A 144,179-nucleotide genomic window follows, 5' to 3' on the forward strand; every position below is an offset into this window, starting at 1 on the left:
AAATTTGAGCATAAGGTTTATTCTGAGCAGTTATTCTGCATGCATATAGGGAGGCCGTTTGGATTCCAGAAAAAGCAAATGGCTCAGAGAAGCAGGTACAATGGGGCTTACAGGTAGAAAAGGAGGGGGAAATAGAGACAACTAACCATTGGCTAATCTTTTTTTTTTTTTAATTGTGCTTTAGGTGAAAGTTTCAGCTCAAGTTAGTTTCTCATACAAAAATTTATACACACATTGTTATGTGACCGTAGTTGCTCTCCCTATAATGTGACAGCACACTCCCCCTTTCTGCCCCGGATTTCTCATGTCCATTCAACCAGCTCCTGTCCCTTTCTGCCTTCTCATCCCAACTCCTGACAAAAGTGGCCCATTTAGTCTCATGTATCTACTTGAACTAAGAAGCACACTCTTCACGAGTATCATTTTATGCCTTATAAACCCAAAACCCATTGCCATCAAGTCGATTCTGACTCATAGCAACCTATGGGACAGAGTAGAACTGCTCCATAGGGTTCCCAAGGAGCGCCTGGTGGATTTGAACTGCCGACCTTTTGGTTAGCAGCAGTAGCTCTTAACCACTACACCACCAGGGTCTCCTTATGTCTTATCGTCCAGTCTAATCTTTTTGCCTGAAGAGTTGGCTTTGAGAATGGTTTTAGTTCTAGGTTAATGGAGAGTCCAGGGGCCATGACTTCTGGGGTTCCTCAGGTCCCAGTGAGACCATTAAGTCTGGTCTTTTTATGTAAACTTGAATTCTGCACCCCACTTTTCTCCTGCTTCGTCAGGGACTCTGTTGTGCTCCCTGTCAGGGTAGTCATTGGTGGTAGGCGGGCACCATCTAGTTCTTCTGGTCTCAGGCTGATGGAGTCTCTGGTTTATGTGGCCCTTTTTGTTTCTTGGGCTAATTTTCCGTGTGTCTTTGGTGTTCTTCATTCTCCTTTGCTCCATTGGCTAAAATCTTAACGTGACTGATTGAGCCCTGCCTCCCCCTTTACTGAGATCCACTGATAATGAGGTTTATTTCTTGCCTGGCTGCTTGTAATATGTCCTTCCTCCCACCTGCAACCATGAGGCTTTTTGAGATTTAAATTCAGAGGCAGTGGTTCTACAACCCTCCTTTTCTAATTGGATAGAGCACATTTACATTGCTGTAGAACAGCTTTTGGCAGGCTTCTGCAGTCTGGGTCAGGCTTTTTTTCTTTTCTTTCCTTTTATTGTGTGTTGTTCGTCCTTTCACCAAAGTTGATCTTTGTCTATGATCTAGTTAGGTCAGGTTTTTTATGGTTAATATTTGGTTTTGTGGTTAGGAAAAACCTTAAAATCAAAGTCAGATGTCTGTTATCAATTTTCCTCTTTAACACTACCCTGGATGAATTCATTGTTATAAGCCCACTTAGAATTCAGGACCTCCCCTAACTGGCCACAGTATATGGCATCTATATGGTGAAAATTCCTTTCAGTGACAAGAGAAAAAAAAAAAATTTTAAATCAGCTTAACCCTGGAGATAATGTCCAGCTTGAACATATATGTTGGGCCAGGTCCCTTCTTTACATGTAAGGATGAGCTGTTTTAAAAGGGTGTCCCGTTTGCATGTGACGTCTGTAGGAACCCTGGCTGGCTGGGCACCTGCAAAGACTGTGAATGATGGTGATTCAGCTGGGCTTGGGTTGGGCCAGGCTCTGATTACCACGGTTGTATTTAAGGTCAATTGTAAATGAAGCTTCATCATTCCAGATGGGTAATGGGGAACCGAGGTCTTCACCAACAGAAGTGCCGCGACATAAGAGGACATTGCCAACTACAGGCTTATACCATGGACACCAAAAGAATGAGCAAACCAGTCTTAGAAGAAATACAACCAGAATGCTCCTTAGAAGCGAAAATGGTCAGACTTTGGCTCACTTACTTTGGACATGTCGCTGGGAAAGACCAATCGTTTGGTAAAATGGAGGGTCAGTGAAAACAAGGGAAACCATCCATGGATGGATTGACTCAATAGCCAAAACCGTGGACTTGCATATACCAACGATAACGGGAATGGCCCAGGACTGGGCATCGTTTCCTTCTGTTGTACATGGGGTCACTATGCGTCAAAGCCGATTTAACGGCAGCTAACAACAACAACAACAAGCTATAAAGTTATCATGAGTTACTAACACATTAAACAAGAACATACCCAAGATGGTACCGTCCTGTGACAAGGCAGAAATGGGAAGCAAAAGATTGGAAAGTTACAAAGAACGAGTACCCATAAATATGTGAATCACACCTTATGAGGTAAACGTTTGGCTGGAAGTGATTCACTGCTAGATGAGCGCACCCAAGCCCTTCCTTATAAATGGCTTTAAAGAGCTGTTCTGAGAAAACACTGAGCTAATACATGTGAGGGGCAGTAGTGGCTCAGTGGTAGAATTCTCACCTTCCATGTGGGAGACCTGGGTTCGATTCCTACCTGATGTACCTCACGCACATGCGTGTTGCTGTGGTGCTCAACAGGTTTCAGCGGAGCTTCTGACTCTGACAGACTAGGCAGAATGGCCTGGAAATTGCCTTGCAAAAATCAGTCAGTGAAAACCCTATGAATCGCACAGTCCAATCCACAACCGATCAGGGGGATGGCACAGAGCTGGGCTGTGTTTCATCCCGTTGTGCATGGGGTTGGGACATAACCCCCACAGTGCTATATTCTTTACCTGGCTTCCTCCCCTGCAGTGTTGTGCTTGGCAAAATCCTTTCCTTTGCTGGGCTCCCCACCTCAACTTTGCATTTGAATCCAGCTTCGCTTGGAGGTTATGTGTAAACCCCATTGCACCTGCATAGTACGATTAAGCATATAGCCGACGGAACACGTATGAACTCCCTACTTGTAAACCGCTTTAAAAGTAACTTACCTGCCCGCCCTTAGCGAGCAGGGTTGGCAGCAGCAGCTCCCACTGACTCCATTTCCTTGTATAACAAAATAAAGGTGCCTTTCCTATTCTCCCACCTCAGTCTCTCATTTTTTGGCCAATACAAGTCAAACCTGGGGTTTGCACACGGTAACAGGGTGGCCATGATAAGATAGGGCTGGAGCCATAGCGCCATTTTTCTTAACCTCAAGATAGCCTCTCACCAAGCCCATTTCCTAGAGTTCTTTCTTTTCCTCCTCAGAATCTCCTTAAGGAGAAACAGCCATGGGCTTGCTTGAATCTGCTGAAATAGTTCCTGCCCTCCATCCTGGCACTCCAGATGACCTTTAGCTCGTTAACTGCTTCATGTGGAGAGCTGACATGCTAATGAACAAAAATGACTAAGTTCCTCTTGTGGAGAATCGAACCCGGGCCTTAGAAAATGCTTACTTACTCTAAGACGCTCCACACCTGCCCGTGCGCCATTTTGAATTCTGAAACTGATCCTGCCTCTGTGAAACAGCCTCAGGAAGCTCCCTGCGAAGGCACGGAGCCCCGACTGTCTCCTTGCTTGGCCAGCCTATAAAGTTGAGTTTTGTTCTCCCCAACTCGGTCTCTGTCATTGTGGCCCTGATGAAGTTACACCAAGCAGAACCCGGAGTTCCTGGCAACAATGAGCTGGGAGTCTACTAGATGGAAGCAAACCGCAACACATATGAAATGACCTATTCTATTCACAGTACATAGTAGGCACTCAATAACAGGCTTTATCTGAATTATGGTAATATCCAAATTCTGACACCATGTTACTGTAACTAAACACCAGCTGGAATTTCCTGCTGTCTTCTAAGACCAAATCTTAGGCAGGTGTAGCAGGCAGGCAGGACAATGACGTTTTCCAGGAAATGATAAGAAGTCTTTATTCTGCCATGGACATTGAATTTCAATCCATTCAGATTTGAATGGGTCACTATATTGTTTGGAGAACTCTGAGGTAGCCTTTACTGAAATTAGGAGATTTAATCAGATGATTGGAAACTTGGTCAACTAACCAAATATTGAAGCATGCCACCTATATTTCCAAGATGTGTATATATATATATATAAGTATATATATATACGTATATATATATATATGGAAACCCTGGTGGTGTAGTGGTTAAGTGCTATGGTTGCTAACCAAAGGGTTGGCAGTTCAAATCCACCAGGTGCTCCTTGGAAACTCTATATGGGCAGTTCTACTCTGTCCTACAGGGTCACTATCAGTCGGAATCGACTCGACGGCAATGGGTTTTTTGGGATATTTATATATATAAAATCTTGCTCGCTGAAAGTGAAGAGAACTTGAAGCACGTATTGATGAAGATCAAAGACCACGGTCTTCAGTATGGGTTACATCTCAATATAAAGAAAATAAAAATCCTCACAACTGAACCAATAAGCAACATCATGATAAACAGAGAAAAGATTAAAGTTGTCAAAAATTTCATTTTACTTGGATCCACAATCAATGCCCACGGAAGCAGCAGTCAAGAAATCAAATGACATCTCACCCCCAACAATACTGGCATTAATCCAAAAGACACAAAATAACCAATGTTGGAGAAGCTGCAGGGAGATTGGAACTCTTATGCACTGCTCTTGGGAATGCAAAATGATACAACCACTTTGGAAAACGATACGGCACTTCTTTAAAAGGCTAGAAATATAGAACTACTACACGATCCAGCAATTCCACTCCTTGGAATATACCCTAGAGAAGTAAGAGCCATGATATGAATAGACAGACACACACCCATGTTCACTGCAGCACTATTCACAATAGCAAAAAGATATTCTCATTAGCAGATGAAGGGATAAGCAAATTACGGTACATACACACAATGGAATACTACACAGCGATACACATTGATAAATGAGCAGAACATCTCACAACATGGATAAATCTGGAGGGCATTATGCTGAGTGAAAAACGTCACTCATAAAAGGACAAATATTGTATAAGACCACCATTATAAGACCTCAAGAATAGGTTTACACGTAGAAAAAAATATTCTTTGATGATTACAAGTGTGGGGAGGGGCAGGAAGGGGAAATCACTATCTAGATAGTAGCCTAGTATCAGCTTCAGTGAAGACAAAAATAATACACAATATAAGGGAAGTCAGCACAACTGGACCAAAACAAAAGCATAGAAGTTTCCTAGACACATCCAAACACTTTGAGGGACCAAGTGGCTGGGGCTGGGGGCTGGGGACCATAGTCTTGGGGGGCATCTAGGTCAATTGGCATACCATAGTCCGTAAAGAAAATGCTCTATATTCCACTTTGGTAAGTAGCATCTGAGGTCTTAAAAGCTTGAGAATGGCCATCTAAGACACATCTATTGGTCCCATCACATCTAGAACAAAGGAGAATGAAGAAAACCAGAGACACAAGGAAAATATTAGCCCAAAGGACTAATGAACCAGAGACTCCATCAGCTGAGACCAGAAGAACTAGATGGTGTCTGGCTGCTTCTACCACCAACTGCTCTGACAATGATCATAGCAGACTGTCCGGACAGAAAGGGAGAAAAATGTAGAACAGAATTCAAATTTATGAAAAAAGACCAGACTTACTGGTCTGACAGAGACTGGAGGAACCCCCGGGACTATGTACCCTGAACACTCTGCCGACTCAGAACTAAAACCATTGCTGAAGCCCAACGACTAGAAAGACCTATAAAACAAAAAAGAACACAGGTGCAGAACGTGCTTCTTAGTTCAAACAAATATACGAGACCAAATGGGCAACTCCTGTCCAAAAGCAAAGAACGAGAAGGCAGGAAGGGATAGGAAGTGGATGAACGGACACAAGGAACCGGGGGTAGAAACTGGAAAGGGGGAGTGTGCTGTCACATTGTGGGGATTGCAACCAATGTCATGAAACAAAATACGTATACATTTTTGAATGAGAAATTAACTTGAGCTGTAAACTTTCACCTAAAGCACAATTAAAAAAAAAAAAAAGAAGAAGAGAAATCAAAGGACATATTGCATTGGGCAAATCTGCTGCAAAAGACCTCTTTAAAGTGTTAAAAAGCAAAGACGTCATTTAAGAACTAAGGTGAGCCTGACCCAAGCTGTGGTATTTTCAATCACCGCGTATGCATGTGAAAGCTGGACGATGACCAAAGAAGGCCAAATAAGAATTGATTTCTTTGAATTTCAGTGTTGATGAAGAATATTAAATGTACAAGAGACTGCCAGAAAAGTGAACAAATCTGTCTTGGAAGAAGTACAGTCAGAATGCTCCTTAGAAGCGAGGATGGTGAGACTTAGTCTCAAGTACTTTGGACATGTTCTCAGGAGGGGCCAGCCCCTGAAGATGGACAGCATGCTTGGTAAGGTAGAGGGTCAGCGAAAAAGAGGACAACCCTCAACAAGATGGGCTGGCACAGTGGCTGCAACAATGGACTCAAGCATAACAACGATTGTGACGATGGCACAGGGCAGTGTTTCATTCTGCTGTACATAGGGTCACTATGAGTCAGAACAGACTCAAGGGCACCTAATGACAACAACATATATATGAAAGTAGCCCTGGTAGGGCAATGGTTAAGCACTCGGCTGCTGACCAAAAGGTGGGCAGCTGGAACCCATCAGCTGCTCCTTGTGAGAGAGATGTGACAGTCTGCTTCTGTAAAGATTTACAGCCTTGGAAATCCTGTGGGGGCAGTTCTACTCTGTCTTACAGGGTCACTATGGGTCAGAATGGAACCAACAGAAACAGGTTTGGTTTATAGAGAGAGAGAGAGAGAGAGAATCTAAAAGAAGTGTATAAAAGCTGCCTTCATAGACTTTGGAAACCCTGATGGCGTAGTGGATAAGTGCTACAGCTGCTAACCAAAGGGTCGGCAGTTCAAATCCGCCAGGCGCTCCTTGGAAACTCTATGGGGGCAGTTCTACTCTGCCCTATGGGGTCGCTATGAGTCGGAATCGACTCGACGGCACTGGGTTTTTTTTTGTTTCATAGACTTAAGGATTTTGATTCTCTTATATTTAACAATATCTGCACCTGGTTACAGAGCCCTGGTGGCACAAACAGTTAAGCACTTAGCTGCTAACCAACACTTCACTGGTTCAAATCCACCAGCCGCTCTACGGGAGAAAAATGTGGCAATCTGCTTCTGTAAAGATTACAGCCTAGAAACCCCTGCGGGGCACTTCTGCTTCTGTAGGGTCGCTGTGAGTTGGAATCAACTTCCCAGGAATGGGTTTGGGTTTTGATTTGCACCTATTGTTAAGGAGCCCTGGTGGTGCAGTGGTGAAGCGCTCAGCTGCTATGAGAAAGGCTGGTGATTGGAACCCACCCCGAGGGAGAAAGACCTGGCAATCTGTTTCCATAAAGATTCCAGCCTAGAAAACCACATGGGGGCAGTTCTACTCTGTCACATGGGATTGCTAGGAGTGGAAATAGACTTGAAGACATCCAACAATACAGGCATTGTGTGGAATTTACAGCTAATTCTTGCTAGGGGCAGGTATTATTCCTTTAGCATAACAGAGTCCGGTATTTCTTCACAACAAATAATGTCATATCATAGAGGTGGCGATGGCTCTTTCAAGACTAGCTTAGAAGTTTTTTTTTTTTTTTTTTTCTGTATTCAAAGGAACATGATGTGGTTTCTAAAGAATTTTTATGATCTTTACAGATAAAAGCTGCCTTGTAAAGCAAACTGTTGTGAAATAGGGTCATCCAGGGAGCCTGAAGAGATAGGTGTGTGGGTGGGAGAGAGATGGTCGGATCACCTGTGTCCACAATCAGAGTTTCAATCTGACAGGCCCTCAAGTGTTTCTTCCAGGGTGCAACTGGAAGGCAAAGGCAGATGTCCGCTTGTTGGTAGCTTCTGTCGAGTGGATTCTGACTCATGGTGTCCCCATGTGCACAGAGGAGAAATGTGCTCCACAGAGTTTTCAAGGATTTGACCTCTCGGAAGAAGATTGCCAGGCCTTTCTTCTGAGGCTCTTCTGGGCAGGGTTTTAGCTGCCAACCTTTGAGTGAGTAGTACAGTGCTTAACTATATACGTCACCCAGATTCCAGGATCAGCTTGTTTTTGTTGTTCTTACTTGCCCTCAAGTCGACCCTGACTCATGGTGACCCCATGTGTAGAGTAGAAGTACAGTCCGTAGGGTTTTCAAGGTGGTGACCTTCTGGTAGCAGTTCACCAGGCCTTTCTTTCAAGGTATCACTGGTTGTATTTGAACCGCCAACCTTTGGTTGGTAGTGTTCAGGAGGAAAATTACTAAGAGATGTCTTACTTTGATTTTAAGGTGTTTCTTAACCACAAAACCAAATATTAACCATAAAAAGCCTGACCCAAACTGAAAAAGCCTGCCAGAAGCTGCTTTATAGCAAGGCCAATTTTTCTCACCCTGCTAGAAAAGAATAGCTACTGTAGAGTCAATTCTGGTTCATGGGAACTCCAGGTATCAGAGTAGAACTGCTCCACGGGGTTTTCAAGGTTGGTAATGTTGAAGAAAAACCCTTGCCGTCAAGTCAATTCCGACTCATACCGACCCTGCAGGACGGAGCAGAACTGCCCCCATACAGTTCCCAAGGAGCACCTGATGCATTTCAACTGCCGACCTTTTGGTTAGCAGCTATAGCTGGCTGTAGCTCTTAACCACTATGCCAGTGTTGAAGAGGAAAATTAATAAGACATCTTACTTTGATTCAAGGTTTTTCTTATCCACAAAGCGAAATTTTAACCATAAAAAGCCTGACCCAAATTGCAAAAGCCTGCCAGAAGCTGCTGTATAGCAATGTCGATTTTTCCCACCCCGCTAGAAAAGGGTAGTTGTAATTTAAATCTCCAAAAGCCTCCTGGCTGCAGGTGGGTGGAGGGACAAATTAGCAGCAGCCAGGCCAGAAGCAGAGGCCTGTCTAAGGTATGGCAGGTATGAAGGTGGCACACACCCTGGGCGCCCCTTGAAGGCGGGGGTGGGGGGCGGGGTCACTGCTGAGCAATTTTTAGTAAGCAGGTATGACCCGACATCCTTCCTCAAGGATAGTAGACACAGAGGTGTGTGCGTGTGTTGGGGGGGGGGTGGTGGCTCCAAATGGGGCACCTGCCCCAGGGCACAAGTCCAAGGGGCGCCAGACGAGGCACAGAATGACATGCTGAGGCTCCACAAATATAAAAGGCACCTGGTGAAGGCAGCCGGACAAAAGCCAGGAGATGTTTCTGCCAACTCGTTGCTGCTATCGACATCTATTCCTCTAGAAATGGGGTGACTCCCGCAACCTCCCCTGCAACTTAGAGATTGCCCCTGGGTGCGTGTTACAACCCTGATCAGGGCAATTTCAGCGCTTGCTGTTTGCACTATTTTTGGTACATCCGCCTCTGGTGAGATGGCATCAGGGCTTCCAACAGGTTCAGTCTGCTTAGAACCCCTGCTGAGAATTTGCATTTCCACCCCAGATACACTGAATCAGAAGCTACAATGTAACAAGACCCCCAGGTGATTCTTAGGTATAATTAATTTGGAGACCCACTGCTCTACTAGTGCTTCTCAGAATTGGTCCCTAACCTGCAGCATTAGCATCGCCTGGCAACTAGTTAGAAATGCAAATTCTCCACAGGGTTCAAAGAAAGGAACAACCAGTTAGAAGTCCTGCCTGTTAGCAGTGGATCTCAGTGAAGGGTGGAGGCAGAGTTCAGTCAACGTCCTGAAGATTGGCCAGTAGTTGATCTATTCTTTTCCCTCCTCTTCCCTTTATAAGCCCCACTGTACCTAGCTTCTTCCAGCCATTTGCTTTTTCTGGAATCAAAATGGTCTCTCTATATGCACATGGAAACCCTGGTGGCATAGTGGTTAAGAGCTAGGACTGTTAGGTCAGCAGTTTGAATACACTCCTCGAAAACCTTGTGGGGGCAGTTCTATTCTGTCCTGTAGAGTTGCTGAGTGGGAATGGACTGGAGAGCAATGGGTTTGTTTGTTTGTTTTAATGCACTTAGAATAACTGCTCAGAGTAAACTATTTTCAAATTTGGTGAATTTTGATTATTTTTAACAGTCTAGCACTTAGTAACACACTGCTTAACCAATTTTGCCATCGAGAGCCTATGTTGTTGTTAGGTGCCCTCCAGTCGGTTGGAACTCGTAGGGACCCCATGCACTACAGAAGGAAACACTGCCCAGTCCTGCCCCATGTACTACAGAAGGAAACACTGCCCAGTCCTGCCCCATGCTCACAATAGCTGTTATGCTTGAGCCCATTGTCGCAGCCACTGCGTCAATCCATCTCGCTGAGGGTCTTGCTCTTTTTTTGTTGGCCCTGTACTATGATAACTGCTTAAGTGGGTGTAAAACCTTATCCTTGACGACCTTAGCTTTTTTTTTTAAATGAGCTTTTTTTTAAAAAAATTATTTTTTGGTGAAAATACATCAAGGCGTGCTCCCACTGAACATTTTCTACACCTGTTGTTCAGCGAGATGGGGGATGACCTTTTTAGCTGTCAGCATTTTCAAGGTCCAACCCACGTGGAGAAGCCATCCGCACAGCGCGGACACCGGGAACCTCCCACGTTGGTGGCGTGGGGCAGGCAGAGCCCCAGTGGCTGAAGCGTCACAACGCGTCCTAGTCTTAACCAGGCGCAGAGCTCGAGAGGAGCTGAAGGAGCCCATTGTTTGCACTGCAGCTCAAGATTTGGCGGAGAATAGCCAGGAGGCCTCAGGCCAGGGGGTAACATTGCCACACACCAAGCGCTGGTGAAGGCGGGGCGAGAGCTAGCAAGCCAAAAGCAGAACTGGGTTCTGACTTCCTGTCGCCCCCAAAGATGCCAAAGCCTTATCCTCCGTTTCCATGAGGCTCCCAACCCCAGCACCTTGCCTTCTCATCCCGGAATCGCTAACGCTCCTCAAAATCACTATCAAGACGGTTTCCCTCTTGCTACTCAAAGTGTGGTCCGCCGACGGACCTGCAGTGTCAGCCGGGGAGGGGGGAGCAGGCTACATCTCTGCAGCCGAGGCTTGAGGCCAATCTGCACCTTAACCAGACTCCCGGGGAAAGGGTTGCTGGATAAAAAACTCTGGATGTCCGGTTATATTTGAATTTCAGATAAACAAGGAATCACTTCTTAGCATAAAAACCCACTGCCCTGGAGTAGATTTCGACTCATAGCGAACTATGAGTAGGACTCCTAGGAGAAGTTACGCGTAATCTTCATGGAAGCTAGCCGACTGCCACACCTTCCTCCAGCAGAGTGGCCGGCGGGTTGGAAACGCCCACCTCTCGGTTAGCCGCGGAGCGTTTTAACCCATGCGTCACCAGGGCTCCTCTTCTACGTGTATATATACATCCCAAATATTCCATGGGATATATATACTTACACTTAAAAAAAATATATCACCGGTTGTGTATCTGAAACTCAAATTTATCTGCGAGCCTTGCATTTTTCTTTTCTGTTGTCCCCGGTCCTTTGCAAGCTGGAGTCAAGAAGTTCCGGTGACTGCGTTCGGTCGTTCCATTGTTGCAAAGAAATGTTTACTTGGGAATACCCATAGATTCACAGGCGGCCGCAGAGGACAGCCCAGGAGGTCCCGTGCGCCCCCACCGTCCCCCGTCGGAACCAGGAACAGGACCTCAGGGGCGTTTCTATTCGCTGAACTGACGCCCCCGGGGTTCGCGGGGGCGCGCGGGCGGACACGGTCGGTGTACCCTGACTCTGATCAGCTCTCAACCTCATTTCCTGACCCTTTTAAACTTTGCTCTAACCACACCCTCCCTGTCCCCAGCTCCTTCTGACCTTCCTTCCGGGCCCGGGCGCGGGTCCCTTGGGGAGCTCGGGGCCCCCGCCCCGCGCGCTCCACGCGGGCCCAGTCCCCGCCCTGTCCCCGCTGTCGCTGACTCCCGGGAGCGGCGGGGCGGAGCGCGGAGGCGGGCGACGCCCCCAACTCGCGGTCCCCGCGCCCCGCCCCGGCTTCCGCCCGGCCCCCCATCAACGCGCACGCAGCGCGCTCGGGTCGCGGAGGCGCCGGGGATGAACAGCGAGCCGGGCACCAGCGGTCTGGACCCCGCCTTGCCGCCGCCTGTCCACGCCGCGCCCCCTCCGCCCCCGCCGCCCCCGCCTCCCCCGGCGCCCGGCGCCCAGAGCTCGGCCCCTGCCGCGAGCGGCCGCCACGACCCGCTGCTGCTGCTGCTGCTCCTGCAGTGACCCTCGGCCGCGCCCCGCCTTTGTCCCCGCCGGGCGCGCGGGAGCGGGGCGCATGGGGCGCCGCTGATGCCGCCGCCCCACGCCGCCACCGCCGCGCCGCCCTCCGAGGCTGCGTCCCGGGAAGCCCGGACCCCATGGAGGCGCCCGGGCCGGCCGAGGCGGCCGCGGCGGGCACTGGCCCCGGGGTCCACGACGCCGAGAGCGCTGGGGGATCTCCTCAAGGGGCGCTGCGCCCCGAGGCGCCCACCTACCGGCTGCAGGACTTCGACACGCTTTCCACCGTGGGTGAGTGCGCGCGGGGACCGACCAGGGCGCGCGGGGACGGGCCGGGGCGCGCGCTCTGCCGGACGCGGCGTTAGACAAAGGCTCCGGTGTCACCGCCGCCGTCTCACGGGTAGGCTCCTTGTCCCGCCCTGTCTCCCAGGGTCCCCTCGCGGGGAGCCCCTGGCCTTCGGCGAGTCGCGAGAGTCGGAGGGCGCCCCCCGGTGAGCTTACCGGACCTGCCGGCCGCCCTGCTCCGGGCTCGCATGGATCCCGGTTCACACACCCCCTTACCAGCACCACTACCCCGGTGTCCGGGCCACCTGACGTCACAGAACTTCCTGGGTAACCACATGTGACCCTCCCAGGCAGCGACCCCCAGCGACCTGCGGACCTGACCCCGGCCTCCCTCGCCCTCCCGTGGAATTTGCAGCCGGAGCGGGGAGTGGAAGAGCCCTAGAGCTTGGAAGGGGCCAGAGGTCCCGTGGAGTTTTGGGGGGTGGTCGCTGTTGAGATGAATTATGCATTTCCCGACACGTCTGCACTTTCGATCTTGTTTCTCTGAGGCTTGGAATTCTTTTATTAGACAATTTCCATTTCTTTTGTGCCCTAGCCGTGAACTTGACCCAACTGGCCAGCTTGAAAAGTCGATTTCAAGTTCTCTCTGGGCGTTTGGAACCTTAAACGTACGGGAGTGGGTCAGGATACCCTAACCTGCGCCGTATTTAAACTATGGGCACCAGGGAGTCTGTAGCTTCTTAGCAACCCTTTGTTGCTAGAAGGTTGAACCAACGTGTTGCTTATTAGGAAAATAAAGAGGGATATCTTGTGTAGGGAGCCCTCAGTGGCTAAGAGCTCGGCTGCTAGCCAAAAGCTGGGCAGTTCGAATCCACCAGCCACTCCTCGGAAACCCTATGGGGCAGCTCTGCTTTGTATTATAGGGTCCTATTTATGAGTCAGAAGGAAATCCTGGTGGCCTAGTGGTTAAGAGCTACGGCTGCTAACCAAAAGGTTGGCAGTTCAAATCCACCAGGTGCTCCTTGGAAACTATGGGGCAGTTCTTCTCTGTTCTCTAGGGTCACTATGACTGGAATTGACTCGAGGGCAGTGGATTATGAGTCAGAATCGACTCTGTGGCAACAAGTTGTTATTGTTGTTGTACCTTGTGTATAAGAGGTCCTGGTGGTGCAAAGTTTAAGTGATTAAGAGCTGACTAGTAACATAACTTTTTTTAGTAGCATAAAGGTTGGTGGTTTGAACCCTCTCAGAGGCTCTGAGGGAGAAAATACCTGAGCATCTACTCCCGTAAAGATTACAGCCAAGAAAACCCTGGGGAGCCAATCTACCCCCTCACAATGAGGTGGAATCTACTTGATGGCACCCAACAACAGCAACAACGATCTTGTGTGTGTGTTTCTGGGGTTCTTTTTCTCAGGTTCACTCCCTCCTTTTGGAAATAGGGAGATCAGGCACCCGGGGGAATCAAAGAGTCAAGGTCAGAGCTTATGGTTCACTACTTTCCGCTTGCACCCCCGTTGATTCTGACTGATGGCGCTCCCTAGCGCGTCAGCGTAGAGCTGTGCTCCCTCACAGGGGTTTCAAGGGCTGATTTTTAGACGTAGATCACCAGGCCTTTCTTTCAAGGCACCTCTGGGTGGACTCGAACCTCCAAACTTCCAGTTGAGGGCATTCACCTTTTGTACCACCCAAGGTCAACTTATGACTTAGCAGCACTCAAAGCCATAGCAGGCGTGCATCAAAACCACGGAGGGGAAAAAAAAGAGGCCTCTTCGCTAATATGTAGTTGGTGATGAGGAAGGGGTCACCAAGCAAGCCTGAGTTTGGAAATGGGGGTGGGAGGAAGGCAATGACTTCAAAGTCAATGTCATAGGTGGTTTGGAACATTGCACTAAGGAGCCCTGATAGCACAGTGGTTAAGCACTGGAGTGCTAACCGAAAAGTCGGAAGTTCGAACCCACCAGCTGCACTGCCAGAGAAAGACTAGGCGGCCTCCTTTCGTAAAGGTTTGCAGCGTTGGAAACCCAATGGGGCAGTTCTGCTTTGCCTATAGGGTTGCTATGAGTCACAATTGAGTCGATGGCAATGGGTTTGGGTTTTATAGGCGGGCATCAGAGAAGTCTCTGAAAACAGGCCTGGAGATCTAGTTCTGAAAGGTCACAGCCTTGAAAACCCTATAGAGCACAGTTCCACTCTGCACACACGGGGTTGCCATGAGCTGGAGCCAACTGACAGGCAGCTAACAGCAACAGATATGTGGAGGCCACCTTTGTCATGTACAACTTGCCAGTGGCCGTGGCAAGAGCCACTCAGCTCCTGGGCGTGGAGGCCCGGCTGGAGACAAGCGAACCTGGCCTGCAGTGGGCAGACAGGTCTCGGGGTGGGGCGGGGGGGGGGGTCCCTGTGGGGAGGAGGAAAGGATGGAGAGGTCGGCAGGGCTGGGTTATGCTGGCCGTGGCAGTGGCGAAGTTGTGGAAAAAGTGCTATTACGGACTCAGTTGTGTTCCCCAAAATTACGTGTTGTAAATCCTAACCCCTATACCTGTGGATGGAAACCATGGTGGCATAGCGGTTAAGTGCTATGGCTGCTAACCGAAAGGCTGGCAGTTTGAATTCACCAGCCATTCCTTGGAAACCCTATGGGGCAGTTCTACTCTGTCCTGTAGGGTTGCTGTGAGTCAGAATCGACTCAATGGTAATAGCAATGGGTTATACCTGCAGGTTAAAGCTATAGCAGCTTATCAAAAGGTTGGCAGTTCAAATCCACCAGCTGCTCCTTGAAAACCCTGTGGGACAGTTGTACAGCAGCTGGTGTGATTTGGTTTGGTTTCCCACTGTATGGAGAAAACGCAGGGGCTTTGAATAGTTGGGAAACCCTGGTGGTGCAGTGGTTAAGTGCTACGGCTGCTAAACAAAATGTCGGCAGTTTGGATCCACCAGGTGCTCCTTAGAAACCCTATGGGGCAGTTCTACTGTGTCCTATAGGGTGGCTCTTAGTTGGAATCGAGTCCATGGCAATGGGGGATACCTGTGGATGTGATCCCATTGGGGAATAGGGTTAATGAGGTCATCTCATTGTAGAGTGTGTTTTAAGACGATCACTTTTGAGATATAAAACGAGCAGATCGGGAAGCATAGGTGAGGGAAGGTGGACACCCCATGAAGATCACCAAGAATCCCAAGAACAAGGACCTTTGCCTAGAGCCAACCAGAATCCGAAACCAAACCTGCTGCCGTCAGATTGATTCTGACTCATAGCTACGCTGTAGGACAGAGTAGAACTGCCCCACAGGGTTTCCAAGGCTGGAATCTTTACAGAAGCCAACTGCCACACCTTTCTCCCTGAGAACGGCTGATGGATTCAAACCTCAGACCTTTCTGTTAGCAGAACACTTTGACCACTGCGCCACCAGGGTTCCTATTTCCCTAGAATAAAACCAAAAAACCCTTTGCCGTTGAGTCAGTTGCAACTTATAGTGATCCTATAGGACAGAGTAGAACTGAGTTTCCAAGTAGCACCTGGTGGATTCAAGCTGCCAGCCCATAGCACTTAACCACTATGCCACCAGGGTTTCCTGCCTAGAGCAGGAGCCCTGAATTCAGATCTAGCCTCCTCAACTGTGAGAAAACAGATTTCTGTTTGTTCAAGCCACCCACCTGTGGTATTTCTGTTACAGCCCTGCTGGGAGACTCAGAGGAACACCCACATCTGAGGTCCACTGAGGGTCTCCCCACATCTGCCTCCCTGCCCCGCTTTCTCTTCCTGCCTATGAGCAGTGGGCTCCCCAGAAGCTGGGCTGAGTGCCTTTCAAATCTGGGTGTGTTTAGGGTTGCTGGGCGGGGCAGGAGCAGGGACCGTGCAGTTACAACAGAGGTGGAAATCGGAGTGAACAATGGCAGAGCCAGGGCACCCAGTGCCAGCGATTGTCTTCCTTTGGGCACTTGGGTGGGTCTGTTGTGAAATGCCGGGGCTGGTGGCCAGGCCGGGCTGCCGGGTGACTTGTGTGTCTGCAGTCACGTGGGGGCCCTGGAGGACGCCAAGTGGGCAAGGGTGTCTGGTGAGTAATCTCGTCCTTAAAAATAGAGTGTCACCGCCCCAGGGGACCAGAGGAGAGCTGTGTTGCATGAGAGGAGCCCTTCTGCCGGGTTTGTGTGTCTTGATGAAGACAAGGGTTGTTCCTCAAGGCTGGTTTCACGTAGGCGCTGAGGGTGGAGGCTGAGAGTTGGCGTGTTGTGCTCCGGCCATGGGGCTAGCAGGAGCCAGGAGGTGGGGTCAGGCTTATATGTGTGTAGGATGTGTGTGTATGTACTAGTCTGCATGCATGTGTGGTGTGTGTGCGCCTGTGTGCATGTGTACACATGGCATATGTGCATGTGTGTGTGTGCGTATGTGCACGTGTGCAGGCGTATGTGTAGTGTACACATGTGTATTCACATGTGCCTGTGTGGTCCCTGGGTGCATGTATATGCGTCATGTTTGGTGCGTGTGTGCATGTGTACACGTGGCATATGTGCATGTGTGTGTACGCGTGTGTGGGCGTATGTATAGCGTACACGCATGTATTCACATGTGCCTGTGTGTTCCCTGGGTGCATGTATATGCATCATGTTTGGTGCGTGTGCACCTGTGTGCATGTGTTCACGTGGCATATGTGCATGTGTGTGTACACGTGTGTGCATGCACACTGTGTATGTGAACATGTGGTGTGTGCCTATGTGCGTATGTGTACTCCCTCTTGACATGTTCCCAGCTTTGGTGACATCATCCGCAGCCTTTGACCTGGGCCCCTTTCTTCAATGCTTGCTATTTTTAGGTGCCATCAAGTCGATTCTGACTCACAGCGACCCTCTAGGAGAGAGTAGAACTGCTCCGAGGGTTTCCACGGCTGTCCTCTTTACGGGAGCAGACTGCCACATCTTTCTCCAGAGGAGTGGCTAGTGGGTTTGAACCTCCGACCTTTCAGTTAGCAGCTGAGCGCTTAACCACTGCACCACCAGGGCCACCTCCTTTAATGCTGGTTAAAGATGAAGGCCCAGCACAGTTTGCCTAGAAGAATGAGTTTACAAACTCTCAAGCCTTTAGAACCGTCGTGATTGTGTCTCTGAACCATGGTCTCCATCAACTTTTGACCATTTCTCAAGGTGGGATGAGGAGAGAAGGGGTAGGTCGAGGAGAACCCTTCACCCAGCTTCCACCCGTGGTGACGTCTTCTCTAAACCAAACCCGTTGCTGTTGAGTGGATTCTGACTCACAGCGAGTGGCCTTATAGGACAGAGTACAACTGCCCTATAGAGTTTGCAAGAAGCGCCTGGTGGATTAGAATTGCCGACCTTTTGGTTAGCAGCAGTAGCCCTTAACCACTGTACCACCAGGGCTCAGATATCTTCTGTAGCTGTAAACAAACAGTTGCCACCAAGTCAGTCCTAAGTGATGGTGACCTTTTGTGTGCCAGAGTAGAACTGTGTTCTGCAGGGCTTTCAGTTGCTGATTTTTTGGGAGCAGGTTGCCAGGCCTTTCTCCAAGGCACCTCTGGGTGGACTGGAACCACCAGACTATCCATAAGTAGGTGAGTGCTTCACTCTTTGCACCACACAGGGACTCCTACAGAGCCGCAGCACAATACCAGACCCAGGATGCCGACGCAGGTCCATTCATGTTGGTGAGACGGCTACACAATTTCATCCATTTTCTCCATGTTTTGCACGTCCCCATTTGTGGGTGTGGCACAGTGGTTAAGCATTTGGCTGCTATCCAAAAGGTGGGTAGTTTGAATCCACCAGCTGCTCCTTGGAAACCTCATGGGGCAGTTCTACTCTGTCCTGTGGGGTCACTATGAATTGGAATCAACTTGATGGCAACGGGCTTGGCTTTCGTTTTTTAATTTGTGGGTGTGAGTGTGTATTTAGGTGTGTGTGTAGCTCCGTGCGGTTTTATCCCATGATTCCCAGTGCCCAGATTGGCATTCAAAGGGGGAGCCATCTTCAATCACTCCACCGCCGAGATTCAGAACTTTTCCAGCACAACAAGGAAATTGTCACGCATCCTACTATCGGAAAGTCTGACTTTCTTAAGCTCCAGGAGACCTTCCTTAATGAATAATTAATGACAGATGGTTCTCTCTAAAGGGCTTACACTTATTTTCCTACCTGGAGGTGAGTTTTCTCCCTTGAGCTCTTGGCTCCTCTTCACTGGGGAGGGGAGCCTTCCCGCCCCAATCCTTGGAGACGTTCACCCCCCACTGTTCCTTTTGCCCAACTTCCAAATGAGTGCCATCAAGACTGTAGAGATTTTACTGTGCATGTAGTCTTAGAGTCTGTCTTAGTCATCTAGTGCCGCTATAACAGAAATACCACAAGTGGGTGGCTTCAACAACAACAACAACAAAAAAACATTCTGTCACGGTCTAGGAGGCTAGAAGTCAGAATTCAGGGCGCCAGCTCCAGGGCAAGGCTTTCTCTGTCAGCTCTGGGAGAAAGTCCTTGTCCTCAATCTTCCCCTGGTCTAGGAGCTTCTCAGCTCAGGGACCCTGGCTCCAAATGACACGTTCTGCTCCTGACTCTTCTTGCTTGGTGGTAGGAGGTCCCCCATCTCTCTGTTTACTTCTGTCTTTTATATCTCAATAGAGACTGACTGAAGATACAATCCCATCCTGTAGATTGAGTCCTGCCTAATTAACATAACTGCCTCTCATCCTGCCTCATTAGCATCATAGATGTAGGATTTACAACACGTAGGGAAATCACGTCAGATGACAAAATGGTGGACAGCCACACAATACTGGGAATCCTGGCCTAGCTACGTTGACACACATTTTTGGAGGACACAATTCAATTCATAACAAAGGTGGTGTTTACATAAGGCATCGGGAGGGAGTGTTGTTTATTACTTCACAATACACAGAAGATGGTGTCCAGACCTCTCGTCTCATTTGAACAGGCTTGCCCACGTGAATGACAGTTCCAGTTTAATTGCGTCAGAGGGAAATTGAGAATGGAGATAAAATATTAGACAGAAGGGAGAGTTTCCACGAACTGTCCTCTTACCTTCTTAAAACTGAGGCAAAATACCCGAAGCGTAGTGTTAACCATTTTAAAGGGTGCCATTCAGTGGCATTTAGTACATAACCACATTCAATGACCATCACCTCCGTCTACTTCCAGCACATTTTCATCACCCCTGATGGAGACCCCAGGATACCTGGTGGCTCAGCTGCTAACCAAAAGGTTGGTGGTTCGAATCCACCCAGCAGCTCCATGGAAGAAAGACCTGGCCGTCTGCTTCCTTATAGATTTCAGCTTGGTAAACCCTGAGGGACATTTCTACTCTGTCACATGGGGTCACTGTGGTTTGGAAGCGACTGGACAACACCCAACAACAACAATAACAAAGGAAACCCCGTACCCATTAGCAGTCACGCCCAATTCCCCTGGCCCCTAGCCCCTAGCAACCACTAATCTGCTTTGTCCCTGTGGATTTACTCATCCTGTGTTCTCCTCTTCTTGAAAACTCTCTTTTCCCTCTTTCTTCTGCATTTCCAAGGGCATGAGAAGAGCTTGAGGAGATCCAGGGTCCAAAGTTCCTGCTTAGAAAAGGAGAATGGGCCTGTTGGAGAGGAGGGTTAGAAAATGCAAGGAGTAAGAGCCAGAATGAAGTCCCTGGATGGCAGGAACAGTTAAGTAGTCGTCTACTGCCTAAAAGGTTCGTGCTTCTAGTCTACCCAGAGGCACCTCAGAAGAAAGGCCTGGCAATTTGCTTCCAAAAGGTCACAGCCATGAAAATCCTGTGGAGCATGTCTTAGTTACCTAGTGCTGCTATAACAGAAATACTGCAAGTAGATGGCTTTAATAAACAGAAATTTATTCTCTCACAGCCTAGGAGGCTAGAAGTCTGAATTCAAGGCACCAGCTCCAGGGGAAGGCTTTCTATATTGGCTCTTGAGGAAGGTCCTTGTCATCAATCTTCTCCTGGTCTAGGAGCTTCTCATCACAGGGACCCTGGGCCCAAAGGAATGGGCTCTGCTCCTGGCTCTTCTTTCTTGGTGGTATGAGGTCCTTCTCCTTTCTGTTCACTTGTCTCGTTTACATCTCAAAAGAGACTGACTTGAGATACATCCTAATCCTGTAGATTGAGTCCTGCCTCATTAACATAACTGCCTCTAATCCTGCCTCATTAACGTCATACCAAAAAAAACAAAACAAAACCCCAAACCCATTGCCATCAAGTTGATTCTGACTCATAGCAACCTTACAGGACAGAGCAGAACTGCCCCATAAAGTTTCCAAGGAGCAACTGGTGGATTCAAACTGCCGACCTTTTAGTTAGCACCGAATGCTTAACCACTGTGTCCTGGAAGTTAGAATTTACAACGCATAGAATAATTACATCAGATCACAAAATGGTGGACAACCACACAATACTGGGAATCATGGCCTAGTCGAGTTGATACACATCTCTGGGGGACACAATTCAGTCCATAACAAGGGTGACACATTTTTGTAATTTTTTGCCTTCTCTCGTGTCTGAGCCCTTTGCTTCATCTGCACCATCCATCCACCCCCAGCCAGCAAATGGCCCTGTGGTCATGCCCCTGCTAAGACCCAGTGCTGCAGCTAGCTCCCACATGGCCCCACCAACTCCAGTGAGCGCCATCTTGGATCTGTCCCCACCTGGGTTCTCTCTTCCCTGCTTTCTGCTCTCGGCCCCCTTGTTCCTTCTCACGTGTGGGTGAAGGAAGGCAGGTCCCCACGCAGTAGGCTTACTTCATCCCATTCAGGAATCCCCAGGGGCAACGTGCCTGGGGACAACAGTGCCTGGCTCCTTTTGGGTAACCCATGGGTAACCCATGTGGACAGTTCATGGTGTCATGATTGTGGTCACAGACATGGTCACCGGACTGGCCACTCATCCACAGCTGCTGACCGGAGGGAGGTAGCTCTCACAGGGAGCAAGGGGCAGAGGACACACTCGACACTGTCCCCACCCAGACAATCCCTAGAATCTTCTGACCACAGTGCCCTTTCTGGGAGAAGCCTGCTCAGAATTCTAAGTAAAGCGCTTCCAGTATCTTTTGGAACAATGCCCTGGGGCTTTCTTTGTAGCTTCCCCAAATTGTTTCAAACAAACACTGTACTACCGCCTTCTCTTCTACCCCCCTCTTCCCCCCTTTTTGGAGTACTTGTTAGTGCAGTTTGACAGAAAACTTGCTCAGAAAGGACACAGAGTTCCCATACACGCCTACCCTGCTAGGTTTCTCCTGTTAGTAACATATTGCATCTCTGGGGTACATTTGTTACAATGGAAAGACCAATGGTAATATATTAGTATTTATCTTTTCAAAAAATAATTAATTTGTTGTTGTTGAGAATATCTGTAGCAGAAGGCACATCAGTTCAGTAGTTTCTACATGTACAATTCAGTGACCTTGATGACATTCTTGGAGTGGTGCAGCCATTCTTACTCTCCTTTTCTGAGTTGTTCCTCCCCCGGTAACATAAACTCACTGCCCCCTAAGGTTCCTCCCTAACCTTTTGAGTTGCTGTTGTCAGTTTGATCCCGCAGAGTTCTTTCAAAGAGCACAATGCTCAAGGCAGACATTCTTTACGAAACTGAAAAACCAAACCCTTTGTGGCTGAGTCGATTCTGACTCATAGCAACCCTATAGGACAGAGTAGAAATGCCCCGGAGGATTTCCCTATAAGGGAGAGAGGCTGGAGGATTCAAACTGTGGACATTTTGGTTAGCAGCCCAGTTCTTAACCACTGCAAAATCGTTTGATATATGATTTTTAGCTAAGTCCATACTTTAGGACCCACGGTGGTGCATTGGCCAGGTGCTAACTCAAAGGTGACAGTTTGAACCCACCTACCCAGCTACACGGGAGAAAGACCCGGTAATCTGCTTCCAAAAGGATAACAGCCTAGAAACCCTGTGGGGCGGTAGTACACAGAATTGACTGGACGGTGCACAGCAACAAAGTCCATAGTCTGCGGTGTTCATTCTTTGCTTCCTACAATCCTGTGGGTTTTCACAAATGCATGTCACATGTCCACCATCACAGTTCCATGTAGTTTCACTGCCCTAAAACTGCCCTGTGGTCCACCTAGTCATCCTTCCCCTTCCCCCTTCCCCTGGCGACCACTGGTGTTTATACACAGTTCCGCTTTGTCCCCAATGTCATGCTGCAGTTGTTGTTGGGTGCTGTTAACTCGATTTCTGACTCGTGGAGACCTCACCAGGTATAGAGTAGTACTGTGCTCCGTAGGGTTTTCTTTCTTCTGCTCTCTCTCTTTTTTTTAAATTGTGCTTTAAGTGAAAGTTTACAATTCAAGTCAGTTTCTGATACAGAAACTTATACACACATTGCTATGTGACCCTAGTTGCTCCCCCTACAACGTGAAAGCACACTCCTCCTCTCCACCCTGGAGTCCCCGTGTCCATTCAACTAACTCCTGTCCCCTCTGCCTTCTCATCTCGCCTCCAGACAGGAGCTGCCCACATAGTCTCATGTGTCTACTTGAGCTAAGAAGCACACTCCTCACCAGTATCATTTTATGTCTTATAGCCCTGTCTAATCTTTGTCTGAAGAGTTGGCTTCAGGAATCCATAGGATTTTCTTGGCTGTAATCTCCACAGAAGTAGATTGCCAGGCCTTTCTTCCGCAGTGCCTCTGGGTGGGTTTGAGCCAACTGCCTTTAGGTTAGCAGCTGAGTGCTTAAACGTTGAGCCACCAGGGCTCCTGAGAATGTCAGATAGTTGATCATAAAGCAGATGGCACAGAACCGGGCACCCTTTTGTTCAGTTGTCCATGGGGTCACCATGAGTGGTAGGATGACCTGATGGCGGCTAATGACAGCAACCACATTGTGCCAGCGTGATGCTTGGCTTAATGTGTGTACGATAAAGGGCAGCTGCCCCAACACCATCAGCTCCTCATTTATTCGCTGGTACTTAAGGGGACCAGTGTGTCCCTGCTTGCCCGGGACTTTCCTGCATAGCTTTGCAAGTCTCATGTCTCGGGAAGCCCCTTGGGCCATGGCAAACCGGGAAGGTTGGCCGCGCTGATTGTATAACACATGCTGTTGGACAGCCACTGAGTGCCAGGCCTGGTCACGGACTTGGGGTGTAAGGGGACCCCAGTGGACACAGGTGCCCACCCTCTTTGGGTTTACGTTCCAGTCGGGGAGACAGACACACAGTGGGGGCTGGGCATGACACGTCAGTCGGGTGAATTACTAGGCATCCTAAGAACTATGGGAAAGTTAAAAAACAAAACAAAACAAAACAGGGTTACAGTGTTCGGGGGCCAGTCAGGTTGGGGGAGAGAGGTACACAAGCAGAAGAAAGAGAATGGTGGGAGGTACTGTCGTCCAGTCGGGTCCCCACTCGTGTCGACCCCATGCACAACCCAGTGAAACGCTGCCTGGTCCAGTGCCATCCCCACGATCGGTTGTGGATTGGCCGGCTGTGATCCATGGAATTTTCCTGGCTGATTTTTAGAAGGAGATCGCCAGACCTTTCTTCCTAGTCTGTCTTAGTCTGGAAGCTCTGCTGAATACAGTTCAGCATCACAGCAACACACAAGCCTCTACTGACAGACGGGTAGCAGCTGCACATGAGGTGCACTGGCCGGGAATCGAACCCGGGTCTCTCGCGTGGAAGACGAGAATCCTACCATTGAACTTCCTCTGTCCCTAAGTATAGATTAGAAATATATTTATATTTAGCTTATTTATTTATATTGCTAACTATATAATTATTTACCTATATCTATCTATCGGGAGCCCTGGTGATGCAGTGGTTAAGAGCTCGGCTGCTAATCAAAAGGTCAGCAGTTCGAATCTACCAGCTGCTCCTTGGAAACCCTCTGGGGGCAGTTCTACTCTGTCCTATCAGGTCACTATGAGTTGGAATTCACTAGACAGCAACGGGTTTGGTTTTTTTGGTTTTTGTATATATGTATGGAGCCCTGGTGGTGCAGTGGTTAAGAGCTCGGCTGATAACCAAAAGGTCAGCAGTTCAAATCCACCAGCCGCTCCTTGGAAACCCCGTGGGGCAGTTCTTCTCTGTCTTGAAGGGTCGCTATGAGTTGGAATCGACTCAATGGCAACAGGTTGAGCCTGTCTGTATCTGTCTGCTTACCTACCTAGTCATTTGTGTTATAAATGTTCTGTTTATTGGTTTGAGTGGTGGTTACAAGGACAAGTTGTTGCTGCCATCGAGCCGGCTCAGAGTCATGATGACCCCATACTCAACGGAATCTGATTGTGATTTATAGGGTTTTTATTGGCTCGTTTTCAGAAGTAGCTCTCTAGGCCTTTCTTCCTAGTCCCTCTTAGCTCCCCGCTGAAACCTGTCCAGCATCCTAGCAACCTGCAAGCCTCCACTGACAGATGGGTGGTGGCTGCATATTGAGGCCCATGGGCTGGGAATCGAGCCCAGATCTCGCACGTGGAAGCTGAGAATCCTACCACCGAACCACCCCTGCCCCCCATGTTTGCTGAAGGAGGAGCTGACTGCGTTAACTGAGGCTTTCATGGCCACGCATTCTTCTTTCTACCTGCCTGGACATTTATGCTCCTCCCTACGGCTACATTATAGAGCCCTCCCTGTTGGCAGGTAAACCCAGGTGTAAAATTACAGTAGACCCCTCCCTCTGCCCCCCAGTGATGGGCTTGTGCCAAGATGACTTGGCACAGGCCTCCCTTCCAGGAATCTGAGTCTGGTTTGGGGCTGGCCTTCCCAGCACACAGCTCTGCGAGGAGGCCTGAGACCAGCTCCTGGGAGGTAGCCACCTGGGACTTTGGAACCACAGAAGCCAAGCTTGTGGAGGACAGAGGCGATAAGGAACAAAGGAAGGACTGTTTACTCAGAGTCTGAGTCGTGAGCAAGGAAAGGAGTGCATTGATGAATTTGATAACACAGGTAGTTTTCAAAAATAAACATGGCAGGCCCTTTTTTTGAAGGTTACCTTTTTTTTTTTCTCCCCCTCATTCAAAAATTTATACACATATTGTTTTGACATTGGTTGCAATTCCTGCAATACCTCTCTCTCTCTCCACCCCGGGTTCCCCATGTCCCTTTGCCTAGGTTTCCTGTCCCCTCCTGCCTTCTCATCTTACCTTTGGGCAGGAGCTTCCCATTTGGTCTCGGATACTTGATTGTACTAAGAAGCAGATTCTCTCAGGTGTGTTACTGTTTGTTTTATAGGCCTGTCTTATCTTTGGCTGGAAGGTGGACTTTGGAAATGTCTTTAGTTCCGAGTTAGCAGGGTGTCCAGGGGGACCACGGTCTCGGGAGTTCCACCAGTCACTGTCAGACCAGTAAGTCTGGTCTTTTTTTGTGTGTGTGTGATGAAGATTAACTTTGGAAAAATAGAACCAACACTAAGACACATTACTGTCGACCCCGACTCACGGTGACCCCATGTGTGTCCGAGTAGAACGGAGCTCCGTAGGGCTTTCAAGGCCGTGAACTTTCAGAAGCAGACCGCCAGGCCTTTCTTCTGAGGCACGTCTGGGTGGATTCAAATGGCCAGCCTTTCGGTTAGCAGCCGAGTGCTTAACCATTCTGATCACCCAGGTATCCTAGAACCAATATTAGAAATGCTTTTAAGAACGCTGTGGGGCGGTTCCACTCTGTCCTGTAGGGTCGCTATGGGTTAGAATTGACTTGACAGCACCTAACGAGAGTTGCCAGGGAGTCCCTCGTTGGTGCAGACAGTTAAGCGCTCAACTACTAGCTGAAAGATCGGTGGTTCGAACCCACCCAGCAGCAACTCTGAAGACAGGCCTGGCAATGTACTTCCAAAAGGTCACAGCCTTGGAAACGCTATAGGGCACAGTTCTAGTCTGTACATGTGGCGTTGCCATGACGCAGAGTCAGCTCCCTGGCAACTAACGACAACAAAGAACAGTTTTCCAGAAGGAGCCCCTGGCTGGTGTAAAGGGTGTGCTTGTTCAGTCGCTAACTGAAAGTTTGGAGTTTTGAGTCCGCCCGGAGATGCCTCAGAAGAAAGACCTAGCAACCGACTTCTGAAAAGTTTAGCAATTGAAAAAACTCCGTGGAACACAGTTGTACTCCGACACATGGGATCCCCAGGAGCTGGAGTTGACTGGAAGGCAGCTGGGTTTTATACCTAAGTGGGAGCCCTGGTGGTGCAATGGTTAAGAGCTCAGCTGCTAACCAAAACGCCAGCAGTTCAAATCCACCAGCTTCTCCTTGGAAACCCTATGGGGGCAGTTCTGCTCTGGCCTAAAGAGTCGCTATGAGTTGGATTCGACTCAACAAAAACTAGTTTTGTTTTTTTTCTACATATGTGTAATAAGGTTGGGGGGCCCATGGGTGGTCCAAATGGTGAATGCCCTCTGCGGCTAACCAAAAGGTTGGAGTCCACCCAGAGGTGCAGCGGAAGAAAGGCCTGGCATTCTAGTTGCAAAACAGCTGTGGAAAACCCCATGGAATGCGTTCTATTCTGACACACATGGGGTCGCGGTGAGTCAGTGTCGACTCCAGGGCTACTGGTTTAGTGGGTTAGTTCACAGGCACATTTTTTGCATGTGTTGCGGGAGTGGGCATTTTTTCCTGGAATTTCTCATGTGGGCACCGTCTGGGGTAGGGAGGGTGTTACATCTCAGCCGTACCGTTAGGGCACTAAGTGGAGTTGGAGTTGCAGTTGGCATTTGGATTACATTTCATTACGAAAATAATTCTAAATAGCTGTGAGATGTGCTGTGGCTGTCCAGAGAGTCCTCGGAGAAAGCATAGAAAGCTTTCTGGGGCTCATCCTCCAGGAACGCCCTTAATCAGTGATGGAAATGGATTTGGGAGGAGCCGTAGATTCCAGGAAGGTGGCCTGGTGGTACAGTGGTTAAGCACTCGGCTGCTAACCAAAAAGTCGTTGGTTTGAACCCACCAGCCGCTCGGCAGGAGAAAGATGTGGCACTCTGCTTCTGTGAAGATGACCGCCTTGGAAACCCTATGGGGCAGGTCTACTCTGTCCTATAAGGTTACTGTGAGTCGGAATCGACTCATCAGCAGTGGGTGTTTTGGGTAGGTTCCAGGATGTGAATTCCTCCTCCACTGAGATGGGGCCGCTCCCTGTGGGCTAAAGTGAAGGGAGGGGGGGTTCTTCCTGTGAGAGGCTGTTACCAGTCCATGGTCAGCTGCGTCCCCGGGTAGGAATTTTCTAGAGGAAGTTTCAGGGCCGTCCTGCAAAAAGTCCAGGCCCTGGTCGCACAGTGATTAAGAGCTCAGCTGCCGGAAAAAAAGGTTGGCAGTTCAAATCCACCAGCCATTCCTTGGAAGCCCTATGGGGCAGTTCTCCTCTGTCCTGGAGAGTTGAATCGACTCGACAGGTTAGTTTTTTTTTTTCTAATCTAACAGGTCAGGTGCTGCCCAGGCCAGGTAAGGGGGTCAGTTTCTCTGATCAGGTGCAGAGAAGAGAGGAGGGAGAGTATGGGGCTGCCCTGTGTCCCTGGGTGGTGCAAACGGTTTGCACTTGACTGCTAACCTAAAGATTGGAGATTCAGACCCACTCAGCAGCACCACAGAAGACAGGCCTTGCGATCTGCTGTCATTAAACTCACGGCCTCTGAAAACTGTATGGAGCACGGTTCTGCTCCGACGCACACGGGGTTACCATGAGTTGGGATCTGCTCCGACGCACACGGGGTTACCGTGAGTTGGGATCTGCTCCCACGCACATGGGGTTACCGTGAGTTGGGATCTGCTCCGACGCACACGGGGTTACCGTGAGTTGGGATCTACTCCGATGCACACGGGGTTACCGTGAGTTGGGATCTGCTCCGACGCACACGGGGTTACCGTGAGTTGGGATCTACTCGGACGCACACGGGGTTACCGTGAGTTGGGATCGATTCGATGACAACTGACCGCAAAAACAACACTAACCTAAAGGCTGAGGGTTTCAACCTACCCAGCCGCTCCACAGAAGAAAGGCCTGTTGATCTCTTCTGCAAGGATTACAGCCAAGAAGACCCTGTGGAACGCAGTTCTACTCTGACACACGTGGGTCACCTTGAGTCAGAATCTACTGGACAGCAAGTTGTTTGCTTGTTTTTTTTTTCTTTTGTGACCTGCTGGGTCTTTCCACTTGAGTCATCCCAGGAGTGGGGTCCAGGCTCAACCCCGGGCTGCCAGGGCCCACGGCCACTGGGTAATTCTGTGTTTGAGGAAGACCCCACTTTGACCCCATGTCTTCCCTGCTGCTTTCTCCTAGCTCGGTACCCCTCTTGTTAGTGTTGGTTGTCATCGAGTTGGCACTGACTCACGGCCACCTCGAACACAAGAGAACCAAACAGTTCCCGGTCCTGCGCCATCTTCACGATCGTTGGTATGCTCGAGTCCACTGTTGCAATCATCACTGTGTATTTTGAGCCCCTTCCAATCTAAGGGGCTCATCTTCTAGTACTATATTGGGCAATATTCTGTTATGATCCATAGGGTTTCCATTGGCTGATTTTCTGAAGTAGATCAACAGGTCTTTCTTCCTAGTCTATCTCAGCCTGGAAGTTCTGCTGAAACCTGTCCATCGTGGTGACCCTGCTGGTACTTGAAATATCGGTGGCATAGCTTCCAGCATCACAGCAACACACAGGCCACCACACTACAACACGCTGACAGACCAGGGGAAGTGGGGGGGTTGGGTACTCACTTCTCTTACCCATTAGGAAACCCATGCTAGAATTTCCACCAGGTTGTAGAGAAAAACCTTGTCTCATAAAACCCCTGCTGTGGTTGCTGAGTGCTGCCAAGTGGATTCCAACTCATAGCGACTCTATAGGGACAGAGCAGAACTGCCCCATAGGATTTCCAAGGCTGTAGTCTTTACAGTGAAACCCTGGTGGTGTAGTGGTTAAGTGCTACAACTGCTAACCAAAGGGTTGGCAGTTCAAATCCACCAGGCGCTCCTTGAAAACTTTATTGGGCAGTTCTACTCTGTCCTATAGGGTTGCTATGAATTGGAATCAATTCGACGGCATTGGTTTTTTTTTTTTTTTTTTGAATCTTTACAGAAGAGCCCTGGTGGCGTAGTGGTGAAGAACTCCGCTGCTAAGTAAAAGGTCAGCAGTTTGAATCCACCAGCTTCTCCTTGAACACCCTATGGGCAGTTCTACTCTGTCCTATAGGGTCGCTATGAGTCAGAACCGACTCGAAGGCACCTAGCAACAACAGTCTTTACAGAAGCAGACTGCCACATCTTTCTCCGGCAGAGTGGCTGGTGGGTTTGAACCACAGACCTTTCAATTAGCAGCCGAGCACTTTAACCACTGCAGCACCAGGGCTCCTAAACCCTTGCTGAAATGCTCAGATCCCTGCAGATAATTGCAACAAATGCTACCGTATCCTGAGCAGGTGTCCAGTGCCAGCATTCCATTAATTCCGGGAGGTAGTTATTTTGGACATTTTTATTGACGAAGCAGTCTTTCAATGAGATTCAGAGGGCAGCCTCTGCAGGGTGCTTTTAAAGTCGTCAAGGATGAATTGGGTGGGTGATTTCATCTTGTTAAGATCATTATCTGTAGAGAACAAAGGGGCTGAGCAGGTGTGGGGCTAGATGTGGCCCCCAGGAGCTTGGGCGCTGCAGAGAGAAATCCTTTGTGATGTGCAGGGCACCTCTGGTCTTAGTTTGGATGGCAAACAGAAGCGGGGCTCTGTGCGGACACGTGTGCACACTTGCATGTTTGTGCTTGTGTTGGGGGCTTGCGGGCGGGGCCAGAAGAGGAGACCACTGAGCCAGCTTATGTTTGGAGCCAATGTCAGCAGAAATGAATTCTCCCGGCATGAGAAGTCCAGGTCAGTTGAAAGTCCAGACATGGCAAGAGGATGGTGAAGGCGAACCGTCACGATGAACCTTTTCTTGGGTGGTGGATTCCATTTATAGTTACACCTCAGGGAGGGATTTGAATTTTGTAAATAATGCCATCAGTCAGTTGACTCAGAGTATTACCTGCTAAACCAGTCGCCGTTGAGTCGACTCCAACTCATGGCGCCCCAAAGTGTGTCAGAATAGAACTGCACTCCATGGGGTTTTCAAGGGTGATTTTTCAGAAGTCAATCGCCAGGCTTTTCTTCTGAGGCACCTCTGGGTGGACTCGAACCTCCAACCTTTTGGTTAGCTTGGGTGGGACTCTAAAGTAAAACCAATTGTCCTTGAGTTGACCCTGCCTCACAGCGACCAGGTTTGTGTCAGAGTAGAACTGAGCTCATAGGAATTTCATTATATGTGAAAATAGTTTGTAGGCTAGATTTTCTTAGTAAGCATTTCTGAGTTGGCTTGATGATTTCCCAGGAATCATAGCCTGGTTAAAACTGTTTTTTTTTTTTTTTTTCCACTTAAACACCAAAATTTTGGATATTTTTCTGTCACTAAGGAGCAATCATACTGTGTTCTCGCCGAGAGCCAGTTTTTGACTCATGGTGACCCCTTGTGACAGAGTAGAACTGCGCCACAGGGTTTCCTAGGCTGTAATCTTTATGGGGAAGCCCTGGTGGCGTAGTGGTTAAGTGCTATGGCTGCTGACCGAAGGGTCGGCAGTTCAAATCCGCCAGGCACTCCTTGGAAACTATGGGGCAGTTCTAGTCTATCCTATAGGGTCGCTGTGAGTCGGGATCGAGTTGACGGCAGTGGTTTTTTTTTTTTTTTTTTAATCTTGATGGGAGCAGATTGCCAGGTCTTTCTCCTGCAGAGCCTCTAGGTGGGTTTCAAGGGCCAATGTTTCGCTTAACCATTACGCCACTGGGGCTCCTTTGAAGCATTTCATTTCGATGCAGATTGTAGGGTGTTGTTCTGGAGTGCCGGGGCTCAGAGCAGAGAGGTATGGAAGAACTAGATTCATGACTTGGGCAGAGCTGTTAAGAAACCCTGATCTTTTCTGTATTCAACCTATAGCATGCACAGTTAGCACCGCCTAACTTTGTGAATTCCTGGGGCAGTGGTGGCTCAGTGGTAGAATTCTCACCCTCCACGCAGGAGACCCTGGTTCAATTCCCAGCCAGTGCACTTCATGGGCAGTCACCATCCTTCTGTCAGTCGAGGATTGTGTGTTGCTGTGATGCTGAACAGGTTTCAGTGGAACTTCTAGACTAAGACTAGGAAGAAAGGCCTGGCAATCCACTTCCAAAAATCAGCCAGTGAAAACCCTACGGAGTGCAGTTCTACTCTGACACACGTGGGGTCGCCAGGAGTTGGAGTCAACCTGAAGGCAACATATTTATTTATTATTTATGACCAACTATTTTATAGGGAGCATTGAAAAAAAAATTTTTTTTTTTAATTGGTGGCTCAGTCGTAAAATTCTCCCCTTCCATTCTAGAGACCTGGGTTCGAGCCCCGGCTAGTGCCCCTCACGTGCAGCCACCACCCGTCTGTCCGTGGAGGTTTATGTGTTGCTGTGTTGCTGAACAGGTTTCAGCGTAGCTTCCAGACTAAGATGGGCTAGGAAGAAAGGCCTGGCAATCTCCTTCTGAAAATCAGCCAGTGAAAACGCTATGGATCACAACGGTTCCATCCAAAACCGATCATGGGGATGGCATAGGACCTGGCAGGGTTTTGTTCATTGTGCGTGGTGTCGCCATGAGTCGGAGTGACTGGATGGTAGCTGACCACAACAATTTTGCTGTCTAATAGGCTGGTGGAAACCCTGGTGGTGTAGTGGTTAAGTGCTAAGGCTGCCAACCAAGAGGCTGGCAGTTCAAATCCTCCAGGCGCCTCTTGGAAACTCTATGGGGCAGTTCTACTCTGTCCTATAGGGTAGCTATGAGTTGGAATCTCGACTCAACAGCAGTGGGTTTGGTTTTTTTTTTTTTTGGTTTAATAGGCTGGCGTGTTCTGTCATCTGTGACTTTTTCACACTTTTGCCGAGCTGCGCCTTGTTGTTTTAAGTTTCATCCACACAGCTGGTGTTGTTTCAGCTCCAGGTCCTCCTCCCTGTAATCAACACCCTCAGCTGGTCTGGGTTCTCTAGAGAACAAGCCTCAGAAATGCAAGCACAGAAAACCAGACGGCACCACCTGCCCCAGAAATGAGCCCTTAGATGCAGCAGATTTAACGGCGGCAGCAGCGTCGTGAGAGCTGGGGGCTCTGCTTCCTTTAAGGGAAAAGAAAAGGCATGGCAAAATCAAAGCTGCTTGTTTTGAGTGCCAAAGGGTCACTTAGGACTTGGTATTTATTGGCGTGGGGATTGAATTGGAATAACATGGGTGATGTAAACAGGTAATGTTTTCCGGCTGCTAACCAAAAGGTTGGAGGTTCAGGTCCACCCAGAGGTGCCTCGGAAGAAAGGCCAGGTGATCTACTTCTGAAAAATCCCCCGTTGAAAACCCTATGGAGTACAGTTCCACCCTACACACACATGGGGTCACTGTGAGTTGGGAGTTGACCCCAAGGCAACTGGTTTGGTTTTCAGTAAAACGCTCATGCCTAAGACGATCCTGATTTCATATCTGAGCTGCTCATGATTGCTTAAGGGTGCTTCCTGTCTCCAGTGAGTCTTCAAAAAAAGGAAGCACGGTTTTACTTTACACGAGTCAGTCTCAGTTGTTTTTATGTTGTTTTGCTTTGTTTTTAATCTTACTCTCTATCACTCATCCCTGAAGTTGTCAGTTCGTTTGCAGTTTGCATTTTTTTCTCTCAAACATGGAAAGTCACATCACAACCTAGGTTTGGAGTAACTTTCCGAAGGCACTAGTTATTCTAGGCCACAAATAGATAACACATACCATGGTCCAGGGCCCTGTGCCAATGATTTGAGGGCAATAAAAAGATACACAGAACATAGTTTGTATTTTCACTGAGGTTAGTCATAGAGGTAACTGTAAGAACAGGCTGAATACTGTCGTCGTTGTTAGGTGCTGTCAAGTCGGTTCCGACTCATAGCGACCCCATGTACAACAGAACGAAACACTGCCCGGTCCTGCGCCATCCTCGCACTCGTTGCTATGCTTGAGCCCATTGTTGCAGCCACTGTGTCAGTCCACCTCATTGAAGCTCTTCCTCTTTTCCGCTGATGCTCTACTTTACCAGGCACGATGTCCTTCTCCGGGGAAGTACGTGAGATGATGTCTCGTCATCCTTGCTTCCAAGGAACAATCTTGCTGTACTTCTTCCAAGAGGCTGAATATAGGTACTGAGAAAGAAACAGACAAACCAGTTGCTGTCTAGTTGGTTTTCACTCATGGCATCGCCGTGTGTTACAGGCTAGACCTGCCACCATGCTGCTTGGCTGCTAAATGAAAGGTTGGTGGTTTGAACCCACCCGGTGGCTCTGTGGGGGGAAGACCTGGCAATGTGCTGCTGTAAAGATCCCAGCCTAGGAAGCCCTATGGGGCCGCTGTACTCGGTCACATGGGGGTGCCACGAGTCGGAATGGACTCGATGACAAAACGCTGTGAGCAGTGAGCATGGTGTAGGATGCATGGTGGGGAGGGGAGCTTCTTCGGTCTCAGGGAACAGGAGTCTGAATTCCTTAGCAAAAGAGGGAGTCTCTTGGCAGCTGCGTGAAAGACAGCTGCGGGGCTCAGCGTGGGGGCTAAGTGGACAGATACTGTTGGAAAGGAGGTCTCCTCTCTCCGTGAAACTCCCCGCCACCAATCCCTGGCATGGCTCTGGGCTGCAGTTGGTGCTAGTTGCCATCAAGTCAGCGCCGACCCATGGCAACCCCCGTGTGTGTGTCAGAGTAGAACTGTGCTCCATAGGGTTTTCGGTGGCTGAGTTTTTGGAAGCAGATTGCCAGGCCTCTCTTCCAAGGCACTTCTAAGTGAACTCAAACCTCCAACCTTTCGGTTAGCAGCACCACCCAGGGACTCCTGCATAGCATTAACCGCGGTGCAGTCGAGTCGATTCCAACTCATGGCGACAGTATAAGACAGAGTAGAACTGCTCCGTAGGGTTTCCAAGGAGCGCCTGGTAGATTCAAACTGTCGACCTTTTGGTTAGCAGCCAAGCTCGTAACCACTCCGCCACCGGGGCTGCTATATAAGATTAGGGAGACCATATTCCACTTTTTTTTTTTTTTTTACCAAAGTGCATGTAAGCTTCGATTGTAAACTGTCTCTGACTACCCGTAGGGTACTAGGAGAGATGGCTTCAGTTAACCGAAAAACCACTTACCGTCGGCCATCGAGTTGATTCTGACTCACGGTGACCCCACGTGTGAAGAGTAGTACTGCTCTACAGGGGCTTTAAGAGCAAGCTTCGGCCAAATTTTCTGCACCTGAACTCTATCTTCAGGACTTATCACCTGTTGTTGTTGGTGACTCATAGCAACCCTATGGATAACAGAATGAAATCGTTGTTATGCTTCAGCCCATTGTTGCAGCCACTGTGTCAGTCCATCTCGTTGAGGGTCTTCCTCTCTTTTGCTGACCCTCTACTTTACCAAGCATGATGTCCTTTTCCAGGGACTGGTCCCTCCTGATGACATGTCCAAAGTATGTGAGACAAAGTCCAATCATTCTCAATTTTAAGGAACATCCTGGATGTATTTCTTCCAAGAGTGGGTGGTAGAACTCGAAAGCTGTGTTATCCAATACGGTAAGCCACTTGTTGTTGTGTGCTACGGAGTCAATTCTGACTCATAGCAAACCCAAGTGTTACAGAGTAGAACTGCCCCATAGAGTTTTCTAGGCTGTAATCTATACAGAACACAAGTCCAGGTCTTTCTCTGGTGCCATGGGTTGACAACCAACAACGTCCTCTTGTTTAGCAGCCTAGCACTTAACCGTCGCACCATCAGGGCTTCTTATGGTAACCGCCGACCACATGAAATAAAATCAGTTGCTTAGTTTCAGTAGCTGCATTTCAAATTGTCGGTAGATGGGTGTAGCTTGAGGTTAGCGTATTGAATACACAGAGGGCGAGCATTTCTGTCATCCTGGAAGGTTCTAGTGGACATGCTGCATTAAAAGCAGTGGTTTTCCGTTTTACATCCCACTTTGGTGAGTGGCATCTGGGGTCTTAAAAGTTAGCAAGTGGCCATCTAAGATGCATCAATAAGTCTCAATCCAGCTGGAGTAAAGGAGAATGAAGAACACCAAACACACAAGGTAATTATGAACCCAGGAGACAGAAAGGGCCACATAAACCAGAGACTCCTTCAGCCTGAGACCAGGACAACTAGATGGTGCCCGGCTAGAACCCATGACTGCCCTGACCGGGAACACGACAGAGAATCCCTGAGGGAGCAGGAGAGCAGTGAGATGCAGACCTCAAATTCTAGTAAAAAGACCAGACTTAATGGTCTCAGTGAGACTGGAGGGACCCCAGAGGCCACGGTCCAGGACTCTCTGTTAGCCTACGACTAAAACCATTCTCGAAGCCAACTCTTCAGACAGGGATTGGAGTGGACTATAAGACAGAAAATGATACTGGTAGGGAGTGAGCTTCTTGGCTCAAGCAGACACACGAGACTATGTGGGCAGGTCCTGTCTGGAAACTAGATGAGAAGGCAGAGGGGGACAGGAGCTTGCGGAATGGACACGGGAAATACAGGGTGGAGAGAAGGCGTGTGCGGTCACATTGTAGGGAGAGCAACTAGGGTCACATAACAGTGTGTGTATAAGTTTTTGTATGAGAAACTGACTTGAATTGTAAATTTTCTCTTAAAGCACAATAAAGAAAAAAGAAAAGTATAGAATGCAGTGGTTTTCACCTCCCCCGAGGGGACAGTGGGGGCTACCTGGAGACATTTTTAAGGGTGTTGCCAGTGGTTGGTACTCGACTACTAACCGAAAGATTGGTGGTTCAAACCCACTCATTGGTGCTGTGGAAGTAAGGCCTGGCAATCAACCGCTGTTAAAATTGTTGTTTTGGGTGCCGTTGAGTCAATTCTGACTCATCGCAGCCCTATAAGACAGGGGAGAACTGCTCCGTAGGGTTTTCTTGGCTGTAATCTTTATTTTTTTTAGATTTAATAAACCTTTATTATTCTGTAGATTGAATTAGCATTCTGCAAGGAGGGTCATCATTTTTAATAACATGAAAACAACCTCATCTAGATAGACAGGTAATTTCCTTCCTTACCTTGTAAAGGTTGTACTTCTTCAAAAAGTTTCGTTTCCAAAGTGACTGTGTGTGTCAGAGGAGAGTAGAAGTAGGGGACAGACCCCTCAGGAGTGAGTAAGACACAAACAGTCCAGCTCTGGACTTTTTTCTTTTTCCCCCTAATAAGTAGCCTTGGGTCAGTAATAGGATCTTAGGTATTTCTGTACACTTCAAGTGTTTTTATGCTTCGTATCTTTTCAGGTCTTGTTGTTAGTTGCTGTTGAGCTAGTTCTGACTCGTGGAGACCGTATGTTTTACAACAAAACGTTGCCTGATCCTGTACCATCTTCACAGTCATTGGGTACGCTTGAGTCCGTTCTTGTGTCTGTTGTTTCAATCCATCTCATTAAGGATTTCCCTCATTTTCCAAACGTGATTTCCTTTTTTAGGAATTGGTCTTTCCTGATGCCCTGACCAATGTAAGACATTCTATTTTTATTTATTTTTTTTTATTGTACTTTAGATGAAGGTTTTCACAGCAAACTAGTTTCCCGTTAAACGGTTAGTACACATACTGTTCTATGACCTTGGTTAACAACCCCACAACATGTCAGCACTCTCCCTTCTTGACTTTGGGTTCCCTATTACCAGCTTTCCTGTCCCCTCCTGCCTGCTTGTCCTTGACCCTGGGTTGGTGTGTCTATTTGGTCTCATTTTGTTTTATGGGTCTGTATCATCTCTGGCTGAATTTTTTTATTTTTATTATTATTATTTTTTAATCATCTTTGGCTGAAGGGTGAACCTCAGGAGTGACTTTAGTACTGAATTAAAAGGGTGTCCAGGGGCCATACTCCTGGGCTTTCTCCAGTCTCTGTCAGCCCAGCAAGTCTGGTCTTTCTTTTGGAATTAGAATTTTGTTCTACGTTTTTCTCCAGCTCTGTCCAGGACCCACTATTGTGATCCTTGTCAGCGCAGTCAGTGGTGGTAGCCGGCCACCATCTAGTTGTACTGGACTCAGTCTGGTAGGGGCCGTGGTAGATGTGGTCTCTTAGTCCTTTGGGGTAATCGTTCCCTTGTATCTTTGGTTTTCTTCATTCTCCCTTGCTCCTGAAGGGGTGAGACCAGTGGAGTATCCTAGATGGCCGCTCACAGGCTTTTGAGACCCCAGACGCTACTCACCACAGTAGAATGTAGAACATATAAACTATGTTATGCCAATTGAGCTAGATGTTCCCAGAGACCATGGTCTCCATTGGCTGTAATCTTTATGGGAGCAGATTGCCAGGTCTTTCTCCCTTGGAGCTGCTGGGTGGGTTGTAACTGCAGACTTTTCGGTTAGCAGCCAAATGCTTAACCATTGACCCGCCAGGGCTAGTGAACTAAGACAGCTGGTAAGCCAGAAACCCAGAAACACTGACAGAGACTCCCAATGCCCCCCCGCCAAAAAAAAATAACAGGAGTAGAACCAAGTTTCTGTGACCACAGCTCCAATATCTAGTCTCTATTCGTCATTGCTTGAACGCCCTTTACCCATAGCTGTTGAGCTGACTTCGACACATAGTAACCCTATAGGACAGGGCAGGAGTGCTGTTTTGCCAAATTTAATGAAAGCACCACTGGATCGAATGGGCCATCCCTGGGCGGCTTACACCATTTGTGCTGACTACAAACCTAAAGGCCTAAAGGGTGGTGGAGTTTCAGTTCACCCAGTAGTACCACGGAACAAAGGCCTGGCCATCTGCTTCCGTAAAGATCACATCCAAGAAAACCGTATGGGGCAGTTCTGCTCTCTAACACATGGGGTCACAGTGAGTTGAAATTGACTCGATAGCAGTGGATTTGGTTTTTTTGTTTTGGAGATGTTTCTGGTTGTCATAACAGGGTTGAGGTGCTACTGGCATCTAGTGGGTGGAGGCCAGGGATGCTGCTAACACCCTACAGTGCACAGGACGGCCCCCACCACAGAGAATGACTAGGGGGTGGAGACCAGGGATGCTGCTCAACACCCTACAGGTCACATGATGGCCCCTACCACAGAGAATGACTAGGGGGTGGAGACCAGGGATGCTGCTAACACCCTACAGTGCACAGGACGGCCCCCACCACAGAGAATGACCAGGGGGTGGAGACCAGGGATGCTGCTCAACACCCTACAGGTCACATGATGGCCCCTACCACAGAGAATGACTAGGGGGTGGAGACCAGGGATGCTGCTAACACCCTACAGTGCACAGGACAGCCCCACCACAGAGGATGACCAGGGGGTAGAGACCAGGGATGCTGCTCAACACCCTATAGTGCACAGGACAGCCCCACCACAGAGAGTGACCAGGATGTGGAGACCTGGGATGCTGCTCAACACCCTACAGTGCACAGGACGGCCCCACCACAGAGAGTGACCAGGATGTGGAGACCAGGGATGCTGCTCAACACCCTACACTGCACAGGACGGCCCACCACAGAGAATGACTAGTGGGTGGAGACCAGGGATGCTGCTCAACACCCTACAGTGCACAGGACGCCCCACCACAGAGAATGACCAGGGGGTGGAGACCAGGGATGCTGCTCCACACCCTACAGTGCACAGGACGGCCCCACAGCAGAGAATGACTAGGGGGTGGAGACCAGGGATGCTGATCCACACCCTACAGTGCACAGGACGGCCCTCACCACAGAGAATGACCAGGGGGTGGAGACCAGGGATGCTGCTCCACACCCTACAGTGCACAGGACGGCCCACCACAGAGAATGACCAGGGGGTGGAGACCAGGGATGCTGCTCAATACCCTACACTGCACAGGACGGCCCACCACAGAGAATGACTAGTGGGTGGAGACCAGGGATGCTGCTCAACACCCTACAGTGCACAGGACAGCCCCACCACAGAGAATGACCAGGGGGTGGAGACCAGGGATGCTGCTCAACACCCTACAGTGCACAGGACGGCCCCACAGCAGAGAATGACTAGGGGGTGGAGACCAGGGATGCTGATCCACACCCTACAGTGCACAGGATGGCCCTCACCACAGAGAATGACCAGGGGGTGGAGACCAGGGATGCTGCTCAACACCCTACAGTGCACAGGACGGCCCCACCACAGAGAATGACCAGGGGGTGGAGACCAGGGATGCTGCTCAGTGCCCTACAGTGCACAGGACGGCCCCACCACAGAGAATGACTAGTGGGTGGAGACCAGGGATGCTGCTCAACACCCTACAGGTCACATGATGGCCCCCACCACAGAGAATGACTAGGGGGTGGAGACCAGGGATGCTGCTCAATACCCTACAGTGCACAGGACGGCCCCACCACAGAGAGTGACCAGGATGTGGAGACCAGGGATGCTGCTCAACACCCTAAATGCACAGGATGGCCCCCACCACAGAGAATGACCAGGGGGTGGAGACCAGGGATCCTGCTCAACACCGTAAATGCACAGGACGGCCCCATCACAGAGGATGACCCTGCCCCAAATGTTAATAGTGCCCAAGTTAAGAAACCCTCTTCTAAAGGGTCAAGCACTAGGCTGCTCAGGTAAAGGTCAGCTGTCTGAATCCACCAGCGGCTCCAATGGAGAGAGACCTGGCTGTCTGCTTCCCTAAGGATTACAGCCTTGGAAACTGTGTGGGGCACTTCTGTTCTGTCACGTGGGGTCGCTATGAGTTGGCATTGACTCTTTGGCAGCGCGTGTAAAGGGGAATACATTTTTGTAAGTTTTTTTTGAGGGGGGATGTGGCAAGATAGCGGTTGGGGAAGTATTGGGCTGGGTTTTTAACCTGGTTTGTGTTATGAACATTTGAGGGCAGCGTTTGTTTTTCTTGGGGAAGACCCACCCAGGTGGGATCCTAAAGTACAGATCTTGTGCTTATATGAGTACTGAAAGGGAGCCAGAAATTTCAAGGGTTTCACTTGTATCAGGTCTGTTACTGTCGGGGAGGAGGAAGTGGTGGGAATTTCCTCTGGTTTTCTTTTTCTTTTGTGCTTATACCTTTTCTGTGGTTTTTTTTTAATGTGAAAAATAACATGTATATATTTAATATTTTATTGTGTTTTAGGGGAAAGTTTACACAGCAAATTAAGTCCCCCTTTCATAATTTTTATCCAAAGTGTTCCGTTACAGTTGTTACAGCCTGTCAGCATTCTCCTTATTTCCATTGTATGTTCTGTTTCCACTGAACTAGCTTCCCTGCCTCTCCTTGCCTTCCCGTCTTTGCTTGTGTTTTTTTAATTTTTGTTTTTGAATATGAAAAATAATAAAAATTATTATTATTATTTTTTGAATATGGGATAGTATAATTCAAAACACTGCAAATAGGGGGCGCTATAGTTCGAAAATAGTGGTTCTATTTTTATGCTTCAAAATTAAATGAAATAAGATCGAATGTTGTATGACTCAGCAAAACTTTAAAGGAGATTTTTTTTCTTAACTTTTTATGTACCTTATATGAAGGTTTACAGAGCAAACTAGCTTCCCATTAAACAATTAATACACTTATTGTTTTGTGACATTGATTAACAACCCCATGACTTGTCAACACTCGCCCCTTCTTGACCTTAGGCTCCCCATTACCAGCTTTCCTGTCCCCTCCTGCCTTCTCGTCCTTGCCCCAGGGCTGGTGTGCCCCTTTAGTCTCGTTTTTGTTTTATGGGCCTGTCTAATCTTTGGTTGAAGGGTGAACCTCAGGCGTGACCTCATTACTGAGCTATAAGAGTGTCTGGGGGCCATACTCTCAGGGTTTCTCCAGTCTCTGTCAAACCAGTAAGTCTGGTCTTTTTTTGTGCGTGTGAGTTAGAATTTTACTCTGTTTTTCTCTAGCTCTGTGTACAACCCACTATTGTGATCCCTGTCAGAGCAGTCAGTGGTGTGCGGGACTCAGTCTGGTAGAGGCCATGGCAGTGTGGTCATCAGTCCTTTGGACTCATTTTTCCCTTGTGTCTTTGGTTTTCTTCATTTTACCTTGCTCCAGATGGGATGAGACCAGGAGGGTATCTTAGATGGCCGCTCACAGGCTTTTAAGGCCCCAGACACTACTAAGGGAGCTATTTTTCAAAAAGGAAAAAAAAAAAAAAAAAGCTGCCTAGACTAGTGAACTCACTGGCCTTATCCTGTACCAACAGTGCTTCGCTGAGCTGGGTCCAGTTTACTCAGCTTCTTTTTTTTTTTTTTTTTAATAACTTATTCTATTATTATTTTTTGTTGTTGAAAATATACACAGCAAAAACATATACCAGATCAATTTTGTACATGTGGTATTCAGTGACTGGGTACATTCTTCAGGTTGTGTATCCATTCCCACTACTCAGCTTATTTTTAAAGCAAATATTCCAAGTTTTTTTTTTTTTTTTTTTTTTAAACAGCCTTTGTAAGATGACCCAAAGCCCATGTTCTTCTGTAATTTTGTTCAGTTGTATTTATGTACTGCAAGGGTCATGCTTTTAAAACTATTCAATTGCGTGGTTTACAGTATATTCACAAAGTTAGCACACATTAAGCAAAAAAGCATTTTAAAGTTTTTTTTTTTTTCCCCTGTAAACAGAAGGCTCATTATGCTGGTTTGCAGCAATAGTTTTAAATAACTGACTTTTCGAAGTAGAACTGCCTGTTTTAGACAAGGGTTAAAGTTTCATATACTGTAGTTACAATCTTTTCTCTGATGCTTCCACGTACACGAGAGGGGAAACATCAAGGAAAAGAACTGAATTTAGCAACGATGTATTCATAGATTATGATATAATTATTTTGAGATAATTTTTTAGCTTATCAATTTAATATAAACAATTTTTGAATAGATAAAACATTGCCTTATTTACGAATAAAAAAGTTATGCAATAAAACACATCCCTAGTTTTGACCCCCATCTACTCAGAACCTGCCTTCCCCGCCCCCAACCCTGATACCCTCTTTAATTCGACTTCTTCGTGGTACCCCAAACTTCCTTTCTTCGTTTGGAAGGAAATACGAAAACAGGCAGTGAGTGTCTGCCTTGAGCATTACGCTCTTTTAAGAACTATATGGGAACAAATTGACAATAGCAACTCAAAAGGTCAGGTAGGAACCTTAGGGGGCAGTGAGTTTATGTTAATGGAGGAGGAACAACTCAGAAAAGGAGGGTAAGAATGGCTGCACAACTCCAAGAATGTAATCAGTGTCACTAAACGATACGTGTGGAAACTGTCGAATTGGTATATGTTTTGCTGTGTATATCCTTAACAACAGCGACAACAACAACAACAATGTATTAGAAAAAAATCAGAGGAAATTGACTTTTTAATTTTTGTTGTACTTTAAGCGAAAGTTTACAAATCAAGTCGGATTCTCATACAAAAATTCATAAACACCTTGTGATATACTCCTAATTGCTCTCCCCCTAATGAAACAGCACATTCCTTCCCTTAACTTTTTAAATTTTTTAAAAATATCACTGCACGAAAGTATATATAACAAAATTTTTGCCATTTTAACCATTAAAAAATAATTTATTTTCTTCTTTTTTTTGTTGTTGAGAATATACATAGCCTAACATGCACCAGTTCAACAGTTTCTACATGTACAGTTCGGTGACATTGCTTACATTTTTCAAGTTGTACAACTATCCTCACCCTCATTTTCCAAATTGTTCTTTTGCTGCTAACGTAACTTCACTGCCCCCCTAAATTTCCTATCTAATCTTTTCACTTTGTTTTGTCAGTTTGATCACGTGGACAGAGCTTAAAAGAGCACAGTGCTCAAGGCAGACATTCTTTACTAGTTAAGCTAAACTATCGTTTGGTTTAAAGAAGACTTTAGGAGATATTTTTGATTGAAATTATAAGATTTAAAGATTATCCCAGGGTAGTAGTTTCAGGGGTTTATCCAGACTCAGTGGCTCCAGAAAGTATGAATTCCATTTGAATTTGAAATTCTGTTCTACATTTTCCCCCCTTTTGGTCAGAATTCTGCTATAGAATCTTTGAAATGTTCAGTAATGATCTCACGGCAAAGAAGCGTACAACTCAGTGACATTTATTACATTCACTATGTTGTACAACAAGGAGCTCTGTGAGGCAGTGGTTAAGTGCTTGGCTGCTAGCCGAAAGGTCGGCGGTTCAAACCACCAGTAGCTCTGCGGGAGAAAGATGAGGCAGTCTGCTTCAGTAAACGGTTAGAAGCCCAATGGGGCAGTTCTACTCTGTCCTACAGGGTCGCTATGAGTTGGTATCGACTCGATGGTGGTGAGTATATTGTTCTACCACCACTGACCATTTCCAAAATTTTTTATCCCCCCCAAGCAGAAACCAAATACCCCTTCAGCAGTAACTTCCATTTCCTCCCCACCCCCAGCCCCCAAACATAACCAAACCTGTTGCCTTTGAGTCAATTCCAACTCATAGTGACCCTATAAGACAGAGTAGAACTGCCCAGTAGGGTTTCCAAGGAACAGCAGGTAGATTCGAACTGCCGACCTTTAGTTTAGCGGCTGAGCTCTTAACCACTGTGCCATCTCGATGGTTTTGTTTATTTTAGATTTTTTTCAACAGCTGAGGCCCTTCAGTATTTTTCCTTTTTGAATCTGACTTAGTTCACTCAGTGTCATGTTTCCAAGGTTCATCATACGTCAGGACTTCACTTCTCTCGATAAATACCAACAAAAAACCCAGTGCCGTCGAGTCAATTCCAACTCATAGCGTCCCTATAGGACAGAGTAGAACTGACCCACAGAGTTTCCAAGGAGTGCCTGGCGGATTCAAACTGCTGACCGTTTGGTTAGCAGCCATAGCACTTAACCACTACGCCGCCAGGGTTTCTCTTGATGGCCACGTAATATTCCATTGTATGGATGGACCACGTGTTGTCTATCCACTCATCTGTTCATGAACCCCTGGGTGGTCTACCTTTTGGCTGCTGTGAATAGTTTTCCTGTGAACATTGGTGTACAGATATCTGTTTGAGCCCCTGCTTTCAGTTTTTTTGGGTATGTACCTAGAAGAAGACTGGCTGCTCATGTGGCAATTCCAAGTTGCACTTTTTGAGGAACCACCAGACTGTTTCAAACACAACCTTTGGCTCCCATGTCTGACGTGACCGTCCAGTTCGTTGGGACAGTCAGAATACACCATTCTGTGGTGATTTGATTTTAACCCTAAACCTAATCCTCAATCTAACTCTAAAACTAATACAAACCTAATGCTAACCCTAAGTCTAATAGTAAAAACCCATTGTTGTTGAGTCGATTCCGACTCATTGTGACTCTATAAGACAGAGGACAGCTGCCCCGTAGAGTTTCCAAGGAGTGGCTGGTGGATTTGAACTGTCGACCTCTTGGTTAGCAGCTGTAGCACTTAACCACTACACCACCAGAGTTGTAAACCTATCCCTAACTCCTAAACCTAATAGCCCTAAATGTAACCCTAACCCTAACCCTAAACCTAACTAATTTCTTCTGTAAACCTTTATCTAAAGCACAGTGAAAAAAAAAATCCGAGGCAAAGCTCTGCCTAGATGCTGTTGTCCCTGATGGAATACATGTTACCCAGTTGCAACATCAATTGTTGGATAAAAACACCTGTTAGCTCACTCTCCTCAAAAGCCTTTTCCTGCTTTTTCTCTGTTTGGGATGATTTCTCATAATTTTACTAACATGATACAGCCTTGTTGTGTTGTTGTTGGGTGCTGTCAAGTAGATTTTGACTCTTGGTGACCCCAAGTGACAGAATAGAACTGCCCCATAGGGTTTTCTGGGTGTAACCTTTATGAAAGCAGATAGCCAGCTCTTTCTTTCGAGGTACCACTGGGTGCGTTCTAACCGTCAACCTTTTGGTTAGCAGCTGAGCATGTAACAGCTTACACCACCAATGAAAGTTTGATGAGAACATACTTTAAAAATTTACTATGGCTCAACGTTTGCCTCATCGCTTCTTGAACAACAGCTTCTTTTCTTCATTCCGTAGATCACTTTCTACTCCTGACCTACTAAAATATTCACAATTGGAAACTTTCAGTTAAAAGCCAAAGTTGTTTATCACCTCCCCACCTTCTCCCCAGGAAACTAGTAGATTTGTTTATTTTCTTGACAGTGTGGGAATTTTAATTTACAGAAAATGATAGCAAGAATGGATTGCTCAGACATAACTTTGTTTTTCATGTTGCCTTGTGCCATCAATGGTGTTCCAAAGTCTACCAAAGGATAGGAAAGAAAAGGAAGTCCATCGTGTTGTGGTCTTCCGGACATCTTTTCTTTCCTCAAGCCATCTTTGATTTCCTCTTTCTTTTGATTCCTGGGTGGTGCAAAAGGTTTGCACTCGGCTGCTATTCGAAAGGTTGGAGGTTTCAGTCCACCCGGAGGTGCCTCAGAAGAAAGGCCTGGTGACCTCCTTCTATAAAGGTCACAGCCAAGAAAACCCCATGGAGCACAGTTGTACTCTGTAGCGTACGGGTGCCCTGTGAGTGGGAATGGACTCGACAACAGCAGGCTTTTTCCCTTAGGGAAAATGCTATTCCTGCATCCAGGGACCCCTACTAGTTGGCCGTCTTTCCTCCTCCCTTGTCAGCGTTATCCCTTGAGCAGGCAGTGATGGAAGAGACAACAACCATTTTTTTTTTTTTTTATTATTGTGCTTTAAGTGAAAGTTTACAAGTCAAGTCGGTATAAAAAATTTATAAACACCCTCATATAAAAATCTTATAAACACCTTGGTATATACTCCTAACTGCTCTCCCCCTAATCAGACAGCACAGTCCTTCCCTCCACTATCTCTTTTCCTGCCCATTCCACCAGCTTCTAACCCCCTCCACCCTCTCATCTCCCCTCCAGGCAGGAGATGCCAACACAGTCTCAAGTGTCCACCTGATCCAAGAAGCTCACTCCTCACCACCATCCCTCTCCATCCCATTGTCCAGTCCAATCCCTGTCTGAAGAGTTGGCTTCGGGAATGGTTCCTGTCCTGGGCTAACAGAAGGTCTGAGAGCTATGACCACCGGGGTCCTTCCAGTCTCAGTCAGACCATTAAGTCTGGTCTGTTTATGAGAATTTGGGGTCTGCATCCCACTGCTCTCCTGCTCCCTCAGGGCTTCTCTGTTGTGTTCATTGTCAGGGCCGTCATTGGTTGTGGCTGGGCACCATCTAGTTCTTCTCGTCTCAGGATGATGTAGTCTCTGGTTTATGGGGCCCTTTCTGTCTCTTGAGCTCATAATTACCCTGTGACAATGGCCATTTTTTAAGCTGCCTGTGTGCCGAACATCCAGGCTCTCAAACGTACAGACTTTTTTTCCAGCTCTCACTTGACCTTTCCATTTGGGTCTTTTGAGTTATATTTGGGGGATGAGGACAAGAGCCCTGGTGACACAGTGGTTAAGAGCTGGGCTGCAAACTGAAAGGTCAGTAGTTTGAATCCACCAGCCACTCCCTGGAAACCTTATAGGGCAGTTCTACTATAGAGTCGATATGAGTCAGAATCTACTCACTGGCAACGGGTTTGGTTTTTGGGGGAGGCAAGAGTTTGGAGGAGTAGTAAAAACAGAGATTACAGGGATACTTTGAATAGCCCGCCACCTTCTAGAGTCCAGGACTGTTACTCTAATTTAATCCCACCTAGGGTAGGTGGGTGAGAGGCAACTTTATCCACATACAGTAGTAAAGGAGGGGGGTCATATAGAGTAGAAGTAAAAAAACAAAAAGATAGTTGCCATCACATTGACCCCAGCACATGGCGACCCCAGGCCATGTCAGAGTAGAACTGCACTCCACAGGGTTTTCAATGGCTGATTTTTTGGAAGTAGATCACCTGGCCTTTATTCTGAGTCCCCTCTGGGTGAACTCGAACCTCCAGCCTTTCGGTTAGTAGGCGAACGTGTTAACCATTTGCATCACGCAGGGACTTCCAGGATGCAGATAGAGGGGATAAAATGCGTTGTGCTGTGTACGTACGTTGCAGCTCTGCTTGGGTATGAGCAAAAACCGAGTGAATGCTTTATTTTTTATACTCGTGTATTTTTTTTTTTTTAAACAATATTTTATTGTGCTTTCGGTGAAGGTTTACACAGCAGTTTAGGTTCCCCATTCAACAATTTCTACGCAAATTGTTCAGCGACATTGGTTACATCCTTCACAATGTGCAAATGTTCTCAATTCCGTTTGGGTGTTCCGTTTCCATTAATCAAGTTTCCCTGCCTTCTTACTTCTCATCTTTATTTTAAAGTAATTGTTGACCATTTGGTCTCATACAGGTGGTTTTTTAAAGGACCAAAGTACTTATGGGTAATATTCATTATTTTTTGAGCCAATTTGTAATTTAGCTACAAGGTGACCTCAGGGAATAATTTCAGTCAAGATTTGAAGAGTATCTCAAGGCAATAGCCTTGCCGAGATCTCCAGTCTCAAACAACCCAGCAGGTCTTTTTTTTTTTTTTAAATTTGAGATTTTTTTCTCCATCTGTCAGGGTCTATCTTTTGTGGCCTTGAGATCAGAATGGTTGGTAGTGGTAGTCGGGCACTATCTAGTTCTTTTGGTGTCAGTATAGACGAGGCTGCAGTTCATGTAGACTATTTGTCCTGTAAACTTGTTTCTTTTTTTTTTGTTGTTGTTGTTGTATTTTGTTCTCTCACAGTTTAGGAGGCTAGAAGTCCGAATTCAGGGCGCCAGATTCAGGGGAAGGCTTTCTTTCTCTGTCAGCTATGGGGGAAGGTCCTTGTCATTAATCTTCCCCTGGTCTAGGAGCTTCTCAGCACAAGGAACCTGGGTCCAAAGGACATGCTCTGCTCCTGGCTCTTCTTTCTTGGTGGTAACGAGGTCCCCCTGTCTCTCTGCTTGCTTCTCTCTTTTGTGTCTCAAAAGAGATTGATTTAAGATACAACCAAATCTTGTAGATTGAGTTCTGCCTCATTAACAAAACTGTCTCTAATCCTGCCTCATTAACATTGTAGAAGCAGGATTTAGAATGTATGGGAAAATCACATCAGACTACAAAATGGTGGGCAAGCACACAATACTGGGAATCATGGCTAGTCAAGCTGACAAACATTTTTGGTGCACACAATTCAATTCAGAACACCATGTGACAAAGTAGAACTTTCCCATAGGGTTTTCTAGGCTGTACTGAATCAACTCAATGGCACTGGGTTTGATTTTTGGTTTACTCTTTATGGGAGCAGATTGCCAGGCCTTGCTTCTGCAGTACTACTGGGTGGGTTCAGACCACCAACTTTTACATTAGTATTTGAGTGAAGACCATTTACCTCACCCAGAGACCCAGATCACTTACACATATGTATATATTTTGCTATTCTGTAGACCATTTTGCGGTGGTACCCTTATATAAAAGAACTCTTTTGACCCTTTATAACTTTTTGGGGTTAGATTTTATTCTTCTCTTTCTCCAGGTGGGGCTGATAGGTCATTGGGCTAAAGGATCCAAAGCCACAGGATAAAAGCAAAACATCTTCCTTTAGCAACAATTTTAATCTACTTGGAAACCACATCTGCTAATCTTTTTTTTTTTTTTAGTAATGTAGATTGCAAAATTCACATAGAAAGTTTTCAGGTGGAATTTGAGGCTTCAAATAATGACAGAATACTAGAATTGTATTCCCAGGTCTCCACTTTTCAGGTACTAAGAGCACTTTCATGGGAGAGAAGAGAACCCCTGATGTTTCAAAATAGTTAGAATCAACTTTGTAGGTCTGGGGGCGGGGGAGAATGAACCATTCAGATGCAAATTGATCAAGATATTTCTTTTCTAGAACACCTAAAAACACGTTGCCATCAAGTCAGTTCAGACTCATAGCGACCTCATGTGTGACAGCATAGAACTGCTCCATAGGGTCTTCTTGGCTGTAATTTTTATGGAAGCATATTGCCAGGCCCTTTTCTTTTGTGGTACTGCTGGGTGGGTTCAAACTGCCAACCTTTTTTTTTTTGGCTTTATCAAACAGACATTTATTCTCTCACAGTCTGGGAGACTACAAGTCCGAATTCAGGGCTCCGGCTCCAAGGAAGGCTTTCTGTCTCTTTTGGCTCTGGAGGAGGGTCCTTGTCATCAATCTTCCCCTGGCCTAGGAGCTTCTCAGCACAGGGACCCCAGGACCAAAGGATGCTCACTGCTCCTGGTTCTTCTTTCCTGACCACCAGCCTTTTAGGTTAGTAGTCGACTGCAAACTGATTGCATCACTCAGGGACCTTTCTAGAACACAGGGATCAAAAATAGCCCAAATTTTCAAGAAGGACGGGAAATACTAACTTTGTTGAAGGTCATTATTTCTGCGTTGTTTTCTCTATTGCTACTTTAATCTTGCACACCCTTCAGATTCCGGATAAAGCTCCGTCCTTGATCCTCATCACCCCACTGGGAAGCCTGTCCCCTTTCCTCTCTGCTCATACGGCACGTCCTGCCCGCACCGAAGGTTCTGAAATGCAGGAGCCAGACGATGCCTGTGGGTGACTGATCGCCAAGTAGTGAAGCTGTGAGTGTGTGTGTTCTCTGCAAGTGACCAGGCGTGTGCAGTCCTGAGCTTCATGTTGAGCAGCTCGGGATGTGGTGAAGGTGTGAGGAGCCACACATCTGTACCAGGCTGTGGATAGGGAGCCAAACGGAGAATAGCAAACCAAACCATTTGCCGTTAGTTGACCCTGATTCATGGCACCTCCATGTGGGTCAGAGCAGAACTGTGCTCCATAAGAGTTTTCAGTGGCCAATCTTTCTGAAGTAGATTGCCAGGCCTTTCTTCTGAGGTGCCTCTGAGCAGACTCGAACCTCCAGCCTTTCAGTTAGCAGCCAAGTGTGTTAACCATTTGCACCGTCCAGGGACTCCATGGCATGTAGCCATCACCACTATCCATTTTCAAATGTCTTTCATCACCCCAAAGAGAAGCTCTGTACCCTCGGCAGTAACTTCCATTCCCCCTCCCCCAGCCCCTGGTAACCACGAATAAACTTTGACGTCTGTGTGTCATGGATTGAATTGTGTCCCCTAAAAATATGTGTATCAATCTGGCTAGGCCATGATTCCCAGTGTTGTGTGATTGTCCACCATTTTGTCATCTGTCGTGATTTTTCTGTGTCTTGTAAATCCTAACCTCTATGATGTTAATGAGGTGAGATTGGCAGCACTTATGCTGATGAGATCTACAAGATTAGATTGTGTCTTAAGCCAATCTCTTTTGAGATATAAAGGAGAGAAGCGAGCAGAGAGACGTGGGGACCTCATACCACCAAGAAAGAAGCACCAGGAGCAGAGCGCATCCATTGGATCCTGGATCCCTGTGCTGAGAAGCTCCTAGACCAGGGAAAGATTGACGACAAGGACCTTTCCCCAGAGCCGCCAGGGAGAGAAAGCCTCCTCCTGGAGCTGGCGCCCTGACTTTGGACTTCTAGCCTCTTAAATTGTGAGAGAATAAACTTCTGTTTGTTAAAGCCATCAGCTTGTGATACTTCAGTTATTTCAGTTACAGCCGGACTAGGTGACTAAGACGCCGTGCATTTGCTTATTCCAGACACTTCATGTAAGTGGGATCATGCAGTCTTTGTTCTTTAGTGTCTGACTTCCCATCACGTTTGCCAGGTTCATCCATGTCATGGCATGTTTTAGGACTTCGATTCTCTTTTTGACTGAATAATATTCCCTTGTAGGTATTTGCACATCTTGTTTATCCATTCACCTGTTGGTGGACATTTGGGTTGCTCCCACCTTTTGGCTGTTTTGAAAAGTTCTGCAGTGGACATTTTTGTACGTGTGTCTGTTTATGCCCCAGCTTTCATTTCCCTTGGGCGTGTACCGAGAGTGGGATTGCTGGGTTATATTGTAGTTCTTTGTTTAAGTTTTTGAGCAACTGCCAAAGTTGTGTTTTCAAGCTGCCTCTTCTCTTTGGAGGTGTGTGAGAAAATGCTTCAGCTTTGTTGTTCAAGCCGAGTAAGGAATGTGTTCAACACACATACAAACTCGTGAACACCTTGATGTAAACATCAGCTCCTTTCAACTCTTGACCATTCGTCGTGTGTCTGTGGCGTGTGTGTGAGTGTGTTTGTGGTGTGTGCTGTGTGTGTATGTGTGTGGTGTGTGTATATGTGGTGTGTGTGTAGTGTGTGCATGTAATATGTGTGTAGTCTGTGTGTGCATATGTTGTGTGGTTTGTGTTTGTGGTGTGTGGAGTGTGTGTTTGTGGTGTGTGTATATTTGATGTGTGTAACATTTGGATGTAATATGTGTGTGCCTGTGGGGTGTGGGTGTGATTGTATATGAGTGTGTTTGAGTGTGTGGTGGTGTGTATGTGAGTGTGTGTTTGGTGAGTTTGTGAGTGTGTGTCAGAGTGTATGAGAGTATGTGGTGTGTGATGTGAGTTTATGTGTGTGTAGGGGGTGTATATGAGTGTGGTGTGTGTGTGTATGTGACTGTGTGTTTGTGTGAGACATCCGTCCAGTTGAAGCCTCCATGTGAGTGTCCATTGTTCCATGAACACAACCCCTGTGCACACTGGGTGTGAATGTAGTGTGTTTGTGTGAGAGGTGCGTCCAGTTGAAGCCTCCACGTTGGCATCCGCCGGTCTGTGAATAGTCCCCTGCGCACACTGGCTGTGACCCTGAGCTGCCGTTCCCCACAGCCCCGTCCTGACCTCACTGCCCTGTCCCCGTCCTGATGGCTATCCTTGCTCCCCACAGGCACAGGCACCTTTGGGCGGGTGCACCTGGTGCGGGAGAAGACGGCCAAGCGTTTCTTCGCGCTCAAGGTGATGAGTATCCCTGATGTCATCCGCCTGAAGCAGGAGCAGCATGTGCAGAACGAGAAGTCGGTCCTGGAGGAGGTCAACCACCCCTTCCTCGTCAGGCTGTGAGTCCCCCGGGGTCCCCTGCCTCCTCTCCTTCCCCCTCCCCTCTGTCTGCCTCCTCCTCCTCCATGGCAGTGTTGTGGGTTGAATTGTGTCCTCCAAAATGGGTGTTGGAGCCCTAACCCCTGTACCTGTGCACAATCCCTGGGAAGCACAAATGGTGAATGCCACCACTGCTGACCAAAAGGTTGGCAATTCAAGTCTCCCCAGAAGTGCCTCAGAAGAAAGGCCTGGCAGGCTGCTCCCCAAAGGTCATAGCCATGAAAACCCTAGGGAGCCCAGTTCTACTGTGACACACATAGGGTCCCCATGAGTCGGAACTGACTTGATGGCAACTAGTGGGTAGTTCAAACAGTTACTGTGCTAGCCTGCTAACTGAAAGGCTGGTGATCTGGGGCCACCCAGAAGTGCCTCAAGAAGAAGGTCCCGATGATCTGCTTCCCAGAGATGACAACCATGAAAACCCGATGGAGCGCAGGTCCACTCTGCATGTGTGGGGTCGCCGTGGATAGGAGTTGACTCCAAGGCGCCTAACAACATCCAGCACCACAGAACCTGTGGATGTGATCTTGTTTGGGAATCGGGTTTGTTAAGTTAGTGAAATCCTGTCAGTGTAGGGTGGGTCCTAAACCTAATCACTTTTGAGATATAAAAAGGGCAGAGACACACAGGGGAAGACAGACACCACCCGAAGATGGAACTCCAATGATTGCTCATTATTAGGAGCTAAAAAAGATGGGACTGTTGTGATCCACAGGGTTTTCGTTGGCTGATGTTCAGAAGTAGATCACCAGGCCTTTCTTCCTAGTCTTAGTCTGTAAGCTCGGTTGAAGCCTGTTCAGCATCACGGCAGCATCCAAGCCTCCACTGACAGGCGGGTGTTGGCTGCACAGGAGGTGTACTGGCCGGGAATTGAACCCAGATCTGCTGCACGGGAGGCGAGAATTCTACCACCGAACCACCGCTCTAGTTAGTCCTGTTGTGTAAAGTGAAATAGCAATTTGGAGAGAGGAATTGATCTCACTAAGGTTTAAATTTTTTTTTTTTTCTTAAGCAGATGTGGACTCCTTTGTAGTATTGCCATCATGTTCTCACATGATTTAGGTGCAAAGTCTTGCTTTTACCAAATACTGGAAGTCCCAAACTTAAGAAAACAGGGTGTGTCCTAAACGGTGTTTTTTAAGTTAATTTTCCCATAGAAGCACAATGGGCTGAGCAGTAGATCCCTTTTGGTCCCCAAAAACCAAGCGGTGTAGCTATCACACGTTGTTGTTGTGTGTCTTTGAGTTGATTCTGACGCATAGTGACCCTACAGGACAGGGTAGAACTGTGCCGTCATAGGGTTTTCTAGGCTGTAATCTTTACGGGACCAGATAGGCCTTTCTTGCGTGGTGCCACTGGGTATCCAACCTTTCAGATGGCACCCAAGAGCTTAACCATTGCTCCACCAGGGCTCCTGGAGTGAAATCAGGAGAACACAAAAGAGAACCAGACACAATTGGTGCTGAAAACAAAGCCCTGCAACACTGTTCTTGAGAAGGAAAAAGCTTCCAGAAAGGATAAGAAGCAAGGGGTCCTTTCCAGGACTGTGGTTGGCAGGGGCACTTCCTAGTCCAACTTCGCCTTGCACATCTTTTCGAGGCTGCAGAGGCGTGCCTTGGGTCTCGTTGGGGTGAGGTTGTTGGGTGTGGGTGGCACGGAAGCTGAATCTCGAGAGAGGACTTCCGGCTCTTTGCATTCTACCCCTCCCCCGCCAGGGTAGGAGAAGTGGAATTCTCGCCTTCCCTGTGGGAGACCCGGGTTCGATTCCCGGCCAGTGCACCTCGTGTGCAGCCCCCACCTGTCTGTCAGTGGAGGCTTGCATGTTGCTGTGATGCTGAACAGGTTTCGGTGGAGCTTCCAGACTAAGACTAGGAAGAAGGGCCTGGAGATCGACTTCCAAAACTCAGCCATTGAAAACCCTATGGGTTATGTTGTTCTCCCTTTTTGATAACTTTTTTGCAACATTGGTCTCTAAGCACTGCCTCTTAGATTTATCCAACCACCCATGGATGGAATCGCAACTTTACCTGGAAACCACGTGACAAGAACTGATGTCTCTGACCTCTTGATGCTGTCTAAGACTCACCTGGTCTCCACCCTTGTGAGGAACTTACCTACTCCATTCACTGTCTAAAGAGCCCTGGGGGAGCAATGGTTAACTGCTCGACTGCTAACCAAAAGGGGGACAGTTTGCACCCACCGGCCACTCTGGGAGAAAGACCTGGCAGTCTGCTCCCATAAAGATAACAGCCTAGGAAACTCAGTGGGGCAGGTCTACTGTGTCACATGGGGTGGCTATGAGTTGGAATTGACTAGATGGTACACAATGACCCCCACCCTGTCCCATCCCTCTTCTAATCTCCCACAATTGTTAATTGTCTTGGTGCCCCTGAAGGGTGAAGTTATGCAGCGTTATAACAAGGTGATACATTGTTTCACAGGAACGTTTTGGTGATACATCTCTTTCAAGTGCTTAGGAAGGATCTCCACAGATTATTATCCTGGTCTTGGGTCTGTGATAAGGTCCCTGGGTGGGGCAAATGGTTTACCATTGACTACTAAACCTGGGGCTGCAAACGAGTTGCTACAGCTGCTAACCAAAGGGTTGGCAGTTCAAACCCGCCAGGCGCTCCTTGGAAACTCTACGGGGCAGTTCTACTCTGTCCTCTAGGGTCCCTGTGAGTCGGAATCGACTCAACGGCACTGGGTTTGGTTTGGTTCTGGGTACTAACCTGAAGGTTGGTGGTTCGAATCCGCAGAGTCGAGCCAGGGAAGAAAGGCAGGGCAATCTGCTTCTGTAAAGACTACGACCTAGGAAGCCCTATGGAGGAATTCTACCCCGTAACAGATGGGGTGGTCATGCACTGGAATCAACTCCATGGCAGCGGTCTATGGAGGCAGCTATGAGATTTGTCTGTGGACTGGATTGCACACTACTTGATTAGGACTGTGTGTGGGTGTGTGTGTGCATGTGTGCACGGACATGTGTATTTAAGCTGCAGGGAACTCCAAAATGGTTGCCGTGGAGTCGAGTCTGACTCGTAGTGACCCCATACGTGTGCTCCATCGGGGTTTCTTTCTTTCTCTTTTGAACACTTTACTGTGGTTTAGGTGAAAGTTTACGGAGCAAATTAGTTTCTGTTCGATAGTTTATACACAGCGCGTTTCTGGACTTTGGCGCAAACCCCTGAATGTGTCAACACTCTCCCCTCTTCCTCCCTGGGTTCCCTGTGACCGTTCACCCAGCTTACCTGCCCCTACCGTCCTTCTGAAGTTGCTTTTGGGTCTCGTCCATCGGGTTTTCAGTGGCTGATTATCCAGAAGTAGACAGCCAGGCCTTTCTTCTGAGGCATCTCTGGGTGGACTGGAACTTCCAAGCTTTCCATTAGCGGCCGAGCACGTTAACCATTTGCAATTCCCAGGGAGTCCCCGAAGGGAGATAGGGCTGTGCCCATTGCCCTGTCTTTCCAACCAAATTCTCAGCTCGAGAAAACAGCAGTGCTGTTGCCCGGACACAGCTCTAGCCATTTGGGGTCTTTTTGAGAGTGCAGGGCTGTCCCCAAATCCCAGAACACCAGGCCTTTTCTGATGAGCACTTGCTAAATTGTCCATCCACCTTGGCTCTGCAGAAATCTAGAATGTCAACACCCTACACAGAGGTATATTGTAAAAGTTCATCACTACGTTATGACTCGGGGCTTAGAACATGTTTTTCTAGCACAACGATGGAGTGGTTACTGGGTCCCTAAGGTCATCCACAGAAGCACAGCTTGACTGTTACGCCTCGGAAATACAAATAGTCCCTGACTTACGATGTATTCAAGTTATGACCAAACTTGCTTACGACCATCCTTTTTTTTTTATTGATACATCTTATCGTTAGTCATACGTACAACAAGCAGCATTGCGGCGTGTAATTTGCTCATGTTATCGTTCTCAGATGTTCACTCTCAGGTGTTCAATCTTATAACTGACTATTCAAAACTCTGCTGTCTAGCAGGCTATGTCCTGGTTTACAAGGAAGTCCGTGTCAGGGGTCGTGATGGATGGAAAGTTGGACAACATTCGGCCCTAACGACACAGGACAGTGGACCGGCATCTGTGCTCGGCAGAAGTTACAACTCCAACTTCACTGTTAGGATGGTGATGCTGACTTCGTTGTACCCCAGACCTATAAACCAAAACCAAACCCGTTGCCTCTGAGTCAATTCTGACTCATAGTGACCCTGTAGGACAGAGCAGAGCTACTACCCCACAGGGTTTCCCAGGAGCGGCTGGTGGATTCCAACTGCTGACCTTTTGGTTAGCAGCCGGGCCCTTAACCACCATTACCACCGAGGCCGCAGACCATACCTAGAGGGTGATCGTATTCAGCATTTTGTACAGCAGGAAGCATCAGTTAATTTGAAATGAGGTATTGGATTTATGTCAGAGCAGACCGAGGACAGAGCCTTCAGAACGAAACCCCGTGGCAAGTCAGGGAGTGCCTCTGCTCTGCATTTAGAGTGGGAGATTCCAGGAACAAATACCTTTCCATACTTCTTATCACTCAAAGCAGAAACACAGGGCATTTGGCCTCAGTGCAGGGACTCTCGGCTCAACTCAGAGATCATGGTAGAGGGAATGTCAGTATCTGGGTAGTATAACTGGAGAACGTTTCTCCAGAAAACAACTGCAACGAAAAGAACGTTCTTCCTGCCTGCACTCTGCAGTGCTTTAAGCTTTGACGCCACAAATTCTGAGCTTGCAGAGCTGTAGGAAACAAGTGGGGGAGACGGAGGGACAGCCTTCAGGGAGCTGAGAGAGTCCACACCAGGAAGGAATACAGCAGCAGGTACCCGGTCAGGGCCCCTGGGCGCCTGGTCTGCAGAGCAGGAAGACGGCAGCAGGGTGGCGCAGGGAGGTGGTCCTGCAGTCTTACCTCAGACATCTAGAGCTGCTTTAACGCCATCGCCACGGGGGGGTGGTGTTATTGTTTTGATTTTTTTCTTAGTTGTACTTTAGATGAAGGTTTACAGAACAAACTAGCTTCTCATCAAACAGTTAGTACACACATTGTTCTATGACTTTGGTTAACAACCCCACGGCATGTCAACATTCTCCCTTCTCAACCCTGGGTTCCCTATTACGAGCTTTCCTGTCCCCTCCTGCCTTCCAGTCCCTGCCCCTGGGCTGGTGTGCCCCTTTAGTCTCGTTTTGTTTTATGGGACTGTTCAATCTTTGGCTGAAGGGTGAACCTCAGGAGTGGCCTCATTGCTGAGCTGAAAGGGTGTTAGGGGCTGTACTGTCAGGGTTTCTCCAGTCTCTGTCAGGCCAGCAAGTCTGGTCTTTCTTTTTGAGTTAGAGTTTTGTTCTACATTTTTCTCCAGCTCTGTCCATGACCCTCTATTGTGATCCCTGTCAGAGCAAGGGGGGTAGTTTTAAAGAATAGAAATTTATTTCCTCACAGCTCAGGAGGCTACAAGTCTCAATGCAGGGCGTCGGCTCTAGGGGAAGGCTCTGTCTTTGGGCTCTGGGAGAAGGTCCTTGCCTCTTTCAGCTTCTGTTCCTTGGTTCCTTGGCCATCTCCTCCTGGCATCTGTCTTCCCCGTCTGTGCTTCCTTCTGTATCTAATCTCCTTGTAGGTCTGGAAAGCAATTGACTCAAGACACACCCGGCATTCCTACTGATTTATTAACATAACAAAGAGAACACATTCCCAAACAGGAACATAACCCCCGGTATAGTATAATTTATAACACATATTTTTGGGGGACACAATTCAACCCATAGCAAGCCTGTATTGGTGACTCAAACAGCAATGTACTTTTGTGAGGTGGTTGTTGGGTGCGGTTGAGTTGATTGCGATTCATAGTGACTTCATGCAACACAGTGGAACTGCCCATAGGGTTTTCTAGGGGGTAATCTTCACCGGAGCAGACCACCAAGTCTTTCTCCCCTGGAGCAGCTGGGTGAGTTGGAACCGCTGACCTATCAGTTAGCAGCCAAGCCAAGCGCTTAGCCGTGGTTCCACTAGGGCTCCCTTCCATAATGTGACAGTCACTGAAAACCCTACGGAGCCTAGTTCTGCTCTGAAAAACATGGGGCTGCCATAAGTTGGAATCGACTCTATGGCAGTACAGCACAGACAGTTAAGTGCTAGACTGCTAACAAAAGGTTGGTGGTTCTAGTCTTAGTCTGTTACTGCGGTAACAGAAATACCACAAGTGGATGGCTTTAAAAAGAAAAGTTTATTCTCTCACAGTCTGAGAGGCTAGAAGTCTGAATTCAGGGCACCAGCTCCAGGGGAAGGCTTTCTGTCTCTGCCGGCTCTGGAAGAAGGTCCTTGTCATCAATCTGCCCCAGGCCTAGGACCTTCTCAGCACAGGGACCCCCAAGGACACACTCCCCTCCTGGTTCTTTATTCTTGGTGGTAGGACGTCCCTCTGTCTCTCTGCTCACATCTCTCTTTTGTATCTCAAGAGAGATTGACTCAAGATACAACCTAATCCTATAGACTGAGTCGTGCCTCATTAACATAATTGCCTCTAACCCTGCCTCATTAACTTCATACACGTTAGGATTTGTAGCACTTAAGTTAATCACATCAGATCACAAAATTGTGGACAGCCACACAATACTGAGAACCATGGCCAAGCCATGTTGACTCCCATTTTCGGGGGACACAATTCAATTCATACCACCACCCAAAGGCACCTTGGAAGAACTGCGTGGTGACCTACTGCCAAAAAATCAGCCATTGAAAACCCTGTGGAGCAGTTATACCCTGACACACATGGGGTCTCTATGAGTCGGAATCAACTGGTAGGTTCCCAGTGCATGGTTATTGCAGAGGGTCTTCAAATTTAAACGTTCCTTACTTAAACCCTTTTATAGGTAAGAATGATGTTTTGCTGATATGTGTAAATATTGAAATTAGAAAAATAAGCATGTATTTGGAGTTCAAATTTCAGCACAGTGGTGAGTTGCTTGCTTATCTTTTTAAACTAGAGCTCTTGTTTGGCTTTCATAAAGTTTATCACCTTGTAAGATTGAACGCTCTTCTTGCCTAGAGGAATAGGAAAAAATACGTCTTTGTGTTCCCATTCTCTCATACTTCCTGGTCAGTGCACAATGCTTATGTCTGACGGATTATTGTGGTAGTTGGTTGCTGTGGGGTCAGCCCCTGACTCGTGGGGACCCCACACACGGCGGAATGAACCGCTGCCCAGTCCTGCACCACTCCCATGAACATTTGCGGGTCTGACCATTGTGACCCGTAGGGCTTCCATTAGATGGTTTTTGGAAGTGGATTGCCAGGCCTTTCTTCCTAGCCTGTCAGTCTGGAAGCACCACCGAAACCTGTTCAGCATCACAGCAACACGCGAGCTTCCGCTGACGGATGGGCGGTAGCTGTACATGAAGTACACAGGCTGGGAATAGAACCCGAGTGGGGAGCCCTGGTGGCTCAGTGGTTAAGTGCTGGGCTGCCAACCAAAAAGTCGGCAGTTCGAATCCACCAGCTGCTCTTTGGACACCCCGTGGGACAGTCCTGCTCTGTCCTGTTGGGTCACTACGAGTCAGAATCGACTTGATGGCAGCTTCTGGTGATTACTAAGGCTCACCTTAATGATACGATGGAGCCCTGGTGGCGCAGTGGTTAAGTGCTCGGCTGCTAACCAAAAGGTTGGCAGTTTGACTCCACCAGCCGCTCCTTGGAAACCCTATGGGACAGTTCTCTGTCCGTGGGGTTGCTATGAGTCAGCATCACTGAGATGGCAACTGGTTCGGTTTTTTGATTTTAATGATACTACGGCCCGTCACCCCATGCCTGAGGATGGCCGATGTCCTGGGTGTTCTCTTGTTTTCTTTGTTTGCCGGCTGGCTGCAGCTCGTTGGGATGAGCTTTGGAGGGAAGCCTCAGCCATGTCGTCATGATGAGAGAAACTACAAGGGTCCTAGCAGCGTTGACATCCGTGTTCTGATCTTGGGTCACATTTTCATGTGACAACCCCTGGTGTCCCCAGTCCTGTGGGGGTGCTTTATTTGTTGACTCTACCATGTACATCTGGGGTCACACCAGTTGTTATGGAGTCCACCCTGATTCATGACACCCCGTGTTTGTCAGAGTAGGACTGTGCTCCATTTTGTTTTCAGTGGCCGATTTTTCAGAAGCAGGTCACCAGGCCTTTCTTCCGAGGCACCTTTCAGTTAGGAGCCGAGCTTGTTCACTGTTTGCACAACCCAAGGACTCCACAGACTAGGAAACCAAAAAAAAAAAAAAAACAACAAACAAACAAAAAACCATACAAGTTGCTGTCGAGTCCAGTCCAACTCATGGCGGCCCCCTGTGTGTCAGAGTACAACTGCGCTCCATAGGATTTTCAGTGGCTGGTTTTTCAGAAGCAGATTGCCAGGCCTTTCTTCTGAGGCACCTCTGGGTGGTCTCGAACCTCCATTCTTTTGGTCAGCAGCTGAACCTGTTAATGGTTTGCAGCACCCAGGGACTTCTATTGGATCATAGACGTGCTCGTATCTTACCTTCTGCAACACTTGCTGTTGCTTCTCAATCCTTTCTCCTCCCTGTCTCCTTTATATGAAACATTCTTTCACCCTCAGCTGTCACCTCAGAAGGACGTATTCGTTTCTTTTCCTTCTGCTAAAACTTCTGAATTAGAGGTGTTGTCGTTGTTGGTGGTGGTGCCATCAAATTGATTCCGACTCATGGCGACCCCATGTGTGTCAGAGTAGAACTGTGCACCATGGGGTCTTCAATGACTGACTTTTCAGAAGTGGATTGCCAGGTCTTTCTTCCAAGGTGCCTGTGGGTAGACTGGAACCTCCAACCTTTTGATTAGCAGCTGAGCATGTTAACCGTTTACAATGCCCGGGGACTCCTAATGTTATAATGTTGTTGTTTTGTTGTGTGCTGTCGAGTCAATTTCTACTCATGGAGACCCCATCTGGCAGAGTAGAACTGCCCCATTTGGTTTCCTAGGCTGTAAACTTTATGGGAGCAGATCACCAGGTCTTTTCTTGTGTGGAGCAGCTGGTGGGCCTGAACCGCCGACCTTTCGGTTAGCAGCCAAGCACTTAACCGCCACTCCACCAGGGCTCCTTAAATTAGAGATCGTTCTCAGCATCTTCTCCTTTCTTTTGTTTCCCTGTCTTCTTTCCCTGAAATCCCTGACCCCGTCTCTCCCTCCATTAACTGGCTAATCAGCTCCTTTGGCAAGGAGTAGCAATCTCTCCCGACTCTCCCGGGCAATCTCCTCTGAGTAGTTGCTTGGAAATACCCGACTTCGGGCTTTTTAATTGCTGACTTTTCCTAGCAGGTGTTTGGGGTGCTGTCTGATAGTTTATTGTACGTTTGCAGCCTTGATTTATTGCACATTTGCAGCGCTAGGTGCTGACTCAGATTCAGTCCCTAAAGATGCTCTGTGCTGTTCACCTGAGTGTCATACACACCTGGTGTTCACTTTTCAGGCAGCCCAAGGTAATGGAGATACTGTCCATCTGTATAACTTTCCTGGGCTGCTGTGGCAGAGTACTGCACACAGGGGGGCTTAAAACCACAGACATTCATTGTCTCTCAGTTCTGGAGGTCAGAAGTCTGAAATCTAGGTGTCTGCAGGGCTGCTGTCCCTCCTGAGGCTTGAGGGGACCATTCCTCCTTGTCTCTCCCAGCTTCTGGTGGTCCCAGGTGTTCCTGGGTTTGTGGCCGCATCACTCCAATGTCTTCACACGGCCGTCTCTGTGTCTCTTCTCGTCTTTCATAAAGACACCACTCAGATGGGATTAGGGTCTGCCTGTTCCAGTGTCACCTCATGTTAACTGAAAACATCTGTGAAGACCTTGTTTCCAAACAAGGTCACGTTCATGGGTACACAGGGGTCAGGACTTGAACATATCACTCGAAGGGCACAGTTCAACCCACAACACCATTTTAAACCATATGCCTATATCTCAACCTTTAATCATGGTGAACATTCCTGAGTTGTGCAAATGGTATATGCTTGACTACTAGCCTACAGGTTGGTGGTTCAAAGCCACCCAGCAGCAGTGCACAAGAAAGTCCTGGCGACCTGCTCCCATGAAGATTGCAGCCAAGAAGACCGTATGGAGTACTTTCACTAACACACGGGGTTGTCATGAGTTGGAACTGACTCAATGCAAATTTTTTTTTCTGGACGTATATATATATATATATATATATATATATATATATATATATATATGCACATATACATTTATATACCTGATATAGCTATATGTATATATCTACGGAGCCCTGGTGGCGCACTGGTTAAGAGCTCAGCTACTAACCAAAAGGTTAGCCTTTCAGATCCACCAGCTGCTCCCTGGAAACCCTATGGGGCAGTTCTACTCTGTCCTGTTGGGTCGGTATGAGTCAGAATTGACTCGACAGCAGCAGGTTTGGTTTTTTGGGGTACACGTATACATATATACAGCTATACGCATCTATATGTATTTCTCTATATATGTTGCTGTTAGGTGCCATCAAGTTAGCTCCGACTCATAGCGACCCTATGTGCAACGAAACAAAACACTGCTTGGTCCCGAGCCATCCTCACAATCATTGTTTTGCTTGAGCCCATTGTTGCAGCCACTGTGTCAGTCCATTTCATTGAGGGTCTTCCTCTTTTTCACTGACCCTCTACTTCACCAAGCATGATGTCCTTCTCCAGAGGCTGGTCCCTCCTGAGAACACGTCCAAAGTATGTGAGACGAGGTCTGGCCATCCTTTTAAGGAGCATTCTGGCTGTGTGTGTGTGTGAGAATATATGTATGTACATATTTATATATATGTAACTGGTTTTATGTCTGTAGAGAACGTATATTTTGTATGGGCAGAGGGAGATCTGTAAACCATTAAGCTATTGATTACTAACTGAAAGATCAAGGTTCAAGTCCACCTAGAGGTGCCTCGGAAGAAAGGCTTGGCAATCTGCCTCTGAAACATTAGCGATTGAGATCCCTGTGGAGCCCAGTTCTATTCTGACACACACGGGGACACCATGAGTTGGAATTGGCTCAACAGCAGAGGGTTTGGTTCTGGCTTGTCTGTGGCGTGGCCCTGCAGTGTCCGATTGTTGCCCTCGCAGGTTCTGGACCTACCACGACGAGCGTTTCCTGTACATGCTGATGGAGTTCGTGCCGGGCGGGGAGCTGTTTAGCTACCTGCGGAATCGGGGGCACTTCAGCAGCAGCACAGGGCTCTTCTACTCCGCCGAGATCGTATGCGCCATCGAGTACCTGCACTCCAAGGAGATCGTGTACCGCGACCTGAAGCCAGAGAACATCCTGCTGGACAAGGAGGGCCACATCAAGCTCACCGACTTCGGGTTCGCCAAGAAGCTGGTGGATAGGTGAGAAAGACCACCACGTGGTTTATGTGACAGTGGGTGAAAGCCGTCAAGGCCGTGCCATGTAAGACACAGAGTGGTTTCTAACCAGTGTCACCCTTGCACCCATGAGAAGAGGAGTCGTAGGAAGAAGAAAACCTAAGTGATGACTCCCTGGGGTCAAGCTTGTTGTTGCGTGCTTTTGAATCAGTTTTCAACACGTGGCGACCCATGTGACAGAGTAGAGCTGCCCCGTAGGGTTTCCTAGGCTGTGATCTTTACAGGAGCAGATTGCCAGGCCTTTCTTTCTCCTGCAGAATGGCTGGTGGATTTGAACCACCAAACTTTGGGGTAGCAAATATACCTCATTCCTTCATGAGTTGGGGTTGGATAAGTGGATAACTTAGTTCCTAACATTGTAAAAACATCTGCATCGATGAGACACTTTATTTTGGGCATAACTCTTTTTATTTTTATTTCTATTTTTCGTGATTATTTTTAGAAAGTGGCAGTCTTGTGACCATTTTATTTTTTTTTATTGTGCTTTAGATGAAGGTTTAACAAAGAAATTAGTTCCTCATTAAACAATTAATACACATATTGTTTTGTAACATTGGTTGCTGACCCCACGACGTGAATACTTCCCTCTTCTTGACCTTGGGTTCCCCATTTCCGTGTGTCCACCTTTCCTGCCCCATCCTGCCTTCTCGTCCTTGTCCCTGGGCTGCTGTGCCCGTTTCGTCTCGTATACATGGCTGAGCTACGTGTATTATTGTTTGTTTTATGGGCCTGTCTAGTCTTTGGCTGAAGGGTGACCCTCAGGAGTGACTTCAGTGCTGAGTTAAAAGGGTGTCTGGGGGCCATACTCTTGGGCCTTCTCCGATCTCTGTCAGAGCAGTAAGCCTGGTCTTTTTTTTTGGCGTGCATGAGTTAGAATTTTGTTCTCCATTTTTCTTCAGCTCTGTCTGGGACCCTCTATTGTGATCCCTGTCAGAACAGTCAGTGGTGGTAGCCGGCACCATCTCTTTGCTCTGGACTCAGCCTGATGATGGCCGTGGTAGCTGTGGTCCTTTAGTCCTTTGGACTCATCTTTCCTTTATGTCTTTGGTTTTCTTCACTCTCCTTGGCTCCAGATGGTGTCTTCTGACCATTGTATGATGCAGTTTTCTCTTCAGTTCAATCGATTTTCCTCTGTAGGATTGTATCAATTGTAATTCTATTAATAAAGCACAGAAAAATGGGATATTGTTTTATCTAGATGAGTGAAGGGAGTTTCAACAATCAAAAACAAAATTGCTTTTATAATGTTGGTGCTCCCCCTGTTGACAGCACAAAGTATGTTACTGTACCTTTTTATTTATTTTTGTTTTTTTAATTGTGGTGAGATATATAAGGAGCCTTGGTGGTGCAATCGTTAAGTGCTCGGCTGCTGACTGAAGGGTCTGTGATTCCAACCCACCCAGCCACTCTGTGGAAGGAAGACTTGGTGATCTGCTGTAAAGACCGCAGCCTAGAAACCCCCCTGGGGCAGTTCTACTCTGTCACATGGGTCGCTAAACCAAAAAACCAAACCCAGTGCCATCGAGTCGATTCTGACTTTTAGCGACCCTATAGGACAGAGTAGAACTGCCCCATAGAGTTTCCAAGGAGCGCCTGGTGGATTCGAACTGCCGACCCTTGGGTTAGCTGCCGTAGCACTTAACCACATGGGGTCGCTAGGAGTTGGAATTGACGAAAGGGCACTGAACAACAACAGCGACAAAATATATATAGTGAAACATTTGCCATTTTAACATGTCCAATTCGGTGACATTAAATACATTCACCATGTGGCGTGATCATCGCCCTATCCATTTCCAAAAATTTTTCATCACCCGCAACGGAAGCTCCATTCCCTTTCATTAATAACTCCCATTCCTTCCGGCCCCAGCTTCTGGTCACCAGCAGTAAACTTCATTCTCTAGGAATTTGCCCCTTCTAGATACTTTGTATCGGTTGCTGATACAGTAGTTATTCTTTCCTGTCTGACTTATTTCACTCAGCGTCATATGTTCAAGGTTCATCCATGTCATGGCATGTGTCTTAGTCATGTAGCACAGCCATAACAAAAATACCACAAGCGGGTGGCTTTAACAAAGAGGAGTTTATTCTCTCAAAGTCCAGAAGGCTAGAAGTCTGAATTCAGTGCGTCAGCTCCAGGGGAAAGCTTTCTTCTCTCTGTCACCTCTGGAGGAAGGTCCTTGTCATCAGTCTTCCCTTGGTCTGGGAGCATCTCAGCGCAGGGACCCCAGGTCCAAAGGGTACTCTCTGCTCCCGCCACTGATTTTTTGGTGGTATGAGGTCCCCATGTCTCTCTGCTCGCTTCTCTCTTTTATATCTCAAAAGAGATTGGCTTAAGACACTATCTAATCTCGTAGATTTCATCAATATAACTGCTGCTAATCCATTTTATTACATCATAAAGATAGGATTTACAACACAGAGGGAAATCACATCAGATGACAAAATGGTAGACATCATACAACACTAGGAAATGTGACCTAGCCAAGCTGACAGATATTTTGGGGGGACACAATTCCATCTATGACAGCGTGTATCAGGACTTCATTTCTCTTCTACCCTTTATTTTTTAAAGTCAGCTCATTTGGAAGTCTGAATCCAAGGAATCAGAGATAAAATGAATAAATGGATGGAGAAAATTTAATCTATAACATCAAGAAATTTATTTACTCAATTAATATGAGAAATCTTGAAAAAAAAAAAGAAAAAAGGTCTCATTACTGTCTTGAAATATCGCTTCTACAAAGAGCTTCATTTTACGAGTCATGAGTATTGTAGCATGTGAATTTTTTTGTTTGTTTTGTTTTTCCATTTTTTTTGACCAACTGGGTTTCTCTGATGAAGTGTCTCTCCCTGGCTCAGCTGGGGTGAGGTGGTGTTCCCATGCCCAGGTGCCTGGCACCCCCTCTGTCTCTGGGTTTAGACAACAGAAGTGATTTTTGAATAAAAAATTGAGAGACATTCGCCAGAATACTTGGGGGCATCCTTACAAAGTAGAAGAAACAAAAAAGAGAGACTTCACCTTAAATACTGTTTTCTGAATGTGTACTTTAGCTCCCAAGGAACTTCGAGAATTGACTGCAGCTACTAGAAGCTAAAATAAATAAAGAAGGGCCTCTCCCTAGAGCCGGTGCCCTGAATTTGAACTTCTAGCCTCCTGGACTGTGAGAAAATAAATTTCTGTTCTTTAAAGCCACCCACTTGTGGTATTTCCCGTAAACCATACAAGGAGGCTCCTGACGGTCTATATTCCATGGTCTATCTAATTTAGATACACCATGGAGTTCTTTCAGAAGAAAAGCTTGGCAATCTAATTCCAAAAAATCAGCCATTGAAAACCCTATGGGATCGCTGTGAGTCGGAGTTAGCTTGATGGCAACCGGTTAGTTCTTGGGTGGTACAAACAGTGAATGTGCTTGGCTGCTAACTGAAAGGTTGGAGGTTCCAGTCCACCCGGGGTGCCTCAGAAGAAAGGCCTGGCAATCTACTTCCAAAAATTCTGCCCCTGAAAACCCTGTGAAGCGCAGTTCTAGTCTATACTCATGGGGTGGCCAGGAGTCGACGTCAACTCGATAGCAACTGATATGTCTCTTGGTACATCCAAGAAGGTGTTGGGACTTTTTTCAGGACAGAGTTACTGTAACAAGGTGTAAGGCTACCTGAGACAGGTTAGAAACTGGAAACTCATACAGCCGTAGGTATGTGCTTCTCACTGGACAATGGAGCCGAAAGAGACTCACCTTTCCAAAGTCAAGTGGAGACTTTATCTAATGCGTTTACCATTACCTGCCCTCACCTGGTCTTTTAATATCAGTTAAGATCTCCACTTCTAAATGATACTGACGAGGAGTGAGCTTTCTTGGCTCAAGTAGACACTTGAGACTTTGTGGGCAGCTTCTGTCTGGAGGGGAGATGAGAAGGCAGAGGGGGACAGGAGCTGGCTGAGTGGACATGGGGAATACAGGTGGAGAGGAGGAGCGTGCTGTCTCATTAGGGGGAGAGCAGCTAGGAGGACATAGCAAGGTGTGTATAAATTTTTATACGAGAGACTGACTTGATTTGTAAACTTTCACTTAAAGCACAAAAACAAAAAAAAGATCTCCGCTTCTAGCTAGATTCATCCAACTTTGGCGATGCTTACTCAGTTAGTTAGCTGTTTGTCAGTGAGCTGGCTCTGACTCATGGCGACCTCATGTACAACAGAACGAAATGTTGCCTGGTCTTGTGCCATCTTCATGACCGTTGGTCTGCTTGTGTCCATTGCTGTGGCCACTGTGTATTTTGAGTGCCTTCATGATGGTTAAGACCAAAAGGTCTGCAGTTTGAATCCACCAGGTGCTCCTTGGAAACTTTGTGGGGTACTTCTACTGTCCTATAGGGTCTCTGTGAGTTGGAATTGACTCAATGGCAATGGGTATTATTTTTTCGGCTCCAACCTAGGGGGGCTCATCTTCCAGTACTGTATCAGTGTTCTGTTGTGCTCCATAGGGTTTTCATTGACTTGTTTGCAGAAGTAGCTCACCAGGCCTTTCTTGCTAGTCTGTTAGTCTGGAAGCTACACTGAAACCCGTCCACCGTGGGTGACCCTGGTGGCATTTGGAATACCAGTAACACAGCTTCCAGCATCACAGCAAGCCACCACAGTACAAAAGACAGACAGACGAGTGATGAAAAATACACGCAGTCCATGCTTTAGTGCCCTAAGAAATAGAGAGTGGAAAACTGTATCCATCAGTGGATTCCAATGAACTTGCTCTTTGTTCTCTTAACATTAAACTTGAAGCATATAGTTCTGTCATTTGCATCCTTCTCTTGCTGGTCCATAGTTGACACGTCTTCCCAGTTGTCTTGAGATCTGGGACTTCAGGTCCCTCCTGCTCCTTAGGCTTTGGTTGCCTCATCTTTACAACGAGATGAGGAGAATCAATGGCTTAAGAGGTGTCCTCTGGCCCTACCTTTGCACATTGAATGCTTCATTTTTCAGACTCTAAAAGACAGGCTCCAAGAGGCAAAGGGCTCAAGCAAGGAGAACATCTGCCAGCAGGAGATGGGATCCCTTGTTTTTGTGCTCAGGCCACCAGATAACCAAATTTGCAATCCAGGGTCAGAGTTCCAGGATTCCTGAAATTCTTAGTCCTGCCAAACCAGCCACACTCTCTCTCTGAACTCTCTCTGCCCGGCTGGTGACTCGGTATCATCTCTCAAGGTCTTAGCGGACGAGCCAGTGGTCAGAGTTTTTAAGGAGATAAAAAAAAAATGTGGACTTCGTTGTGACAAATCTCCTGATCTCTGAAATTGTATTTTCAAAATGTTTTGTCTCCCCTGTGGTGATGGCACGCACATTTCAAAGCGATTTGAAATGCATAATACGTAGTATGGAAACCCTGGTGGCGTAACGGTTAAGTGCTACGGCTGCTAACCAAAAGGTCAGCAGTTCGAATCCACCAGGTGCTCCTTGGAAACTCTGTGGGGCAGTTCTGTTCTGTCCCATAGGGTCACTATGAGTCGCAATTGACTCAACACGATGGGTTTTTAATACGTAGTACAGTAAAGCTTGTGAGAGCTGGAACTCAAGGGGACTGCTTTGTTTTTCCCGGTCTCGGAAGTTTCCCACCTTTGACAGGGTGCAATCTTACCACCTTTTTTCTGCTTGTTTCAGTGGAAAATTTTGAGTTTTCCTTCTTGACAGGCTTCCGCCTTATGCAGATTCTGGCTTATCTTCTTAAAAATGTAGTCACCATTATCACATTTTGCTAAGAGATAAGTGTTAGAAAACTGTCAGTTTTCTGGCTGTGGATACTTACTTTGTCCCATGCGAAGCTCCTCCCAACCACTGATCTAAAATATAAGACTTGAAAATTATCATAGTGGGTTATCTTCGTCTTTAGTCCCTGGGTGGTGCAAATGATTAACATGCTCAGCTGCTAAGTGAAAGGTTGGAGGTTCGAGTCCACTCAGAGTGCCTTGGAAGACAGGCCTGGCAGTCTACTTCTGAAAACTCAGCCATTAAAAAACCCCTGGGGCACAGTTCTACTCTGACACACTTGGAGCTTCCGTGAGTCAGGATCGACTCGCTGGCAGCTGGTGGGTGTCTTGTTAAGGTGAGTAGAGGTATTTGTTTTCCCTAAGAGTTGTTGAGTAAAGTCGTCATTTTTTCTTCCCTTCCAACGAGCTCAAGCATCCAGGGAGATAACAGTTTGAACCTCCGTCTACAGAACAATATTGCCATGAACGTGGACTCGGGGGACGGAGGAATGACAAGTTAGGGTTTCAGGGGCACAGGTTCCTGTTTGAGGATGCTAAGAAGGTTTTGGAAATAGTGATGATGGTCACACACGGTGAATGCAATTAATGTCACTGAATGGTACACTTAAAAGTGGTTAAAATGGCAAGTTTATGTTAAATATATATATATATATATATATATATATATATATATATATATATAAAAACACACACACAACTTTCCCTTCCTAAAAAAAAAAGGAAAAGAAACAAACAAACAAGATTGGATGCCATCAATGGTTCCATTTCTATAGGGACACAGAGGTAGTAACTAGACTCTGTCTACCTACTGTATCTCTCTATGTCTGTCTGTCTGCGTACCTACCTACCCACCTACCCACCCACTCAGCGCTCCTGCTCTCAGTCTCCTGTAGGTGGCGCCAGAAGCTACATTTGCACAGGTCTTACTCACCACCTTCTGAGAAAATCCTTTTTAACCAAACACTCAGCTTCAACCCAGAATGCCGGTGCCTGTAGCCTAGCAGTTGCTGAAAGCTGCCCAATGAACTTAAAATGGCATTAAACTAGTAAGACCGCAAGAAACACTAAAAGCTTGTGAAAGGCAGGTAGAAAGAAACTCATCAGTAGCTTTGAATTTCCTCTCTTGTGTGGTAGGATTTGCTTATCGGAGGACATCGGTGAACCTGTAGATTCTTGAGGGACGCATCGGGTCATACTTGTCAATGAGTGAATGAATGCTTCATTTTTATTTTTTGTAAATTAATAGCCTTTATGTTTTAGAGCAATCTTTGGTTTACAGAAAAATTGAGCTGAAAGTACGGAGCATTCCCACCTGCCTGCTCCTCCCCACACACCTGTCTCCTGTTACAAAAGTCTTCCATTCCTGTGCTATGCTTGTTATCACTGATGGACCTTCACTGATACATTGTTATAACTAAAGCCCACAGTTCACATTAGCGGGTACTCTGTATTGTACAGTCCTCTGGATTTCGACAATCATATAATGTCTCGTGTCCCTCGTTACAGTATCACACAGAGAAGTTTCACTGCCCTGAAAATGTGAGTTAATTCTTCAACTGTTCTTTTTATGTTACTGTATTCTAAGACAGGTCCTGTGGAATTTCTTGCTTCTGAGCAACAATAGGGATGTCAGTAGTAACAACAGCAGCAGACGGTTACATGTATTCTACCTCAGTTAATACAAGTTCGGAAGAAAAATGGTCAGCTAAGAGCACATTAGAAGTCCCAGGGTGGTGCAAAGGGTGGGAAAAGCCTGACGATCTACTTCCAAAAAACCAGCCATTGCAAACTCTGTGGGACATACTTCTACCCTGGCACATGGGGGTTGGCAGGTGTCAGAATTGTCTTGACGTCAACGGGTTTGGCTTTTCAGTCCCCGGGTGGTGCAGACAGTCAGCGCACTTGGCTGCTAACCAAAAGGTTGAAGGTTTGAGTCCATCCAGAGGTGCCTTGGAAGAAAGATCTGGCAATCTAATGCAAAAAAAAAAGTCATTAAAAAACCCTATGGAGCACAGTTCTGCTCTGACACACCTGCGCTCACCATGAGTCGGGGTTGACTAGATGGTAACTGGTTCTTGAGACCTTGTTATTATCTCTGTTCCCGTAAAGTGTATCTACAGGAAAAAAGAAAGATAAGCCATCACTTTGATCTACTAAATGATTGTCACAGTGAGAGCAGCTGACGTGGCTGTACTAGAAAGCACCGCTGACTTTGTGGACTGCCTCTGTCTTCTCCACAGGACATGGACCCTCTGCGGGACCCCTGAGTACCTCGCCCCTGAAGTCATCCAGAGCAAAGGGCATGGGAGGGCTGTGGACTGGTGGGCACTCGGCATCCTCATCTTTGAGATGCTGTCGGGGTGAGTAGCCTTCCACAGGGATGAAGTAGCAACTGGCACACCAGCCTGTCTCCACCCACTCATTCTGACAGCCCTAAAACATGCACATCCAGGTTGCAAATTCGCCTCAGGTGGCCGCAAGCCTGTTTCCCGCTGCTGTGATGTGAATTCCCGGTCAAGTCTGTTTTAAGGAGGTTATGATTGAATTGTGTCCCCCAAAAACGTGTTATCAATTTGGCTGAGCCATGAGTCTCAGTATTGTGTGATGGTCCACCATTTCTGATGTGATTTCCCTAAGCATTGTAAATCCTGCCTCTGTGATATTAATGAGCCAGGACTAGAGGCAGTTATGTTAATGAGGTAGGACTCAAGCTACAGGATTAGGTTGTGTCTTGAGTCAATCTCTTTTGAGATATAAAAGAGTGAAGCAAGCAGAGAGACAGGGGGACCTCATACCACCAAGAAATTAGTGCCAGGAGCAGAACACAGCTCCCTGTGCTGAGAAGCTCCTAGACCAGGGGAAGATTGATGACAAGACCTTCTTCCCCAAGAGCCAACAGAGAGAGAAAGCCTTCCCCTGGAGCTGGTGCACTGAATTCAGACTTCTAGGCTTCTAGACTGTGAGAGGATAAATTTCTATTTGTTAAAGCCGCCCACGTGTGGTATTTCTGTTACAGCAGCACTAGATGACTAAGATACTCTCGTACCTGTAGATGTGATCCTGGGCAAGGGAAGTGGAATCTATGACAAAGTATATTTATTTTATGTGCTTTCTCTCTGTATCCTGTCTGTCTACTTGCTCTCTCTCTATCGTCTGCCTGTCCATCAGTCCATCCTTTCATCCATCCATCCATCCCACCGATTATCCATCCATCCATCCGTCCCACCTATCTATCCATCTGTCTGTTGGTCTGTCTGTCTTTCTATCACCTCTCCATCTATCTGTCTATCTGCCCATCCTCCGTCCACCTATTGGTCCATCCATCTGTCCATCCATCCATCCTTCAGTCTTTTGAAATGTCTGCTCTTCTTTACTCATTTATGTCTAGGGCATCACATAGGACCAGATTTCTTAATATACACCCTGGTCCATGAAGTAACAAGCAAAGCAAAAGCTTAAAATAAATGACGCACCCTGTCCCACTTCCATTCTGCTTCCAGCTGCATACTCTCCTTCGCCCTCGGTGATATTGTTGCCACAGGGGGGCAGCATCTCTGAGTGTCAGTGGACCCTGAATCCAGAGCCATCTGTAGCCTGGGGACAGAAATGCAAGGATTTTTTAGAGCACTCTTTTTCCCAGGGGCCAGGGAAATGCTGCTTCTCAGGTACCTGCTGTCTGCGATTGCTTTTAAGGAACCCTGGTGGCACAACGGTTAAGTACTAACTGCTAACCAGAAGGTTGGAGGTTTGAACCTACCTAGTGGCTCTGCATGAGAAAGACCTGATCATCTGCTCTCATAAAGATTACAGCCTAGAAAACGTTATGGGGCAGTTCTACTCTGTCATATGGGGTCGCTATGAGTTGAAATTGACCCAGTGGCACACAGCAACAAATACCGATATATGATATCCATATTTTATGATATAATACACAGTGCATATTTATTTAAAATCCTCCAAATTCAGTGGTTAAGCGTTTAGCTGCTAACCAAAAGGTTGGCAGTTACAATTCGCCAGCTGCTTCTTGGAGACCCTATGGAGCAGTTCTTCCCTGTCCTATAGGGTTGCTATGAGTCAGAATCGACTTGACGGCAGTGGGTTTGGTTTTTGGTTTATACACACACGTTAGGCGCCCTGGTGATGAGGTGGTTAAAAGCTACAGCTGCTAACCAAAAGGCCAGCGGTTCAGATTCACCAGCCGCTCCTTGGAAACCCTGTGGGGCAGTTCTACTCTGTCCTACAGGGTGGCTGTGAGTTGGTATTGACTCAGTTTGGGGTGTGTGCACACATTAAGAAGGCCTTGTGGTAAATGGTTAAATACTCGGCTGCTAACTGAAAGGTCGACAGTTCAGTTGGCAGTTGTGCAGTGGCTCTGAACGGGGAAGACCTGGCTGTCTGCTCCCCTGAAGATTACAGCCTAAAAACTCTGTGGGTGGTCTGCTCTGTCACATGGAGTCACTGAGTTGGAATCGACTCTGTGGCACACAACAACAAATACCTATATACGACAACCACATAGTATGATATAACACACAAGGCATATTTATTTAACATTCTCCGAGTCAATGAGTAACATCTATACAGCCCTGGTGGTGCAGTGGTTAAGAGCTTGGCTGCTAAGCAAAAGGTTGGCAGCTTGAATCCACCAGCAGCTCCTTGGAAACGCCATGAGGCAGTTCTGCTCTGCCTATAGGGTCACTATGAGTTGGAATGGACTTGATGGCAATGGGTATGGTGGTGAAATGGTTCAACACTGGGTTGTTAACCAAAAGGTTGGTGGTTCACTAGCGGCTCCACAGGGGAAGCCCTGGAGCTCTGCTCCTGTAAAGACTACAGCTGAGAAAACCCTGTGGGCAGTTCTACCGTTACGTGGAGTTCCTAGAGTCAGAACTGACTCCGGGGCACCCAGCAACAACACTTGGTTTTCCTTTAGGCAGGATCAGTCACTCTGCATTGGTCCCCCCGCCTCCACCCAGTTACTTACTAAACTCTTTCTAAAATGTCTTGCCCATGATCTCGTCATGTAACGCCTGCTTCCCGACAGCGTGTTGTTTAATATTCTCCAGAAATGTTTCTAGGTACGGATGACACATTTACTCCTGGAGTTTAATGTTCTGTGTCTGAGCTTGTACGTTTCCACGATGAAATCATACAGCCCAACGTATTCAGATAGAGCCACTGCCCAAGCCCAGACCAAAAAGGAATGATTCCGACAACCACTTGGAGAGAAAAGATCTGGCCAGTAAGGAAGTGTAGACTCAGGGTGGTTCGTTTCTGAGGTGTTCACGGTTGGCGAGATTTAGTGGAGGGAGTATGTACAAATCTCTGCTTCAGCACCTGGGCTAATTTTTCGATAAATGTTAGCTACTTACATTAAAAGAATAATTTCTGTTGTTGTTCACGGTGGGTGCAGTCGAGTCGAGTCCAACTCCTAGTGACCCCGTGTGACAGAGGAGAACTGCCCTATAGGGTTTTCTAGGCTGCAACCTTTACAGGAGCAGGTGACCAGGTATTTTCTCCCTCGAAGCTATTGCGTGGATTCAAACCATCGACCTTTTGGTTAGCAGTTGAGTGCTTGGCTGTTGCACCTCCAGGGCTCCTTAGAAGGCTCCATAGGGTAATTCAAACCAGTAATGCACTCGGCTGCTAACTAAAGAGTTAATAGTCTGAGTCCACCCAGAGGTACCTCGGAAGGAAGGCCTCGCGATCTACTTCCGAAAAATCAGCCATTGAAAACCCTATGGAGCACAGTTCTACCCTGACACACTTGGGGGCGCCATGAGTCGGGGTCAACTTGACAGTAACTGGTTAAGTATGACCTAAATGAATTAATCTGTCATGGCGATGTTGATACCGGCTTCCTTAATGCAAATCAATAATATTTGAATTGAAGCCATGATTGGCTCCTTGAACCAAAACAATATAATGAAGTGTGACCCATGCTGTTTCATTCAGCCTGTACACACTTATTGAGCACCTACTGTGTGCCACAGCTTGCCACTTGTGCTAAGAGTATGCGGACACTCATCGGCTAGCGGGGGAGACATCTTTAACACTCACTCTGCAATGAGCTCTCTGTTAGAGACAATTCTGAAGTATTACAGGGAGCTCTGGTGGTGCAGCAGTTAAGCGCTTAGCTGCTAACGGAAAGGTTGGGGGTTCAAACCCACCAGAGGCTCTATGGGAGAAAGACCTGGTGATCTGTCTCCATAAAGATTACAGCCTGTGGAAACTCTCTGGGGCAGTTCTCCGCCACATGGGGTCACAGTGAGTCTAGGCTTCTTGTGTTTGCCACAACGGAATACCACAAAGTGGATGCCTTCAATGAACAGAAACTGTCTCCCAGCCCTGGACGCTCGGAGTTGGAATTACAGGCATGGGCAGGGCTCTCTGTGGTTTTAAGAGGCTTCTTTCTTTACCTCTTCCAGCTTTTTCTTATTCTTCTTATCTCTTTCATCTTCTATTAAAAAAAAAAAAAAAAAAAACCATTGCCATGGAGTCGATGGCATTTCTTGGTTTGTAGTTGGTTTCTCGTTGTGTGGGGGACTCTCTTGCCTTATCTCTCCTTTTTTATTACACCCTACTCAGAAGGAATTAGTATTTTTTTAAAAAGTAAACAAACCAAACCCCTTGCTGTCGAGTGGATTCCAACTCATAGTGACCCTATAGGACAGAGTAGAATTGCCCCATAGGGTTTCCAAGGAGTGGCTGGTGGATTTGAACTGCTAACCTTTTGATTAGCAGACAAGCTCTTAACCACTGTGCCAGCAGGGTTCCGGGATTAGGGTTAGGACCCACCCTACTCCCCCTGAATGAGTTAACTGATAACACCTGTAAAGAAAAACCCTATGTCTAAGTTACCTAACCTATTGCCATTGAGTCCATTCTGATTCAGAGTGACCCTACAGGACAAAGTAAAACGGGTCAGAGTAGAACCGCCCCATACGGTTTCAAAGGTTTGCTGAAGCTGACTGCCACGTCTTTCTCCCTCGGAGCAGCTGGTGGGTTTGAAACACCGACCTTTCAGATAGCAGCTGAGTGCTTAACCAGTGTGCCACTAGGGCTCTCCTTAGTGATGTAGTGCTGCTATAACAGAAACACCACGAGTTGGTGGCTTTAACAAAGAGAAGTTAATTTCTCACAGCTCATGAGCCTGGAAGCCCACCGAGATAATCTTTAAACCTTAAACCAAAAATATACTCTGAAGTCTTCTTTAAACCACAGTTTAGCTTAGCTAGTAAAGAATGTCTGCCTTGAGCGTTGTGCTTTTTGGAGATCTATCTGTATGGGGTCAGACTGACAACAGCAACTTGAAAGGGTTAGACAGGAACCTTAAGAGGCAGTGAGTTTATGTGAATGGGGGAGGAACAACCCAGAAAAGGAGGGTGAGGATGGTTGTACAACTCGAAGAATGTAATTAACGTCACTGCATTGCACATGGAGAAATTGTTGAATTGGTGTATGTATTCCTGTGTATATTCTCAACAACAACAACAACGTGAAAAACAAAACAAAAACCCAAATTGACTGAACAGACACGGTGTGCTAATACTGCCTCAGTAACGTAACAAGGAGAACCCATTTCCAAATGGGATTATAACCACAGACATTTAAAAAAAAAAACAAAAAAACTAAATCCGTTGCCTTTGAGTCGATTCTGACTCACAGCGACCCTGTAGGACAGAGTAGAACAGCCCCATAGGGTTTCCAACGAGCGGCTGGTGGATTCGAACTGCTGACCCTTTGGTGAGCAGCCAAGCTCTTAACCACAGCGTCACCAGGGCTCCAACCACAGGCGTAGAGGTTAGGATTTACAACACAGTATTTTTAGTGGACACAGTTCAATCCATAACACCCTATTTCTCCAAACAAGGCCACACGTACCTGTGCTCAGGTGAGGGCTTCAACATATTTGGGGGACTCAAACGTGTAATTTGTGGTCACCGAGGCACATTAACCACAGTAAAACTGAGAAAGCATTTAAAGAAAATCACCACTGTCTTAGGACCCACTGCATGCTTACTTGATGGGAGTGTGATCAAGTAAGATGCTGTTCAGGGTTTCGTTAGTGCCTGTCCCCTGCTCAGCGCACACCTCCACTGAAGGCTTGCACTGCCGCTCTGGTTGTGGAATGGGTACTTGATGGGAGTGTGATCAAATAAGATGCTGTTCAGTGTTTCCTTAGTGTTTGCCCCCTGTTCAGCTCACACCTCCACAGAAAGGCTTGCACCTCCGCTCTGGGAATCTTACCTTCCCCTTCAGATGTCTGTGGGGTGCAGGCTTGGCTCTCTGCTGTTTAGTACCTTCCGTCTGCAGTGGGTCCTAAGACAGTGGTGATTTTCTTTAAATAGCAAGAATCGTCGTCATGACTTAATCATCGGGATTTTCCATTCTGTTCTCCACTAAGAATAAATGCTTATTTTTCTAACAGGTTCCCTCCATTTTTCGATGACAACCCATTTGGAATTTATCAAAAAATTCTTGCAGCCAAAATAGATTTTCCCAGACATTTGGATTTCTATGTCAAGTAAGTAAACCGTGTCTCCTGTCGTTGACCGTGTGTTTATTCTGAAGATGTCTAAAGTCACAGGGAAGGCATTCACCAAGCATAATGCTACATTTTTCTTATTGAATGTGGATGCGTTTAAGCTATTCTGGACAGTAATCTTTCCTGTAAAAAGCGAAATGGTTTTAATTATTCTCCTTTCATGATAGTTGGAACCTTGGTAGCACAGTGGTTAAGAGCTCAGCTGCTAACCGAAAAGGTTGATAGTATGAATCCACCAGCCACTCCTTGGAAACCCTATGGGGCAGTTCTACTCTGTCCTAGAGGGTCGCTGTGAGTTGGAATCGACTCAACCACAATAAGTTTTTTGGTTTTGGTATAGGGGTTAGAGAGGAGCCGTGGTTACACGGTGATTAAGTGTTCAGCTGCTAACCAAAGGTTGGTGGTTTGAACCTACCGTCCACTCCCGGGGAGAAAGATGTGGCAGTCTGCTTCTGTAAAGATTACAGCCTCGGAAACTCTGTGGGGCAGTTCTGCCCTGTCCTGTAGGGTTGCTATGTGTCGGAATCGATTTGATGGAAATGGTGTTTTATTTTTTATTTAATGACGACCCCGTGTGTATTAGAGTTGAGCTGTGCTCCACAGGGTTTTCAATGACTGATTTTCAGAAGCTGATCACCAGGCCTTTCTTCTGAGGCATGTCTGGGTGGACTTGAACCTCCAACCTTTAGGTTAGCAGCCGAGCACATTCACTGTTCACACCAGCCAGGGACTCCTTGCGTTGCCAACTCTGCCTGAAAGCGTTTCCTTCTTCCTCAGGTGGATACAGAATCGTCGAGGTAGATGAACTGACACTTTCTCTTTTTCACTGAGAGACAAAGAGGTGGTTCGCCGTCAGAGGCCCCCCGCCATGCTTCGGTTGTGTCGTGTTAGAAGACTCTAGGGTTTTAGCTATCTGATGTCCAAGTTTCAGATCAGTGGGAACCAGGGGGGTCATGGTCTCTAGGTGTGGAATGTGCATTTCGGTGTCCAACTCGTCTGCGCCTTCCCAACTGATCACCAGAACCTGGGGCGTGGCCCGTGTCAATGTTTATGCTGCTCACCCAGACCCACTGCCATCCAGTCCATTCCAACTCATAGCGACCCTGTAGGACAGAGAACTGCTCCATAGGGTTTCCAAGACTGTAACCCTTACGGAAGCAGACTGCCACATCTTTCTCCTTAGGAGCTGTTGGTGGGTTGGAACTGGCAACCTTTTGGTTAGCAGCCAAGCACTTAACCATTGTGCCACCAGGCCTCCTATTTATCTTGTATAAAGCCCACTGCTGTTGAGTCGATTCTGACTCATAGCAGTCCTATAGGACAGGGTAGAACTGCCCCATAGGGTTTCTAAGGCTGTAATCTTTGCAGAAGCAGACTGCCACATCTTTCTCCCGCAGTTTCCCTGCCCCCTTACCTTCTTTTCTTTGTTTTAAAGTCATTGTTGATCATTTGGTCTCAAATAGATGATTTTTTTCATGGAAGCACAGGACTCATGAGTCGTCTTCATTATTTTTTGAGCCAATTTGTTTTTAAGCTACAAGGTGTCCCCAGGGGTTAAATTTGATTCAGAATTTGAAGAGTACCTCAGGGCAATAGGCTCAGGGGATTCTCTAGTGTCAACCAGTCCAGTAGGTCTGGTTTTTTTTTTTTTTTTAGGAATTTGAGGAGTGGGTAGGTTTGTTTGTTTTTGGAGTGGGTAGATTTTTTGTTTTATTTTTTTTAATTGTACTTTAGATGGTTTACAGACCAAACTAGTTTCTCATTAAACAATTAATACACGTATTCTTTTGTGACAGTGGTTGCCAACCCCACGACATGTGAATACTTTCCTCTTCTTGGCCTTGGGCTCCCTGTTACCAGCTTTCCTGTCCCCGCCTGCCTTCTAGTCCTTGCCCCTGGGCTGGTGTGCCCCTTTAGTCTCATTTTGTTCTGTGGGTCTGTCTAATCTTTGGCTGAAGGGTGAACCTCAGGAGTGACTTCAGTACTGAGCTAAAAAGGGTGTCCAGGGGCCATACTCTCCGGTTTTCTCCAGTCTGTCAGGCCAGCAAGTCTGATCTTTTTTTGTGAGTTAAAACTTTGTTCTACTTTTTTCTCCAGCTCTATGCGGGACCCACTATTTGATCCTTGTCAGAGCCATTGGTGGTGGTAGGCAGGTACCATCTCCTGGAGAGGGTAGCTTTTTGCTCTCTGTTGTTACATTGTATCAATGTGTGACGTTGATGTCAAGATGTACATGCTTTTGTCTCCTTCCCACAAACAGAGACCTCATCAGGAAGCTGCTTGTTGTGGACAGAACAAGACGACTTGGAAACATGAAGGTCAGTATTGAACGCCACGTATCGTTAGACGCTTGGCTATTAACCAAGAAGTTGGAGGTTCAAGTCCACCCAGAGGCACCTAGGAAGAAAGGCCTGGCAGTCAGCTTCCTAAAAAGCAGCCATTGAAAACCCCGTGGAGCAGTTTTACTCTGACACACATGGAGGCGCCATAAGTCCAGACTGACTTGACTGGTTTGGAAATCCCTGGGTGGTGCAAACTGGTAAACGCTCAGCTGATAACCAAAAGGTTGGTGGTTCAGATCCACCTGGAGGTGCCTCGGGAGAAAGGCCTGGCAGTCTACTTCTGGAAAACCAGTCGTTGAGAACCCTAAGGTGCACAGTTCTACTCTGACACACACAGGGTCACCATGAGTCGGAATCATCTTAGCAGTTACTGGTTTACTTACTTATTTTTGGCTGTTGCTGTGGTTTACGTAGTAAGCAAGATTCATTATAAATTTGTGTCATTTGACGCCATAGATTTATACACATAAACGGCGGCACAGTGCTGGTGTTCAGTTGTCAGCCAGATTGCAAACCTGGATTTCTGCACGTCCACAAAATCAAAGAGCGTCTCCATCCCATCTCTTTCCTCCAAACAAGCACGTGACTCCGTAGCCATTTACAAGCAATCTGTTGCTGTTTTTTTTTCAAACAGCTTTGTTGAGATGTAATTCACGTAGCATACGACTCTCCCCTTGAAAGAGTACAAGGCAACGATTCTCAGTGAATTCACAGAGTTGTTTAACCATCAGCTTATTCACCGTTAGAACAATTTCACCACGTCAGAGAGAAACCCTGACCCTTCAGCTGTCACCCCCATATCCATTCAGCCCCCCCAGCCCTGGTAATTATTTTCTGTTTAGATAGATTTGCCTATCCTTGTCTGGCTTCTTTCCCTCAGCTTAATGTTTTCGATTATATAAACCTCTTTTTATGTCTGAGTAAGCTTCCATCCAGTGAATATACCCCATTTTGTTTATCCCTCGCACGTTGATAGGCATTTGGGTGGCTTCCACCTTTTGGCGCTTCTGAATAAGATTGCTGTGAACATCCGTGTACAAGTGTGTACGTGGATCAGTCATTTTTTAATTTTTTTTTATTTTGCATTATGTGCAAGTTTACAGAGAAAATTAGTTTCCCATCTGATAGTTTGTACATGAAGCGTCCATGACTTGGTTTCGTTCCCGACGATGTGTCAGTGCTCTCCCCGTTTCCATCCTGGGTTCCCCGTTTTCCTTCCGTCCTGATTTTTTACCCTTTCCTGCCTTCTCATCTTTGCTTTTGGGCAAATGTTGTCACTTTGACCTTGTATAACTGATTATTCCAAGGGGTACGTTCATCTCGGGTGTTATGGTTTATTTTATGGGCCTGTCTGTGGTTTGGCTGAAAGGTGGTCTCCAGGAATGGCTTCAGTTCCAGTTCAGAAGGGTGTCTTAGGGCCAGAGTCTTGGGGATTCCTCCAGTCTCTGCCAGGCCATAAGTCTGCTCTTTTTTGTGAATTTGATTTTTTTTGTTCTACGGATTTTCTCCCGCTCTGTCTGGGACCCTCTGTTGTGATCCCAGTCAGGGCGGTTGGTCATTATTTTATTTCATTTGTGACTTATACAATTTAAAAACTGACCGTTCCTTATATACAGTGAAACCCATGCCTTTGGGTATGAAATTAGACATGTGGTAATTGCCTGGTGGTGCAGTGGTTTAGTGCTCAGCTGCAAACCAAAAGGTCAGCGGTTTGAACCCATCAGCGGCTCCATGGGAGAAAAGACCTGGCTTTCTCTAAAGATGACAGCCTAAGAAACCCTATGGGGCAATTCTGTCTGCTCACATGGCGGTGCCGTATGTCAGAACTGACTCGCTGGCAACGGGTTTGGTGTTTCAGAATTTCTGAATCTCTCAGCTGTTTCATCTCTACAACCTAATTTGGTTTTATTACCGTCATTTTATAGATGTAGAAGCTCTGATTCCCCAAAGAAAGGCAATTTTTTCAGTGATACTGTGCAGAAAACAGTTTGCATAGCAGAGCAGGTACTATCACCCATAGGAATGCCAGCTTGCCCTTGGTTGCTGTCTAGAAATTTGTATTTCAGGAGGATCCCCGGCATTTCCGAGAACTGATAGAAATGACTCATTGTGCCAGACTGCTTAAATAAAGTGGTTTATGCTGAACACTTGTTTTCTTTTTGAAAGTCTGGGATTTTAATAGGTGTGAGAGAGAGAACGGAGCCCTGTTGGTGGAGTGGTTAGGAGCTCGGCTGCTAACCAAAAGGTCAGCAGTTCGAATCCACCAGCTGCTCCTTGGAAACCCTAGTGTGCAGTTCTGGTCAGAAGCTACTTGATGGCAACGGGTTTTTTTGGGGGGGTTTGTTTTTGGTTTTAGAGAGAGAATGTGTGAATGAAAAACTAAAACCAAACCAGTCACTGCTGAGTTGACCTTGACTCATGGCGACTCTGTGTGTGTCAGAGTAGAACTGTGCTCCATGAAGTTTTTAAAAATGATTCTGTGGTTGTTGTTGAGACTATACACAGCAGAACATACACCCATTCGACTGTTTCTATGTGTACCCTTCAGTGACATTGACTACATTCTTGGAGTTGTGCGACCATTCTCACCCTCCTTTTCTGAGTTGTTTCTCCCCCATTAACATAAACTCACTACTCCCTAAACTTCCTAACTAATCTTTTAAGTTGCTGTCATCACTTTGATCCCATATATGCAATTCTTAAAAGAGCACAATGCTCAAAGCAGACATCCTTTACTGGGAAAGCTCAACTGTTATTTGTTTTAAGAAGAATTCAAGGGTTATTTTTGGTTTAAAGTTTAAAGATTATCTCAGGGCAATAGTTTTAGAGGTTCATCCAGCCTCCATGGCTCTAGAAAATCTGGAGTCCATGAGAATTTGACATTCTGCTTTGTATTTTTCCCCCTTTTGATCAGAATTTTTCTATAGAATCTTTGATCAAAGTGTTCAGTAATGGTAGCCAGGCATCACTGCATAGAGTTTTCAATGGCTGACTTTTGGAAAGTAGATCTCCAGGCCTTTCTTCCGAGGTACCTCTGGGTGGACTTGGACCTCCAACCACTCAGGTAGCAGCCTAGTGCCTTAACAGTTTGCATTACCCGAGGACTAGCCCCCAGTAAACCCCTGGTATATGGTGTCTCTAAGGATTCTGCTTCCCAGGGCCAATCCCAGGTCCATGAGTAAGTCTCTCCATGGATGTCCTGAAACCAGAAATAGGTAAAAAAAAAAAAAAAAAAAGTCCGTGAATTCTACCAAATGCAGTGATGTCCAAACAGCCCATAATCATAGAAGATATCATACTACAGTTAAACCTGTGAAAGTCAGAACCCATGTAAGGCAGAAGCCTGTCAGAGCAGGAGAACTCAAATATTTTCTACTAAAAGGAGCGATAGAAAAGTGGTAAGACTGCACCCTGTCAATGGCAGAAAACTTGTGTAACCCAATAAGAGTGGGTCCTGCCTGGTGCCACCTCTCGAGTGAATTGAGAGACACCAGGCCTTTGAGAAAGAGAAAGTAGAGCTTATTGCAAGCTGGCCAAGGCAAGGAGCTTGGAGACTAAGTCTCAGATCAAGCTTCCTGAAGCTGAGGATTCTAGGACAGTTGTAGGGTTTGGTATAGGGAGCTTATACATAATTTATGAACTTTCTGGGAATAAGCAGGCAATTTTAGGAACTAATTAACATGCATGGAGTGCAGTGGGGGTGCAGTACGGCAGCTGGGGGATGTTTTTTAAAAAAAAAATTTACTTTTTTATGATGCACGAAGTTCATCTGAGGACAGCTTTCCACCTTATTGCTCCTGTCCGAATGGAGGGGGCTAGTTAGTGAAATGGCCTTGAGCAGAGGAGCAGTAGGATGGCCTTGGGCTGCTACACAGAATGTCTTATCAGGAACTCACAGACCCTGGGTATCATGGGAGGAGGCAGAACAGTTTAACTCTGTGGTTACGCTTGCAGGACCCTGAAAAACAAAACAGCCCCGTCGAATTCCAGCTCTCACAGCTTCCACTGTATATAGACTTTATTCTTTGATCCAGAGCCGTGTGTCCATGAGCGTAGCCACTGGATTTGTTTCTACAAAGAAGGGAAACAGATAGAATGTAAATGACTTCATTTATACTTCATTAAAGGCTCACACTGCAGGCACAGTCTTTACAATAAAACAAACCTTTCCTTGGATTGTTTCTATACCACATAATTTTAAGAGATTCTTTGGAACATTTTTCCTCCTACCATTTCAAAAACTTGTATTCTGATTTTTTAGTTACCTGGTGGTGCTGTAACAGAAATATCACAAGGGGGTGGCTTTAAAGAACAGGGATTTATTTTCTCACAGTCCTGGAGGCTAGAAATCAGAATTCAGGGCGTCGACTCTAAAAGAAGTCTCTCTCTCCGTCGGCTCTGGGGGAAGGTCCTTGTCTCTTTCAGCTTCTATGCCTCGGTTCCTTGGTGATCTCCACATGGCATCTGTCTTCCTCCATCTCTGCTTGCTTGCTTCTTTGCCTGAACTGTTCTTTTTATAATCTCAGAAATGATTGGCTTAAGAACAACCTAACTGATGACCCCATTAACGTAACAAAGAAAACGCTGTTCCCCAATGTGATTACATCAACTGGTATAAAACAAAAACCCGTTGCCGTCGAGTCAATCCCGACTCATAGCGAGCCTATGGGACAGAGCAGAACTGCCCCGTAGAGTTTTCAGGGAGCACCTGGTGGATTCGAACTACCGACCTTTTGGTTAATAGCGGTGGCACTTAACCACTACACCACGAGGGTTTCCTTGGCTGGTCTAGGGGTTAGGATTTACAGCACATATTTGTCCCTAAAACTGATGAAGCACACCTCTTTTGCAGAATGGAGCAAATGACGTGAAACGGCATCGGTGGTTCCGAACTGTGGACTGGGAAGGTGTCCCAAACAGAAGATTGAAGGTACAACAGATGTAAACTGGCGACTCCTTACTTAGCGTGGGTTAGCTCTCCTCAACAATGGTGAAGCGCTCGGCTACTAAAAAGTTTGCAGTTCCAACCCAACCAACAGCTCTGAGGGAGAAAGACCTGGCCATCTGCTCCCATAAAGATTACAGCCTAGGAAACCCTATGGGGCAGTTCTTCCCTGTCACGTGTAGTTTCTCTGAGTTGGAATCAACTCAATGGCATCCAACAATGTCTCATTTTTGTGGTTCGTACATAATTGTACAATACAACCAATCACCTCAAGTCATCAGTAAGCCAGGTTTCCTATTCAATGAGTTGGGTACTTCAGAACTAAAGAAACTCCTAGACTAGAGTAATAGTTAGGAGCCCAGATTATGACTATGATTTTTTTAAGCAGTGTTTGTTGTGAACTTCTCATTAGCCAGACACTATTTTGTTGTTGTTGTTATTAGGGGCTATCGAGTTACTTCCAACTCATAGCAACCCTGTGTAGAACAGAACGCAACACTGCCCGGTCCTGCACCATCCTCACAATCATTGTTATGTTTGAGCCCATTGTTGCAGCCACTGTGTCAATCCATCTCGTGGAGGGTCTGCCTCTTTCTCAATGACCCTGTACCTTACCCAGCATGATGTCCTTCTCCAGGGTTTGATCCCTCCTGATAACATGTCCAGAGCATGTGAGATATAGCTAGTGCCAAAGAATCATCCCAAGTCCTGTACCTATTTACATCTCCATCAGCAATATATGAATGTTCTAACTGCTCAACACATTCATGCCAGCACTTGGCATTGTCTGTCATTTTCCTTTTAGCCAGCCTGATGGGTGTTTAGCTGTATCTTATTGCTGTTTTAATTTACAGCACACTGATGATTAATGAAATTGAACATCTTTTCATGAATTCTTTTGGCCATTTGAAAACCCTCTTTGTAAAATTCCAGTCAAGGTATTTTTTCCCATAGTCTTCTTAAGTAGTCTCTCTTTTATTGCTTTTTGCAATAAATCTTTTTTTTTTTTCACTTTTACATTTAGAGAATTTTTTTATTGTACTTTATTATTTTTTTTTTACTGAACTTTAGGTGAAGGTTTACAGAATAAACTAGCTTCTCATTAAGCAGTTAATACACATACTGTTTTGTTGACATTGGTTGCCAACTCCATGACATAGCAACACTCTCCTCTTCTCGCCCTTGGGTTTCCTTTTACCAGCTCTCCTGTCCCCTCCTGCCTCCTAGTCCTTGCCCCTGGGCTGATGTGCCCCTTTAGTCTCCTTTTGTTTATGGGCCTGTCTAATCTTTGGCTGAAGGGTGAACCTCAAGAGTGACTTCATTACTGAGCTGAAAGGGTCTCCGGGGGCCATACTCTCAGGGTTTCTCTAGTCTCTGTCAGACCAGTAAGTCTGGTCTTTTTTTGTGAGTTAGAATTCCGTTCTACATTTTCACCAGCTCTGTCTAGGACCCTCTACTGTGATCCCTCTCAGAGCAGTTAGTGGTGATAGCTGGATACCATCTAGCTGTGCTGGACTCCACCTGGTGGAGGCTGTGGTAGTTGTGGTCCCATAGTCCTTTGGATTAATCTTTCTCTTGTGTCTTTGGTTTTCTTCATTCTCCCTTGGTTGAGATGGGGTGGGACCAGTGGAATATCTTAGATAGCTATGCACAAGCTTTTAAGACTCCAGATACTACTTACCAAAGTAGAGTATAGAACATTTTCTTTATAAATTATGTTATGCCATCTGAGCTAGGTATCCCCCGAGACCATGGTCCCCACAACCCTCAGCCCAATAACTTGATCTCTCAGGAAGTTTGGATGTGTCTATGAGGCTTCCATGACTTCGCCTTGGTCAAGTCGTGCAGGCTTCCCTAGTATTGTATACTGTCTTACCTGTCACCAAAGTTACCACTTATCTACTGTCTAGTTAGTGTTGGCAACAAGTTTTCAGGTATGGTACCAGCTACTAAAACCTTAGTGGGTACTTTTCCCATCTTACTGGTATTTTCCAGAGTCTGGCCACTGGGCCACCTTCCCCTGTACCTGGGCAGGCCTGAGAATCTGCATTTAACAAGCAACCCAGTCGTTCTCATCCTAGAAGTAGTAAACACTGTCGACTTAAACCTTCGAAACATCACGTGCATTCATCTGAACCATGATTGATAACCTAACTTACTAGCAAGTCCTTCATTTCAAGCTTTCCGTCTTTGTAAGCAAAGGAAAGCAGACCTTTGATGTTTAAAATCCTTCCCGTGTTTACCCAAAGTAACCAAAGCAAAGTGATAGACATAGCATGCAAGTGGGTCCACCTGTTTGTTCTAACTGTGGGTTTGTCTCGGCCGGTCCCCACCCAGCCCCCCATCGTGCCCAAAGTGACTTGCGATGGCGACACCTCCAACTTTGATACGTACCCGGAGAATGACTGGAACAAGGCCCACCCCGTGTCTCCAGAGGACTTGGAGATCTTCAAGAATTTCTGAGGACAGGAATTCCCACGCGGAAGGTATGTCTTTATTTTCAGTCGTTGTCTTAGTCATCTAGTGACGCTGCTATAGCAGAAATACCACAAGTGGAAGCAGAAATACCACAAAGCGAAATTTATTCCTCACAACCTAGGAGGCTAGAAATCCGAATTCAGGGCGCCAGCTCTAGGGGAAGGTTTCCTCTCTCTGTTGGTTCTGAGGGAAGGTCCTTGTCTCCTTTCAACACCTGTGGGCCCGGTGTTCCTTGGAAATCTCCATGTGTCTTGGTGTCAGTCTTCCTTTAGGCCTAGGAGGTTGTCAGCACAGGGATCCTGGGTCCAGAGGATGTACTCTGCTCCTGGCTTTTCTTTCTTGGTGGTAGTGAGGTCCCTCCCCTCTCTGCCTGCTTCTTTCTCTTTTTATCTCTTACAAGAGATAAAAAAGGTGTGTCTCAAGCAAGGGTGTTACTTGAGTCACACCATCTTATAAGACTGTGACTCAAGATACACCCCACATTGAGACTACCTCACCAACATATAAAAAAACAAAAAACAAAAAACTTGTTACCTTTGAGTTCATTCCTCGATTCTGACTTATGACTACCATATAGGACAGAATAGAGCTGCCCCACAGGATTTCCAAGGGGCAGCAGGTGGATTCAAACTGCCAACATTTTGGTTAGCAGTCAAGCTCTTAACCACTGCGCCACACAGGGCTCTCATTAACATGTAGAGGTTAGGATTTACAACACATCACAAAATGGAGGATAATTACATCAGATTACAAAATGGAGGACAACCACACAGTACTGGGAATCGTGGTCTAGCCAAGTTGACACACCTTTTTGGGGGATATAATTCCATCCATGACCATCATTAAGACATAGTGAGGGTGCTGCTACCCCACTGCCTGAGTCTCCTAGTGCTGCTATAACGGAAATTCCACAAGTGGACAGCTTTAATGAACCAGGTTTTATTTTCTCACCATTCAGGAGGCTAGATGTCTAAACTCAGGGCGCAGGCTCTAGGGAAGGCTCTCCTTCTGTTGGTTCTGGAGGAAGGTCCTTGTCTCTTCTGAGCTTCTGTTTCTTGGTTCCTTGGTGAACTTCATGTGGTGTGGCATCTATCTTCCTCCATCTCTGCTTGTTTGCTCGCTTGCTTGCTTTATGTGTTCCTTTTGTATCTCAAAAAGGGTTGATTTAAGATACACCCTACACTGCCACATTAACATAACAAAGAAAACCTTTTTTCCAAATGAGATTATAACCCACAGGTATATAGGGGTTGGAGCTCTGGTGGCACAGTGGTAAAAAGCTACGGCTGCTAACCAAAAAGGTCAGCAGTTTGAAGCCACCAGGTGCTCCTTGGAAACTCTACGGGACAGTTCTGCTCTGTCCTATAGGGTCACCATCAGTCGGAATCCACTCAACAGTGATGGGTTGTTTGGTTTTGGTATAGGGTCAGAGAGGAGCCCTGGCTGCTCACTTGTTAAGCACTCCATTGATAACCAAAAGATTGGTGATTGAAACCTACCAGCGGGTCCTCGGGAGAAAGATGAGGCAGTCGGCTTCTGTGAAGATTACAGCCTTGGAAACGCTATGGGGCATTTTGACTCTGTCCCATAGGGTCACTATGAGTTGGAATTGACTCGACAGCAATGGATTTTTTTTTTTTTTTTTTTTGGTTTATAAACCAAACCAAAAACCAAACTTGTTGCCTGAAGGGCAGAGTAGAACTGCCTCATAGGACTGCCTGGTGGATTCAAACTGTCCACCTTTTGGTTAGCAGCCTTAGCTCTTAACCACTACACCACCAGGGGTGTCCCTCTAGTTTATAGGGGTTAGGATTTACAACACATATTTCAGGGGGACACAATTCAGTCTGTAACAAAAACTAACGAAGTCTGTCTTATTTCATGTTAAAACAGCCAGACTCAAGCGTCCCTGGGACAAAGATGTGCACACCTCTGCAAAGCTAAAGAACTGCCTTCGTGGTGTGCAGGAGGACGCTTCCATGTTGCTGTCCATCCATGTGGACTCAGAGACTCCAGAGCAGTTGCAATCCACAGCCCTAGCATTATTTAAGCAATGTCCTGCACCGTAGGAAGTTTTTTGGGGAAAAAAAAACAAAAGCGGTTCGGTTGTAGATTTCAAGTTACCATCTCCTGTTGGGTTCCTCCTGCGATGTCTGCCTTTTCCTCATAGACTTCAACTTTACAAGTTTGGACAAAACGTGTTCCATGGTCGCCACCAAGTGTGTGCGTGTGTGTGTGTGCGCGTGTGTGTGTAAAGAAGAGCTTGTGACGTACTCACAGGAATCGTGCATGGATGTCAATGTGGAATACTTTTCAGCGCCTATAATTTTTATTTTCAAATGTGTTTTATTTCCTTCCATCCCCAAGAAACTGTTCTTCAGGGGACAAAAATCTCAAAAGTATGATTTTTGCAATTTTTTTTTTTAATCATCTCATCTGCCTTTTATAGTTTTTTGTGGTGGGGAAAAAAAAGATTATGTGAGGTTTACATCTGTTGCTTCTATATAAACCAAATCAAACCCACTGCCGGCGAGTCGATTCTGGCTCATAGTGACCCTATAGGACAGAATAGAACTACCCCATAGGGTTTCCAAGGAGCGGCTGGTGGATTTGGACTGCTGACCTTTTGGTTAGCAGCTGTAGCATTTAACCGCCACCAGGGCTCCAGCTTGTGGAGGCTGAGAGGGCAACTTTTGTCCCAGAGCAACCATTGACCATGTTGAGTCACTCCAGGAATTTTCTGTGTTACATTCAAAAACGTCACACAGCATCGTGGTGTGGCTTCCTGTTAAAATCCCAGTTTAAATCCGTTGGACAAAATATAGTTCCCAAGCTAACAAAGAACTTTTAACATCAATTCCATGGCATGGCATGGACCTGGGTAGTGCAGACAGTTATCGTGCTCAGCTGCTAGCTGAAAGGTTGAAGGTTCAAGCCCACCCAGAGGTACCTTGGGAAAAAATCCCGGTGATCTAGTTCTGAAAGGTCATAGCCTTGAAAACCCTCTGGAGCACAGTTCTACTCTACACACACGTGGGATCGCCATAAGTCAGAGTCGGCTCGATGGAAATTGGTTTTGGAGTCCCTGGAGGGTGCAAACAATGAACATGTTTGGCTGCTAGCTGAAAGGTTAGAGGTTCGAGTCCACCCAGAGGTGCCTCGGAAGAAAAGGCCTGGTGATTTACTTCTGGGAAAAATCAGCCATTGAAAACCCCGTGGAGCACATTTCTACTGTGACACTCTTCGGGTCACCAGGAGTCAGGATCGAGTTGACGGCAACTGGTTTAGTTTTGGGAAGAGCGGAGACATGAATCATCTACAGAACGTCAGCGTTCGACATGGAACAATGAGCCCTGCTTGGTCCTGCTGGTTTCCAGCGAAAGGTTAAATTTAAGTTCATTTAATACACAATCCCCTCTCCAAGGTCACAGAGGCTTTTATAGAATTATCAGTGGGTAGAATTTATCTCTTTCGAACAGACGATAGTTACCCAAGGCCCACTGCTGTGAAGTTGAATTCTGACTCAGAGCAACCCTACAGGATAGAACAGAATTGCCCCAGAGGGTGTCCCAGGCTGTAACCTTTCCTGGAGCAGACTGCCACATCCTTCTGTGGAGTGGCTGGTGGCTGCTCACCGACCACGTTTCAGTTAGCAGCCGAGGGCTTTCAGGAGCACCCGGCAAATGTTTTTCGTCAGGACTGACTCACTCAGAGCCATATGTTCCATAGTCCCAATGACTGTGTCCCTAAATATGGGTCTTCCCAGAAACTGACCATTTTCGGTGTCCTTGGAGCCTGTAGCAAGCATGATTTATTTTCCTTCTTGTTCTTCCTCTCTCCATTCCTGATTCTAGGCTTTACTGTACAAACCCACACAGATTGGACTTTCTCTGTTCACTCAGACTCAGCTCAGAAATTAAATTGTTAAGATCGGTTTATCTGGTCCAACGGCCCAACTGAGACCTTCCCAAAGGAGGGGGCCACAGCATTCAAGATGTAGGTTCCGGAACCTTCCGGGGACTTCAAGGGATACAGCACCACGGAGACCACCTTCATAGCTCAGGGTCTCTTGAGTCACCTGGTGGATTCTTGGCCATTGGTGTTGCTTTTCCATGTCATACCTGGGAAGACATTTCTTCTCTGTGGGACTTGCTGCCTCTCTCTTCTGCTCACAAATCTTGTGATGCCAAGAACTTTTTGTGAAGGTCGTACATCTTTTAGGGTAGCAAAATTCCAAAGGAAACTCAGTTGCCTATCAGATTTGGAGGACCCTGGGCGACACTCAGGCTAAGCGTTTGACGACTAACCCAAAGGTTGGAGGTTCGAGTCCATCTGAGGCACGGTGGAAGAAAGGCCAGGTGATGTGCTTCCCAAAGGTCACAGCCAAGAAAATCCTATGGGACACAGCTCCACGGTGATGCATGTGGGGGTGCCATGAGTCAGAATCGGCTCAACTGCAGTGGGTTTGTTTGGGTTGTCAGAATTGGCCAGATTCACAAATCTCTTCCTTGTCTTGTTCAATCCATCCCAAATCTTATTCGTCAATGAGAAGACCGTGGCTTTGTGTATTTAAAGGCGGCGTGAAGAGAACTTCCACCTTAAAAGGGTTTAAGAGAGTGAAATTTAAGATACAAAACATTTTTCCCCCTCTTACCAGTCGTAAGGAGCCCTGGTGGCGTAGTGGGTAAGAGCTTGGCTGCTAATCAAAAGGTCAGCAGTTCGAGTCTGCCATCCACTCCTTGGAAATCCTATGGGGACACTTCTACTTTGTCCTAAAGGCTTGTTATAAGTTGGAATCGACTCGACGGCAACGGGTTAACAGGTTTCCAGTCATAAATGACCCATACTTTAAAAAAAAAAATTATTCCATTTTCCAAAAATAAACGGCAAAACGTGCACCAATTTAACAGTTTCTGCATGTATAATTGAGTGTTGGAGATTGTGTTCTTCAAGTTGTGCAACTGTTCTCACCCTCCTTTTCAGTTCTTCCTTCCCCGTTAGGGTAAACTCACTGCCCTCAGACCTTCTCGTCTAACCTTCTAAATGGCCTATGCTTCCAGTAGTAATCAATGCAATAGGTGATATAGGGAGTCCTGGGTGGCCTGAATGCTTTGCACTGGACTACTAACCAAAAAGTTGGCAGCTCGAACCCGCCCAGAGGCACTTTGGAAGAAACGCCTGGTGACTTTCCTCCCAAAAATCAGCCATTGAAAACGCTATGGAGCCCAGCTCTACTCTGCACACATGGCGTTGTGAGTTGGAGTGGACGGCAATAAACAGCAACCGCAAAGCTTAAGGTTTAGTCAAATAAACTGTTTTAACTGAGTAACTCAACAAGAATTAGTTTAAAATGTTGAGCTCAGTAAAACCCCCTACAGAATGATTTTTCTCAGTCACCATTTTGTTTGGATTAGAATAAGGGCCAAGGTCAGCCAGGAGCTTAGCATGCAATTTCTGAAATACTCAATCGTTGACTATGAGATGCTTAAGTCAGCACAGTGGCTTTGCGCCATGAGATAAGAACCTAGAGTTAAGAAAACATAAGTCTCATTATCTGACTCTAAAAATAAAATGTTTAAATTATTGTTGGAGCTTTCTGCTTAAAAAAATAATTAAGGACCTTCTTTGAATATAATGAAAAAATTGTACACAGATACGTTAAACCAGATGCCTGTTTTTTTAGGTTTGATTCTTACTCTCCAGATTTAATATCGAGGTAAAAATAGCATTGAGAATACCTGAAATGCACGGCCTTATTTATGAACAAATATGCAGAAAATGAGAATGTGTGAACATGTCAATTACATTATTCTCTGAAAGCTCTGTCATCAGCCTGCAGCCATACAAAGCAAATTCAGAATTAAAAGGAATTCCAAGAACATTTGATGGTGTTAAACCCACCTTCAGTGGTCTCGCACGTTTTAATATCCACAGTGCCACATGCTAAATGGTGACTGTCTGTGAACTGGCCGTTAATCTCACAGTGTGATGTAATGTTGCTACTGGTTTAATCAAAATGAGGAATCAACAGTCATTGCACGTACAGTGAAACGTGTGAGAACTGAAAGTCCATGAAACTGCCTCGCTTTTCCGGATCTCAAGGGTTTTCGGCCTTTGACAGGGTACAGTCTTACCACTTTCCTATTGCTCTTTATCATGGAAAATATTTGAGCTTTCCTTCTCTGACAGGTTCCTGCCTTACACAGTTCCTGGCTTTCACCAGTTTTACTGTAATTAAAAAATAGTTTACTCTGTGGAGGTGTTTTGACATTTTCGTGTATATTCTCCAATGTCATCACTGTGCAAAATTTAGACGGAAATTCATGAAAACAATCAACCAATATGTATCAGATTGAGCAATAGATTTATTTTGTTTTAGGTAACTACATATGAGTTGACAGCGTTTTCTTAAATATGAATACTATAAAAGAATGGATTTAAGAAATGCACGTATCACAACAGGGAGTACATTGCGGCGGGTCTTGTTTTCGTAAGTGGGAATGTCACTGGCCTGCTTCAATAATGCATTTATAAACCCGAGAAGGAAATAAAGCTACAACCAGTTATACAGAATGTAGTACACCTGCACTGGCAGACTTCTGATGCCCTCACAGCAGAAGTCCGATTCCTGCTCAGTGGAAACAGACCTATTGCTGGCAATGGGCGAATCATGAATTCTGACATCAACATGGCAGAACGTGCAAAAGAAAGATCAGGGAATTCCATACCTTCCCAAGGCTGTAAAACCCCACGTGCGATCCACCTCTGGGTAGCAACTGCACAATCGTTTGGTTATACACTTCTAGCCCATTTTGTTTCACTCTGTAACTCTCTACTTAAAAGCTGAATTATGCGATGTTTCTGCCAATGAAAACACCACCAGTGGGGCTGAGTAGTGCTGCGATTTGGGATGCATTTACCACTTCTGTGTTGAGCCTAAGTTGCCTCTATGACTTGGACCCTTCTACTGTGAACATATGGCGTAATACTGTTAACCAAAGACCCCCAGGCATGGGTCTGCACACTGGAGGCTGTGCCAACATCCCAACAGAACCTTGAAATCATTGGTCCAGCAACTTTGTTTATGTAGTGTTGGGAAAATTTGTGGTTGGATTGTTTTCTCCCCAAGCCAGTTGGGTTTTGCATTATGTTAACATCATCCTAGAAGAACTTGATTGCCCGAGCTGTAGAGATTTGAAATGTGACTCCTCAGTTTTTCTCCTTATTTGGTCAGTCAGTCTAGCATGCATTTTATACACGTTGGGTACCTTCTCTGAACTGTCTATTCCTGTTTTTGGCAGAGGTGAGAGGACTTCTTTCAACCTGAGTGAACGATATCCACTCAACAAAAACAAAAGCACATGAACAGTTGTCTTAATGTATTTGCATACTTTGGGGTGCGTGTGTGTTGGTGGGGGCGGGCGGGTGTCTTAACCAAGCATAATGTTTTAATGTCACGTTTGCTTTGCAAACACGATGGCCTTGTAACCCGTGGAATGGTGCTCCATAGTAAAGGGGAAACAGTGCTGCCACGGTTTTCTTTAAATTATTGTGTTTTAAGAAGTCTTCTTTAGCTTTAATTTCTTCTTCCACGGTGGGTGGACACAGCTGTTAATTTAAGTAAACATTGTGAAATGTGTTCTGATGGATGGGATTTGAAGCCTTTTGAGGCATAGGGCGTAGCTTTCTTAAGAACTTCAGTAGCTTCGTTCTGTTTTTGCACTGGACCAGGCCCTGTCTTGCACGTTGTCCATGCGCTTCCAGGGCCCATGTGGCTGCTGTCCGAAATGCGGACCTCGTACCAGAAGTGGGGTGCCTTGACGTTTGATCGGTGTGCCCCCTGGTGGACTGGAGCTAGGAAACCTGCAAAGCAAAGCCATCTCAGATACTCAGAGGACAAGTATGTTCAAAATCCCATGATTTCCTTGCACAATGAAAACCACTGTGATTTGTAAATACACCCTAGAGTAATTTTACTGCTGTCTAATTTATGTAATGAGACTGTTCATTCCGGGTTTGTTTAATAAAACTTTGTATCTTTTAAGGAGCCTGATTCTGGTCTGCTCCTTTTTGCCGCTGGATGAGCTATGGCTTTTCTGATTTCATCTACTCCGGGTGGGGGGTGAGGGGTGGGCGGGTTGGGAGCAGAGTGTTTTTGTAAAGGGCCGGGTGAAAATACTGTCTGCTTTGGGGGCCATCCAGTATCAGTTGAAACAGATGATACATTGTAGAATGGGCATGGCTGTGTGCCAATAAAACTTTATTTACACAAACAAGGGGCAGGCTTGGCTCTTGAGCTGTGGCTTTCCAACCCTTAATCTAGTGCATAAGAAGCCTTTGTGGTGCAGTGGTTAGGCACTCAGCTGCTAACCAAAAGGTTGGCTGTTCAAACCCAGCAGCGGCTCCAAAGGAGAAAGACCAGGTGATCTGCTTCCATAAAGATCCCGTTGCCGTCGAGTCAATTCCAACTCATAGCGATCCTATAGGACAGAGTAGAACTGCCCCATAGAGTTTCCAAGAAGCGCCTGATAGATTTGACCTGCTGACCTTTTGGTTAGCAGCCATAGCGGCTAACCACTATGCCACCAGGGTTTCCCAGTAAAGATTAAGACCTTGGAAACCCTATGGCGCAGTTCTACTCTGTCCTATAGCATTGGTATGAGTCAGAATGGACTCAGTGGCAATGGATTTGGTTCTAATTTACTCTGTGTGTGTGTGTGTGTGTGTATGGGGGGGCAGTGGAAGTTCAGTGGTAGAATCCTCGCCTTTCATGGGGGAGACCCATGTTTGATTCCCAGCCAAGGCACCTCGTGTGTGGCCACCACCTGTCTGTCAGCGGAGGCTTGTTCATTGCTGTGATGCTGAACGGATTTCAGTGGAGCTTCCAGACTAAGATGGACTAGGAAGAAAGACTGGTGATCTATGTGTGAAAATCTGTAAATGAAAACCCTACTGTTCAAGATAGGAAACAGAGCCCCCCCACCACCAAATCTACAAACAAAGTAACAAGAAATGGGCCAGGGTGCAGAAACAAAGCCATTCCCCAGAACAGTGGCGCAGGGTGTCAGAAAATAGCCCGCAAACTTCTTCAAAGTTGTCTTTCAGAAGCAGCTGGAGAAAACCAGCCTCAGGGACATGCGCAGAACATCCACCTGTGACCGCTGTGTGACCTTCCACCAGGGGCAGTGAGGGGCTGCAACAGCAGCCGGGAGATGGTGCAGGCGTGACACCCCATAATAAGTCCTGCTACGAATCCCAGAGGCCTCTGAGACAGGAGCTGTCTTAGAAAGCTGCTGCGTGTGCACCTTAGTTAACATACCCCAGCCTGTGCCTATGAATAAACGTGAATCTCTTCCCAACCAAGAACTTTTTAAAGCCCAGGCTAGTCGTTTGTTCCTTGAGACAAGGGTGTGTGTCGCCTAGGCCCTCCTCATCTCCGCTTGCAAGCCTCCTCAATAAAGCTTTGCTCGTGTGGAAAACTACGTGCCTTACCTGCTCATTCTTGACCAGTGAGGGGCAAGAACCTTATTCTGGCAACGTGATCACAACAGTCCAATCCACAACCCATCATGGGGATGGCGCAGGACTGGGTGGTGTTAAGTACTGTTGTGCACGGGGTCACCAAGAGTCGGGGGCCGACTCGGTGGCGGCAAACAACACCAACAACATTCTAGTGCTTGGCAGACTGACTTTGCAACTTGTCAGAGATGTGCCTCCGTCATTATAGATAAATGTTTTATTCCTTATTCTGAGTCCTCACAGACCTTGCTGCCTACTGGCTTTCCAAGTTGTTGTCTTTGCAGCCTCCAAAAAACACCCTGCCTTCATCACTGTAAGCAAACCCACGTATTTGTGATTTTTAACACTCTTTTACCTTTGCTATTACTAGGGTACCACACCACAATGAGGTCTTAAAGGAGACCACGTACTAGGTGGGAGCCCTGGTGGCACAGTGGTTAAGATCTCGGCTGCTAACCAAAAGGTCGGCAGTCCAAATCCACCAGCTACTCCTTGGGAATGCCATGGGGGCAGTTCTGCTCTGCCGTACAGGGTGTACTAGGCAAGTGGGGTCTTCTGTCTTCCCTCATGGAACTCTGGGAAGGGACCTCACCGCAGGCAGACACGAAGGGTCCCAAACCTCGTCTGCGGTCTTAAACGCCACCAAGCGTTCATCTAAGATGCATCAATTTGTCTCAACCCACCTGGACCAAAGGAGAATGAAGAACACCAAGGACACAAGGTAATTACGAGCCCAAGAGACAGAAAGGGCCACGTAAACCAGAGACCACATCATCCTGAGACCAGAAGAACTAGATGGTGCCCGGCTACAACCAATGACTGCCCTGACAGAGAACGCAACAGAGAACCCCTGAGGGAGCAGGAGAGCAGCAGGATGCAGACCCCAAATTCTCGTAAAAAGACCAGACTTTATGGTCTGACTAAGACTGGAAGGACCCCAGTGGTCATGGCCCCCAGACCTTCTGTTAGCCCAGGAAGGAACCATTCCATAAGCCAACGCTTCAGACATGGATTGGACTGAACAATGGGTTGGAGAGGGATGCTGGTGAGGAGTGAGCTGCTTGGATCAGGTGGACACTTGAGACTATGTTGGCATCTTCTGCCTGGAGGGGAGATGAGAGGGTAGAGGGGGTTAGAAGCTGGCGGAATGGACACGAAAAGAGAGTGGAGGGAGGAAGCGGGTTGTCTTGTTACGGGGAGAGCAATTGGGAGTATGTAGCAAAGTGTATATAAGTTTGTGTGAGAGGCTGACTTGATTTGTAAACCTTCACTTGAAGCACAAAAATTAAAAAAAAAAAAAAAAAAGATTATCTTAGGGCAATAGATTCAGGGAGCGTCAAATTAACAGGCAAGTTGCATCCCAGAAGCAGATGGAAAAGACACCTTTCTAAAAACATGCAGCTACAAAGACAGATAGAATTTTCGAGGTTTGGCCCCCACGCCAGAAATCACAGAAGACAGGAGTCCACCCGCCCCGTGTCTTGAATTTCATCCAAGACGTTTTTGTTCTCAAGGATGTGGTGAAGAATAGGCTCCTGACTTCATATCTCGTTATACACGCCTGGCGCCCAGCCTGCCGGCTGCACGCTCGGCATGCCGGTCCCTCTGGAGCAATGTCTCGGAAATCCACCCGCCAAAAAACAGTGCTTCGTGATGAATCGGGGTCTGTGTGGAGGCCTCTTAAAACCAGCTCCTTGGAAAAAAGAAAACTCACCAGAAGCAGTACTGAGAAAGTGGTATCAGTCCTTTAATCAGTGAGTAATTTGGTCTAGCAAGATTTTTGGCCATGCTTTGGATTTTTTTTTTTGCTTTTTTTTTTTATTGTGAAAACATACTCACCGAAACACTCGCCAGCACCATTTCCATATTCACAACCCAATGACGTGGATTACGTTTTCCAGGTTCTGCCGCCATGATCACGATCCTTTACCAAACCATTCCAGCACCAGGTAACATAAACTCAACGTTCCCCAGGTAAAAACTCCCCCTTTTCTTCTCCTTCCCACCCACTGCTACCCACTAGTAATCTTGGTTTCCATGTACTTACTTATTTCATATAAGTGAGATCATATGGTATTTGTCCTTTTGCGACTGACTTATTTCACTCACCAGCACATTCTCAAGGCTCGTCCACGTTGTGGCACGCATCAGGACTTTGTTTCTCTTCTGGACTGAATGTATCTATCTACGTATATCATCTCAATTGCTTTGGACATATTGTCAGGAGGGATGAGTCGCTGGAGAAGGGCATCATGCTTGGTAAAGTAGAGGGCCAGTGAAAGAGAGGAAGACCCTTAATGAGATGGGTTGACACAGTGGTTGCAACAATGGGCTCAAGCATAACAATGATTGTGAGGATGGTACAGGACCGGGCAGTGTTTCATTCTGTTCTGTATATATGGGGTTGCTATGAGTCAGAACTGACTCTCAAAGACACCTAACAACAACAACAACAATACTCCATTTTATGGAGGGACCACATTGTGTTTAGCCATTCATCTGTTAGTGGACACTTGGGTCGTTCCCACCTTGTGGTTATTGTGAAGAGTGCTGCAATGGACGTTGGTGTACATATGCATTGCTTGCTTTTATTTCATGGTGAATGATGGCCAAAGGGCCAGAAAGGCTGGTGAAAAGTCGTTATTGGAAGTCCAAGGAAAAAGGAGATAGGGCGCATGATTTGTGAAGGTCAACTCATGCCGTACAACGATCTATCTCGTTGTGGACAGATTAGATAGAAGCTTGTTCTTTCTCTGGTGGACCTTTCTCTTTCCCGCCAAACCCCATGTCTGCCCCTTTTTCTAAAGAGAAGTAGCCAGGGATGATCTAACATAAATTGGAAATTTATTCCACTATGAGCGATTTCTATTTCAGAAGACAATCTTCTTAAACATAATCGGGATTTAACGAGAGATGCTATCAGCCAGTGTTTTGGAAACTCTTATTGTGGTCATGATGGGAAATATATTTAATACATATAATTGAGACTTCATAACACACCGCAATGCATCAGAAGCCTCCTAACTTCAGGGGGACTAAGAATCACCATCAACATTAGGCCAAAGTTGATTCCTACGAGGCGGAGGTCGAACGTGCCTCATGACCCTCCAACCCTTTCACTAATTCTAACACCAGCTGTCCCTCCCACGGCTCTCTCCACTTCTCTGCTGGGTTCGCGAATCCGTTGCAATGGCCACATGAACTCACAGACCATACCAACAATTAGGTGTTACAGTACGCCCTGTCTCCTGCGTCTAGGAGGTTCTCAGCACAGGGACCTTCAGTCCAAAGGACGGGCTCCACTCCCAGTTCTTCTTGGTGGTAGTGAGGTCCTTCCAGGATGGCAAAACTAACCAATCCCTTTGGAAGACCACAGGCACCTAGTCTGCACAGTAACTGGCCAATCCCTGGAAGGGTTTTGCACACCTTATTTGCATAGTAAACTGCCCAATCCTTTTGCAAGATTGTGTCTTAGTAAATCATCTTGGCAGATCTACAAACCCAGGGCCAAAAAGTCCAAATATAAAGAGAAACCTGTAGCCCTGTACACAGACACACATACACACACACACACACTGAAACCAAAGTTTAACAAGGCGATCCCAGCCTTGCAATACTGATAGTGTAGAAATACAGCTGTTAGCAAACATGTCTTTGCTGTTGTTGTTAACTGCCATTGAGTTGGCCACAACTCATGATGACCCCACATACAATGGAAAGAAACACTGCCCAGTCCTACACCATTCCCGTGATTGGTTGGGGATTGGACCGTTGGGATCCATAGGATTTCGTTGGCTGATGATTGGAAGCAGATCACCAGGCCTTTCTTCCTCATCTTAGTCTGAAAGCTCCACTGAAACCTGTTTAGCATCACAGCAACATGCAGGCCCCCACTGACAGACGGGTACATGGAAGGCAAGAGCTCCACCACTGAACCACCAACGCCTCTAGCCCCTTGATGTTGAGTTGGTTGATTCTGACAGTGACCCTGTAAGACAGAGTAGAATTGTCCCATATGGCTTCCAAGGCTGTAACCTTCACGCAAGCAGAGTACAACATCTTTCTCCCACGGGACGGCTTGTAGATCCTAACCCCAACCTACTGGTTAGCAGCCAAGTGCTTAACCACTGCACCAGCAGAGCTCCTTCCAATTACTTTTTTTTTTTCACTGCCATCAAGTTCATTCCGACTCATGCCGACCCTATTGGACAGAGTAAGACTGCCCCATAGGGTTTCTAAGGAGTGGCTGGTGGATTCGTACTGCCAACCTTTTGATTAGCAGCTGAGCTCTTAACTGCTGCACCACCAGGGCTCCTTCCAATGCCTCTAAACTGGAAGAAAAAAAAAAAAACCCGTTGCCATCGAGTCGATTCCAACTTATAGTGACCCTATAGGTCAGAGTAGAACATCCCCATAGAGTTTCCAAGGAGTGCCTGGTGGATTTGAACTGCTGACCTTACTACTGCACCACTAGGGTTTCCCCAATGTGTTTAGTAACATTTAAACACAGCACTGTTTGATTTCAACTCGTTTTTTAAATACAAAGTCGAACGCATGGCCCACTATTGGGTCTTCTTAGTGTTCAAAAAACAGTTATCTAAAAACTTGTAGCCGACTGATCCAAGTTCCTTGGCTTTTCCATATTAAATCTGAGACCCATATTGGTGTTTTAACAAGGAAGAAAACGCCAGCTGGGGTCTCGGAGTAACCTGCTGCTCTGTCTCCTGCAACAGCCCTTGTTTTCTTTCCTGGCTCCGTACTGCTCAGCCAAGCACAGCCCAACCCGCTGGCCAGTCTACACCTTTTACAGTACACTTTATTAATGTTCCTTCATTAAAAAAAAAAAAACAAACCAAACCCACTGCCGTCAAGAGAGTAATATTTTCTTCTCTCCAGCTGCTGTTCCCAGACTCTGTAAATTTGTACTTTGACAAAAAGGTGGTCCAGCTATTTCTTTCTTTCTTTTTTTTTATAACTCTTGCGTCAAAATTGCCATTGTACGCTGCCATTATTTTTTACAACCGACTTCGGGATGCCATTTGGATGGATTTCTCCTTCCCAACAGTTGTGGAATATCTGTGTCAGCTGCTGGCACACAGAGCCTGCAACCACCCCGAACCGTGGAAGCCTTTTGCAACTCCGGTGGGGGCGGTTTGGATAGAAATCGGAGTTCTTGAGAGGTTTTTCTGTTCTCTTTTCAGAGGGGAAAGAGATGCAGATGGGATTCCATGCACGTAACTTAACTCTTTCACATCTGAATGTTGTATTTTTTAAATGACTTATTTTGTTGTTGTTTAGAATATACACAGCAGAACACACACAGATTGAACAGTGTCTACAAGTACGATTGATGACAGTCTTTGAGTTGTGCAGCCCTTCTCACCCTCCTTTTCCAAATTGCTCCTCTTCCGTTAACCTAAACTCACTGCCCCCTGAGCTTCCTATCTGATCTTTCAAGTTGTTGTGTCAATTTGATTCCATATAGATAGTTTTTAGCAGAGTAAAATGCTCAGGGCAGACATTCTTTCCTGGTTCAGCCAAACTATTGTTTGTTTTTTAACATAATTTATTTATTTATTGTTGTTATTGAGAATGACCCACCACCGTCAAGTCGATTCCGACTCATAACAACCCTACAGGACAGAGTAGACTGCCCCATAGGGTTTCCAAGGAGTGGCCAGTGGATTCAAACTGTCAACCTTTTGGTTAGCAGCCGAGGGCTTAACCAGTGTGCCACCAGGGCTCCTCTTTTGTGTATACTTTCACCAAAAATATAATAAAATATTTTAAAAGTTTATACTTAGGCTACTGAGTCCTCTACTTTCAGAAAATTTCAGCAGCTCAAGGTTTTTCCTAGAGACGTTCTGCACTTTCTCTCCATGTTTACTTTTTGATCCACCATCGGAATCACTAGCACCACCATCGCGGATACCCTCCTGCTCCTTAAAAGCCATCTTGCAACTTAAAAAATGTAACCACTAAACTCAGTTTCTGTAAAGTCAATTCCGACAGGTGGTGACCCTGTGTGCGTCAGAGTAGAACCGTGCTCCACAGGGGTTTCAATGGATGATTTTGGGGAAGTAGATCATCAGGTCTTTCTTTCAAGGCGCGTCTGGGTGGACTCGAACCTCCAAACTTTCAGTGAGCAACTGAGCACGTGACAGTCAACTGATTATAAATGTCAGCCACATCCATAAAACACCTTCAGGACAACATCTAGACAAGTATTTGACCAAACGAATGGGCCTCATAGCCCAGCCAAGTTGACAAAGATATTGCATGATGAAAAATATTGTATACATCTCTTTTTTAAATACATATATATATATTGCTTTTCTTATTGAGAGTAGGCACAGCAGAACGTGCAGTAATTCAACAACTTCTACAAGAGCAATCAGCGACCTTGATGACATTCTTCTAGTTTTACAACCATCCTAACCCTCTTTCCTGAGCTGTTCCTCCCCCGTTAACATAAACTCACCGCCCCCGACTTTCCTACCTAATCTGTCGAGCCGCCATGGTCAATTTGAGCCCATATTGGTAGTGCTTAGGAGCCCTGGGGGCGCAGTGGTTAAGCACTCGGCTGCTAACCACAAGGTCTGTAGTCTGAACCCAGCAGATGCTCTATGGGAGAAAGATGTGGCAGTCTGCTTCTGTAAAGATTCAAAAAAAAAAAACAAGAACAAAAACCAAACCAGTGCTGTCGAGTTGATTACAGCCTTGAAAACCCTGTGGGGAAGCTCTACTGTGTCCTACAGGGTCACTATGAGTGGGAATTGACTCGACGGCAGTGGGTTTGATTTTTTAAATGTTTTACCATGTGCCTTCCTCTTTTACTAAGTATCTAGGAATCCTACTTGTGGCTCTGCCCATACGTGGCCAGCTGGAGCTAAGCGCCTGTCTTAGTTTTCTAGACCACAAGTCGGGGGCTTTGAAGAGCAGAAATGTATTTTCTTGTAGTTTCTGGAGACTAGAAGTTGACATCCGGAGCTTGGCCATGTGGATTCCTTCTGTGAGCCTGTCATGAATTGACTTGTGTCCCCCAAAATGTGCGTCAGCTTGGCTAGGTCATAATTCCAAGTCTTGTGTGGTCGTCCTCCATTTTGTGATCTGCTATGATTGTCCTCTGTGTTGTAAATCCTAATCTCTGCCTGTGGTTAATGAGGTAAGTTTAGGTTATGTTAAAGAATATTAGGGTAGGATGCAACACCCTTACCCAGGTCACAGCCCTGATCTGATTTAAGGGGAGTTTCCCTGGGGTGTGGCCTACATCACCTCTTATAAGAGATAAAAGGAGAAAGAAGCAAACAGAGAAGCAGGGACCTTCTACCACCAAGAAAGAAGAGCTGGGAGTAGAGCGGATCCTTTGGACCTGAGGTCCCTGCACTGAGAAGCTCCTAGACCAGGGGAAGATTGATGACAAGGACATTGCCCCAGAGCCAACAGAGAGAGAGAGCCTTCGCCAAGAGCTGCTGCCCTGAATTTGGACTTGTAGCCTGCTAGACTGTGAGAGAATAAACGTCTCTTTGTTAAAGCCATCCACATGTGGTCCTTCTGTTATAGCAGCACTAGGTGACTAAGACACCATCCACATGGGGTCCTTCTGTTATAGCAGCACTAGGTGACTAAGACACCATCTACTGTGGTATTTCTGTTACAGCAGCACCAGGTGACTGAGACACCATCCACTGTGGTATTTCTGTTACAGCAGCACCAGGTGACTGAGACACCATCCACTGTGGTATTTCTGTTACAGCAGCACCAGGTGACTGAGACACCATCCACTGTGCTATTTCTGTTACAGCAGCACCAGGTGACTGAGACACCATCCACTGTGCTATTTCTGTTACAGCAGCACTAGGTGACTGAGACACCATCCACTGTGCTATTTCTGTTACAGCAGCACCAGGTGACTGAGACACCATCCACTGTGCTATTTCTGTTACAGCAGCACCAGGTGACTGAGACACCATCCACTGTGCTATTTCTGTTACAGCAGCACCAGGTGACTGAGACACCATCCACTGTGGTATTTCTGTTACAGCAGCACCAGGTGACTGAGACACCATCCACTGTGGTATTTCTGTTACAGCAGCACCAGGTGACTGAGACACCATCCACTGTGCTATTTCTGTTACAGCAGCACCAGGTGACTGAGACACCATCCACTGTGGTATTTCTGTTACAGCAGCACCAGGTGACTGAGACACCATCCACTGTGGTATTTCTGTTACAGCAGCACCAGGTGACTGAGACACCATCCACTGTGCTATTTCTGTTACAGCAGCACCAGGTGACTGAGACACCATCCACTGTGCTATTTCTGTTACAGCAGCACCAGGTGACTGAGACACCATCCACTGTGCTATTTCTGTTACAGCAGCACCAGGTGACTGAGACACCATCCACTGTGCTATTTCTGTTACAGCAGCACCAGGTGACTGAGACACCATCCACTGTGCTATTTCTGTTACAGCAGCACCAGGTGACTGAGACACCATCCACTGTGCTATTTCTGTTACAGCAGCACCAGGTGACTGAGACACCATCCACTGTGCTATTTCTGTTACAGCAGCACCAGGTGACTGAGACACCATCCACTGTGCTATTTCTGTTACAGCAGCACCAGGTGACTGAGACACCATCCACTGTGCTATTTCTGTTACAGCAGCACCAGGTGACTGAGACACCATCCACTGTGCTATTTCTGTTACAGCAGCACCAGGTGACTGAGACACCATCCACTGTGCTATTTCTGTTACAGCAGCACCAGGTGACTGAGACACCATCCACTGTGGTATTTCTGTTACGGCAGCACCAGGTGACTGAGACACCATCCACTGTGGTATTTCTGTTACGGCAGCACCAGGTGACTGAGACAGCCTCCAGCCGTGGTATTTCTGTTACGGCAGCACCAGGTGACTGAGACACCATCCACCCGTGGTATTTCTGTTACGGCAGCACTAGGTGACTGAGACACCATCCACCCGTGCTATTTCTGTTACGGCAGCACTAGGTGACTGAGACACCATCCACTGTGGTATTTCTGTTACAGCAGCACTAGGTGACTGAGACACCATCCACTGTGGTATTTCTGTTACAGCAGCACTAGGTGACTGAGACACCATCCACTGTGCTATTTCTGTTACAGCAGCACTAAGTGACTGAGACACCATCCACTGTGGTATTTCTGTTACAGCAGCACTAGGTGACTGAGACACCATCCACTGTGGTATTTCTGTTACAGCAGCACTAGGTGACTGAGGCACCATCCACTGTGGTATTTCTGTTACAGCAGCACTAGGTGACTGAGGCACCATCCACTGTGGTATTTCTGTTACAGCAGCACTAGGTGACTGAGACACCATCCACTGTGGTATTTCTGTTACAGCAGCACCAGGTGACTGAGACACCATCCACTGTGGTATTTCTGTTATAGCAGCACTAGGTGACCGAGACACCATCCACTGTGGTATTTCTGTTATAGCCAGCAGTAGGTGACTAAGTCAGAGCATCTCTCCTAGTTTCTGGTGATTGCGGGGTTCCTTGGAGTTACTTTGCTGCTTGTAGATACATCTGGTTCCGTCTTCACGTGGCGTCTATCTGCCCCGTCTTTGTGGCTGAGCAGGATTCCATTGTTGTAGACACCGCATCGTGGGGGCGGGGCCGAGATGGCGGAATGGACAGCCGCTATTTACAACAAAGACCTGGGAAAACAAGGGAAATGAGTATATTTGTGACCAGCTGGGAGCCCTGAGCGCCAAAGGCAAGCTTAGACATTGAACTGAGGGGCAGGGGAAGGAGGAGGCCGTTCAGAAGCGGAGAGGAGTTGCCGGACCTGAATCGCAGGGAGCCCTCAGGCCCCATTCCTGGAGCGGCAGCAGCAGGCTGGTCCTAGCGCCGGGCCGCAGCTTCCTGGGGGAGAAGCAGCAGCCCCACAGCCCACTCACACCTCCCGGACCTGAGGAGAACTCAGCTTCCTGGGGGAGAAGCAGCAGCCCCACAGCCCACTCACACCTCCCGGACCTGAGGAGAACTCAGCTTCCTGGGGGAGAAGCAGCAGCCCCACAGCCCACTCACACCTCCCGGACCTGAGGAGAACGCAGCTTCCTGGGGGAGAAGCCGCAGCCCCACAGCCCACTCACACCTCCCGGACCTGAGGAGAACGCAGCTTCCTGGGGGAGAAGCAGCAGCCCCACAGCCTGCTCACACCTCCCGGACCTGAGGAGAACTCAGCTTCCTGGGGGAGAAGCAGCAGCCCCACAGCCTGCTCACACCTCCGGGACCCGAGCAGAAGGGCGCTCTCGGCAAAAGCTAAGTCCTTGCCCATATTTTACTGTGTGCCCCCCCCCACCCCCAAGCCGGCTTCAGCGGCTGAATCCCCTGGCCTGAGATGGACCCTGGTGAGCACCTGGAGCCGTCCTCCCGGCCTTGGGGAAGGAAAAAACTTGCAACTGGGGGGAAAAGATAATTTGCCAGCTCCGTTAACTGGGGGGGCTCAGGACAGAAGCGGCTCCTGTCCAGGCATAAACCGTCCGTGGACCTTGAGCACCTTTCCCTTCTGCATGGACCCGTGTGGGCCTATTTCGGGAGAATAGGCCCTGGTTGGCAAACTCCAGCCATTTCAGCGGTGCGGTGGAGAGGTGGGTGTTTGACGTTTGACATTGCTTTGCCTATTAAACAAGGTCCTCACCTACCCACAACAGGGACCTAAGGACTGGTGGCTCCACTCAGGTCGCCCAGCCACTCTCGACAGGGGTCCAGGGATAACTGGTACCTCCCAGTCCTTACAACAAAAACTTTGGGTGCCCATGGTCCCTCTGCAGAACCCACCCACCAGCACGCTCTAGGGAACAGAGACACGTTTTCCTCAGAGACACTTGGGGGTCGGTTCTCAGCCCTCTGCCTTGTTCAGAGCGTGACCCCCTGCTGCAATCAGATACTGGTATATACGCCAATCACCCCTGCCCCTCTAAGTCTGTAGGACAGAGCCTGTACCACACACTTGATATCAGCTACCTGGAAACCTGAGCTGAATTCATACAAGAAAACTGACTGGACTCCTAGACTGATATACCTGATAACAGCTCTAGCCAGCTGGGGACAGGACACCAGAGCTCCAAAGGTGAAAATAATCAAGCCACCACGTTGTGTTTATCTGTTCATCTGCTGATGGACATTTCATATGAATTAACGTTAAGGGTTCATTTATTCACCTATAGCAGAATTAGACCAGATTCCTACTTTTTATGGAAACCCTGGTGGCATAATGGTTAAGAGCTATGGCTGCTAACCAAAAGGCCAGCAGTTCGAATCTACCAGGCACTCCTTGGAAACTCTATGGGGCAGTGCTACTCCATCCTATAGGGTCACTATGAGTTAGAATTAACTTGATGGCAATGGGTTTGGGCTCCTTTTTTTATAAAATACCCTCTCAAGGGATTAGGACAAGGACCCACCCTACTCTGGTATGACCTTGTTTGACCCAACTGATAACAAAAACAAACCCTATTCACAAGTTCACACCCACAGGTAAAGGGTAGGACATCAATACACCTTTCTGGGGGACACAATTCACCTCATAACAGCACCAGCCTTGCTACCCTCTTCCCTGGCTCCCTCACGACGGGGTCAAATGTGTCTTTATCGTCTTCCCTTGTTAGACTGAAAACTCCTTGAGGCAAGATGTGGAGGCTTTTCAAAGCTTTGTGGTCCCTACTTAGTACAATCGTGAGTTCTATAAATATTGTATGAATTCCTCTTTTTTTGTTAAAAATTCTGGTGAAAACATACACAAGACAACCTATGCCATCTCACCCGTTTGTCACGTACAGTTCAGTGACATTAATCACATTCTTTAGGCTGTGCAACCATTCTTGCCATCTTTTTCTAAATCTTTCCACTTTCATTAACATAAAGACGACAACGTCCCTTAAGCAAAAACTCTCCTTTTCCCCCTCCCTGCAACCCCAGTAACCTCTAGTGATCTTTGGCTTCTATACCAACTCAAAGGGACCCTGTAGGACAGAGTAGAAATGACCCATAGGGTTCCCAGGCTGCCACATCTTTCTCCTGCGGAGCAGCTGTTGGGGACGCACTGCCCACCTTTCAGTTAACAGTTAACCACCGCACCCCAGGGGTCCTTTTGGCTTCTATATATTTCCTTATTTCATATAAGTGAGATCATACAGCATGTGTCCTTTCGTGACTAACTTATTTCACTCAGCATGATGTTTTCAAGGTTCATGCACGTTCTGGCAAGCATCAGGACTTCATTTCTCTGGGTTGTTGCTGGGTGCTGTTCAGTCAATTTCAACTCATAGCCACCCCTTGTAACAGAGCAGAACTGCCCCATAGGTTTTCTAAGCTGTAATCTTTATGGAAGCAGATCTCCAGGTCTTTTTCCCATGGAACCACTGGGTGTGGGTTCAAACTACCAGCCTCTCAGTTAGCAGCTGAGCGCTTAACTGTTTGCACCACCAGGGGTCCTTCATTTCTCTTTTTGGCTCTGTTATTCCTTTGTGTGTTTATATACACCACAGTTTGTTTATCCATTCATCTGTGGATGGGTATCTCACATACGAATTCACTTTGGTGATTCATTTTATCCAATTATCGCAGAATTAGTCTGAATACCTACTTTTTATGGTCCATTAACAGTCGCTGGACACATTGAAACAGCGCCAGGCACGGTCCTCACGTTTGCTAGAGGAAATGAGTGAGAACAGGACAGATTACACAATGCTTTGAAATAAGCACTGGGTTCTTCTTGAATCAGAATATCAAAATATCATCATTTGAGGAATTGATATCAAGTCATTATGGATTCCACGTTGAAGAAGAAAGCACGATTTGACGCCTTTTGTTCTATAATGAACTGATTATAGGTCTACAGGGCAGTTACACCGAGCTTTAGCTCACTGAAGGCGCAATCATTACCGTGTCTCTGGGATTTCTTTTCTTTTTTAATAGGACTTCTTAGATGTCAGTTCTGTTTGTTATTTCTTTAATGCCTCGGGTCAGGGGTGTTTTAGAATCTGCTTTAGTGTTGTAAAGTGTTTCCTGTGGCATTTGGCAAATTTAAAGGTTTTAATTTATTTCAGAGAGTCCTGGCAGTTGAAGATAACTTTTATGGCTAGAATTGCATTTAAATTCCACAGCAGGTCTTCACCGACTTACTTGAAGAACGTTGGATCCCAATGTCATGTTATGATTATAGGATAGAACATGGTGGTGCTTTAAGCCCGCTCTTGCCTGGGCGCCAGCCTAGAAAACAAAACAAAAAACAAACCCATTGCCATTGAGTTGATCCAGACTCCTAGTGACCCTAGAGGACACAGTACAATGGCCCCACAGGGTTTCCAAGAAGCGGCTGGTGGATTTGAACTGCTGACCTTTTGGTTAGCAGCTGTGCTCTTAGCCACTGCACCACCAGGGCTCCACCAGCTTAGAAGAGCTGAAATGTCACAGGCTGACTTGGAAACAGTGGTTATCTTGACAAGGAAGGTGTGAGGTGTGGAGGGCATGCCATCCATGCAAACCCATGGAATGAAGTCAACGCAGACCCCTGGAATGGCCATTCCAGGCCTTGGAATATGATCTTGTCGCTTGTTCTCTTTATGTCGATTCTATGGCTGGGGATGTAAATTGCTGAAAGACATATTTCAAAACGGGAAGGTCGGATGTTTAGTAGCAAGTAATTGGCATGGACTTAAAAAAAAAAATTATGTTATTTTTGTTGTTGCTGAGAATATACACAGCAGAGCATACACCATTCAACAGTTTCTATGTGGAAAATTCAGTGACCTTGATGACATCCTTCAAGTTGTGCAGCCATTCTCACCCTCCTTTTGTGAGTTGTTTTCCCCCATTCACATCAACCCACTGCTCCCTAAGGTTCCTATCTAACCTTTCAAGTTGCTGTTGTCAGTTTGGTCCCATTCAGGATCAGCGTGGATTTTTTTTTTCTTCCCCATAAGAAATATGTATATTTATTGTACTTTAGATGAAGGTTTACAGAACAAACTAGTTTCTCATCAAACAGTTAGTACACACATTGTTCTAGGACATTGGTTAACAACCCCACGACATGTCAACACTCTCCCTTCTCAACCCTGGATTCTCTATTACCAGCTGTCCTGTTCCCTCCTGCCTTCCAGTCCCTGCCCCAGGGCGGGTGTGCCCCTTTAGTCTTGTTTTGTTCCATGGGCCTGTTCAATCTTTGGGTGAAGGGTGAACCTCAGGAGTGACTTCATTCCTGAGCTGAAGGGGTATCCGGGGGCCATACTCTTGGGGTTTCTCCAGTCTCCGTCAGGCCAGCAAGTCTGAGCACGATTTTTAATACAGCAGGTGCCCCAGTATCATACGATTATGTTGGCAAGTGGATATAGAACTCTAAAAAACAAACCAAGCCTATTGTTGTTGAGTTGATTCCAACTCATGGTGACCCCACACGTTAGAGAACAGAATTGTGTCCCATAGGGTTTTTTTTGCTGTAATCTTGCAAGAAGATTGCCAGGCCTTTCTTCCATGGTGCCGGTGGGTGGGTTTGAAGCTCCAATGTTTAAGTTAGTGTTGTTGTTGATAGTTGCCATCAAGCCTAGTCCAACTCACAGTGACCCTGTGTGTTACAGTGTAGAACTATGCATTGTAGGGTTTTCTTGGCTGTAATCTTTATAGAAGCAGATCTCTACACCTTTCTTTTGCCACACTGCTGGGTAGGTTAGAATCACCAACCTTTAGCCTGACAGCAAACCACTTGTACCACCAGCGATCTGCTAGAATTCTATACCAACAGAAAGCAATATAGTATCAAACTTCTGAAAGTGCCTCCAGGTTGCCAAGGATTAAATATTTCCCCGAGGCAAAAATGGATGGCGTTATCAGAATACGCTAGGCTACTTCTTCAGAAAGTCAGGAGAACGGCCAAAGTTTCAGCTCTTGAAGGCAGGGCTACCAGATGAGATACAGTTGAACTTCAATTTCGGATAGGCAACAGACGATTTTTCTTGGTGTGAGTATATCCCGTGCAGAATTGGGATATACTATACCAGTGGACATCCTGGACTTTTATTTGCCAAGTTGACATTGGCACCTAAAACTCAGTGCTGTAAATTGTTCACGACAGAGGAAGCGTCGCCTAGTGTTCGATATGTTTTTACTAAAAAGGAAGTCTAAGTAGGATCGGCTTAAAGAGAACAAACCTTAACCCACAAGAGGACAAGCATCCTGTTCATTAAAGAGGGCTATAGTCAGAAAGAGAAAATATATTTAAAAATAGCCCGACCAAGGACAACGTAAGTCATTCCACAAGTGGTTCTCTGCTAACAATGTGATATTCTTCTCTAGGTTGGACTTTATCCCAGAGTTGGCAAAAGTCTTCGTGTTGGACGCACAAAAAATACATCCTACGACTATTTGTTTTAGGGCTGTATGAATTCAAAGTGAATGAGGTTGCAATGATGTCTTCATTTTTTTTCCACCTAGATTAGAGTAACAAGTTGCCATGGGGTCAACTCCGACTCACGGCGACCTCGTGTGTGTCGGAGAAGAGCTGTGCTCTGCAGGGTTTTCAATGGCTGATTTTTCAGAAGCAGATCGCCAGGCCTTTCTTCCAAGGCACCTCTGGTTCGGCTCAAACCTCCAACCTTTGGGTGAGCGGCTGAGCTTGTTCACCATTTGTTCCACCCAGGGATTCTCACATTAGTATAGAATCCTGCAAACACCAGGCACCAAATAATTGCTGAGTACAAATTGAATACTTTTTTTTTCTTTGAGCCCATTCACTACAAATATATAATACTATGCATGAGATCCAAGGTAGTTTCAGTAATATATAGAGTTCCCACTGGAAAGCATGGCTGTGCAACTTTAGAAAACGTCTATATTCCTATTAATTGAGATTTTCGTATCTCATCTTGCAGCTGCAGTGGCTTTAAATGTCATTTTGCTTTGAAAAATAAGCACAAAATTCATTTCCCTGGGTCTTCTAGGCTTGGTCATAATAAGTAAATTGTTCTTTCCTGCTAATCTAATATTTATTCAGGTGGAGTTTATTTCTCTGGGCAGAGGAAAGCATTTTGAAGTAATAAATTCAGTGGCTTTCAGTTTTCTGGGGGAACATTTTATTCTGGGAGAAAAATGAACTAGAAAGCAAAGTCCTAAATTTAGACGCGTAGCCATACGAGGAAGGTATAAAAGATTTCAGTAACATTTATTCCCAGAAATGAATGCGTAGCACAGTAGCCTCGATGACGCTCATTGCCTCTGTCAGCTGTAGCTGAGTCCGCTCCGACTCTTGGAGAACTTACGCACAACAGAGCGAAACGTTGCCCAGTCGTGTGCCATCGTCACCACCCCTGATATGTTTGAGTCTGTTGTTAACGGCGACTGTGCCAATTCATCTCATGGAGGTCTGAGTGTTTTTCGCTGAGCCTCTACTTCACCAAGCATGATGTCCTTCTCTACCAATTGGTGTTTCCTGATGACCCGTCCAAAGGGAGCTGGAGTCTGACCATCCTCGCTTCTGAGGAACATTTTGGCTGTATTTCTTCCGAGACAGATTTGTTCTTCGGGCAGTCCACAGTATATTCGATATTCTTCTCCAACACCACAATTCAAAGGCCTCAATTCTTTGGTCTTCCTATTTTATCGTTCAGCTTTCGATGAATGAGGTGACTGAAAAGATCATGGCTTGGGTCAGGCGCACCATAGTCCTCAAAGTAACATCTTGGTCAGTTTGTCGTACCGTGGTAGCTTGTGTGTTACTGGGATGCTGGAAGCTATGCCACCAGGATGTCAAATACCAGCAGGGTCACCCTTAGTGGACAGGTTTCAGCAGAGCTTCTGGATTATATCGATAGACTAGGAAGAAAGGCCTGGAGACCTGCTTTCACTGGGTGATAACCCTGTGTTAATTTTCTGTGGTGATTGGCACACCCTTATCCCCTGTTGGTGTGGTGAATGTGGGGTTGAATGAATCTGTCCTTTCTGTGTCTTACATGATGTAGGCCCTGTACCGTCAAGACATCTGGCATTCAAGCTCTGACACACAGAAATGGTTTTAATTAAATAAGAGGAAGTTTGAAGTCACGATAACAGCATGAATCCTCTTTCTGGCTGCCTTAGACTTAAGCTCTTTCTGGGCCAGAGAACAGCAAGTTTTAGAATATTTATGTTACAATGTTTTATTTACAAGCCTGGCAATGAACCACAGAGGCAGAGGATGTTATGGGGTCAGTCAACATGGGTCAAGAAGGAAGGAAAGAAGAAAAGGAAGGAGGGAAGAAAGGAAGGAAGGGAGGGAGGGAGGAAGGAGATGGAAGGAAGGAAGATCAGATGGCTTAGGGGCATTAGAGACAGGGTGAGGGTCCTTCAGTGGTAGAATCCTCACCTTCCATGCAAGAGACCCGGCTTCGATTCCCGGCCAACGCACCTCACGCGCAGGCACCACCTGTCTGTCAGTGGAAGCTTGCATGTTGCTGTGATGCTGAACGGGTTTCAGTGGCGCTTCCAGGCTGAGAGACTAGGAAGAAAGCCCTGGCAACTGATGTCCAAAATTCAGCCAATGGAAACCTGGGCATCACAACAGTCCGATCTTGTTGTACATGGGATTTCTGTGAATAGGGACTCACTCCAGGGAACAACAAATTAGAAAATGTGTGCAAAATAGACCTTTCTGATTGGATACAATTCACATTTTTTTTTTTCTGTTAATTTTCTAATCTCAGACTCAAAGGGCCAGGCCCCAGGAGTAAATGAAAGGTCAGACAGTTCACCAGAGCAAATACTTCCTAAGAGAGAGAAATGGGATGCTAATCTGAAAATCTTTTATTTATTTTTTTTAACTCTTGCTATTTCTTAATCCACGAAATTTGAATGGAATCTATGTAGTCTGTGTAAAAGGCAGAATCCTGAATGTAAAAGCTCTTTAAAACATTGAGGCAAAAAAATCAGTGGAGAAATGAATAGGTGCCCAGCGGCATAGGAGCTATAATTTACATAGCCAGTGTGCCATACCCGTTATACACTCGGCTGCTAACCGAGAGATCATAGTTTGAACCCACCCAGTAGCTCCATGGGAGAAAGACCTGCCCATCTGCTCCCATAAACACTACAGCCTTCCAAGAGGCCATCTAAGTTACATCAATTGGTCTCTAGCCACCTGGAGCAAAGGAGAATGAGGAACACCAAAGACATAAGGTAAATATGAGCCCAAGTGACAGGAAGGGCCACATAAACCAGAGACTCCATCAGCCTGGGACCAGAAGAACTAGATGGTACCTGGCTACAACCGATGACTGCCCTGACAGGGAACACAACAGAGAACCCCTGAGGGAGCAGGAGAACAGTGGGACACAGGCGGCAAATTCTCATAAAGAGACCAGACTTAATGGTCTGACTGAGACTGGCCATCGCCCCTGGATTGTCTGTTAGCCCAAGACTGGACCCATTCCCAAAGCCAACTTTTCAGACAGGATTTGGACTGGACTATGGGATAGAAAATGATACTGGTGAGGAGCGAGCTTCTTGGATCAAGTAGACACATGAGACTGTGTGGGCAGCTCCTGTCTGGAGGGGAGATGAGAAGGCAGAGGGGGACAGGAGCTGGGTGAATGGACACAGGGATACAGGGTGGAGAGGAGGAGTGTGCTGTCTCACTAGGGGGAGAGCAGCTAGGAGGACATAGCAAGGTGTATACAAATTTTTGTATGAGAGACTGATTTGATTTGTAAACTTTCACTTAAAGCACACACACACATACACAAAAAGAATAGAAAAAAAAAAGATTACAGCTTTGGAAAACCTATGGGGGTAGTTTTACTCTGTCACATGGGGCCTGACTATGAATTGGAATTGACTCAACAGCAGTGGGTTTGGTTTAATCTAGTGCATAGGGGTCATGGTGGTTCAGTGGTGATGCTCTTGCCTTCGATGCTGGAGCCCCCGGTTCGATTCCCAGCTAACGCATCTCACACGCAGCCACCACCCATCTATCAGCAGAGGCCTGTGTATTGCTGTGATGGTGAACAGGTTTCAACGGAGTTTCTCTAAGAGAGACTAGGAAAAAAGGCCTGGTGATCCACTTCTGAAAATCAGCCAATGAAAACCTTATGGATCACAACGGTCTGAGCCCCAGCCCGTCATGGGGATGATGCAGGACCAGGCAGTGTTTTGCTCAATTGTGCATGGGGTTGCCAGGAATCGGGGGCTGAATTTGCGGCAGGTAACAATTACAGAGAAAGGGAGGGCTTTGTGTTGGAGATGGGATACAAGCACAAGAAAAAATAGGCAGAAGGAGCTAGTCACAAAACGGGGACCACATGAGGTATACGTGTTCCAGGGTTGACTTACAAAAATTTGCTGGATTCCACCTCCTACTGTGATCTTTTTCTTTCTTCTCTTGTTCTGATCTTGTTGTTGCTAGATACCTTCGAGTCAATTCCAACTCATAGTGACCCCACGTGACAGAGTAGAATTGCCCCATAGGGTTTCCTAGCCTATAATCTTTACCGGAGCAGATCGCCAGCCCTTTCTTCCATGGAGCTGCTGAGCGAGCTTGAATTGCCAGCCTTTCAGATAGCAGCCAAGCTCCTTGTTTTGATCTTAGATGGCTCCATTGGATTTCAGGCCCTATCTCAAATATACCAAAAACCAAAACCAAACCCAGTGCCATCAAGTCAATTCCTACTCATGGCGACCCTATAGAACAGAGTAGAACTGCCCCATAGTTTCCAAAGAGCGCCTGGTGGATTCGAACCGTTGAGCCTTTAGTTAGCAGCCGTAGCACTTAACTACTATGCCACCAGGGTTTCCCTCTCTAATATATGCCTACCAAAAGCCTCTTTTGCAGAAAAAATAGGATAATATTATATCTCTACCATTTTTTGAAACATGTAACGGAGAAATTCCAGAGAAAGTCCCACAGAAGGGTAAGTGAAGGAGATACATACAGGACGTTCTTCATAGCTTTGGGTCAAATAAGGTCAACAGCCATCACTATGTACGCTCATCCTCAACAAGATGGGCTGGACACAGTGGCTGGGACAATGGGCTCAAGCATAACAACGATTGTGAGGATGACGCAGGACCAGGCAGTGTTTCCTTCCGTTGTACGTGGGGTTGCTATGAGTTGGAACCCACTGGACAGCACCTAACAACGATGACAGAACGTGGTGGATATACACTGTGTACAGACATACAACCTTACAGTGAGCCACATAACTAGATCTCCAGCAATGTGATTCGGTCTTAAAAACATCTTGTTGAGTGAAAAAAAAAAAAAATTAAGTAACAGAATGCTATTTCTAGCACAAGGGTATTTATATAAAACACACACAAAGCAGCAGGACATATTTTACGAGCTACAGGCCTACTGAACAACACGTGTCCAGCAGATGGCACTGTGGGGTTGTGGGGTTGTTTGGAATGAGAGTAGGGGATGGGGTGAAGGGGGAGTGTCTTCCTTATCTAGTGCCGCCCTAACAGAAATACCACAAGTGGACGGATTTAACAAAGAGAAGTTTATTCTCTAACAGTCTAGTAGGTTACAAGTCCAAATTCAGGGTGTCACCTCCAGGGGAAGACTTTCTTCCTCTGTTGGCTCTGGAAGAAGGTCCTTGTCATCAATCTTCCCCTGGTCGAGGAGCTTGTCCGAGCAGGAACCCTGGGTCCAAAGGACACGCTCTGCTCCTGGTGCTACTTTCTTGGTGGTGGTATGAGTCCCCAACTCTCTGCTTGCTTCCCTTTCCTTTTATCTCTTGAGAGATAAAAGGTGGTGCAGGCCATACCCCAGGGATACGGCCTTTACCTTGGATCAGGGAGGTGACTTGAGCAAGGGTGGTGTTACAATCCCACCCTAATCCTCTCAGCATAAAATTACAATCACAAAATGGAGGACAACCATACAATACTGGGAATCAGGGTCTAACCAATTTGACATGTATTTTTGGGGGGACACGATTCAATCCATGACAGGAAGGAAAGAAATTAACGAGAAGAGTCTTGCCATGGGTGGTTGTCAGTAAGAAGCACACTGGCCTCAATCCTGGGTACTGATGCCTGCATAAGAACAACAAAAATAGATGAATAACTAGAATTTAGCCAGGGACACAAACAGGGCTGGGGAAGGAAGGCCAAACCAAGCAAACATCAGAGGTTAAGACAACATGTTGTGTTTGGAGCAGGGTTTCTCAACCATGGCATGTTGACACCTGGACTGAATCATCCTCTGTGGTGGGGGCCGTCCTGTGCACTGTAGGGTGTTAGCAGCATCCCTGGTCCCCACCCCCTGGTCATTCTCTGTGGTGGGGCCTTCCTGTGCACTGTAGGGTGTTGAGCAGCATCCCTGGTCCCCACCCCCTAGTCATTCTCTGTGGTGGGGGCCGTCCTGTGCACTGTAGGGTGTTGAGCAGCATCCCTGGTCCCCACCCCCTAGTCATTCTCTGTGGTGGGGCCGTCCTGTGCACCGTAGGGTGTTGAGCACCATCCCTGGTCCCCACCCCCTGGTCATTCTCTGTGGTGGGGCCTTCCTGTGCACTGTAGGGTGTTGAGCAGCATCCCTGGTCCCCACCCCCTAGTCATTCTCTGTGGTGGGGGCCGTCCTGTGCACTGTAGGGTGTTGAGCAGCATCCCTGGTCCCCACCCCCTAGTCATTCTCTGTGGTGGGGGCCGTCCTGTGCTCTGTCGGGTGTTGAGCAGCATCCCTGGTCCCCACCCCCTAGTCATTCTCTGTGGTGGGGGCCGTCCTGTGCTCTGTCGGGTGTTGAGCAGCATCCCTGGTCCCCACCCCCTAGTCATTCTCTGTGGTGGGGGCCGTCCTGTGCACTGTAGGGTGTTGAGCAGCATCCCTGGTCCCCACCCCCTAGTCATTCTCTGTGGTGGGGGCCGTCCTGTGCACTGTAGGGTGTTGAGCAGCATCCCTGGTCCCCACCCCCTAGTCATTCTCTGTGGTGGGGGCCGTCCTGTGCTCTGTCGGGTGTTGAGCAGCATCCCTGGTCCCCAACCCCTAGTCATTCTCTGTGGTGGGGGCCGTCCTGCGCACTGTCGGGTGTTGAGCAGCATCCCTGGTATCCACCCCCTAGTCACTCTCTGTGGTGGGGCCGTCCTGTGACCTGTAGGGTGTTGAGCAGCATCCCTGGTCCCCACCCCCTAGTCACTCTCTGTGGTGGGGCCATCCTGTGCACTGTAGGGTGTTGAGCAGCATCCCTGGTCTCCATCCCCTAGTCATTCTCTGTGGTGGGGCCATCCTGTGCACTGTCGGGTGTTGAGCAGCATCCCTGGTCCCCACCCCCTAGTCACTCTCTGTGGTGGGGCCGTCCTGTGACCTGTAGGGTGTTGAGCAGCATCCCTGGTCCCCACCCCCTAGTCACTCTCTGTGGTGGGGCCGTCCTGTGCACTGTAGGGTGTTGAGCAGCATCCCTGGTCCCCACCCCCTAGTCACTCTCTGTGGTGGGGCCGTCCTGTGCACTGTAGGGTGTTGAGCAGCATCCCTGGTCTCCATCCCCTAGTCATTCTCTGTGGTGGGGCCATCCTGTGCACTGTAGGGTGTTGAGCAGCATCCCTGGTCCCCACCCCCTAGTCACTCTCTGTGGTGGGGCCGTCCTGTGACCTGTAGGGTGTTGAGCAGCATCCCTGGTCCCCACCCCCTAGTCACTCTCTGTGGTGGGGCCGTCCTGTGCACTGTAGGGTGTTGAGCAGCATCCCTGGTCTCCATCCCCTAGTCATTCTCTGTGGTGGGGCCATCCTGTGCACTGTAGGGTGTTAGCAGCATCCCTGGTCTCCACCCCCTAGTCATTCTCTGTGGTGGGGGCCATCCTGTGCACTGTAGGGTGTTGAGCAGCATCCCTGGTCCCCACCCCCTAGTCATTCTCTGTGGTGGGGCCATCCTGTGCACTGTAGGGTGTTGAGCAGCATCCCTAGTCCCCACCCCCTAGTCACTCTCTGTGGTGGGGCCGTCCTGTGCACTGTAGGGTGTTGAGCAGCATCCCTGGTCCCCACCCCCTAGTCACTCTCTGTGGTGGGGCCGTCCTGTGCACTGTAGGGTGTTGAGCAGCATCCCTGGTCCCCACCCCCTAGTCACTCTCTGTGGTGGGGCCGTCCTGTGCACTGTAGGGTGTTGAGCAGCATCCCTGGTCCCCACCCCCTAGTCATTCTCTGTGGTGGGGGCCGTCCTGTGCACTGTAGGGTGTTGAGCAGCATCCCTGGTCCCCACCCCCTAGTCACTCTCTGTGGTGGGGCCGTCCTGTGCACTGTAGGGTGTTGACCAGCATCCCTGGTCTCCATCCATTAGTCATTCTCTGTGGTGGGGGCCATCCTGTGCACTGTAGGGTGTTGAGCAGCATCCCTGGTCCCCACCCCCTAGTCACTCTCTGTGGTGGGGCCGTCCTGTGCACTGTAGGGTGTTGACCAGCATCCTTGGTCTCCATCCATTAGTCATTCTCTGTGGTGGGGGCCGTCCTGTGCACTGTAGGGTGTTGAGCAGCATCCCTGGTCCCCACCCCCTAGTCACTCTCTGTGGTGGGGCCGTCCTGTGCACTGTAGGGTGTTGACCAGCATCCCTGGTCCCCACCCCCTAGTCACTCTCTGTGGTGGGGCCGTCCTGTGCACTGTAGGGTGTTAGCAGCATCCCTGGTCTCCACCCCCTAGTCATTCTCTGTAGTGGGGCCGTCCTGTGCACTGTAGGGTGTTGAGCAGCATCCCTGGTCTCCACCCACTAGTCACTCTCTGAGGTGGGGGCCGTCCTGTGCACTGTAGGGTGTTGAGCAGCATCCCTGGTCTCCACCCACTAGTCACTCTCTGTGGTGGGGGCCGTCCTGTGCACTGTAGGGTGTTGGGCAGCATCCCTGGTCCCCACCCCCTAGTCACTCTCTGTGGTGGGGCCGTCCTGTGCACTGTAGGGTGTTGACCAGCATCCCTGGTCCCCACCCCCTAGTCACTCTCTGTGGTGGGGCCGTCCTGTGCACTGTAGGGTGTTAGCAGCATCCCTGGTCTCCACCCCCTAGTCATTCTCTGTAGTGGGGCCGTCCTGTGCACTGTAGGGTGTTGAGCAGCATCCCTGGTCTCCACCCACTAGTCACTCTCTGAGGTGGGGGCCGTCCTGTGCACTGTAGGGTGTTGAGCAGCATCCCTGGTCTCCACCCACTAGTCACTCTCTGTGGTGGGGGCCGTCCTGTGCACTGTAGGGTGTTGAGCAGCATCCCTGGTCTCCACCCCCTAGTCATTCTCTGTGGTGAGGGCCATCCTGTGCACTGTAGGGTGTTGAGCAGCATCCCTGGTCTCCACCCCCTAGTCATTCTCTGTGGTGAGGGCCATCCTGTGCACTGTAGGGTGTTGAGCAGCATCCCTGGTCTCCACCCCCTAGTCATTCTCTGTGGTGAGGGCCATCCTGTGCACTGTAGGGTGTTGAGCAGCATCCCTGGTCTCCACCCCCTAGTCATTCTCTGTGGTGAGGGCCATCCTGTGCACTGTAGGGTGTTGAGCAGCATCCCTGGTCTCCACCCCCTAGTCATTCTCTGTAGTGGGGCCGTCCTGTGCACTGTAGGGTGTTGAGCAGCATCCCTGGTCTCCACCCACTAGTCACTCTCTGAGGTGGGGGCCGTCCTGTGCACTGTAGGGTGTTGAGCAGCATCCCTGGTCTCCACCCACTAGTCACTCTCTGTGGTGAGGGCCATCCTGTGCACTGTAGGGTGTTGAGCAGCATCCCTGGTCTCCACCCCCTAGTCATTCTCTGTGGTGAGGGCCATCCTGTGCACTGTAGGATGTTGAGCAGCATCCCTGGTCTCCACCCCCTAGTCATTCTCTGTGGTGGGGGCCGTCCTGTGCACTGTAGGGTGTTGAGCAACATCCCTGGTGTCCACCCACTAGTCACTCTCTGTAGTGGGCCCATCCTGTGCACTGTAGGGTGTTGAGCAGCATCCCTGGTCTCTACCCCCTAGTCATCCTCTGTGGTGGGCGGTCCTGTACACTGTAGGATGTTAGCAGCATCCTTGGTCTCCACCCCCTAGTCATTCTCTGTAGTGGGGCTGTCATACGCACTGTAGGGTGTTGAGCAGCATCCCTGGTCTCCACCCCCTAGTCATTCTCTGTAGTGGGGGCCGTCCTGTGCACTGTAGGGTGTTGAGCAGCATCCCTGGTCTCCACCCCCTGGTCATTCTCTGTAGTGGGGCCGTCCTGTGCACTGTCGGGTGTTGAGCAGCATCCCTGGTCTCCACCCACTAGTCACTCTCTGTGGGGGGGGCCGTCCTGTGCACTGTCGGGTGTTGAGCAGCATCCCTGGTCTCCACCCCCTAGTCATTCTCTGTAGTGGGGCCGTCCTGTGCACTGTAGGGTGTTGAGCAGCATCCCTGGTCTCCACCCACTAGTCACTCTCTGTGGTGGGGGCCGTCCTGTGCACTGTAGGGTGTTGAGCAGCATCCCTGGTCTCCACCCCCTAGTCATTCTCTGTGGTGAGGGCCATCCTGTGCACTGTAGGGTGTTGAGCAGCATCCCTGGTCTCCACCCCCTAGTCATTCTCTGTGGTGAGGGCCATCCTGTGCACTGTAGGATGTTGAGCAGCATCCCTGGTCTCCACCCCCTAGTCATTCTCTGTGGTGAGGGCCATCCTGTGCACTGTAGGATGTTGAGCAGCATCCCTGGTCTCCACCCCCTAGTCATTCTCTGTGGTGGGGGCTGTCCTGTGCACTGTAGGGTGTTAGCAGCATCCCTGGTCTCCACCCCCTAGTCATTCTCTGTGGTGGGGCCATCCTGTGCACTGTAGGGTGTGGAACAGCACCCCTGGTCTCCACCCCCTAGTCATTCTCTGCTGTGGGGCCATCCTGTGTACTGTACGGTGTTGAGCAGCATCCCTGGTCTCCACCCCCTAGTCATTCTCTGTGGTGGGGGCCGTCCTGTGCACTGTAGGGTGTTGAGCAACATCCCTGGTGTCCACCCACTGGTCACTCTCTGTAGTGGGCCCATCCTGTGCACTGTAGGGTGTTGAGCAGCATCCCTGTTCTCTACCCCCTAGTCATCCTCTGTGGTGGGCGGTCCTGTACACTGTAGGATGTTAGCAGCATCCTTGGTCTCCACCCCCTAGTCATTCTCTGTAGTGGCGCTGTCATACGCACTGTAGGGTGTTGAGCAGCATCCCTGGTCTCCACCCCCTAGTCATTCTCTGTAGTGGGGCCGTCCTGTGCACTGTAGGGTGTTGAGCAACATCCCTGGTCTCCATCCACTAGATGCCAGTAGCTTCCTAACTGCAGTTGTGAACACCAGAAATGTCTCCAGTCCTTGCCCGCTGTCCCCCAGGGTGCAGAGTCATCCCAGTTGAGGACCACTGATTGAAGGAAAGCAAGGAAGTGTCAAAAGAGAGAGGGCCTGTTCAAGAGGTGGGCAGAGCCATGTGTCTCTTACAAATACCCTGAGTTTTACTTGGAGCCATCCTTGGAGCCCAAGAAGGGACTTTATCAGACTTTCATTTAGAATGGTCATCTCAGTGTTTCTAGACCTTCAGAATGTGTGATGTCTCCTGTCCCTTTATGACACAAATACAATTACTTTAGCATTTCCATGGGGATAGTGATTGTTCAGTGGTAGAATCCTCACCTTCTATGCAGGAGACCCGGGTTCGATTCCCAGCCAACGCGCCTCGTGCACAGGCATGACCTTTTTGTCAGTGGAGGCTTGCATGTTGCTGTGATGCTGAACAGGTTTCAGTGGCGCTTCCAGGCTAAGATAGACTAGGAAGAAAGGCTTGGCAATCTTTTTCCAAAAATTCGGTCAATGAAAACTATGGATGACAACAGTCTGATCTATAACCGATTATGGGGATGGAGTAGGACCGGGCAGCATTTGGTTCTGTTCTGCGTGGGGTCCTCACGAATTGAGGGCATGGGGCCCTGGGGCTGCAGTGGTTAAGAGCCACGGCTGCTAACAAAAAGATTGGTAGCTTGAATCCAACAGCCTCTCATTGGAAACCCTATGGGGCAGTTCGACTCTGCTCTGTAGTGTCACTGCGAGTCAAAATTGAATGGACGGCAATGGTGTTTTTGATTGGGTAACAACAATGACAACAACACACACACGTGCAGGGTCACTGTGGTGGACATATTTCTTTTTTTTTTTTAGGTACCGTTGAGTTAATTCCTACTCAAAGCGACCCCATGTCACAGAGCTGAATTGCCCCAAAGGATTTTTTCTAAAAAACATTTTATTGTGTTTTAGGTGAAAGTTGACACAGCAAACTAGGTTCCCATTTAACAATTTTTATACAGTTGTTCCGTGACATTGGTTATAATTTTCACAATATGTCAGCATTCTCATTAATTCCATTGTGTTTGTTCTATTTCCATCGATTTAGCTTCCCTGCCTCCACTCACCTTCTCACCTTTGATTTTGCGTAATTGTTGACCGTTTGGTCTCATATAGTTGATTGTTTAAGGGAACACATTACTTATGGGTGATATCATTTATTATTATTTGGCTGAAAGCTGACCTCCGGGAATGGCTTCAGTTCTAAGTTCAAAGACTTTCTTAAGGGAATAGTTTCGGGGCTTCTTCTAGTATCTATTGGTCCGGTAAGTCTGGCTTTTTTTAGGAATTTGAATTTTATTCTACACTTTTCTCTCATTCTATCAGGACCTTCTATTGTGTCCTTGGTCAGAACAGTCGGTGGTGGTAACGGGGCACCATCTAGTTCTTCTGGCCTCAGGTTATGGACAGGTTTCTGTGGCACTACTGGACTAAGACCAGGAAGAAAGGCCTGGTGACCTATGTCTGAAAATCAGCCATTGAAAACCCTGTGGATCACAATGGTCCAATCTGCAGCTGGTCTTGGGGATGGGGCAGGAGTGGGCAGCATTTTGTTCCATTGAGCATGGGGTCACCATGAGTCAGGGGCTGTCTTGACAGCAGCTAACAAGTAGTTCCATGAATACTGTGACTTTTCATACCTTCCCTGATATTTTTGAGGCTACCCGAGGTATAGTGGGGTCCAGAAGCTCTCAGCTCAATTCTCAGCCCCCTTTCCCACCACCTGCAGCGCCCACTTTCTGTCCTTTCTGCTTCCCATTGATTAACTGTGGAAGGAGCCCTGGTGGTATGGTGGTTAAGCGCTCAGCTGCAAACCTAAAGGTCAGCAATTTGAGCCCACCAGTGGCTCCTCGAGAGAAAGATGTGGCGACCTGTTTCCCTAGAGATTACAGCCTTGGCCCGAGGTTCACACCTCAGCCAAAGATTAGACAGGCCCATAAAACAAAAAGAGGCTCAAGGGGCCCACCAGCCCAGAGGCAAGGATGAGAAGGCAGGAGGGGACAGGAAAGCTGGTAATAGGGAACTCAAGGTTGAGAAGGGAGAACGTTGACATGTCGTGGAGTTGGTAATCAATGTCGCAAAACAATACATGTACTAACTGATGAGAAAGTCATTTGTTCTGTAAACCTTCATCTAAAGTACAATAAAAAAATTATAGCTGAAGGAAACCCTAAATGTGAACAGCAAAACTTCAAAATTTAAAGAAGATGATACAGGAAAGTATAAAAACATCTAAATAGATTGTTCAAAATTAATGTTGAAGGAAAACAAAAAGTATTAGAATTGTACATATAGTATCCTATCAAAGATTTCAAAATTTAAAACAGTACTACACATTGACTAGCAACACAAATGTATAATTAAAAAATAAACTGTGTGAACAGACCTCAGTAGGGTGGTCAATTTGGGATAGGAGAATCAACTGTTAAAGGTACCAGGAGATTCAAAAAGACTTTGGTTTTATATCTGTGATGTTGTATTTCCTTGAAAAATAAAAAGGTATTTTGAAGCAAATGTGATCATTTGCTAATTTTTGGTGGTAGCTATATTGGGAGATGTTACATGTTTTATGTTCTTTTCTGTATGTTTGGGGTATTTCATAAATTAAAAACAAGGTTGAGGATTTAAAAAAAAATAAAGATTACAACCTTGGAAACTCTATGGGGGCAATTCTACTCTGTCGCATGGGGTCGCTGTGAGTGGAAAACGGCAGCCAACAACGTGAACCACAATCAGCTGTGGACGGAACGGTTCCTTCATCCTTCCTCTTGTTGGTGTCTATGTCTTCCCCACCAGGAAGCTGAACGTTGGTTAGTCACTCAGAGAGGAAGCAGAGAAGAAGAATCAATGTTAGCTGTGAGGACCTGCTGTTTGTGAAAATCGCTTAGCCCCTCCCACCACGGAAACCTCTCCTGGGTCATCTTCCTGAACACCTGGGCGGCAGCTGCATTTCTGACCCTCAGTTGAGACCCATCCCTGTTCCCTCTGCTCCCTTTCCAGGACGTCTGCCACCGCAGGTTGCCAGGAAACCAGTCCCAAATTCCTGCTACTTTATTTGGAGGCATTTCCTGACATAAGAAGAACAAGATGGCGGCTCCATGTGTGTCAGAGTAGACTGCACTCGCTCCACAGGGTTTACACCGGCTGATTGCCAGGCTTTTCTTCCAGGGTGCCTCTGGTGTACTCAAACTGCCAACTTTTCAGTTAGCAGCCTAGTGTGTTAACTGTACTACCTAAGGGCTCCTCCTTCCTTATTAAAACCATTAAAACCAAACCAGTTGCCTTTGAGTTGACCTCAATGTATGGCGTCCCCATGTGTGTCAGAGTAGAACTGTGGTCCATAGGGTTCTTTTTGCTTTTTAATTTTATTGTGCTTTAGGTAAAAGTTTACAGCTCGGGTTATTTTCCATTCAAAAACGTATACACAAATTGTTTTGTGACATTGTTTGCAACCACTGCAATGTGTCAGCAGTCTACCCCTTTCCACCTTGGATTCTCGGTGTCCATTCATCCAGTTTTCCCATCCCTTCTTGTTTTCTCATCTTGCTTTTGGACAGGAGTTGTCCATTTGTTCCTGTATACTTGACTGAACTAAGAAACATGTTCCTCATGTGCGTTAGTGTTTGTTTGATAGGCCTGTCTAGTCTTTGCTTGAAAAGCGGGCTTTGGGAGTGTTTCAGTTCTGAGTTAGTGGAGTGTCCAGGGGCCATAGCCTCGGGGGTTCCTCCAGTCTCTGCCAGACCAGTAGCTCCATAGGGTGTTCAGTGGCTGCTTTTTCAGAAGTAGATAGCCAGGCCTTTCTTCCAAGGAGCCTGTGGGTGGACTGGAACCTCCCACCTTGTGATTAGCAGCCCAGTGTGTTAACTGTCTTCACCACCCAGGGACCCTAGTTAGCCGTCGTCCAGTCAGTTCTGACTATTGAATCCCCGAGTGGCACAAACTGTTAAGCGCTGGACTACTAACCGAAAGGTTGGAGGTTCAAACTCACCCAGAGGCACCTCAGAAGTGAGGCCTGGTGATCTGTTTCTGAAAGGTCCCAGTCTTGAAAGCCCTGTTCTACTCTTGTCACACTTGGGGCAGCCACGTTATGACATGGTAAAACCCAAAAAGCAAACCCGTTGCCATTGAGTCGATTCCGACTCATAGCGACCCTATAGGGCAGAGTAGAACTGCCCCATAGAGTTTCCAAGGAGCACCTGGTGGATTTGAACTGCTGACCTTTGGGTCAGCAGCGTAGCTCTTAAGCACTACGCCAGCAGGGTTTCCTCTGACATGGTAGGACTCCACAAATGTTTGTCATCTTTTCTAGGTGAAGAGACAAACATTTATGACATGGTAGGACTCCATAAATGTTTGTCTCTTCACTTAGAAAAGATGACTTTCTTGAAAAGCATATAAGAGGCAAAATGAATAAAAAAAAAATTCCACCTCCCCCTACGGCTCAAGAGAAAAATGGGACATGTTTTTGATGAGATCCTTCTGGGTAAAAGTTGCTGAGGCTCATGAAAACAAGGGGAGGAAATTACTTCTACAAATACAATTGGCCAAAGAAAGAGTAAAACAAAATAATCTTTGCATCTTCATCCTTCCTCAAAACTGATCTAATGTAAGTGCAATTTTACATGTCTAAGGCCGTGACCTTTGTGGGCTGGGACACATGAACATAACCAGTGGCCCCTAACCTTGAGAAAAATCAAATACAGAAAGGAGTCTTTAAGAAATGTTAACACGTACTATGTTAATGTGGTCGGTGCCTTTAACTGTAAACAGCTGTCTCCAACAGCTGTCCTTTGCAAACCACTGGGCAGTGGTCATCTGTTTGCAGTCCCTGGGTGTGGCTAGTTCAGAGAAGGGTATTGCTCTGACGTTATTAGGAACTGGTCTTGGGAAAGGACAAAGATCATCTTGAAACAGAAAGACCCAGCATCTGAAGCTGATTTCAAATACATCCCTGCTTCTGCTTAATTGTGCTGTTTACGGCTACTTTTTAAAAAAATAATTTATTTTATTTTTGTTGTTGTTGAGAATATACACAGCGAAACATTCGACAATTCAATAATTTCTGTGTGTACAGCTCAGTGACACTGATGACATCCTTGAAGTTATGCAACCGTTCTCTCCCGCCTTTTGTGAATTGTTCCTCCCCATTAACATAAACTCACTGACCCCTCAGCTTCCTATTTAACTTTTCCAGTTGCTATTGTCAATTTGATCCCATTTAGAGAGTTCTTAAAAGAGCACCATGCTCAAGGCAGACAACTGTTACTAATTAAGCTAAACTGTCGTTTGGTTTAAAGGAGACTTCAGGGGGTATTTTTTGGTCGAAAGTTTAAGGTTTAAAGATCATCTCAAGGCAATACTTCTTTCAGCCTCAGTGGTTCCAGAAATTCTGGATTCTGTCAGAATTTGAAATTCTGTTTCACATTTCCTCCCCCTTTGGATCGGGATTCTTCTATGTCATGTTGATGAGACTCAAGGGACACCATCCATTTCTTCCTTCGCTCCACACGAGGGCTTGAGTCAGAATGAAATGTTCGGTGGTCCTGCGCCATTCTTCACGATCGTTGGTACGCATAAGCCCATCGTTGCAGCCACTGTGTCCATCCACCTTATGAAGGGTTTCCCTCATTTTTGCTGACTCTCTACTTTGCCAATCATGATGTCCTTTTCTAGCACTGGTCCTTCCTAATGACGTGTCCAAAGTATGTGAGACAAAGTCTCGCCATCCTCGCTTGCAGGGAGCGTTCTGGCTGTACTTCCTCCAGGACTGATTTGCTCATTCTTTTGGCAGTCCACGGCGTATTTAATATTCTTTGCCAACACCACAATTTGAATGCGTCAGTTCTTCTTTGCTCTTCCTTTTTCATTGTCCAGCTTTCACCTGCATGTGAGGTAATCAAAAAATACCACGGCTTCTAGGAGACTCCAAATCACCCGAAAAAACTTGAATGGACTCATTGCCGTGGAAAATCTTAAAATGTGAATTCTTATCTGCAGAGACAAACATGCATAGTGAGATATTTTAAATACCAGACGTAAAATTTGCTAAAATACATCGAGATTTTTTTTTTTTTAATACTGTCTTCTAATAAATCCGTTACTACAGAGCTGACTTTAGAGATGGAAAAAGTTAATGGTTGACAACCACAGTGTGTTTCTTATTTCTTTCAAGCAGTCGAGGTTCGGGGTGAATCCAGTTGGAAGCCAATATTAATTGGACTTTTACTCAGCTAACCGATAGACCATATATATCTTTGGGGACAGAAACAATCCAACTATAATTCACACAAGAAAGACGGTAGGGTAGGGGTTTTAAAGAGGCAATGGTGGTTTGGTGGTACAATTCTCCACTCCCGTACAGGGGACCCGGGTTCGATTCCTGGCCAATGCATCTCATATGTAGCCACCACCCAGCTGTCGGTGGAGGCTTGCGTGTTGCTCTGATGCTGAACAGGGTTCAGTGGAGCTACCGGACTGTCTTGGTCGTCTAGTGCTGCTATAACAGAAATACCATAAGTGGATGGCTTTAACAAACAGAAGTTTATTCTCTCAAAGTCTAGAAGGCTAGAAGTCCAAATTCAGGACACCAGCTCCAGGGGAAGGCTTTCTTCTTCTGTCGGCTCTGGAGGAAGGTCCTTGTCATCAATCTTTCCCTTGTCTAAGAGCTTCTCGGCGCAGGGACCCCAGGTCCAAAGCACACGCTCCTCTCCAGTTCTTCATTCTTTATTGAACTTTAGATGAAGGTTTACAGAAAAACTAGTTTCTCATCGAACAGTTAGTACACACGTTGTTGTCTGACATTGGTTATCAACCCCACGACATGTCAGCACTCTCCCTTCTCAACCCTGGGGTTCTCTATTACCAACTTTTCTGTTCCCTCCTACTTTCTAGTCCTTGCCCCAGGGCTGGTGTGCCCCTTTAGTCTTGTTTTGTTTTATGGGCTTGTTCAACCTTTGGCTGAAGCGTGAACCTCAGGAGTGACCTCTTTACTGAGCTGAAAGGGTATGCATATATCTATTCGTGTGATGACTCTTACTTCTCTAGGATATATTCCTAGGAGTGGGATTGCTGGACTACAGCACAGTTTTGATCTACGATGTACTGAATTGAACCTTCCCATTTGACTGAGATGAGAATGGAACAGATGAGAGGCATTATATCAGTTCAAATAGGAATAAGAACCACGGCACAAAACTATGTGTCCTTCTCAGCTCACAGAGAACACTTACCTCCATTTCTTTATAACTCAAGAAGACCCCTGATGAGATGGATTGACACAGTGGCTGCAACAATGGGCTCAAGCATAACAACAATTGTGAGGATGGCACAGGACCAGGAAGTGTTTCCTTCTATGTTACATAGGGTTGCTATGAGCTGGACCAAAGACAACGACAACACAGGGTGTAATATCTGACACAAGACGAGCAGCTCGCATTTTCAGCTTTGGAGAGGCTGACTCAGAGACCCACACCAGTGGATGGCAGCTTAGCAAGCATACATACGGTCAAGCCCCTGAAGGTCTGTTAGCAACTTTCACTAAAGTCATCATGAATTTGCGTTATAGATACCGTCTCAGTCATCTAGTGCTGCTGTAACAGAAATACCACAAGTGGATGGCTTTAACAAAGAGAAGATTATTCTCTGGACTTGACGGCACCTAACAACAACAACAACCCCTTCTTCAATACTGAGTATATGTGTGTCTCCTTCCATAAAGATTCTTAGGCGTCCCTCACAGAAAACTCTATTTCCCACCGTGCGTTGCTTGCATACCTCAGCCAGGTGCTCCCTGTCAGCTTGCATTGCCCACTTCTGCCTTATTTCCCCCACTAGACTGCAAACCCCTGGTGCATGTGATGAATGACACATTGCTCAAACTTACATCAGCGGGGACCACGTATGACATAACCCGTGTTTAGACACGTGGCCCCAAGATGAAGTGGCTCCTGTCATTCCATTTTTAACATCTCCTTCCACTGCAGAAATTAATTTTCAAACTCTTGGAGCTTATGGAGAGCCAGCTGATAGTCATCAGCGCGTGTTAAAATACTTTGAGAGGTGACCTAAGTCATTAAACACACAGAAATCCTTCAAATGCGTGAGCCTGGAAAGGAACTAACCTGTGACGAAGCTGCTAAATTCCTCCCTGACGTTCCTTCTCGGCCACGTACAGGCTTTACTCTGTCGTCCGCTGAAAGAAATCCCCCTGTATATTAACAACGCTAAGACTTTCCCTTCCAGCTTCTCTTTCCAGAGTCCCTTTTGGATTTGGGGTTTTGTTTCCTTACACAGTCTTCTCCCCTCACCCGTTTTTAAAAATTTTTTGTTGTTGTTGTTGAGAGTATCCACAACAAAACATATACCAGTCCAACAGATTCTCCGTATACAATTCAATGACATGAATGACATTCTTCAAGTTATGCAGCCATTCTCACCTTCCTTTCCCGAGTTGTTCCTCCCCCATTAACGTGAACTCACTGCCGCCTAAGGTTCCCACCTAATCTTTCAAGTTGCTGTCGTCACTTTGATCCCATGTAGATAGTTCTCAAAGCAGCACTGTGTTCAACGCCCGCGTTTGTTACTAGTTAAGCTAAGCTATTGCTTGGTTTTAATTAAAAAAAAAAAAAAAATTTTTTTTTTTTTTTATTGCTTGATTTTAAGAAGACTTCAGAGGGTATTTTTGGTTTAAGGTTTAAAGATTATCTCAGGGAAGAAGTTGCAGGGATTCCTCCAACCCCCTCAGCTCCAGAATGTCTGGAGTCCATTAGAATTTGAAGTTCTGTTCTGCATTTTCCCCTTTTTGATCAGAATTCTTCTATGGAATCATTGATCAAAATGTTCAGTAATGGCAGCCAGGTACTGTTCAGTTCTTCTGGTCTCATGGCAAAGGAGGCAGTTGTTCATGGAGGCAGTTACCCACACATCCCATCTCCTCCTCTTATTCCTGACTCTCCTTCTTCCTCTGTTGCTCCAGGCAAATAGACACAAATTGTTGTGCCTTGGATGCCTGCTTGCAAGCTTTCAAGACCCCAGGCACTACACAATGAACTAGGAGGTAGACTTATTTTCCAGCAAAATGAATCTCAGAATCAAGACAAAAGTTTACTGATCTATACAAAATGTAGACTAGGAAAAAAATATTTTTAAGGACTACATATAATGGATTATTACTCAGCCATAAAGAGAAATGAACTTTTTTTTTATTGTGCTTTAAGCAAAAGTTTACAAATCAAGTCAGCCTCTCATACAAAAGCTTGCATACACCTTGCTATGTCTTCCTAACTTCTTACCCCCTAATGAGACAGCACACTCCTCTCCACACTGTATTCCCATGCCCATTCAGCCAGTTACTGTCCCCCTCTGCCTTCTTATCTCCCCTGTAGACAGGAGGTGGCCACATACTCTCATGTGTCTGCTTGAGCCAAGAAGCTCACTCCTCACAAGTATCATTTTCTATCTTATAGTTCAGTCCAATCCTTGTCTGAAGAGTTAGCTTTGGGAATGGTTCCTATCTTGGGCTAACAGAAGGTCTGGGGGCCATGACCACTGGGGTCCTTCTAGTCTCAGTCAGACCATTAAGTCTGGTCTTCTTACGAGAATTTGGGGTCTGCATCCCACTGCTCTCCTGCTCCCTCAGGGGTTCTCTGTTGTGTTCCCTGGCAGGGCAGTCATTGGTTGTAGCCGGGCACCATCTAGTTCTCCTGGTCTCAGGCTGATGTAGTCTCTCGCTTATGTGGCCCTTTCTGTCTCTCGGGCTCATAATTAACTTGCATCTTTGGTGTTCTTCATTCTCTTTTGCTCCAGGTGGGTTAGAAGTGAACTTCTGATATCTGCTGTGACATACATGAACCTTGAAAACATGCTGATCAAAATAAGCCAGTCGCAAAAGGACTAATGAATCCACATATATGAAATATTGGTGATCTGCTTCCAAAAGGTCACAGCCTTGAGAACCCTAGGGAGCAGTGTTTTAATCTGCCCATGTGGGGTTGCCATGAGTTGGAATCAATCCTATAGCAACTAACAGAAACAACAACCATTTTCCCTCCCTCAGAACTTTTCCCACCATTCTTCCAGCTTCCACCCACCACCTAGTTTCAAAGCCAATACAGCACATTTTAGGTTTGTGTTCTGGCTGCACGCGCTTGTAGGTAGCAGTTTCTGGGTTTGTTATCTATTGCTGCATAAGAAATTAACTAAGTTCAGTGCTTTAATACAATAAACACTTTATTTGCTCATGATTTTGTGAATCAGTAACTTGGGCTGGGCTCAGCTAGGAGGTTCATCTCTTGGTCTTACTCATGTTGCTGCCGTCCTCTAGAAGGTTGATTAGGCTAGGTGGTGTAAGGTAGATCTACTCACATGTCTGATAGGTGGCCCTGTCTGTCAGCCTAGAGCCCTGAGACATCATTTGAAGGAGCCACGGCATAGCTTTCTTAACCTGAGCAGACTGAGAAAGAGCCCCAGCTGACATCAGAAGCCAATGGTGAGCATTACGGATTGAATTATGTCCCCCTCCCATCACTTACTGATGAAGATCAAAGATTACAGCCTTTAGTACGAATTACACCTCAACATAAAAAACAAAAATCCTCACAACTGGACCAATAAGCAACATCATGATAAATGGAGAAAATATTGAAGTTGTCAAGGATTTCATTTTACTTGGATCCACAATCTACATCCATGGAAGCAGCAGTCAAGAAATCAAAAGACACATTGCATTGTGCAAATCTGCTGCTAAAGACCTCTTTAAAGTGTTGAAGAGCAAAGATGTCACCTTGAGGACTGAGGTGCCCCTGACACAAGCCATGGTATTCAATCGCATCATATGCATGTGAAAGCTGAACAATGAATAAGGAAGACCAAAGAAGAATGGATGCCTTTGAATTGTGGTGTTGGTGAGGAATACTGAATATACCATGGACTGCCAAAAGAATGAACAAATCTGTCTTGGAAGAAGTACAACCAGAATGCTCCTTAGAAGCAAGGATGGCGAGACTGCATCTCACATACTTTGGACATATTATCAGGAGGGACAACTCCCTGGAGAAGGACATCATGCTTGTTAAAGTAGAGGGTCATTGAAAAAGAGGAAGATCGTCAACAAGATGGATTGACACAGTGGTTGCAACAATGGGCTCAAGCATAAAATTATTCATGAGCATAATGATATTATGAGAATGGTGGAGAACTGGGCAGTGTTTCATTCTGTTGTACATAGGGTCACTATGAGTTGGAACCAACTCCATGGCACCTAACAACAACAACAACAACATACTTGTGGTTATAATTCCATTTGTGAATGGGTTTTCTTTGCTATGTTAACAAGGCAGTATTTGTGTAGGGTGTTTCTTAAATCAATCTCTTTTGAGATATAAAAAAGAACAGATTGAGCAAGCAAGCAAAGAAAGGCAAGGGGAGAGAGATGCCAAGCCACATGAAGATTGCTCAGGAGCAGAAGTTCAAAAGAGACAAGGACTTTCCTCCAGAGCCGACAGAGAAATACCGTAAGTAGATGGCTTCAACAAATGGAAATTCATTCTTTCAGAGTATAGTAGGCTAAAAGTCCAAATTCAGGGCACCAGCTCCAGGGGAAGGCTTTCTCTCTCTGTCGGCTCTGGAAGAAGGTCCTTGTCATCAACCTTCCCCTGGTCTAGGAGATTCTCAGCTCAGGGACCCGGTGTCCAAAGGACATGCTCTGCTCCCAGCACTCCTTTCTTGGTGGTATGAGGTCCTCATGTCTCTCTGCTCACTTCTTTTATATCTCAAAAGAGATTTACTCAAGATACAATCTAATCCTGTAGATTGAGCCCTGCCTTATTAACGTAACTACCTCTAATCCTGCCTTATTAACATCACATGGGTTAGGATTTATAACACTTAGGATGATCACATCATATGACAAAATGGTAGACAATCACACAATACTGGGAATCATGGTGTAGCCAAGTTGACACATATTTTTTGAGGGGACAAAATTCAATCCATGATGCTCTGTGAGCAAAAACTCCCTTTCCCTCCTCCCTTCCACCACCTGATAACCACTAATAATCTCTGGTTTTTATATATTTGCTTTTTTCATGGAAGTGAGGCCATACAGTATTTGTCCTTTTGTGACTGTCTTATTTAGTTCAGCATGATGTTTTCAAGGTTCATTCATGCAGCAGCGTGCACCAGGACTTCATTTCCCCCTATGACTGAGTAGTGTGGTACCTAGTTTTACTGCTTTTCCTGAAGAGCTAAGTGGTAGACTTGGGCCAAGCTCAGCACGAAGTTCTGAAGGGGATCTCCTTAGTATAGAGGAAGTTGGACGCTTCGGAAGGGGCCTATCTCTTTTAGGTAGGATTTCCTTTGTGTTATGGATTGAATTTTGTCCCCCCCTAAGATGTGTGTCAACTTGACTAGACCATGATTCCCAGTATTGTGTGATTGTCCACCATTTTGTCATCTGATATGATCATCCTATGTGTTATAAATCCTAACCTCTATGATGTTAATGAGGCAGGATTAGAGGCAGTTATGTTAAGAGGCAGGACTCAATCTACAGGATTAGTTTGTATCTTGAGTCGATTTCTTTTGAGATATAAAAGACAGAAGTGAGCAGAGAAAGAGAGGGACCTCGTACCACCAAGCAAGAAGAGCCTGGAGCAGAGCACAACCTTTGGACTCGGCTCCCTGTGATGAGAAGCTCCTAGACCAGGGGAAGGTTGCTGACAAGGACCTTCTTCCAGAGCCAACAGAGAGAGAAAGCCTTCCCTGACCTGGCGCCCTCAATTCCAGCTTCTAGCCTCCTAGCCTGTGAGAGAATAAGTTTCCGTTTGGTGAAGCCAACCACTTGTGATATTTCTGTTACAGCAGCCCTAGATAACTAATATACTTTGTCTTATCTCTTCATTTTGATATCTTAAAAAGGCTTTGCTACACAACGTCTTAGCAGTTATTCAACTATTACTCCCTCACTGGATTTTCCAACAAAACCCTAAAAATATACATAGTCAAGATTTGAAATCCTGAAATGAATGAAGACCTGGAATTACTTCTCTGTATATTACGCTTTGACTTTTGTTGGGCATAGTGAATCTGAACAGTAATTGAGATTTTAGAACATTTCTCTTTGGGTTGATATTTTTCATCGATCATAGAGCTTTTATCCCTCATCTCCCCAGCACTTAAGAAGTTGCATAATCCAAGGGAGATCCGATATCTCTGTCTCTGATTTATTTTATATTAACTCACTGAATATTTTTTATATGTACGAGAAGTCCCCTGAGATGACTGAATATGCTATTTTGATCTTTCTTCCCTAAGAGCACGGAGCCATATATATTTTTTTTCCCTTGAGGGCAGAAATCTGGCAGACATTTAAATGATGATCAAAACAGCAAACTCATGAATTTTGAATGGTTTCTAAACTCGGAAAAAAGCACTTCCTGAGCCTTATTTCTGTTAGGAGAAAATCAGATCTCAGCTTCTTGGCATGGCACAAAACACCCTGTTTTTAATTTTTCAATCCCCATGTAATTCAATTTTATATGAAGAACATTATTCATTCGTAGCATCAATTTTCATACCAGTCATATCAAACTTCATTACAACATTTCCAAAATGTGTTAAGAGTCTAAATGATCATTTTATGCTCCCCACCCCCTGCCCCCCTCCCCCCCCGCCCCAGCATAGGGAGACAGACTTAAAAAATTTATCTGAGTTCCATCTGTGGTAATTTTTCAGTGTCATGTAATCACGTTGGTTTCAGTGAGAAGGTAGAAATTGAGCAAACGAAGAGGAACACGAGCCAGGAGCTGGAAAGTAAGTTTATAGATCTGTCTACTTAACTCAGTGGAGAGTGCTATTGGGTCAGAGACACGGAGCTGATTTTCTTCTTCTTTTTTTTTTTGCTTAAATTTCCCCACTAGCAAACATCAGAAGAAATCAGTCTTGAAGGAAGTACAGCCAGAATGCTCCTTAGAAGCAAGGATGGCAAGACTTCATCTCACGTACTTTGCACATGTTGTTAGGAGGGGCCAGTCCCTGGAGAAGGACATCACACTTGGTAAAGTAGAGCACCAGCAGAAACGAGGAAGACCCTCAACCAGATGAATTGACACGGTGGCTGTAACAATGAGCTCAGACATAACAACCATTGTGAGGATGGCGCAGGACCGGGCAATGTTCCTTGCAGGCAGCCCCAGGGATCCTTGCTTCCTTGCTCATAGACCATTGTGACGTGGCATCTGCCTTCCCCGGTATGTGCGTGTCTGCACCTTTAATCTGCTCTTTTTATAACTCAGAAGTGATGAGGTTCAGGACTCACCCCATGCTGGTATGACCTCATTCACATAGCCAAAGAAAACCCCTATTTCCAGACAGGCTCACATTCACAGGTATCGGGATTAGGATTTCAGCACCTATTTTGGGGAACACAATTCAAACCATAACACCATGTGAGGTAGCATCTTCACAGGTCCCGGGGACTAGGACGTGGATTTCTTAAAACCCCATTGCCATCTTTTGATTTGACTCATGGCAACCCCACAGGACAGAGTAGAACACACTGCCCCACAGAGTTTCCAAGGCTATCATCTTTATGGGAGAAGATCGCCAGGTCTTTCTCCCTTGGAGCCACTGGGGGGGTTCGAACTGCCCACCTTTCAGTAGACAGCCAAGCCCTTAACCACTGCACTACCAGGGTTCCTTGTGGACATTTAAAAAAACAAAAAACAAACAAACAAACCCATTGCCATCAAGCCGATTCAGACTCATAGCAACCCTACAGGACATAGTAGAACTGCCCCATGGGGCCTGTAAACGATGGCATAACTTACATTTGTCCCGGATCATTCTCTGTGGTGGGGCCATCCTGTGCACTGTAGGGTGTCGAGCAGCATCCCTGGTCTCCACCCCCTAGTCATTCTCTGTGGTGGGGCCGTCCTGTGCACTGTAGGGTGTCGAGCAGCATCCCTGGTCTCCACCCCCTAGTCATTCTCTGTGGTGGGGCCGTCCTGTGCACTGTAGGGTGTTGAGCAGCATCCCTGGTCTCTGCCCCCTAGTCATTCTCTGTGGTGGGGCCGTCCTGTGCACTGTAGGGTGTTAGCAGCATCCCTGGTCTCCACCCCCTAGTCATTCTCTGTGGTGGGGGCCGTCCTGTGCACTGTAGAGTGTTGAGCAGCATCCCTGGTCTCTGCCCCCTAGTCATTCTCTGTCGTGGGGGCCGTCCTGTGCACCGCAGGTTATTGAGCAGCATCCCTGGCCTCCACCTACTAGATGGCAGTAGTATCCTAAACCCCAGTTGTGACACCAAAAGAAAAAGTTCCCAGACATTGCTGAGTGTCCCCTGGGAGTCAGACTCATCCCTTGTTGAGGACTACGTGGTGAGGACTGTTTAGAATTGGATGCATTTCATTCTCTCCCAGGGGACCAGATCATTACAATCTGGTAGGAGAGGCCTCTCCCCATTCCTGCCCTGCCTGGTGGCTCCTTCCCAGAGCCCTGGAAAGTCCCTGGCTCCCTAAGCCAGTCTCAGATTCTTTAGGCTCCATGGGTCCAGCAATTAAAGTATCGCCACATAGTCCCCGGTTCTGAAAACTGTTTGTGGACCAGTAACAAGCAAGGCCAAGTGTGATCAAAGGGGACAACGGAGGTAAACCTGCCCCAATATGCTGCTTGCATTGTTAGGTGTCTTAGCTACCTCGTGCTGCTGTAACAGAAATACCACAAGTGGAAAATTTGTTTTCTCACTGTTAATGAGGCTAAAACCCCAAATTCGGGGCGCTGGCTCTAGGGGAAGGCTTTCTTCTTCTGTCAGCTCTTAGGGAAGTTCTTGTCTCTTTCCAGCTTCCACTCCTTGGCTTTTTGGTGACCTTCATGTGGCATGACTTATTTAATCTCTTTTATATCTCAAAAGACATTGACTTAACACATGCCCTATACTAATACTGTCTCGTTAACATAACAAAGAAAACCCATTCCCAAATGGGATTATAACCACAGGTATTGTTGTTAGGTGCTTTTGAGTCAGTTCCAACTCACAGTGACCCTACGTACAACAGTATCAAACAATGCGTGGTCTTCCACCATCCTCACAATCGTTGTTATGCTTGAGCCCATTGTTGTAGCCACTGTGTCAACCCATCTTGTTGAGTGTCTTCCTCTCTTTCACTGACCCTCTACTTTACCAAGCATGATGTCCTTCTGCAGGGACTGATCCCTCCTGATAACATGTCCAAAGTACTTGAGATGAAGTCTTGCCATCCTTGCTCCTAAGGAGCATTCTGGCTGTACTTCTTCCAAGACAGATTTTGTCTTCACCAACACCATAATTCAAAGGTATCAATCCTTTGGTCTTCGTTATTTATTGCCCAGCTTTCATATATGCATTTGAGGCGACTGAAAATATCACGGCTTGTGTCAGTCGTACCTTAGTCCTCAAACTGACGTCTTTGCTTTTTAACACTTGAGAGTGTTTTTTTTTTTTTTTTGCAGCCGATTTGCCTAATGCAATGTGTCATTTGATTTCTTACTGCTGCTTCCATGGGCATGAATTGTGGGTCCCAGTAAAATGAAATCCTTGACAACCTTCAATATTTTCTCCATTTATTGTGATGTTACTTATTGGTCCAGTGGGGAGGATTTTTGTTTTCTCTCTGTTGAGGTGTCATCCACACTGAAGGCTATAATCTTTGATCTTCATCAGTAAGTGCTTCGGCTCCTCTTTGCTTTCAGCAAGCAAGCTTGTGGGGTTATAGACACAGGGGTTAGGATTTACAACCGATGTTTTTAGGATTCACAATGCAGCCCATAACAGTAGATGTGCTTACAAAGACCCCGTGGTGCTGCAAGGTAAGTGGACCCAGTAGATCTGAGTGTTTTAGAAATTCAAACATGACTTTGACTTCATTGTTGCTCAATTTTTGAGGAAGGGAAGAAGCCGTTTCTTTGCTTTACAGGAATTTGAGATGCAGACTATTTAGTCACTTCTGCTGGTGGACGTTTGCTGGCATTTCTGGTAACTCAGAAAGACTGTGGTTTTGTGGATCATTGAAAAACTAGAATTAACCAACGAGGTCGATTTGCGGCTGTATTTGTCTTTTCTGTTTGTGGTAGAAATAACCTGCGCATAACAGCTAATATATATATATATATATGCATATATAATATACTAATATATATTACATGCTAATTATATGCTAATATTTATACTTTATGCAATAGAGACGTGGAATCTCTTTGTGTTCAAGTACCCTCCACTTGTCCTTACTTGCCTTCAAGTTGTTTCCGACTCATGGCGACCCTGTGTGTGTCAGAGTAGAACTGCTCCGTAGGGTTTTCCAGGCAGTGACTTTTCAGAGGCAGATTGCCAGGTCTTTCTTCCGAGGCACCCCTGGGTGGATTCGAACCACCAACCTTGCAGCAGAAAGTCCAGTGCTCAGCCGTTTGCAGCACCCAGGGCTTCCACTAGAGGGCAGCATGTACCACTGCAAGAGGAGTCTCTGGGGCCTTGACTTCTGGGTTAGGTATTTTTTTCAATAGATTCTCTCACTTTAAAAAATAAGTGGTTCTTATTTACTTGCTTGTCATTATGATTTTATGGAGGAAATATAATTCATCCAGAGTTCTGAACAGCCAGGCACCCAGGGTGACTTACTTAGTTAAGTAAGTCACACACATACATAGCGTTTTGTTTGGTCTTAAAAAGGCAGTTCATCCTTTATGAGATTTCTATTTTGTGGAGCACATTTGCTTAGCACTAAATGAAGCTCAATGAGACAAAATGAAGGTTCTCGTGAAGGGCTGAGGAGCTTAGAATAGGAAAGTGAGCCTCAGAGAAGCTTCATCAGCTCCCGAAAGCAGACAGCTGATGCTGAGATCGAAACTCTCCAGACTGATTATCGACACTGATCAATAACCTTCGTGCCATAAGAACTGACACTGCTTGGGTGTTCTGATTTTAAACCCCACCACCCGCTGCAGTTGATTTGACTCCGACTCATAGCGACCCTATAGGACAGAGTAGAACTGCCCCATAGGGTTTCCAAGGCTGTCATTGTTTTGGAAGCAGACTGCCACATCTTTCTCCCAAAGAGTGGCTGAGGGATTCGAACCACTGACCTTTAGGTTAGCAGCTGTGCGCTTAACTACCAGACCCTAAAAAATACCAGGCACATCCATCACAAATATTTGTTGTGTTGAGTTAACAAAAGACTACAGATGTCTAGAAATTGAATACCAGGATTGTACCAATCCACGTGCCGTCCAATTGATTAATTGGCCAATTAAAACAGTTTGGCGTCTTACCCAGTGAACGTCGGCTATTTAAAGGACGTGAACATTTCCTCCGTGCCAAATGTGGTTTTCTCTGGGTTGACACGCAATTCTTTAAGCCGGGACTTTGGAGCCCAGGGAATTCGACTTCATCCGCCACTCTGCTCGGGGCTATTGAGTGAGGTGCAGAAATGGGGTCAGGATCTGGGGCTCCTGCCTTTGGGGCAGGCGTGTGGGCAAGCCCTGACGAATCCTTTGGAGAATTGAAGAGGCATCTGAGGAAGCCACTCGAAACGTGCTTGTCATTGTTCTGCCAAAAGAACTGGCAAGCTGGCCCTCTCCTTTGATGAAAGTTAAGGAAGACGACAAACTTAAAAAAAATTTTTTTTTATTGTACTTTAGATGAAGGTTTACAAAACAAACTAGTTTCTCATCAAATGGTTAGTATACACGTTATTCTGTGACATTGGTTAACAACCCCACGACATGTCAACACTCTCCCTTCTCAGCCTTGGGTTCCCCATTACCAGCTTTCCTGCCCCCTCCTGCCTTCTAGTCCTTGCCCCTGGCCTGGTGTGCCCCTTTAGTCTCGTTTTGTTCCATGGGCCTGTTCAATCTTTGGGTGAAGGGTGAACCTCAGGAGTGGCCTCATTACTGAGCTGAAAGGGTGTTGGGGGCCATACTCTCAGGGTTTCTCCAGTCTCTGTCAGGCCGGTAAGTCTGTTTTTTTTTTTTTTTGTAAGTTAGAATTTTGTTCTACATTTTTCTCCAGCTCTGTCCGGGACACTCTATTGTGATCCCTGTCAGAGCAGTCAGTGTTGGTATCTGGGCACCATCTAGTTGTGCTGGACTCGGTCTGGTGGAGGCCGTGGTGAATGTGGTCCCTTAGTCCTTTGGACTACTCTTTCCCTTGTGTCTTTAGTTTTCTTCATTCTTCCTTCTCCCAAAGGGGGTGAGACCATTGGAGTATCCTAGATGGCCGCTCACAGGCTTTTAAGACCCCAGAACCTACTCACTAAAGTAGAATGAAGAACACTTAAAGACAATAATTTTTGAAGTATTTTCATTTCTAAAACTCTTCTTAAATACAAATCTGACAACCTTCCGGAACTGATTGTGTTGGAGAGCCAAACAAAAGGCAAAAAACTGACTGAATTGTGTGCCCCAGAAAGATGTGTTGAAGTCCTAACCACCTAGTACCTGTGAACGTGACCTTCTTTGGAAATAGGGTCTTTGAAGATATTATCAGTTAACAGGTGCTATGGTGGCACAGTGTTAAAGCACTCGGCTGCTAACTGAAAGGTCGCCCGTTCAAACCCACCAGCCACTCCTCAGGAGGAAGGTGTGGCAATCTGCTTCCATAAAGATTACAGCCTTGGAAACCCTACGGGGCAGTTCTACTCTGTCCTATAGGGTCGCTATGAGCTGTAATTGACTTGACGGCAAATGTTTTTTCTTGTTTAATCTTTATGGGAGTTGATGGCCAGGTCTTTCTCCCACAGAGCTGCTGGGTCAGTTCAAGCCACCAACCTTTCAGTTAGCAGCTGACCAATTAACTGTTGAGCCACCAGGGCTCCTTTGACAAACACATATACATATATCTATATATATTATTCAAATACAAACACACACACACATACATATACATATTGTTGTTAGCTGCCACCGAGCCGGCTCCAACTCGTGGCGACCTTAGGTATAACAGAACGAAATGTTGTCGGGTCCTGCCCAATTTTTATGATCGTTGGTATGTTGGAGTCCCGTGATGCAACCACTGTGTCAGTCCATCTCACGGACGGTTTCCCTCATTTTCGATGGCCATCTACTTTAACAGACACCCTGTCCTCGTTTAGTGATTGCTCGTTACACATATTTACATAGTTTGTTGTTAGTTGCTGTCCAGCTGGCTCCTGCTCATGGCGAACTAATGTACAACAGAACGAAATGTTGCCTGGTCCTGCGCCATCTTCATGATCGTTGGTATGTTTGAGTCCATCGTTTCGGCTCCTGTGTCAATCCATCTCATGAGGGTTTCCCTCGTTTTCCCTGGCTCTCTATTTTACCAAAAATGATGTCCTTCTCCAGTGATTGGTATTTTCCCTTTATTACTCTCTTAGTGAGGCCACCACCATATTCTCTCCCATCCTCTTTTATCCCCCTCTACCGGCCCCAAGGAACCCCAGTGGCACAGTGGTTAAGAGCTTGGCTACTAACCAAAAGGCTGGCAGTTCAAATCCACCAGGCGCTCCTTGGAAACCCTATGGGGCGGTTCTATTCTGCCCTATAGGGTTGCCATGAGTCGGGATCAACTCAATGGCAACGGGTTTTGTTTTGTTTTTGCCACCAGCCCCACCTACCTTCCTGCCTTTCCTTAGATCCCTCAGGCCAGTACCAGCCCACAGGCTGCAGGCCTACGT

General features: G+C 46.8%; 1 protein-coding gene across 1 annotated transcript; it reads left to right on the top strand.

Moving 5' to 3' along the window:
- Positions 1–6,198: 6,198 nt before the first annotated feature.
- Positions 6,199–95,740, top strand: LOC135229071 (cAMP-dependent protein kinase catalytic subunit PRKX-like). The gene is made up of 11 exons (XM_064278865.1): positions 6,199–6,274; positions 11,795–12,376; positions 52,001–52,169; positions 63,315–63,578; positions 70,887–70,919; positions 71,621–71,740; positions 77,812–77,907; positions 80,189–80,246; positions 85,123–85,200; positions 87,553–87,701; positions 89,587–95,740. The coding sequence occupies exons 1-10, from the start codon at positions 6,199–6,201 to the stop codon at positions 87,676–87,678; spliced, it is 1,602 nt and encodes a 533-aa protein (XP_064134935.1). The 3' UTR covers positions 87,679–87,701; positions 89,587–95,740.
- The last annotated feature ends 48,439 nt before the right edge of the window (positions 95,741–144,179 follow it).

This window comes from Loxodonta africana, chromosome Y, assembly GCF_030014295.1.
Source record: "Loxodonta africana isolate mLoxAfr1 chromosome Y, mLoxAfr1.hap2, whole genome shotgun sequence".
In the NCBI taxonomy this organism is placed as follows: Eukaryota; Metazoa; Chordata; class Mammalia; order Proboscidea; family Elephantidae; genus Loxodonta; species Loxodonta africana.

Coding starts and splice junctions, on each gene's coding strand:
- LOC135229071 (XM_064278865.1), top strand. CDS start 6,199: ATGGTGAGACTTAGTCTCAAGTACTTTGGACATGTTCTCAGGAGGGGC. Junction 63,579..70,886: donor GCCAAGAAGCTGGTGGATAG/GTGAGAAAGACC, acceptor CCCTCGTTACAG/TATCACACAGAGAAGTTTCA. Junction 71,741..77,811: donor ATCTTTGAGATGCTGTCGGG/GTGAGTAGCCTT, acceptor TTTTTCTAACAG/GTTCCCTCCATTTTTCGATG.